This window comes from Lynx rufus, unplaced genomic scaffold (assembly GCF_022079265.1).
Source record: "Lynx rufus isolate CCGP_SWC_20201006 ecotype Redwood Valley unplaced genomic scaffold, mLynRuf1.p SCAF_16, whole genome shotgun sequence".
NCBI classification, from domain to species: Eukaryota; Metazoa; Chordata; class Mammalia; order Carnivora; family Felidae; genus Lynx; species Lynx rufus.
The window spans coordinates 9,748,735-9,891,918 of NW_025814830.1; the positions used below are offsets into that span (position 1 = coordinate 9,748,735).

The following is a 143,184-nucleotide window of genomic DNA, read 5'->3' on the forward strand; positions in this document are numbered from 1 at the left end:
GGAAAGCCTTCATGGACTCTTGCGGGCGTGCATGTATCTCAGATTAAGGACCGATCTCCACAGTTCCGATCACCGATCTCTGAGCAGGTAATGTTTTCTGTTGTGCTCCCTTTGATCTGTTGTGTCCTGTGTTAACAAAGGAGTTGACCATACTTACCATCTCACAACCCAGATGGACGTGCGACCTGGCGGATGCTTGGCCCTCAGGGGCCAATTACCAGCACAGACCTAATGATAAATAACTGTTTCAAACTCAACAGCAATGGCATATACAGAGGGGGTGTGGAGCCAGGTACTGTGCCTTGCACTCAAGAGGCGTTGTCTTATTTAATCCCCATTTCACAGATGAGAAAACTGGTAACTCAGGAGTGTTCGGTCGCTTTCCCGAGACCACCCAACCAATAACCGTCAGGCTTAAGGCTTGAGCTCTGGTCTGTCTGAATCCAAAGCCTGTGCCACACTGCCTGGGGACTCTAGGCTCTCAGAAGTGTGGAGTTTTAATCTTGGAACCCCATTAGGGACTCTCTCATCCATCGCCTTTGTTCTCACCTGGGGCCAGAGTCAAGAAGTGGCTTGCACAATGTCATCAACTCAGGTATAACAAGTACAAGGAGTGAGTGAGAGGCGAAGCTGGAGGCGTGGGTGGGTGGGAACCTCTCCCTGTTGACATTCTGATACCAAGGACTTTGGCACAGTTTCTTTCTTTCTCTCTTTTAAAAAAATAAAAAAAATTTTTTTAATGTTTTATTTATTTTTGAGACAGAGAGAGACAGGGTATGAGGAGGGGAGGGGCAGAGAGAGAGGGTGACAATCCGAAGCAGGCTCCAGGCTCTGAGCTGTCAGCACATAGCCCGACGAGGGGCTCGAACTCATGGACCGTGAGATCATGACCTGAGCCGAAGTTGGACGCTTAACCGACTGAGCCACCCAGGTGCCCCTTTTAAAATTGTTTTTAGTGTTTGTTTATTTTTGAGAGAAAGAGAGAGCACGCAGGGAAGGGCAAAGAGAGAAGGAGACACATGATCTGAGGCAGACTCTGTGTTGACAGCAAAGAGCCCGATGCAGGGCTCAAACTCAGCAACCTTGACATTGTGACCTGAGCCCAAGTCTGATGCTTAACTGACTGAGCCACCCAGGTGCCCCTGCAAAGTCTCCTTTACCATCTGAGGGAGCTCATTTGGGGACGAGAGCATGGGCATCTATGGGGAGGCAGGTATTTCCAGCCTTCCACCCCAGAACCAAGGAGATGCATGGACTTCAGTCTCCTGCAGAATTCCCTCAGGGACCAAATCCTGGGATGCCTTCAGCAAAACCTTTTTCCTCCCCACAGTCCCTCAGTTGAGTTTATCTTCATTTCTAGTTGAATCAATATTCAGTGTTTACATTATTATGATTGTGTAATAGAGTTCACAGTTGGGCCATCTAGCGACCCTACAGCTACATTTTCTTTATCCTACAGGCTTATTTTTCCTGGAGTTAGTAAGTGCCTTGTCTTTCATTTGCTTACATTTCCTTTTTAAATTTTTTTTAAATGTTTATGTATTATTGAGAGACAGAGAGAGACAGAGCATGAGTATGGGAGGTGCAGAGAGAGGTGGAGACACAGAATCCGAAGCAGGCTCCAGGCTCTGAGCTGTCAGCACAGAGCCTGACGCAGGGGTCAAACTCACAAACCACAAGACGATGACCTGAGCCGAATCTGGACGCCCAACCAACTGAGCCACCCAGGAGCCCCATACATTTCCTTTTTTAAAAGTTTATTTATTTATTTTGAGGGAGGGGAGCAGCAGAGAGAGAGGGAGAATCTCAAGCAGGCTCCGTGCTGTCAGTGCAGAGCCTGACATGGGGCTCCATCCCATGACCTGAACTGAAATCAAGAGTTGGACACAACCAATCGAGCCACCCGGGTGCCCCTCATTTGCTTACATTTCAAATCACTTGTTCATATTTCCTCCCTAGAAGCTGACATAAACATAAAACTCTCACTGTGATCCAGCATATCAGGGAATTAGTATCACGATACTCAAATGAACCTCATGGGTTACCTTTGAAGGACGCTAAGGAAACAACTCGTGATTTGAAAGCTGATGTATCAAGCATTTCTCTTGCTTTTTCTTTACCAACTGTACTTCAGGACCCTCTTTCTCTTAAGTTGAAGATCTTGGTTCTTAAAAGTATTAACATAATTATTTTTCTTTAAATTTTTTAAATGCTTATTTATTTTTGAGGGAGAGAGAGAGAGAAGGCGTGAGCTCAAGTGGGGGAGGGGCAGAGAGAGGGGGACAGAGGATCCAAATCGGGCTCCGTGCTGACAGCAATGAGCCTGGTGTGGGCCTCGAACTCATGAACTGCGAGACCATGACCTGAGCCGAAGTCAGGCACTCAACTGACTGAGCCACCCAGGCGTCCCAAGTATTAACATAATTATTTACCTGCTTTATGTTCTCTCTATCATCCGTATCTATGCATGAATATCATATGTCTGTACCATATTTGTATCAGATATATTTAAATTGTCTACCTCTACATCATCTCCATCTACATAATTTATCCTTGTATCTCTACTATATGTCATCTTTATACTATATATGTCTGTATCATTTATCTATATCAATACCATCTATATATACCTATGGTAACATTATATATCCATATCCATAGTCTATATTTACATCTATCTAAAGGTTTCAGAATAACAACATCAATGTTGCTATGATATCATTAATGAAAGGCATTGAAGATGTTTTTGCATTTTTGTTTTGTCTTTAGGGAGGTACGGTTAGAGCTATGGGGTCCATATAGTACATTCACATATTTACACTTACACACAGCCTCCCAACAACACAGATATCCAGTTAGGGCCCAGACCTAGCTTTGACACACCCCCTCGGAGAGACTTGTGCACACCTTGTCTTTCATTTTCACAAACCTCCAGGTATGTCTCAGACTTTTCAACTGTCCTTCACATACTACCTTCCATGGATTCCCCCACGCGTTCACAGAGCCCAGACCCACTGAGACTCAGCACAGTGTGCACAGGGGCACTCTCTTTCTCCCACACACAGTCTCTTCCCGCAATAGTAGGTAGCATCCCAGGGCTCTCTAACCCTCTCCAGCCCAGCACCCTCGCGTTTACAGGCACCTCGGCCTGCACTTGCCCCAAGGATCAGGCCCTCCAGACCACCAGGTGGCGCTGCGAGCCCAGGAATGTCTGCTCCAGGTGAGGGGCTGAGGCGGGAAGGTGGAGGGGCTGGCGGGGTGGGTGAGGTGGGGACAGAATGGCTGGAGAGGCAAGACACAGAGGGAGATATAGTAATAATAACTAGATGATCCCCTTTATTTCTCACAAAATCCTGTGGTAACTACGCTTATGAGTTGGTACCATCCTACGTATAAGGAAACTGAGGCTCAGAGAGGCAATGGAGCCAGGTTTGAATCTAGATGATCTAGAAAGAAGGCTCTTTCTCTCTTGTTTTAAAAAGTTTATTTATTTTGGGAGAGAGAGAGAGAGAGAGAGGGAGAGGGCGAGTGAGCGGGGGAGGAGCAGAGAGATCGGGAGAGAGGGAATCTGAAGCAGGCTCAGTGCTGTCAGCATGGAGCTGGACGCTGGACTAGATCCGATCAACCCGAGATCATGATCTGAGCGGATATGAGGAGTCAGATGCTTAACGGACTGAGCCACTCAGGCGCCCCCACCATTTTACTTCTTTAAAAAAATTTTTTTTTCATTTATTCATTTTTGAGAGACAAAGACAGCGCACAAGCGGGGGAGGGTCAGAGAGACAGAGGGAGACACAGAATCCGAAACAGGCTCCAGGCTCTGAGCTGCCAGCACAGACCACCACACGGCGCTCAAAATCATGAACCATGAGATCATGACCTGAGCTGAAGGCCGATGCTTAACCAACTGAGCCACCCAGACGCCCCAAGATACTTTTTTATTTTTCAAAAAATGGTACTCATCTAGCGGAGAATTCTGAGGAATGATTCTGCCAGATGAGATACTTTTTTTTTCTTTCCTTCTAATTTATCCATCTGGAGGGAGTGCTTTTTTCTAATTAACACAAGGGCACCTGACTGAGCCTAAGTTCAGATTCAAGAACCAGGACTTGTCAAGATTCCTGGCGTTATAGGCAACCTCCATGGAATTCCCAAGAAATTGAAACATCTCCTGGAAGTTAAAACAGTACAACCTTGGAAGGGAAATCCTCCTTTAAACCCCCTTCAGGTTGGACCTGGAGGTCAAGATGGAGAATTAGGTGTCAGAGAAGAGGACTAGAGGCAGCCATGTTGGATGTCAAAGGCAGTCACTGCACTGCCAAGATGTTGACCGTTAGAATGCCAACTTTCTGCTTCCAGTAGCAGAATTGTTGCGAAACGGCAGTCAGTCTCTTGTGGGCAGTCTTTCCACACCCGCTCAGTTGCATTACAACACACCTTGGGCCTGGAACAACTCCTAATCAAGAGGTAAGGAGCGCTCCCAGCTTGTGCTGGGCTTACTGCCTTGTGAGGAAATATTTTCCCTGTTTCAAACTTAATGAGTACTCCCTTGTTCTTTTTCTTCTTAAGATTATTTTTATTTATTTAGAGAGAGAGCTAGAGAGCAAGCAGGGGAGGGGCAGAGAGAGAGAGGGAGAGAGAGAATCTCAAACAGGCTGTGTGCTGTCAGTGCAGCGCCAGAGGCAGGACTCAAACCCACGAACTGGGAGATCATGACCTGAACCCAAATGAAGAGTCAGACTCTTAACTGACTGAGCCACCCAGGTGCCCCAGTACTCCCTTGTTCTACTTAAGTGCATGTGTCAATGGCCCTCAGACAAGTCCCTAGCTTTCTGGATTTCAGACCCCCTAGGGGAGGGGTCCGGGTCTTTCGAGTGCAGCATAAAGTGGGGTGTGTGCATTTACATGGCCAGTGTTGGCCGTGGAGTAGATCTTCCGGTCATGGGGGCCTGGATCTTGTGCAATCTCCTCCCTTGCTGTAAGTAAAGGCTGTGTCACTTGAGCCTGGTGTGTGTGTTGTCTGTTTCAGTGACCTTGAATTATGCAGCCGTTTCTCCCCTGGGTGGCATGAACTGCCTCTAACCTTCGCTGTACAGCCTGGTCACCTAGTGAACAGTGAAAGAAGAATCTTGGACCAGGGGCACCTGGGGGCTCAGTTGGTTGAGCGTCTGACTCTTGTTTTCATCTCAGGTCATGATCTCATGGTTCCTGGGATCAGGCCAGGCGTTGGGGTCTGTGCTGGCAGCACAGAGCCTGCTTAGGACTCTCTATCTCCCTCTCTCTCTGCCCCTCCCCTGCTCACTTATGCTCTCTCTCTCTCTCTCTCAAGATAAATAAACATAAAAGAAAAAAAAATCTTGGATCAACAGTGCATTTAACAATAAGGATATTTAATTTTCTTACAAAGCAAAGTCTGGGGGCGCCTGGGTGGCTCGGTCGGTTAAGCGTCCGACTTCGGCTCAGGTCACGATCTCGCGGTCCGTGAGTTCGAGCCCCGCGTCGGGCTCTGTGCTGACAGATCGGAGCCTGGAACCTGTTTCAGATTCTGTGTGTCCTTCTCTCTCTGCCCCTCCCCTGTTCATGCTCTGTCTCTCTCTGTCTCAAAAATAAATTAAAAAAAAAAAAAAGTTAAAAAAAAAAAAACCAAAGTCTGGAGGTAAGCAGTGCCAGAACTGATTTGGTAACTCACAGGGTAATAAAAAACTGTTTATTCGCTTGCTCCATTGTCCTCTTTGCTGACTTTTAGTCCTTGCCCAGCTGTCTCCAAAGTCAAGCAGCGAGCAGCCTGCACCTTAGGAGGACTTTCTTCACATCCTACTCCCTTTTTATTAAAGGGGAAGAATCTTTTTTTTGGAACAACATAGCAGGAATTTCCTCTTATGTCTTTTTGACCAAAACTTTGACACATGAATACCCGTAGCTGCAAGGAATGCTGGGAAAATGAGTATTTCCAAGCTTTTTTGTGGGACCCAAACTTTGCAGTCCAAAAAAAGAGAATGGGAATGTCTGTGGTGTAGACAGTCAACAGGCTGTACCGCAGGGGTACAGCCCATGGTTTCAGTGGACTGAAAGGTTTTGGACATCTGACTGACACCTTGCCACAGTGTGCACCTCACACCCTGCTCAGAGTTCCTTTGTTAGACGCTGGCTCAGGGATTAGCCTTTTTATGGGGACGGAGGGTAAATGAAATTTTTGGTCGTGTATGGGAGAGTTGCTGTTGTGTTGAACAGGGACATTTTTTAAAAGTTTATTTGTGAGAGGGAGTGGAGAGGCAAGGGAGAAAGCGAGGGAGAATCCCAAGCAGGCTCCACACTGTCAGCGCAGAGCCCGACTCAGGGCTTGAACCCGTGAACTGTGAGATCATGACCTGAACTGAAATCAAGAGTCAGACGCTTGACTGAGCCACTCAGGTGCCCCCAAGTGGGGCTGCTTTTGGGCTGCATGTAGGAGCAAGTGGGTGTGTCTTGATTCTGGTCTAAACGTGGACCACAGTGGACTAGGACTGAGAGGTCTACTGTTTGTTGTCATCTGAGTGCTCCTTCACTTCCTTCCTTACCTGGTAATCACCTGATGTGGGGAACTTCCTCCACAACACAGGTACTTGGTCCTAGTGGGGCTGTAAGACCAGACACTGTCCTCCCCTCCCACCCTCCTCAAGGGGGAACAAAGGCTCTGGCTGCTACTGTCCTAGACTCATGGTGATTGGACCAAAGATGGGCATGTGACTCAGGCGGGGCCAATCAGGGTCTCTCTTGAATTAATAGGGAGTTGGGGGCTGTAATGAACAACTTTCCCTCCAAAAAATGTGAGAGCGACCCAGAATGAAGCCATAGCACAAAGGGAGGGACAGAAGCACCTTTCCTCTCAAGGGTGGTGGTGGTCGTGAAAGAGTTGCTGAAGCTGGTTAACCTCCCGGAATACCCAAATTAACTAACACACACTGGAGCCGTGGTGTGCCCTAGGCACAGCGAGCTGGCCACCAAAACACTTGTGCTGTGCCTTCTGGGGTTGTTGACAAGAAGCCACTGTCCAGGTAGCATTACGTCGATGAGACCCGTGTGACCCGTTCTCACCCCCAAAATATGAGAGCAGAAGTGATACGTGTTACTTCTGGCTCAAGGCGACTATGCATCCGGAGTGAAATCCTCTGCACGTTTTCTGTCCACCAGCAAGATTGAAGAGCCACAAAATGGCGGAAAAAGCAAAAACAAAAAACCCCCAAACCCATCTGTGTCCTGAAGTGACCACTAGGAGGAGACCCTCCAAACCCTCACCCAAATGAGATGTGAATGAGAAATAAACCTCTGTTGCCTTATGCCACTGAGATTTATGGGAATCTTTGTTACAACAGTTAACCTACTCTGATTATTACACCATCCTGGGGCTGCCTCTCCCCCACGTCCCACAACCTGTGTCACCCTTTTAACCCAGTCTCCAAACCAGTGACTATTCTAAAGCACAAATTGATTGTGACTTTTCCTGCTTAAAATCCTCCGTGGTTCTCCAAGGCTCTCCAAGAAAAAAGTCAAAATCGCTCCCTGGGATTTTCAAAGCTTTTGCTGAGGGCCAAAAGGACCTCTCTGGGTCCATTTTCCAAAATTTCCCCTGATACCCGCTTTAGCCTAAGCACTCACCCTACTTACCTCCAACCAAACGTGGCACACAGGTTCATATCTCCTTGTCTTTGCTCTTCTCCATGAGGTGCCCTTTGTAGGCCAAGCAGTGTTCAGGATCACTAGGGGGGTAGCAGCGTGTGACCAAGGTCAAACTCACTGAGTGACTAGGACCCAGCTCAGTGCCCAGGCTGAATCGGGGCTTGGGCTTCAGATTGTCAATTTCTCATTTTCTCAAAGTATTTATTGACCTGCTATCAGCTGATATTTTGAGATATCTGAGCCCTGGCCCATTCAGGTACCAGACAGAATCCAAAGTCTGGGGTCACAGGAGTCCATATCAGATCTGAGCATCTCAGTGACCTGCCCACCCCGGACTTCCAGGACCCTTCCTGGTCCAGCTATCCCTGTGCCTCAGATCGTCCCTGCCCCCCTCCCCGGCCCTGCCCCATGCAGGCATGTGATTTATTGAGAATGAGGCTAAGGAGAGGTTAAAATTTTTGAAGAACTTATGTGCCAGATCTAGAACCCCTTTGTCCTCATTGAGTCTCTAAAACCACCCCATGAGTGGCGCTTGGGTGGCTCAATCGGTTAAGCGTCCATCTCTTGATCTCGGCTCAGGTGATGATCTCATAGTTCATGAGATCGAGCGTTGCATCGGGCACAGACAGCATAGAGCCCGCTTAGGATTCTCTCTCTCCCTCTCTCTCTGCCCCTGCCTTGCTCATTCCATTTCTCTCTCTCTCAAAATAAATCAATAAATAAACAACAACAACAAAAAACACCCCATGAGATGAGGTGGCACAGAGAGGTCAAGACATTTATCCAAGTTGTACAGCTAGTAAGTGGCAGGTTCAGATATTGAGTTTAGACCAGTTTACCTCAGAAGTGGGAGAGGCATTGGAACAGAATTCCAAAAATTTCCTCAGGGGATTAAGGGTCCAGGCCAGCTTTGTCTCCCCTGTTAAGGGCATTCTCAAGAAGGGTGTGAAAGAACAGCACACAGGAATGTCTATAAACACAGGGCTCTGATCCAAGACTTTTACTTCCCTTTTTGTCACCGTGGCTCTTCCCTGGGCCGAAACTTACATGAGACCTTTTCTTCCCTGCCTTCGTTTCCTTCATTTTCGAGTGTCCAAGTAGGTGAGGAGGTCCTTTCCGCTGTTCTAACATGGAAGACAGACACAGCTTGGATTCAAGCCACACCTCTGCCACCTACTTGCTGGTGACCTTGAAACAGGAGCTTAGCATCTCTGAGCCTCGGTTTCTTCCCCTGTGAGGTGGGGGTTCAGTGACTCAAAGCCAGTAGTGCTGACCCACAGCAAGTTCTGTAATGACAGCATTCTTATCATTTTCATGACCATCGTTGTTGTTAAAAGAATTAATATTGGCATTAGTGTAAGGAATTTTATTGTGTAAGGGTCTTGGAGTTGGGCAGACCTGGGATCATATCCATTTCTGCCATGTTCTCACCCTGGCTGGGGACACCTGCATCTGTCCTGTTTCCTCCTCTTGAAAATGGGGATGTTGTCTCAGAAGATGACCAGAGAGCTCACTAAGTTCACAAACGTAAATTGCATGGACTAAGACTCTGCCAATGTCATCTGTTACTAATCTATGATTCTAAGATCTCACAGTCTCTAATTTTAAGGTTTAGACAATTCGTTGTAAGGTTCCAAGATTGAGTCTGCAGTGGGGACACCTCCCATTGCTCCCACACTTCCAGGAGCAACACATGCCCCCACCCCCCGACACGAGGGTGCTCCAGACCCAACCTTCTCGCCAGGAACAGTAACAAGACCAGAACAACTCCCAGTCCTTTGTTTGGGGATTTCCCAGCCATCCACTGTCCTGGCCTGAACCCCAACTCCAGCCTCACCCTCGGCACGGCCCTCTCCTCCTGTGCAACTCACTGCCACGTCCTGTGAATTTTACCTCCTAAATACCTTTCCTTTCTTTCTCTTTTTAAACTTTATTTCTTTATTTTGAGAGAGAGAGACCACAAGCAGGGGAGAGACAGAGAGAGGGAGACAGCGCAGAGTCCGATGTGGGGCTGGAACTCATGAACTGCGAGATCATGACCTGAGCCGAAGTTGGACACTTAACCGACTGAGCCACCCAGGTGCCCCCTAAATACCTTTTCAATGTGTCCACTTGTTTGCACCTCCACTACTGCCATGGGTTGAATTGTGTCTCCAGGAAAGGCCTTGAAACCATGACCTCCAGTATCTGTAAATGTGACCTCATATGGATATGACATCTTTGTAGATAATTGAGTTAAGATGAGGTCATTAATTGGCTAAAATCCAATATGAGTGTGCCTTTATTTTTTATTTTTTAACATTTATTTATTTTTGAGAGAGAGAGAAAAAGTGGGGGAGGGGCAGAGAGAGAGAGGGAGACACAGAATCCCAAGCAGGCTCCAGGCTTTGAGCTGTCAGTACAGAACCCTATGCAGGGCTCAAACTCACGAACTGTGGGCTCATGACCTGAGCTGAAGTCGGATGCTTAACCACCAAGGTGCCCATGAGTGTGTCTTTATAAAAAGAAGAAATTGAGGGGTGCTTGGATGGCTCAATCGGTTAGGCATCTGATGCTTGATCTCAGCTCAAGCTGTGATCTTCTGGTTTGTGAGTTTGATCTCTGCATGGGGCTCTGCACTGACAGCTCGGGGCCTGGAGCTTGTTTGGGATTCTGTTTCTCCTTCTCTCTGCCCCTCCCTGCTTGTTCTCTCTCTCTCTCTCTCTCTCTCTCTCAAAATAAATACATAAACTTTAAAAAGCTAAAGGAAATTGGGAAGGACTCTACATGAAGAAGAAGGCAGAGATCAGGTGATGCTCCCACAAGCCAAGGAACACCAGAGATGGCCCACCAATCACAGAAGAGTCTGGAACAGACTCTCCCTCACAGACTTTGGGAGGAATAGCCCTGTGACACTGATTTCATGCTCTTAGGTAACACATTTGTGGTGTTCAGGCCACCAGGTGTGTGGTGCTTGGTTATGGCAGCCCCTGCTGTAATGGGCTCACACAGCCTTCCAAAGGTAGCCTTCTGTCCTGCGTGCTGCCCACACTGCTTTCCCTCACAGCAGCCACAGCATTCTTGTCAAAATACAGGTCCGACCGTGCCCCCGCTTGGGATAAAAGTCCAAGCCATAGCCCAGGCATTGTTGACTTGGCCTTTGTATCCAGTAAATGGGAGTCCAGTCAGAAGTTCCCTCCTTTAGAAGCTTCCACAAGCTTCTCTTGTGAGGATATTAGAAGAGGAAGGAAGGGGAAGGATGAGTACACATTGAACTGAAATGTCTACATCTCAGAAATACTCATCCATCATCTTAATCTTCTCAACAACCCATGGGTGTCATTATTCCTATTTCATAGATGAGAGGGAGGTGATTTTGCCACCTTCCCGACAATACTGAATTAGGATAAGTAACACCAATTTCTGTAACAGATTCCAAAAGCCTGTCGACTTAACTCAATGCAAGTTTACTTTCCACTTATGTAAATTAGGTGTATGTAGTTGGTGGGTGGACTTTCACGTGATCATTCAGAGACCCAAGCTCCATGCGTCTTGAGACTCCATCTTCTCTCTCCTGGGTTCACAGAATCCTTGCCGCTCAGCCAGCAATTGGGGTGGAGAGAGAATGAGCCCTGCACGTGGGAGGTTTTTGCAGAGCAAGTTTGCAACCTGCAGAGATCACTACTTCCGCTTGCATCCCATTGGCCAGAACGCATCACATGACGAGGCCTCCCCGCAAGGGAGACTGGGAAATGCCCTGGCGTGCGCGGGGGGAAGAGGAGGGAAGGTGGGTGTTGGTGTTTATTAGCAGGCTCTGCCTCAACGATGCAGAAGGAGACCCTCGGAGGGGCGCGTATGCGGTGTGTTGGCCAAGGTTGGCCCCAAGAAGCGGGAGAGGAGCCCGCGTCCTTCCCTTCGTTGCAAGGAGTGGACCTATAGCTGAAGTATTTTGGTGGACGACACGGGGGTTATTGGCAGGCCCCAGTAATGCTGAGTGGAGTACGTGGTCTGACCTCAGACCTAGTTCTGAAAGAAACTCCTCAGGAGATTAAGCGCTTGTTGCCCAAAGTATTTATTTGACCTTACAAATTGTTTCAAATGAGGCTTGCACTCAAGAATGTCTACTTAGAAGATGCCCCGGCTTTGACCCGTGTTTCTACACCTCTGCTGGTTGAACTTGATGTTAATTTTTGGGCTGAAGATCCCACTTCCTTCCAGAAATGACACATGATAGGTCCAAGCAGGGGTGCTATTACGAGTGTCTGACACCTGAACAATAAGAGTAGACACCTGATAGATGGCAGGAGCAGGGTGGGGAGACTGAGCTGGGTGTTAATCCTTTTGGTGCTGGATTCTGGGGAGGTCTGGAGGTGCTACCAGCTGGCAACCTCTGTGCCTCGGTTTCCTCAACTGTAATATGGAGCGAACAGTACTCACCTCTTGAAGCTGTGGGAGCAGTGAATGACCTAATGACTGTAAAATATTGACAACGTTGCCTGGCACAGAGTCAGTGATTAATAAAGGCCAGCTACTGTGGGGGTGCCTGGGTGGCTCAGGTGGTTAAGTGTCTGACTCCTGATTTTGGCTCAGGTCATGATCTTACGGTTTGTGGGTTTGAGCCCTGCAGTGGGCTCTGTCCTGACAGTGTGGAGCCTGCTTGGGATTCTCTCTCTTCTCCCTCTGTCTATGCCCCTCCCCCACTCATGCTGTCTCTCTGTCTCTCAAAAAAAATAATAAAAATAAATAGATAACTTAAAAAAATAAAGGCCAGCTATTTTGGTTGTTTGAAAGACCTACAATTCTAACATTCGACCTACTTATGATGTTAATGATTTAGTTTTAAAGCCTCTAAATCTTTTTTTTTTTTTAATTTTTTTTTTCAACGTTTATTTATTTTTGGGACAGAGAGAGACAGAGCACGAACGGGGGAGGGACAGAGAGAGAGGGAGACACAGAATCGGAGACAGGCTCCAGGCTCTGAGCCATCAGCCCAGAGCCCGACGCGGGGCCCGAACCCACGGACCGCGAGATCGTGACCTGGCTGAAGTCGGACGCCCAACCGACTGCGCCACCCAGGCGCCCCTAAAGCCTCTAAATCTATTTTTCCCAGATAGCTGGGCTGTAAAATCAAAATGATTTTTTTTTACTTTTAAATGTCTATTATTTATTTTTGTTTTTTTAATTTTTTTTTCCAACGTTTATTTATTTTTGGGACAGAGAGAGACAGAGCATGAACGGGGGAGGGGCAGAGAGAGAGGGAGACACAGAATGGGAAACAGGCTCCAGGCTCTGAGCCATCAGCCCAGAGCCCGACGCAGGGCTCGAACTCACGGACCGCGAGATCGTGACCTGGTTGAAGTCGGACGCTTAACCGACTGCGCCACCCAGGCGCCCCTATTATTTATTTTTGAGAGAGAGACAGACAGAGCACGAGCGGGAGAGGGGCAGAGAGAGATGGAGACACAGCCTGAAGCAGGCTGAACCGACTGAGCCACCCAGGCACCCCCTTCCTGATCTCCTTCTTGAACATATACCTTCTTTCTCCTGTAGGCCAGGATGCCACATACTCTTGTCCACCTGTGAGGGCAGGTACGTCCTAGGTGGTCATTTTGGAGAGAGTCTGAGAAGTGAACCTGTTCCTCCATCCGAGGAGGAGCTAGACCACGGCACTTCTGGTATCTTCCCAGGTGAAGTTCTATGGCTTTCAAAGACCCCAGAATCAATCATGTATCAAATGTGCCACAAAGTCAGATGGGATACTGTGGATTAGTGGCTACTGCTCTAGATCATCCTTGGGCCTGTGTCCTTCTGTCTGTAAATAGCCGTCCATAAAATCAGGCAGTGGCTTCTTCAATGAACGGGTGTGACCCAGAGATCCAAGACGTTGCTCCTTCAGTAATAGTTCCAGATGTAGCCCAAGACCTATGCAGAACAATGTACCCTGGAGCCAAGCGAAAAGCAGGAGACAATCCACATGCCCAACAGGATGGAAACACATGCATTCCTTATGGTACATCCACAATAGAACGCCAGGTACCCATTAAGAAGAATAGGGAGAGGGAAGGAAAAATAAGATAAAAACAGAGTGGGAGGCAAACCACAAGAGACTCTTTTTTTTTTTTATGTGTATTTTTGAGAGACAGAGAGAAAGAGACAGAACACGAGTGAGGGAGAGGCAGAGAGAGAGGGAGACACAGAATCTGAAGCAGGCTCCAGGCTCTGAGCCATCAGCACAGAGGCTGACACGGGGCTTGAACTCACAAACTGTGAGATTATGACCTGAGCCGAAGTGGAACGCTTAAGTAACTGAGCTACTTAGGTGCCCCTAAGAGACTCTTAAATACAGAAAACAAGCTGAGGGTTGTTGGAGGGGAGGTGGGTGGAGGGATGGGCTAAATGGGTGATGGGCATTCGGAGGGCACTTGTTGAGATGAGCACTGGGTGGCATACGTAAGAGATGAATCACTGCATTCCACTCCTGACGTCAAGACTAAAAAAAAAAAAAAAGGATGAGGAGGAGGAGGGGGAGGAGGAGGAGGAGGGGGAGGAGGAGGAGGAGGGGGAGGAGGAGGAGGAGGGGGAGGAGGAGGAGGAGGGGGAGGAGGAGGAGAAGGAAAAGCAGCAGAAGCAGAAGGAGAAGGAGAAGAGGAAGAAGAATGGGCCAGAACTCTACATGCTGCAATGGTTCAATACCCAAGCTGTGAGGTTAAATGAATGTTTGTTAAAGACACATATTTTCATACTTACATTTGCATTTGTTTAGACAAATTCTAGAAGGCTACACAAGAAACCGTCAGCTGTGCTCTTTGCTGGGTTCTAGGACTTAGAATCTGGGGAATAGGATAGGACCATGGAGGAAGACTTTACTTTCATTTTATACTCTTATTCTGCTTGATTTATTTCATACTGTTTGCATTATATAGAATTAAAAACTAGTTTAAATAAAAATATTAGCCAGTGTTTACCTAGCTTCTAATTTTTGGGTAATGATAACAGAAGTGATCATTTAAAAAATATTTGTTATTTCGGAGCACCTGGGTGGCTCAGTCAGTTAAGCGTCTGACTTTGGCTCAGGTCACGATTTCATGGTTTGTGGGTTCGAACCCTGAATTGGTCTCTGCCTTGGATTCTCCCTCTCCCCGTCTCTTTGCCACTGCCCCCCCCCCCCCGAATAAATACATTTCAAAAAATTAAAAAATATTTGTTATTTTGAACTAAACATGCTATTTATTTTATACCGAACTTGAAGGATTGTGCTTAATTTTTAAAGTTTTTTTATCTTTAGCAAATGAAAAAATTTAAAATGTGTGTGTGTGTGTGTGTGTGTCTTCACACAAGTGGGACTGAAATCTGAGCAGGGCCCTTCTTATTCATGCCATACATTCAATAGGCCACTTGGCCAGAGGAGGTCCCTTTGTTTTCTTTTTAATGTTAAAAAATTTTTTTTAATGTTTATTTATTTTTGAGAGAGAGAGACAGAGCTCTAGCAAGGGAGGGGCAGAGAGAGAGAGGGAGACACAGAATCTGAAGCAGGTTCCAGGCTCCGAGCTGTCAGCACAGAGCCCTGACGCCGGGTTGAACCCACAAACTGTGGGATCATGATCCGACCGGAAGTCAGACGCTTAAGGGACTGAGCCACCCAGGTGCCCTGGTTCCTTTCTTTCTTCTCACAGAGAGGCACCATAAAGCCTCGTGGATACCCTGGTATTATTTCCATCACTTTGGACCCCAGGACCAGATTTCAGCCCCTTGTGAGAACATTCCCCTATTCTAGATCATCTATAGTTCTTTGGACTGCTTTTGAGCATGTCATAGATTTTTTAACCCCTCCGAGAGGGCACTTTGCTGTCAGGCGAATAAGTAAACATCCAGCCGGCACGAGGGGCCTTCGGGAACTTTCAGGCTGCGCAGGACCACAGTGCGGGCACTCCACGGACCACCCACTCTCCTCCTGGCCCCTCTCACCAATGCTGGGACCCGGGGAGGAAAAAGGCCCCACTCATACCCCCAGAGGCCTGCCTGTGAGTGGTGCCGCCTACCCTCACACTCGCGGAGATTTTGCGGGTCCTTCATGTCTGATACAGGCACACCGCGCTGCATTACACATCACTCTATTGTGCTTTGTAGACTTCGCTTTTTTTTTTCTTTTTTACAAGTTGAAGGTGTGTGGCAACCTAGCATGGAGATACAAGTCTATCAGCGCCATTTTTTCAAAAGCATTTGGCTCACTTCATGTCTGGGTCACATTTTGGTAGGATTTCAGACCTTTTCATTATCATTGTGTTTGGTGTGGGGATTTGTGGTCACCAATTACAACTTGGTGAAAGCTCAGGTGGTGATCAGCATTTCTTGGCAATAAAGGTTTTTTTTTTTAATTTTTAAAATGTTTATCTTTATTTTTGAGACAGAGAGAGAGCAAGAGCGGGGGAGAGGCAGAGGGAGACACAAAATCGGAAGCAGGCTCCAGGCTCTGAGCTGCCAGCACAGAGCCCAACGCGGGGCTTGAACTCATCACCCGGGAGATCATGACCTGAACTGAAGTCGGAGGCTCAACCGACTGACCCACCCAGGCGCCCCACAGCTCTACCTCTTGAAAAAACATTTAGACTCATTACCACTCTGAAGATATGGTGCTATAGACCCACCACCAGATTTTGTTATTTAAGGTGTTTATTAGGAAGAACAGACTATATCACACTATTTGATTTATTTTTAAATTAAAATCTGATAACTTCCTTTTTTTCTGAAGTCAAAATCTGATAACTTTCAGCAAAATTAATTTTTATAGGAATTCTATTATGAAAAATTTTAAGTTTATTTATTTTGAGAGAGGGAAAAAGAGAGTGCAGAGCCTGATGTGGGGCTGCAACTCAAGAACTGTGAGATTATGACCTGAGCTGAGATCAAGAGTCAGGTGTTTAACCAACTGCACCACCCAGGCACCCCAAATTACATTTTTTTTAGAATCAAGTTACTTAACATACAGTGTAGTCTTGGTTTCAGGAATAGAACCCAGTGATTCATCTCTTACATATGACATCCAATGCTCATCCCGAAAAGTATATGTATATATATATACACACTACATCTTCTTTATCCATTCATGGACGTTGATGGATGTTTTGGCTGTTTCCATAGTTTGGCTATTGTTGACAGCATGGCTATAAATATTGGGGGTGGGCACATGCACCCTAATGAATTAAAAATTTTTAAGTTTATTTTGAGAGAGAGAGCGAGAGCGAGAGCACACACGTGCACAAGCAGGGGAGGGGCAGAGAGGGAGAATCCCAAGCAGGTCCTGCACGGTCAGTGCAGAGCCTGACACAGGGCTCGAACCCATGACCCAAGCTGTGAGATCACGACCTGAGCCGAAGTTGGATGCTTAACCTACTGAGCCACGCAGGTACCCCATGAATTAAATTTTTTTAATTGTGGTAAAATGCACATAAGATTTACCATTTTAACTATTTTAAATTGTATAGTTCAGTGGCATTAAGTCCATGCACGATATTGTACATCCCCACCCGGAGCTAGTTCCCGAACTTTTTCATCACCCCAAAAGGAAAACCCTGTGGCTTTAGGCAGTCCCCCACCCCCACCCCCGCCCCGCCTTTAATTCTCCCCCAGTCTCTGGCAAAGACAGATCTGCTTTCTGTGTCTATGGATTTGCCTCCTCTGGACATTTCATATCAAGAGAATCATAGGCAGTATGTGACCTTTTATGTCTGGCTTATCTCATGAATTGAATTATATGCAGTTGAAAAAAATTATCCTAAGAGGCCCATGGTATCATCATGCACTGTAATGCGTAAATGGGCCAAAGAGGATTTGTAGCAAACCTGTTGTCTCATGAATTGGGTTTTAGCAGAGAAACATGTTCAGTGAGCACATACTATGTGTCAGGGTCTATCTAAGTGCTTTACACACATAACTGACTGAAATCTCACAGCATCCCTGGGGATGGGGAGAGAGCATTTTACAGATGAGGAAAGAGGCACAGAGAGCTTAAATAACCCTCTAGCTGTCCTATGGAAAGGGCTGGGGCTGGGATTTGAACCCAAGTCCTCTGGTTCTAGCAGCCAGTGGTTAACCACTGGGCCATGATGCACTGGCTCCCCCCTTAGCCTCTCAGCCTGGCTCTGAACTCTCACTGCCCCAGCTCCCCACTCATGCCCCCTGACCCTCACTAATCTCTCACTAGCTCCCCCTGCACCTTGCTAGTCCCTCAGCCCCTCACTAGTCCCTCAGCCCCTCATTAGCTCCTCCTGCCCCTCATTAGTCCCTCAGCCCCTGACTAGCTCTCCCTGCCCCTCACTAGGCCCTCAGTCCCTCTTTAAGTCCCTCTGCCCCTCACTAGTCCCTCAGCCTTTTATTAGCTCCCTCTACCCCTCACTAGCTCCCCGTGCCCCTCACTAGTCCCTCAGCCCCTCATTAGCTCCCCCTGCCCCTCATTAGTCCCTCAGCCCCTCACTAGCTCTCCTGCCTCTCACTAGTCCCTCAGCCTTTTATTAGCTCCCTCAGCCCCTCATTAGCTCCCCTTACCCCTCACTAGTCCCTCAGCCCCTCACAAGTCCCTCAGCCCCTCACTAACTCCCCCTGCACCTCACTAGTCCCTCAGCACCCCTGTCTTTCCTGTTCTGTCTCTCAGTGAAGCTTCAGTCTCCATAGGTCTGTGTGTCTGTCTGTCCTCAGTCTCTGGGCTCCCGCATTTCTCTGGCCATCTCCTCATCTCTCCACCTGCCTCTGTGCCATCTTTACCCTCACAGCCTCAGGTGTCATGGTTCCATCTTTGTACCCTCTGTCCTGATAGTGACACGTGCCACTCTCCAATGTAATGGTCTCGCTACCTTCCATTCAACACGCGCAGCCACTGAGGACCACACCGGGTGCTGGAGGGGAAACCACCAGGACAACTGAGGGCACGATGCCTGAATATTGCCCTGTCACTCTGAATCATTCTATATTGATTCCTGTCTTATTGTCATCTGTCCCTCCCACTAGCATGTTAGCTCTGTAAGAGCCAGGTATTTATTTACCTGTCCTGTTCATTGCTGCCTCCCCCATGCCTAGAATAGCGCCTCCACACAGCTGTCCAATAAATGTTTGTTGAATGAATGAATGAGTGTTCACCACGTGTCTTGTTGTCTTAGGAGAGCGGGTTTCTCATTCTCTTACCATCTTGTCATGTGATGAGTCTCCCTCAGGGTCTGTCTGATCCTCCACTCCCTTTACCCTTGGCCTCTGGGTCTCTCCTGTGGCCACTGCGCATTCACCGAGCACTTAGTGTGTCCCAAGCCGTGCACATTGGGTCTCATCTCCATCCTCGCTGTGACCCCACAGGATAGGTACTCACACTTTCTAGAGGGGGAAACCTGATGCTTGTCTAGGTGTCTCTGACACGATAAATACATGACAAGGCTGAGGTTTGAGACTGAGTCTGCCTGACTCAAAATTAGTGCTTTATTTTCACGTATGAACACTTCCTAGAATGTCTTCCCTCAGAGTCCCTAGACTCTCAGATGTGCTGGGGAGCTGCTATTGACCCTCCTGCCCTCTTGCCTGGTTATTAACAGTGCAAATTAGCATTCTAAAGGCCCTGAGAAGTTCTGCAAGAAAGGAACCTGCTTGCCTTTTTCAATCCAATCTCTCCCTAGTTAATTTTTCCAAAGAATCCCTTTTCCCCAGAATTTACAGTTCTCTTCTGTCTCTTGTCCTCTCTGACTCTTTTTCTCTCTGCTTCTCACTGTCTGCTATCTCTCTCCATGTCTCTGTGTCTCTGTATCTCTCTCAGAAAGGCAGCAGAGGGAAGTGGTTGAATAGCAGGTTCTGCAAGGAGACCAGATTTGACACCAGATTCTACTTCTAGACTGCTATGTGAGCTTGGGCAAGGTCTTAAGCTCTCTGGGTTTCACTCTCCCCGTCTATGGGGATGACAGCAATACCTGCCTCAGAGGGTGAGGATTAAGTACCTTACTCTGTGCAAAGCACTTCGCGGCTCCCTATCAGTGACTCCTGGGGCTGAAATGAGGCCCCAGGCTCAGTGCTAGATCACACAGGACAGAGGGAACCAGGACTTCGCTGGGGCCAGGGAAGTCCACAGTGGCACCTCTCCAAGGTCAGGAAAGTACAGGTTCCACCCCTGATTTCACAGTATCAGGATTATCAGTGTCCTCCTCCTGGGTTAGAGGTGTATGGGGAGAAGCTGGGCCTGGCAGTTTTGACTTTGAGACTCAGATAAAGCATAACCTTGCCTCCCCCTCATGCATGTGGGGTGACTCAGCCACCTCACCTCCTAGATCAGGACTTTTGTTGCTGGCAGGTGGCTTGTTTAGCTTTGTAAACAAACTGCTGGTTCCCCATTTTAAAAGAAAGAGAAAACGGGCACCTGGATGGTTCAGTTGGTTAAGTGTCCTACTTTGGCTCAGGCCATGATCTCACAGTTTGTGGGTTTGAGCCCCATGTTGGGCTCTGTGCTGACAGCTCAGAGCCTGGAGGCTGCTTCGGATTCTGTATGTCTCTCTCTCCGCCTCTCTCCCCACTCTCTCTTTTGCAAAAATAAACAAACATTAAAAAAAATTTAAAAGAGAGGGAAAGAAAGGGGCTGATAGCCAGGCAGAGACACAGAGGGAGGTGAGGATGGAAAAAAATTTGAAAAAATAATGGCTGAAAAAGTTCCAAATATGGCAAAAATGATAAAAAACATAGGTCTAAGAATCTTAACTAAACTCAAGCACACACTGACACACACACACACACACACACTAAAAAAAAAAAAAAAAAAAAACTACACCAAGACATGTCATAATCAAATTTCTCAGGCCTAGTTTTTTTTTTAACTTTAAAGATTTATTTATCTTTGAGAGACAGAGAGAGACAGAGCAGGGGAGGGACAGAGAGAGAGGGAGACACAAAATCTGAAGCAGGCTCCAGGCTCCGAGCTGTTAGCACAGAGCCTGATGTGGGGCTGGAACTCACGAACCGTGAGATCATGACCTGAGCCGAATTCAGATGGTCAATTGACTGAGTCCCTCAGGCGCCCTAGAACTAGTGTTAAAAAGAAAATCTTGGGGGTTCTGGGTGGCTCAATCAGTTAAACGTCTGACCCTTGATCTCAGGGTCATAAGTTCAAGCCTCTGCATAAGGCTCCATGCTGGGCATGGAGTCTTCTTAAAAAAAAAAAAAAAAAAGAAAAGAAAAAAGGAAAATCTTAAAGCAGACATAGAAGGACACATGATGTAGACAGCAATAAAGCGGACATCAGATTTCTCATCGGACACAGTACAGCTAAGAAACCAGTGGAGACACATCTTAAAATACCGACATGACAAATCTCTAAATCTAGAATTCTACATGTAGCTAAAAATCTTCTATAAACAAAGACAAGATACAGATGTTTTCAGATACACCAAGGTTAAGGAATTCCTCACCAGCAGTCCTGTACCCCAAGAAATGTGAAAGGGAGTCTCCCAGGCATAAGGAAAATGATGTCAAATGGAAATAGGGATCTACACCAAAGAATGAAGAACCTGGGAACAGTAATTGCATGGGCAATATGTAAGATGTCCCCCCCCAATTATTTAAATTGTTTAAAAAGATAATTGAATGTTTACATTAAGGAATCTGCTCCTGAAATCATTGTTGCACTATATGCTAACTAATTTGGATGTAAATTAAAAAAAATAAAATTAAAAAATTCTGGAAAAAAATTCAGCAGAGACAGCAGCCTAAGTCCTAGTCATTTCCATCTTTCGTATATAATACTATATATTACACTTATGTAAGCCTATTCAATATATATGCATTTATCAATGAGTGGTTTTCAGAAGTCACACTTCCACAAGTCTGTGATTTGAAGTTCACATCATTCTAAACAGCTTTTCTGAACTTCTTATAGAACAGATAAATAAAAACTGCCAAATATTTTAAAAACTCAAAAAAAAGATAATTGAATGTTTAAATTTTTTTCTTTTTTTTCAACATTTTTTATTTATTTTGGGGACAGAGAGAGACAGAGCATGAACGGGGGAGAGGCAGAGAGAGAGGGAGACACAGAATCAGAAACAGGCTCCAGGCTCCGAGCCATCAGCCCAGAGCCCAACGCGGGGCTCGAACTCACGGACCACGAGATCGTGACCTGGCTGATGTCGGATGCTTAACCGACTGCGCCACCCAGGCGCCCCGATAATTGAATGTTTAAATAAGATAGTTACAATGTAGTGTGCAGCTTACAGCATATGTGAAAATAATCCGTGTGAAAACAGCAGCCCAGAGCTCCAGAATATTTAAAAAAAATTTTTTTTAACGTTTATTTATTTTTGAGACAGAGACAGAGCATGAACGGGGGAGGAGCAGAGAGAGAGGGAGACACAGAATCGGAAGCAGGCTCCAGGCTCTGGGCCATCAGCCCAGAGCCCGACGTGGGGCTCGAACTCACGGACCGTGAGATCGTGACCTGAGCTGAAGTCGGACACTCAACCGACTGAGCCGCCCAGGTGCCCCTCCAGAATATTTTATGGGCAGGTTCTTATACGATATGTGAAGTGACATAATACCACCTGTAGGGCTCTGCACGGGGTCAGCATGGAATCTGCTTGCCATTCTGTGTCTCCCTCTCTCTCTCTCTGCCCCTATCCCACTCATGCTTTCTCTCTCTCCAATAAATAAACTTAAAAAATCTTTTTAATAAAAATTTTTAAAAATGGGGAAGGGAGGCATTACAGAAAATCATGAGGAAACTTTCGGGGTGACGGTATGTTCATCATCTTGTTTGTGCAGTTTATTGTAGTCAGTTATACCTCAGTAAAGCTGTTAAAAAATACAAACACTTTTCATATGTAAAAACCAATTCTTGGGGCACCTGGGTGGCTCAGTCGGTTGAGAGTCAGACTCTTGATTTCAGCTCAGTTCATGATCTCATGGGTTTGAGCCCTGAATTGGGCTCTGTGCTGACAGTGCAGAGCCTGCATAGGATTCTACACCCTCCCTTCTCTCTCTCTCTCCCCCTTGCTGCCCCTCCCCCAAGCATGCTCTTCCTCTCTCACAATAGATAAACATTAAACAAACAAAGAAGGGGTGGCTGGGTGGCTCAGTCTGTTGAGCATCTGACTTGGGCTCAAGTCAGGGTCTTGCAGTTAGTGAGTTTGAGCCCCGCGTTGGGCTCTGTGCTAACAAACAGCTCAGAGCTGGGAGCGTGCCTCAGATTCTGTATCTCTCTCTCTCTCCCTCCCCTCCTCATACTCTGCCCCTCTCTCTCAAAACTAAATAAATGTTAAAACATATTCTTCTAAACAACCAAAACCCCCAACTTTTCCACAGCTGGCAGCCCCACTTGTGCCCCCTGCAGACTCTGTCCCCATGTTTCTGTATCTCTGCCTCTCTCTTGCTCTTCTGTTCTCTTGCTGTTTCTTTTGTTCCCTCCCTTCCTCTGCCTCCATCCCTACACTATATTCCTTGTCTATTTCTTGGCTTCTCCCTGTCCTGCCTCTGACTCTCAGCATATCTTTTTTTGTAATCTGGTGTGTATTTCGCACTTACACAACACCTTGATTGGGACCTTGACTTTTCTTCAGAAATACTTAATCTGTTTAGATTTCATGAAATTTGTAACTGAAAAACTAGGTCCACATACCCAAGTTGCTCCAAATGTACTTGTAAGTTTTCTAACCACTGAAGTGAGTATCAATTTCTAACTAAAATTAAGTTTCACATTTTCTGCCAGCCATGTTTCGAGTGCTTAATAGTTGCATGTGGCAAGTGGCTACCATATTGAATGATGCAGCTCTAACCTGCCGTTGTGTCTCTCGGTAAAACTGTCCACCTCTCTCTGCCTCACTCTCCCCATTTATAAAGTGGGGATGACAACCGTACCTACCTTAAAGGGTGAGGACTGAGTGAGTTACTCTGTGTAAAGCACTTTATGGCTCTCCTTCAGTGATACCCGGGGCTCGAATGGGGCCACGGCTCAGTGCCAGATACACAGCACAGCAGGGGCCAGGACCTGGGTCAGGAAAGTCCATGGTGGCACCTCTCCCAGATCAGTGAAGTTAAGGCTCCGCCCCTGAATTCAAGATATCGGGACTATCAGTCCTTTTCTCCTGGATCGGGAGGGTATGATTCAACCTCTGGGGTCATAGTCCTGCGACCTGCAAAGGGTTTGCCCAACGTTGCAAGAGAGATGTTGCCTCATATTCCCCCACTCCCTTTGAGGGAGAGAGATGGAGTGAGGTGGAAAGCCAGGCCCAGGGCACGACAGGTGGATGTGGCCACATTCATTCACGTCCTGGGCACATCTGGACTGAGCCTGCTGGAGGCCTGGTCTGATGATGGAGACACACCTGAGCGCAGGGGACATCAATCAAAATGTACCCAGTCCCTGCATTCCTGGAGCTCAGAATCTAAAGGCAGAAACAGAGACACCAAGACAGAGATAGCAAGAGATAGAGAGATAGTCACACAAAACTGTCTGAGAGGGTCAGAGAAACGTCCTGCAATGTGAAGGCTGAGCCACAGATGGGCACAGAAGTGCCAGTACTGCTCAGAGCAATCAGAGAGCCGAGGTGGGGCTGGGGTGGTGGGGGGGAGAGAGGGAGGTGGTGGGAGGGGAGAGCAAGGTGGGGAGGGAGAAGGGAGGGGGAGGTGGTGGTGGTGGGGGAGGGGGAGGTGGTGGGGGGGAGGGGGAGGTGGTGGGGGGGAGGGGGAGGTGGTGGGGGGGAGGGGGAGGTGGTGGGGGGGAGGCGGAGGTGGTGGTGGGAGGGGGAGTTGGGGGGGAGGGGGAGGTGGTAGGGGGAAACTGAACACCACACCCGCCAAGCCTCCTTCTCTGTCTCTCTTTCTCTCTGACTTTCCCCAGTTCTGTGCCTCTCCCCTCCTCCTGTCGTCCCTTCACTCTCATCAGTGGCTGTCACCAGGGGAGGGGGGGCGGAATGGGGCCCTGGAGGTAGACACCGGGCGCCTAAAGGTCCCACAGAGACAGGGACCGGGAGACGCACAAACACGCAGGCACACCCAGACTCATGCACGGGGGAAGGGGGGGACATGCACCCAGATGCACACATGTGTAAGCCCCCACACGTGCAAAAACATATACGCAACCTCATGCAGACACATACACAGAAACACACCAGCACGTTCACGTGAATAAAAACAACGCTCTGCATATAAACTTCTTCCAGCACACGTACAGATGCAAGCAGGTGTGGGGAAACGTACGCAAGCGCGAGCACGTCGAGCTGAACACGCATGCTCACCCAGAGCCGCAAAACAAATACAGAATGTGGGCCCCAGGCACATGCGCTCTTCTGGACTTTGGAATCGCTACCGCCTGGTTTCTGCCAACATGCACAGGGTTGTCTGAGCCAGAAGAATGGGTCTTCCCATACTTGAAAAACACACCACTCTGTTAAGTCACGCTGTGCACGTGATGAGAGGGGAGGCGAGGAGTGAATACAGTTACATAACTGGGTGAGGCAGCCAGCTCAGGATAAAAGGCCCAGCTCAATCAAAGCTGAAGTTGGGACAAAGGCAGTTGGGCCGAGCCATGGAGCTCAGCGTCGTTCTCCTCCTTGCTGTCCTCACGGGACTCCTGCTTCTGCTGGCCAGGGGCCACCCGAAGGCCCATGGCCACCTCCCGCCAGGCCCCCGTCCTCTGGCCTTCTTGGGGAATATTCTGCAGATGGACAGAAGTGGCTTACTCAAATCCTTCCTGAGGGTGAGATGCCGATGCATGGGCTCTGAGGGTGTCTCCCTGCCCCTGGATCTGGGGATCACTCCCCAGAAGGAGTGAAGGCATCCTTTCAGGCTCCGGGTGGGGTGTATGAAGGTGGCGAGGAAGGTGCATGGAGGTGAAGCATGGTAGCTGGTGGTCAGACGGTCAGAGGCGTCCCTGCCCAGTTGAAGTGTGTGGGCACTGGCCCCGGAGTGGGTGGGTGGGTGGGCATGCGGAGGCGTCTGGGCTCAAGCCGTGGGTATAGAATTTCATACTCTTCTGCCACCACCTGTGGAGTCTCTGGGCGCCTGCCCAGCCCTGGAAGAGAGAGAAGAAGGGGCAGAGTCACCAGCCTTAAGTTTCTCCTTTGCCAAGAAAACAGAGCGGAGGTTGGTCCAGGTGGACGCCAGGAGGAGAAGGATGACGGGAGGAGGCACAAGGTTCTTAATAATAACGGTCACAAATGTGCGGTAATGGCTGACACTGGAGTGTTTACCAGGCTCTGTATCACCGCTTTCCACACCTGATTTTACATGTGATTATCGATTTATTTATGAATAACGTAATCTACACCGGTGCACCCTCTTGGCAACAGAAGAACTGGGTCACTGACATAACTGCCAGCTTACATACCCCGAGGCCACCACACTCCTGAATCTTGGGTTTGTCATCCCTTTGCTTTTAAGAGAGAGAATTTTCCCACAAGTGGAAGGATGGGTATGCACAGGCCCCGAGTACTTTTTACTTCAGTGCCTCCCAAGGGCACCACGCTTTTCTGTAAACTCCTGGGCTTGATTTCTTTGCTCAGATTTACATGGCTAGGATTTATCTGTATCGCCGTGGGAATTCATCAGGTCTGGCTTACCACACGCCTGCGGGCGAGGTGAGGTACTATCCTTATCTCACAGGTATGGACCGTGAGGCTCAGCCTGGGGAAGACACTTGTCCTCAGTCACACAGCTGGGACTTCATGGAGGGAAAGCTGGGGTCTGGCACAGAGGTGTCCTCATCTCCAATGTCCTCCTGGGCCAAAGCTACCTAATGATTTGGGGATCACAAATCCTTTGAGAATTTGGTTAAGCTGTGGGCTCTCTCCCCTCCAAATGTCCACAAAGATTTTTACATGAAATTTTGAGAGTTCCAACCCCCTAAAGTTCTTCCATGGAACTTCCAGGATTCTTTAGGGGTCCATGATCCTCCATTATTATTGCATCTTTGGAGACAGGAAGGGAGAGAATGGATTAAGGGGTGTCACGATGGGACAGGTCGGAGAGGGTGGCCCCGCTCCTCCTCCATTCCCTAGTATGCTCCCAGATCTTTCTAGAGTCAGACAGATGTGGATTTTGTGTTCCAGAGTCAACTCTTACTCATTGAGTGTTTCCTCCTCTGTTAAAATGAGATGGTGGTAAGAATGTGTGTCTCATAACATTAATGAGGACTGGGTGGCATACTGCATAGAGCCTGGTGTATATATAGTAAGTGCTCATTAAATGGCAGCTCTTTTGATCCATTCATTCAACAGTCATTTACAGGACACCTTCTGTGTCCTGGGAATATGCTAGGCATTGATGATGTGGCTTTGGACAAGGCATACAAGTTAAGCAAATAAGGAAATACTAGGTAGACAAGAGCTATGATTAAAAGAAAGCCGGGTGCTATTTTAGAAAGTGGTGGAGCTACTTAGATTGAATAGTGGGGGAGAGGCTCAGTCTCGCTGTGTCTGTGAGCAGACACCCTGCAAGATGTAGGAGCAAAGCACCATAGAGAGGCAGGTGTCAGTGCAAGAACACTGAAGCGAGAGCAAGCTCGGCATGTTTGGGGGACAACATGGAGGCTGGATCTGAGGGAGGGAAGGGGCGAGGGGGAGGACAAGCAGAGGGGTGACGCAGCCACCTCATGCAGGGCGATGTGGATCAGGGTGGAGACCTCAGATCTTACCCTCAGCACAGTGGGGGGCATTGGAGGGTTTGGAGCCGGTTAGGGGTATTAATTAATTTACATTTTCATAGGGAATACTCTGGCTTCAGACTGGGGTGAGGTGGGTGGCCAACTGATCGTAAGGGGATGGGAATGGCAGTAGGGAGACCAGTAAGGAGGCTCTGCAGAGATCAGTGAGAGAGATTTTTCAGTAAACTTAACCTTTTCATGATTTTAAGTCAATTTTTAGTGAGGCTTAACATGACCCCTAAAAGTGCACAAGTCGTAAACGTTCAGCTCAATGAATTCTCTCAAGCGGACATACTCATGTAATTGACATATAGGTAAGTAACGACACGTCCTGTCCCCAGAAGCCACCCTCCAGTCCCCTTCCAGTCACCACCCTCTCACTAACTTGACTTCATAGAAATAGAGTTAGACATATGGACACTTTTGTGTCTGGTCGATTTGGCTCAACACTACGCCTGTGAGTTTCATTCAAGTCTTGGCTGTAGCGTGGGTTCTTTTTCATTGCTGCACAGTTATTCCATGGCATGACTATATCGCCATATATTTATTCTCTATCAGTGTTGCTGAGAATTTTATTTGAAAAACTTCAATGGGCGCCTGGGTGGCTCAGTCTGTTAGGCTTCCGACTTCGGCTCAGGTCATGATCTCGCGGTTTGTGGGTTCAAACCCGCATCGGGCTCTGTGCTGACCGCTCAGAGCCTGGAGCCTGTTTTGGATTCTGTGGCTCCTTCTTTCTCTGCTCCTCCCCTCTTCACACTCTGTCTCTCTCTCAAAAATACATAAACAAAAGTTTTTAAAAAATCTTCAGCGAATCAGCTTGTTGGTATTTTGGTGAACCCACGTACACATTTTGGTTGGGCGTGCATCTGGGAGTGAAGTTAATGAGTCATTGAATATGCATGTGTTTAGTTTCAGTAAATACCATGGAGCAGTTTTGCAAATCCCTGTACTGATGTTATGTCACGAGCATCCCCAAAGCTGTCGTTTTCTCTTCATGTCTACCAAGCGGTTTAGGGTAGTTCCCTGGGGACATAGTCAGGAGAAAGAAAGCAGGTTGACGTTGGGTCACAGGACGGATGACCCTTCAGTTTCAATGCTGGGGAGCTCTGCTTCGACTCAAGGGTATAGGCAGAAGTAAGAGATATTTAACCATCTGTACTGCTTAGGGCACCAACCATGCAGACTCTGGCTGGGTCATGGGTTAATCCTTTAGTTGCCGGGTCCTGGGAAGGGGAAGGCACCCTGGGGTGGAGGGTCTTGGGGTACTCAGTAGCTAATTGCCAATCTATACATGAGTGTTTTTATGGCTTAACAACTGGGATGGCCACATGGGTGCATGTTGGCTAACAGTAACCTTGGGCGTGGATATGCTTCACAGCTCCGAGAGAAATACGGGGATGTCTTCACGGTGTACCTGGGGCCAAGGCCTGTGGTCATGCTGTGTGGGATAGAGGCCATACGGGAGGCCCTGGTGGACCAAGCTGAGGCCTTTTCTGGCCGCGGGAGAGTCTCTACTGTAGAACGAATCTTCCAAGGACATGGTAAGGACCTCAAAGGCACCTGGAGGGGAATGATGGAAGATGGAAATTGGGGAGGGTGAGTCTGGGAAGGGGGGATAAGAGGCGCAGAGGGGCCCGGAGTCCCCTTCCAACCCTCTTGGGAATCCATGCCTTCCCTCCACCTGCAGGTGTGATCTTTGCCAACGGGGAACGCTGGAAGCTCCTTCGGCGATTCTCTCTGGCCACCATGAAGAACTTCGGGATGGGGAAGCGGAGCATAGAGGAGCGGATTCAGGAGGAGTGTCAGTGTGTGGTAGAGGAACTGCGGAAAACCCAGGGTGAGTCCCCGGAGAATGGGTATGCAGGGTGCGTGGCAACAGAAAGACTGAGGTGTATCCGTGGGCAGAGAAAGAGAGGCAGAGATAGAGGACGACCCTGAGAGACCATCCAGCAGAGGGACAGACAGAGACGGTAGGAGTGGAACACAGGGAGCCAGAAGAGATGTGGGGTGTATAGTGTCGAGAGTCACTCAAGGACATAAGCTGGGTTACGCGTTAGCACGCTATTTACTTGGGTTCAGGGAAACCAACCCATGGATGACTTGTATCTGCAAGGGCAAAAATAAGACTTACATAAAAGCAGGCAAAGAGAGAAAGGGGAAAACGATAGACACTTTGAAAATGCCAAAGTGGGTTTTCATTCTTCTTGGTGAACTATTGACAAGCTGTCAGTGAGCAAGGAGGGCAGCTAGGGCATCCTGCCCTCAGGCAGCTGGGATGGGCTAGCAAAGAAGCACTTCTGAGGGGGGCCTGGGTGGCTCAGCCGGTAAGCGTCTGACTCTTGATTTCGGCTCAGGTCATGACCTTACGGTTTGTGAGTTCAAGCCCTGCGTCCGTCTCTGCGCTGACAGCACAGATTCTCTCTCTTTCCCCCTCTCTCTTTGCCTCTCCCCCACTCATTCTCTCTCTTTCTCTCTCAAAATAAATAAATAGACTTAAAAAAAGAGAGAGAAGCACTTCTACTTACTTTTGGATTCTCCATATAAGGGTGTTTATGAGACATAAAGATGACAGGATCCTTCCATAAGAGATTTCAAGAGGTAAATGTACAGGCTGGGAGGGAGAGGCAGAGGCAGAGACATAGGGAGCAATAGAGGACTAGGGGCAGCAGACCATGAAGACAGACTCAGATGGAAAAAGAGCGACTCAGATGGAGAGAGATAGGGAACGGAAAAGAGACACAGATGGAGAAATGAAGACAAAGAGAGACTGGAAGAGACCGGGAGAAGCAAAAAGAAACCAAGGCAGAGAGAAACCAAGGTAGAGAAAATGAGACTGACAGACAAGCTCAGGAAAGGGTGTGCAGGGGAGCAAGAGAAGACGGACAGGTGAGACCCGCAGACAGAGGCTGATGCCATGACACTTCCGGGTGGGTGCACAGTCCATGCCCCCTCTCATCCAGGGAGGTCAGGATGTATACAGACATCAACTGTCAAGTGCAGAACAATTCCCTGGAGACCAAAGAGCCCTGGAGGTGGAGAGAAGAGATGAAGGGAGGGGATGACAGACAAGGGACAGGGAGAGCAGAGCTTTTAAACTTGCACATGTGATTGACTGAACACCTGCCCTGCACCCATCTGCCCCTGGCACTTAACTACCTGCCCCCAGGGTCAGAGCTGAGGCCTGAGAGGGACCCACCACACAGCCTCCATAGCCCGACTACCCTGGAGACAATAACAGAACGGCACTTTCCCCCCAGGGTTGTGGTGGGAATTTAGTAAAATAATACATGAAGTGCTTAGAACAGGACCTGGCTGGCCCATCATCTGGGCTGGTGAATGTTAGCAGTTCCTGTTCCTGCTTCTTTGTCATCACTGAGCGAGGGAGGGCAGTCACATGGAGATGGGGCAGTGGTCAAGTGCTCCCAAGGCCTTTGTTTGAGTCCGTGTCCCATGACCTGTGCCTCCTCCTCCTAGGAGCCTTCCAGAACCCCACCTTCCTTTTCCACTCCATGACCGCCAACATCATCTGCTCCATTGTCTTTGGAACACGCTTTAGCTACAAAGATCCCAAGTTCCTGCGGTTGCTGGACTTGTTCTACCAGATCTTCATGCTCATCAGTTCCTTCTCCAGCCAGGTCAGGGAGCTGGTGGGGGAGGCTGGTGTGTGAGGTGGATATCTAGGGCACAGGGAAAGGGGTGATCTGCTTTGGTGTCCCAGAAATGCAGCTTTGGGCTGGAAGGGGGGCACAGACAGCAGGGAGGGACAGGGACACTGAGCAGTAGAGGGCGGGAGGGACGGGAGACAGGGAGAGATGGAGAGTCAGAGAGTCAGCAAGAGAGACCAAGACATGAGGGTTTGGAAGAGGAGAGAGAAGGACAGGGTGAAAGTGATGACGAAGAGCAGAGATCAGAGACTCTGAGAGGCAGAGTGGCGGAGACAGAGGGAGAGAATAGGACTCAGACTGTCAGGCTCTCTATTCTTCTGTTCCTGATTCCTGCACATCTTCACCTCTGTCTTTGGCAAATCTCCTCAATTGAAGAAATTCAAGGATACGTGAAAATAAGGGACCACATTTCTTCATTTTCCCCATTTCCCCGCCCACTTTTTGTCTTTTTAAAAATATCTCCCAGATTATAAAGTAATATGCTCCTCTTTTAAAACAAAATAGCGTGGTTTCTCTTTCTCAACGAATCTGGAAATACCCCAATTGTACATTAAGTTTAAAAAATTAAACTGCAGAATAGTATGCCTCGTTATGGTCGTACCCAGGAGTGCATGTCAGTTTTGTGCATAGGACTGTCCCAAATACAAACTCCCATGACCTCCTGCTAGACAGTCTGATCCAAAAACCTAGGATGGCGCCCAGAGTGAGTATTTGCAACAGGTGCAGCAGGTGATTTCACTTTTCTCCTCCCACAGAGAACCACAGAGAGAAAAAAGTCTAGCGTGAAATTCACCAGAGAGATATCAATGGTTATCTCTAAAAATTAAGAAAGAATTTTACATTGCACTCTCTGTTTCCACCTTTTTTTTTTTTTGCAATTATTTGCAACAGTTAGGTATTACATTAATTCTCAGACAATATGGTAGAAATATGTTCCAAAATAAATAGTCCTAAGCAGGCAGTAGGCTCATCTTGTGTATGCATCACGTTATCAATGTTTGGTGCAGCAAAGGAGATGTGAGGGGTGGAAGAGTCAGAGAGGTCCGAGCCAAACAGATCCACTGGGCGAAGTAGGCAATAGAAGCACAGAGAGCCAACCACCTGGCTGACTCAGTGAGTAGACCAGGAGACTCCTGATCTCAGGGTCGTGAGTTCGAGCTCCACACTGGGTGTAGAGATGATTTAAAAGAAAAAAGTAGCTGCAGAGAGACAAGTGAGAAGAGACACACATGGGTAAGGAGAGGCGCCAAGGAGAGAGGTGTGGCAGCAACCAAAACAGGACGGGAGGATGAGGGAGGAAGAGACAGAAGGAGAAAAATGGGAGAACAACAGATCAAAGGAGACTTAGAATCAGTGAGTGAGAGGCAGAGACAGAAACAGAGAGGCAGAGCAAGATGAGATTCTGCCCTACCCAGGCCCCAGGAGCATTCCCCTCCCTGTGACTCACTGGCTCCCCTCGGGAGGACCTCTCAGCCCCTTCTCTGCTGCAGATGTTCGAGCTTTTCTACAACTTCTTGAAGTACTTTCCGGGTACACACAAGCAAATCTACAAAAACGCGCAGGAAATCATAGCCTTCATAGAGGACGCTGTGGAGAAGCACCGTGAAACCCTGGACCCCAGCAACCCCCGGGACTTCATCGATGCCTACCTGATCCGCATGGACAAAGTGGGGGTTGGGGGAGGGGAACAGGAGGGGGCAGGGAGGGAGGAAAAGATGGCAGCGAAGAGAAGAAGGGTGGGGAAAGGGGGAAGGGAGTGGGGAAGAGGGGAGGGAGATTGGGAAAGGGAGGAGAGACTCAGGAACCAACTGAGGGGAAGAGGAAAAAAAGGGGAAAGTTGGGAGGAGAGAGGGAGAGAGAGACAGGTGGTGTGAGACCCAGCAGCAGGGGAGGGCGCCCCCAGGCAACAGCGTGCAGCAAAGCTCCCGCTCCCCTGACACGCCCCCTACCGCTCGGATTCAGGAGAAGTCCGACCCCAACAGCGAATTCCACCATCGGAACCTCATCTGCACGGTGCTCTCCCTCTTCTTCGCCGGCACGGAGACCACCAGCAGCACGCTCCGCTATGGTTTCCAGCTCATGCTCAAGTACCCTCACGTCACAGGTGGGTGGGCGGGGACAACCGATCGAGGCAGGGGGCGGGGGCTTCTCACCCCTTTGGGAGCTGCAAAAGTGCAGCTGGGATACTTCCTGAATGAGGGAGGAAGTGTTCACCTCCTATATATACCAGGAGCGCTGCAGGTTTTGAATGAGCCCCTAACTAAGGCAGCCCCGCCGGTGGATGGATGAACAATCCGTCGGTGTGTTCTCCCATCATGTAAAGGCAGACTCCTCTCTCTGCCCACCCATCCATCCATTTGTATATCCTTTTATTTGGTACCTGTATTGATTACCTTATACTCAGATTGTTTCACCTATGATTGATTCAAGGACCTAGGCTTCCATTATTTATTTGGATTAATTGATTCAATTGTTGATCTTTTGAAACAGGGATTAATGAATGAAGTACTTGTCATTTGATTCATTGGCTCGTTTGTCCATGCATGCATCCATCGCCCTATGAACTAGATTTCATTCCTTAATTCTTCCATCGGTCTTTCAATCCACCCTTCATCCATTTATTATGCATTTAATTCAGTTGATTCATCACTGATTATTTATCTGTCATTCAGTCCCTCCATCTATTTGTTCCTTTTTTATACCTATTTTATTTTATCTATTTTTATACCTATTTCATCACTTTTTGATACCTGTTATTTCACTAATTTATTTATTTATTTATTGCTCTATAGATCTAGCCATCCATTCATTAATGCAATTGATTTACTGGTTAATCAGGTTCACTTATTTGTCTGTGGGCCATTTATTAATTAATGACCCAATAATTCATATATTGATTGATAAACAAATACATACATCCATTCACTAATGTTCTTCCATTCATCACTCTTTCCATTCATAAGTCGACTGGCTTATGTATTCATTTATCCAGGTGTTTGTGGGTTAATCTATTGATCTATTTCATGGTTATATTCCTGAGTACCTAGCACAGTGTCTCATCTATACTACACACACAATAAATATTAGGTCATTTTCTACTCTTTTTGTTTTTAAAAAAATTTAATGTTTATTTATTTTTGAGAGAGGGAGAGAGGGGAGAGGGTGAATGGGGGAGGAGCTGAGACCGAGGGGACAGAAAATCCAAAGCAGGTTCTGTAATGACCGATGTGGGGCTCAAAGTCATGAACCTTGAGATCAGGACCTGAGCTGAGGTCAGACATTTAACCGCTTAATTGACTGAGCCACCCAGGCTCCTCTCCAGTCTTTTTAGAGGGAGAATTTTGACAGGTTTATAGCCTTGAGTTCTTAATGTGCAATTCTGTGCAAAATTGTGGTGTGTGCGTGTGCGCACGCACGTGAGTGTGTGTGTGTGTGTGTGTGTGTGTGTGTGTTTACATGTGCCTGTGGGAAGAGGATTCATAACATTCAATATATTTCAAAGGGTGAGAATTCTTGCTTCCCCCTCCCCCCCACCGCCTCGCCTCCCCCTCCTCCAGGCTGGTTGCTCTGAGGGGTGTCAATGACCTAATCCTTTATTACAGGTTTTTCCTGGCTCATTAGCCCACACAAAGCAGTGTCCCTGCTGAAATGTCTCTTTAAAATGAGATTCCCTGGTCCCACTCTTCTGTGCAGAGAGAGTCCACAAGGAGATTGACCAGGTGATTGGCCCACACCGCCTTCCATCCCTTGATGATCGAGCCAAAATGCCATACACTGACGCAGTCATCCATGAGATTCAGAGATTCAGTGACCTCCTCCCCATTGGCATTCCCCACATGGTCACCAAAGACACTCACTTCAGAGGGTACTTCATGCCCAAGGTGAGGCCAGCTGGGCTCCCACATTTTTCCCGTGTGGGCATCCTGGGTTCTCTTAATCTCTGCACTTGACCTGTTTTTGGTTTTATCACTAGGGCCCTCTTGGTTTTTTGTTTGTCTGTTTGTTTGGTTTTGTTTTGTTTTTAAGGGTGGGCTGAGGAAAGGAATGGCAGTATCTGTTGACCTTGTGACTCTCCCTCAGGGCACTGAAGTATATCCCCTCCTGCACTCTGCTCTCAATGACCCACATTACTTTGAAAAACCAGATGCCTTCAACCCTGACCACTTTCTGGATGCCAATGGGGCACTGAAGAAGAATGACGCTTTTATCCCCTTCTCCATGGGTAAGCCAGGCCTCCACTCCCTTTCCCAGACACCAGAGTGAAAGAAAGGCCACTCTCTCTTTGAGACAGTCCAGGAGAGATCTTGGTTCACTGAGCAGCTACTATATGCCAGTTGCTTTACCTTTAACCCACTTCATCTTCCTGCAGCCCTAGACAGGGCTTAAGAAGACCACATCCCAAAGCCTCATCTCGGTAAGCTGGACCTTGGGAAAGTATTTTAACCTCTCTACGCCTTGGTATAGAGGTACACGTTGGTATAAAATAGCTGGTGAGCACTACTCTGAACTCATTGCTCTATTGGGGGCTGAAGATGACGCACTGGGCAAGTCACATAGAGACACAGTCCCTGCCCTGGGAAATTTACAGCCCAGCAGGGGAGATGGGCATTTATCATTTGACCACAAAATAGTACCTAATTAAACTTAATTAATGCTTGCAATGTGCTTAGAACTGCTTGGCACAAAGTCGGTGCTCATGGATGTGATGATGATTATTATCATTAATCATAACTGTGATAAATGCTCTGAAAGGGACTTTGGGAACACAAAGAGGAAATACTGACTACTCTTGGTGGTTCGGTGAGGAAAAGCTTTCCTCGAAGCACTGGCTTCTAAGCTAAGACCTCAGGGGTGAGTATCAATCAGCCACTAGGAAGAGTGTTCCAGGCAGAGGGAACAGCAAGTCAAAGCCTGAAGGTGGAGACAGGATGGCGTATTTGAGAAAGGAGACAAACCCAGGGAGCCTGGAGTGTGGATTCTAAAAGGGGAGAAGGGTGAAGATCTCAGCTGGAGGGCCTTGGAAGCTGGGGGGAGTTTGGGTTTATCTTGCTGGTACTGGGAGCCCGGAGTGGGTCTTGACATGCTCTGACCTGTCTCTTTCCCCGTTCTCCACTATGTGGCCCCGTCTTGAGAAAACCCCAATGGCCAGAATCCTCATCCTTTGGGAGAAAGGAGGACCCCCGAACCAAGGCCCTAGTCTTGAGTTCCATCAGTGACCCCAGTGGCCCAGATCCCCTGGCTCTGCCCAGTGCTATGGCTTCCCTCATTTCATCTTAAGTGAGAGTTGGGGGACTTGTGGGATGGTGGGGTGGGGCCCATGATCCCATGCACTAGTCCTGTTCTAAGGTGAGAGAGAGAGGCAGAGATGTAGAGAGGGAAGGAGAGAGAGAGAGACAAAGAAAGAGTGAGTGAGAAAAATGGAGAGAAGGACAAAGACAGACACAGAGAGAGATAGTGACAGGGGACAAGTGACAGAGACTGAGTGCACAATGAGACAATACAGTGAGGAAGGGAAAACAAGAGAGAATAGGAGACAGAGAGAGAGGGGGAGGGAGAGAGTTTCAGATGGAGTCAGATCCAAATGGACAGAGACAGGGAGCTTAAGATTGAAGAAAGTGGGCAAAAGAGGAAGGAGACAGAGGAGCAATGTCTGATGGGAGGTCAATCAGAGCAAAAGACTGATGCAAGATTGCCATGAGTGGAAAGAACGACAAACCAAGCCAAAAAGATGTTAGAGCCAACGGGATAGTGAAGGGTGTCCCAGTGGACAGTCCCAGGGATTGGGATTGGAAGAGAGGATGGGAGGGAGACAGTAGGAGTCAGGCTGTTCTGGAAAGAACTGGGTCACAGAACCAGTCACAGGAGAACTAGTCTAGAGCCCTGCTCTGAGTATCTCTAAGTCCCTGTTACCTAACTTCTGATGTGCCGAAAAGATACAGACATTTCCCCCAGAGATGTCCACATAGGCATAATGTCTGACACCTTGACCGGTCTAGGAAATATCTGAATGGCCTTGCCATGGTGGCCAGCTTGCAGATCAAGAGCCATTGAGGTGGGGTGCCTGGGTGGCTCAGTCAGTTAGGTGTGGGGCTTTAGCTTAGGTCATGATTCATCCTTTGTGAGTTCGAGCCCTGTGTCAGGCTCTGTGCTCAGAGCCGAGAGCCTGCTTCAGATTCTGTCTCCCTCTCTCTCTGCCTCACCCCTCTGCTCCCACTCTGTGTATTTGAGAGAGCTCTCTCAAAAATAAGTAAACAGGGGTGCCTGGGTGGCTCATTTGGTTGAGCATCTGACTTCGGCTCGGGTCACGATCTCACTGTCCATGAGTTCGAGCCCCGCGTCGGGCTCTGTGCTGACTGCTCAGAGCCCAGAGCCTGTTTCAAATTCTGTGTCTCCCTCTCTCTGACCCTCCCCCGTTCATGCTCTGTCTCTCTCTGTCTCACAAATAAATAAACGTTAAAAAAATTTTTTTTTTAAAAAAATAAGTAAACATTAAAAAAGAAAGAGCCACTGAGGTAAAGGAGGCTTTCGGTGCCTCTTCCTGGGGTTCCTACTCCCTTTGTGTTATTTCTCTTCAAGCCCATGCTTCATAACCTACTGGAGGCTCTCACACCTCTGGGAATCCAAGGAAGCAGACCCGTTCACAATTCTTTTTATTTATTTATTTATTTTAATAGCACGTGAGCATGGGCTCCTGAGCAGGGTAGGGGCCGAGAGAGAGGGAGAGAGAAAATCCAAAGCAGGCTCCGTACTATTCCCGCAGAGATCAAGACCTGGGAGCCAAAATCAAGAGTCAGACACTTAACCAACTGAGCCACCCAGGTGCCCTGCCCCATTCACAATTTTAAGTGTAGTTTGGTTTTTCCCCCAAACTTTTGAAGCCCATGGCTCTCGGACTGAGATAAAATGACAACCCAGATATAGAAAAATACACACAGTGCCAGATACACCCTCATGCTCCCAACCGCACACACTGCCTCCATGTGCTCCCTGGCCCCCAATCCTCCTCACACTCTCCCCCCACATACACTCCCCACAGAACTCCCCTCCACACTCCCCTCCATACTCTCCCCACATGTTCCCCATACAACTCCCCTCTACATTCCCTCCACACACTCCTCCCACACAGCCCCACACATACCTCCTATCCCTCCCTTTCCTCATTACCCACTCCCCCCAACACACTGCCCACCCCCACCCCTCCCCACACCCCCACTCCCCCACACTCCCCACACAATTGCCCTCCACACTCCCCACACAACTCCTCTTCACACTACCTCTCATACCCCCACACACAGTCTCCCCCCTATACTCCCCTCCCATTCCCCCCTACCCACTCCGGGCCAACACACTCTCTGCCCCCACCCCTTCCCACACCCCTGCCCAGCTCTCACACCACATGTTCCCCACACAACTGCCCTCCACACTCCCTTCCATACTCTCCCCACATATTCCCCACACAACTCCCCTCTACATTCCCCCCACACACTCCCCCCACTGTCCTCCCCATACTTCCCTCCTGTTCCTCCTTACCCACTCCCCCCAACAAACTCCCCACCCCAACCCTCCTCACACCCCGCCCTCTCCCACTCCCCACACAATTGCCCTCCACACTCCCCACACAACTCCTCTTCACACTCCCCCCCATAGTCCCCCCACACTCTCCCCCCATACTCCCCTCCCATTCCCCCCTACCCACTCCGGGCCAACATACTCTCTGCCCCCACCCCTCCCCACACCCCTGCCCAGCTCTCACACCACATGTTCCCCACATAACTGCCCTCCACATTCTCCCCACTTCCTCCACACACACACCCCCACACTCCCCCCACACACCCCCTACACTCCCTCCCACACAAACTGCCCACCACACATACATTCCCCACCACAGGCACACACACTCCCCACCAGACACACACTCCCCCCCCAACCCCACACACACTTCTTACCACACACACCCAGAAACAAACACAAACAATATCTACACCTATAGTATCCTTAGTACAGGCCAGGTCCTTGTCTGAGAATTTTTACAAATGTTAATTTCTTTACCTTCATAATAGTCCTTTGAAATAAGTACCATCCTCCTCATATTAGAGATGAAGGACATTAAAAATGTTGTCAGAAATGTGCACACACCTGCACATGTGGAGGCAGACACACACACACACACACACACACACACACACACACATCTAACCTGAAGTGGGTGTTTATTCTCCAAGTGGCCACTGAAGCCTCTGGAAATCTCACAGAAGCTACAAACTCTCCTGGAAAAACGTGCAAGGCACCTCCACCCAAACGTTAGCCCCTGGTTTCAGAGGGCTTGGGACCCCCCCTAAAACACCACCCTGGATTGCAGGTTGAAGGCCAGTCCCATACAAATCTGTTGTTGATGGACACTGAAGTCTGGGCTTTGGGATGTGACCGGGCAAGCGATGTGCATCGGCTCTGTGCCCACATTGGTGACCCTCTGTGTTCACAGGGAAGCGCATTTGTCTTGGTGAAGGCATCGCCCACATGGAATTATTCCTCTTCTTCACCACCATCCTCCAGAACTTCTCTGTGGCCAGCCCTGTGGCCCCCGAGGACATCGACCTCACACCCCAGGAGAGTGGCATAGGAAGAGTGCCCCCAGTATACCAGATCAGCTTTCGGTCCCACAGAGGGGACTGAGAGAAGGGCCTCAAAGGATCCCAGGATCAGGAAGTATTCCCACCTCTGCAGAAGCCAGTTCCTTGACTGGCCCTGGGTCTTCCTGCTGCTGAGAGACCCACCACAAGCCAGTGTCTCCCCCCTCCTTGGTTGCTGCCTCTGTGGGAGAGTCCTTTCTGCAGCCTCATCTCAGACCATCACTCTGCAGCTCTTGCATAGACTCATGGAAGTGTTTTCCTTTCCTTTGTTAACAGAGTTCCCAGTGTGGTGTATATATAGAAGCTGGGGGCTAAGACGGGAGACTTGACTCAGATGCTCTTTGCATTTGTGCCTCCGAGGCCACGGCTTCCCCCAGGGACTTCTCCCTTCCTCAGAACAACCACAGTCTCCATTTAGCAACTGTTTGCGCTCCATGATCTGTGCATACGTGACCTCCCTGGAATCCTCCTTCCAGTAGTCCCATGGGGCGGATACAATGATCATGCCCATTTTACACATGAGTAAACAAAGGCTAGACAATGGCATCAGTTGTCTGAAGTCCTATCATATGGCTCGCGGTGGGGGAGCAAGATTCACACTCTGTCTCCCTGGCTCTCCACCTCAAATTCTTCACCTAGTCATACCCCCCTTCCAATAGATTTTAAAATTACTGTGAAATTCATATAACATAAAACTAAGTGTTTTCACTTTTTAAAAATTTACTTAGAGAGAGAGAGGGAGGGAGAGAGAGAGAGAATGCAAGTGGGGGAGGAGCAGAGAGAGGGGGAGACAGAACCTGAAGGGGGCTGGAACTCACAGACCGCGAGGTCATGCATGGCCTGAGTGAAAGTCAGGCGCTTAACCAAGTGAGCCACCCAGGCACTCCAGAACTAAGTGTTTTAAAGTGCATGATTTGGTGGCATTGGCTCATTCACAATGTTGTGTAACCACCGCCACTATCTAGTTCCAAACATTTTCATCACCCAAGAAGAAAACTCCGTACCCACTAGCAGTCACTCCCCATTCCCCCTTCCCCTCAGCTCCTGGCAACCACCAATCTGCTTTTGGTCTTTATGTATTTGCCTATTCCGTGTGATTCATGCAAATGGAACCATACGATACGTGCTCTTTTGTGTCCGGCTTCTTTCACTTGGCATAATATTTTGGGGTTCATCCACATTGTAGACCATTGCTTGTACACTGCCATCCCCATTCTTGCTGAATTTCCCTACTTCCGTCCCTCTATGCAAGGGCCTCCTCGGCCCCTTCAGCTGCACGATTCTCCCCTGGTGCCTTGGATTCCCTGGTATTCCCCTTCAAATCCCCTGAGACTGAAACAAACATCCAAATCCTGACATCCCCTGGGAAGATGGTGATCCATGCCATCTTACGTGAACCCACTTATTGTCAGGTCACTAGGGATCCTTCTAGAAGATGAGAACTTCTTCACCTCAAAACCAGGCCCAAGAAGGCAAATATTTGCTAAGGAATGAATGAGTGAATGAATGAATGGTTAAATCAGGCAGCCTCAAACCCACCCAACATGGAGCTAGGCTTCCCCCATCAGACCTTATCTTTTTCTTCATTTCTCATTCTCTTCTGAGGCCCGTAGCAAATCCTTCTTTCCAGCGATCCCAGGATGCCTCAGTCCGGTCTTCTAGCGATTTCCAATCCTTCATGATGCAATGCCACCCTCTAAGAAAATCAGCCAAGAGCCACCCTTGCAGTAGACCATCCTACACCAGGCTCTGCCAGCTGGCACCACCGCCCTTCCCTCAAGAAGGTACCCCAGGTTCAAGGGCATTGCCTGCTAAGATACGTCCGGCCAGCCAGGGGCCAATGGGAAGCCAGTTTGGGGATCCAATAGAGAGGCTAAACTTCCTGGCCTCTGCAGCACCTGCCATCTTTGGGTTCCCTGATGCCACTGGGGAGTTACCAAGAGCTGTGCTAAAGTAGATTTTTGGCACATCCGCCCCGACGATCACAGAAAAGAGAAGGTGACACACAACAGAGCAGCCTACCTTTTAAGAGGGACAGCAGGATGGAAAGAAGACATAGGCGTGACCATGGCAGTCACAGCCCCTTGGTGCTTGCTCTGGGGTCACCCGGCTTCTTGGAGTCAACTCCCTCTGGGACTGTGGCCTCTGCCCTTCCTGGGGAACTTTTTGCAAATGGACCCCAAGGGCTTTCTCAAGTCCTTCCAGGCGGTGAGATGGGATGGGGAAAGCTGGTGGAAAGCTATCATCTCTCTATCTTATACTTTTTCTGGATCATTTGTGATCAATTACACACAACATGGCCCTTTACTCCTAGATCCTTCAGTGTGTATTTCCTAGGAACAGACATGTTCTCTGATACAGCTGCCATAGTGATCAACTTGAGTGAAGTTAACATTGGTACAATACTTTCATCTCTCCCGTTTGTATGCCAGTTTTGTCAATTTGAGAAGCAATTTGACAATTTTGAAAAGAAATGGCAGAGTATTTTCGTGGTCGGAGTGATTCCACACTCCAGAGACATCACCATAGTTAAAGGCACAGGCTCTGGAGCCAGACCTCAGAGGTTTGGTCCAGCCTCTGCACCCCATCAGCAAAGTGACCTTGGTGAGGTTATGTAACCTCTTGATGCCTCAGTTTGCCCAACAGTAAAAATGGGGATATTTCTAACTATACGTAAGTGAAAATATCGATAACAGTGTTTGGGTTTTGCTTCAAAAGAATCCTGATTTTTGGGGGGTGTGGAAGGAGGAGATGGTCGAGAGCATAGATGAAACAGGATTAGCCATGAGTTGATTATTGCTGAAACCAGATGATGGATATATTATATATCTATCTTTGTATATGCTTGAAATCTCCCATAGTACAATTTTTTTCAAAGAAAGAAAAGTAAAATAAACGTGGGGAGGGGTGGAGATTATTAATTATCACCCACCTGCCTTTAAAGGTAATTAATAATTGGGGTTAGGAAGAGGGATGAAACAAGTTACTTTAAATTAAATCTAAATTAAGCACTGCCTGGAGCATGGCAAATGTTAACTATTAGTTTTTATTTGTTACCAGCAGGTGGCGCTGTCTCCAAGCTGCATAGGGAGCGGGACTTGGGAGCCCATGATTATTAGCCCTGTGTTTGAGGGATGCTTGGCTGGCCCCTACAGTAGACTCTTATGGGAGTCGTGAGTTCAAGCCCCATGTTGGGAGTGAGGACTACTTAAACACACACACACACACACACACACACACACACACCCCACACAGGTTACACAGTTTCATTAAAAATAATTAGCCCTGGGGCGCCTGGGTGGCTCAGTTCAACTTCAGAGTCCAACTTCGGCTCAGATCATGATCCCACGGTTGGTGAGTTTGAGCCCCGTGTTGGGCTCTGTGCTAACAGCTCAGAGCCTGGAGCTTGCTTCAGATTCTGTGTCTCCCTCTGTCTCTGCCTCTCCCATGCTCATGCTCTGTCTCTCTCTGTCTCAATAATAAATAAACATTAAAAAAAAATTAGTCCTGAGTTTGAATTCTGCTTTGCTGCTTCCTAGCTGAGATCTTGAACATTTACTATCTCTGAGTCTTTATTAGTTTATAAAATGGGGGTAATCATATTATCAACTTCTGAGTTGTTAGGATGTAAAGTGCCTGATGATGTATTGGAGTATACTTTTCTGAACATCTGTTTCTGGGGCTGGATCCGTCTCTGGGCACAGTATTCCTCCTTTCCCCTATGGGGAGAGGCTACAAACAAATGGTGGTGAGAACTTTCTCTCCTAGGCCCCGCAGTATCCATTCCTATTGCAGGTCAGTCCTCCAACCATGAGATGGCGTCATTTCCCAGAAGACTGGAACTTTTAGAAATCCAGTGTTGAGAAGTGCTTAAGATTTGAGATTCTGAATCAGAGTTAGAATTTCCACCCCATCACCTGTAATCTACCTGAATTTACTAGTCTGCCCTTCAGTTCCCTCCTTTATAAAGTGAATTATCTCGGGGCACCTGGGTGACTCAGTCCATTAAGCATCTGACTTAAGCTCAGGTCATGATCTCATGGTTTGTGAGTTCGAGCCCCACATCTGGCTCTCTGCTGTCAGTGTAGAGCTCACTTGTAATCCTCTGTACCCCCGTTCTTCTGCCCCTCCCCTACTAGCAGTAGCTGTCTTCTTTCAAAAATAAATAAAAACAGGGGTGCCTGGGTGGCTCAGCCGGTTAAGCACCCAACTTTGGATCTGGTCATGATCTCACAGTTCATGAATTTGAGCCCCGTCTCTGGCTCTGTGCTGAAAGCACGGGGCTGCTTCAGATTCTCTGCCTCCCTCCCTCTCTCTCTGCCCCTCCCCCCCACCTCAAAAATAAATAAACATTTAAAAAATTAAAAAAAAAAAAGATTAAAGGGGCTTGGATCCCAGATTGACCACATGGAGGGGAACCACTTGCCATCTTGGACAACCCAACTTCAAAGGGATCACAAAGGAGAGAAAGAAACTTCTGTTTTATTTAAGTCACTGTATCTTGGGCTCTGTTGGTTTCAGCAACTTGGGCCTTGACGTTAATTAATACAGACATTCTCCACGCCTTCTGCTTGGAGATTCTCTGATGGGTACCCTTGATCCCACCAGCCACTGATGACTTTTGCAACATTTGTCAGCAAGTCCAGCTCTGTTGACTCCCCTCAGGGACCCAGAGCTCCAATGACCATTGCTGTAGAGGCAGACTCTCCAAGGTGGGGCTTAAATAATCAATAGCTGTGCAGTTATGCAGGTTGTCCACTGTGCAGGGAGGGAAAGGTCACCGCAAGCTGCTCACACTTCACTTGCCAAGTCACACATCTTAGTGCAGAGCTGCATCCAACCACAGGAAGACATATATATATATATTTTTAATTTTAAACTGTTTATTTTTGAGAGAGGGAGAGAGAGAAACAATGTGAGTGGAGAAGGGGCAGAGAGAAAGGGAGACACAGAATCTAAAGCAGGCCCAGGCTCTGAGCTGTCAGCACAGAGCCCGACACGGCGCTCGAAATCATGAACCGGGAGATCATGACCAGAGCTGAAGGCGGATGCTTAACCAACTGAGCCACCCAGACGCCCCAAGATACTTTTTTATTTTTCAAAAAATGGTACTCATCTAGCGGAGAATTCTGAGGAATGATTCTGCCAGATGAGATACTTTTTTTTTCTTTCCTTCTAATTTATCCATCTGGAGGGAGTGCTTTTTTCTAATTAACACAAGGGCACCTGACTGAGCCTAAGTTCAGATTCAAGAACCAGGACTTGTCAAGATTCCTGGCGTTATAGGCAACCTCCATGGAATTCCCAAGAAATTGAAACATCTCCTGGAAGTTAAAACAGTACAACCTTGGAAGGGAAATCCTCCTTTAAACCCCCTTCAGGTTGGACCTGGAGGTCAAGATGGAGAATTAGGTGTCAGAGAAGAGGACTAGAGGCAGCCATGTTGGATGTCAAAGGCAGTCACTGCACTGCCAAGATGTTGACCGTTAGAATGCCAACTTTCTGCTTCCAGTAGCAGAATTGTTGCGAAACGGCAGTCAGTCTCTTGTGGGCAGTCTTTCCACACCCGCTCAGTTGCATTACAACACACCTTGGGCCTGGAACAACTCCTAATCAAGAGGTAAGGAGCGCTCCCAGCTTGTGCTGGGCTTACTGCCTTGTGAGGAAATATTTTCCCTGTTTCAAACTTAATGAGTACTCCCTTGTTCTTTTTCTTCTTAAGATTATTTTTATTTATTTAGAGAGAGAGCTAGAGAGCAAGCAGGGGAGGGGCAGAGAGAGAGAGGGAGAGAGAGAATCTCAAACAGGCTGTGTGCTGTCAGTGCAGCGCCAGAGGCAGGACTCAAACCCACGAACTGGGAGATCATGACCTGAACCCAAATGAAGAGTCAGACTCTTAACTGACTGAGCCACCCAGGTGCCCCAGTACTCCCTTGTTCTACTTAAGTGCATGTGTCAATGGCCCTCAGACAAGTCCCTAGCTTTCTGGATTTCAGACCCCCTAGGGGAGGGGTCCGGGTCTTTCGAGTGCAGCATAAAGTGGGGTGTGTGCATTTACATGGCCAGTGTTGGCCGTGGAGATCTTCCGGTCATGGGGGCCTGGATCTTGTGCAATCTCCTCCCTTGCTGTAAGTAAAGGCTGTGTCACTTGAGCCTGGTGTGTGTGTTGTCTGTTTCAGTGACCTTGAATTATGCAGCCGTTTCTCCCCTGGGTGGCATGAACTGCCTCTAACCTTCGCTGTACAGCCTGGTCACCTAGTGAACAGTGAAAGAAGAATCTTGGACCAGGGGCACCTGGGGGGCTCAGTTGGTTGAGCGTCTGACTCTTGGTTTCATCTCAGGTCATGATCTCATGGTCCCTGGGGTCAGGCCAGGCGTTGGGGTCTGTGCTGGCAGCACAGAGCCTGCTTAGGACTCTCTATCTCCCTCTCTCTCTGCCCCTCCCCTGCTCACTTATGCTCTCTCTCTCTCTCTCTCTCTCTCTCAAGATAAATAAACATAAAAGAAAAAAAATCTTGGATCAACAGTGCATTTAACAACAAGGATATTTAATTCTCTTACAAAGCAAAGTCTGGAGGTAAGCAGTGCCAGAACTGATTTAGCAACTCACAGGGTAATAAAAGACTGTTCATTCGCTCGCTCCATTGTCCTCTTTGCTGACTTTTAGTCCTTGCCCAGCTGTCTCCAAAGTCAAGCAGCGAGCAGCCTGCACCTTAAGAGGACTTTCTTCACATCCTACTCCCTTTTTATTACAGAGGAAGAATCTTTTTTTGGGAACAACATAGCAGGAATTTCCTCTTATATCTTTTTGACCAAAACTTTGACACATGAATACCCATAGCTGCAAGGAATGCTGGGAAAATGAGTATTTCCAAGCTTTTTTGTGGGACCCAAACTTTGCAGTCCAAAAAAAGAGAATGGGAATGTCTGTGGTGTAGACAGTCAACAGGCTGTACCGCAGGGGTACAGCGCATGGTTTCAGTGGACTGAAAGGTTTTGGACATCTGACTGACACCTTGCCACAGTGTGCACCTCACACCCTGCTCAGAGTTCCTTTGTTAGACCCTGGCTCAGGGATTAGCCTTTTTATGGGGATGGAGAGTAAATGAAATTTTTGGCCGTGTATGGGAGTTGCTGTTGTGTTGAACAGGGACATTTTTTAAAAGTTTATTTGTGAGAGGGAGTGGAGAGGCAAGGGAGAAAGCGAGGGAGAATCCCAAGCAGGCTCCACACTGTCAGCGCAGAGCCCGACTCAGGGCTTGAACCCGTGAACTGTGAGATCATGACCTGAACTGAAATCAAGAGTCAGACGCTTGACTGAGCCACTCAGGTGCCCCCAAGTGGGGCTGCTTTTGGGCTGCATGTAGGAGCAAGTGAGTGTGTCTTGATTCTGGTCTAAACGTGGACCACAGTGGACTAGGACTGAGAGGTCTACTGTTTGTTGTCATCTGAGTGCTCCTTCACTTCCTTCCTTACCTGGTAATCACCTGATGTGGGGAACTTCCTCCACAACACAGGTACTTGGTCCTAGTGGGGCTGTAAGACCAGACACTGTCCTCCCCTCCCACCCTCCTCAAGGGGGAACAAAGGCTCTGGCTGCTACTGTCCTAGACTCATGGTGATTGGACCAAAGATGGGCATGTGACTCAGGCGGGGCCAATCAGGGTCTCTCTTGAATTAATAGGGAGTTGGGGGCTGTAATGAACAACTTTCCCTCCAAAAAATGTGAGAGCGACCCAGAATGAAGCCATAGCACAAAGGGAGGGACAGAAGCACCTTTCCTCTCAAGGGTGGTGGTGGTCGTGAAAGAGTTGCTGAAGCTGGTTAACCTCCCGGAATACCCAAATTAACTAATATGGGAGCTAATCAATACTGCCCCTTTGCTTTCTTTTTTGCTTTTTTAACTGGTTTGAGGTCAGTTTCTGCTATTTGCAACTGAAAGAAAAATAGCACATATGTGTTTATTATCCGTCTCCTCCCTAAACATCTAAGCTCCTTGAGGGCAAGAGCTTTGGTTCCTGGCTGAATTCCAAGGAAGTAACACAGCGTCCGGCACATATCGGGAGCTCTATAAATATTTGTTGACTTAAGAAACAATTCCTGACTATTCAGCCCCCACGACTGGAGCCGTGGTGTGCCCTAGGCACAGCGAGCTGGCCACCAAAACACTTGTGCTGTGCCTTCTGGAGTTGTTGACGAGAAGCCACTGTCCAGGTAGCATTACGTCGATGAGACCCGTGTGACCCGTTCTCACCCCCACAATATGAGAGAAGAAGTGACACGTGTTACTTCTGGCTCAAGGCGACTATGCATCCGGAGTGAAATCCTCTGCAGGCTTTCTGTCCACCAGCAAGATTGAAGAGCCACAAAATGGAGGGAAAAAAAGAAAAAAAAAAAAAAAATCTGTGTCCTGAAGTGACCACTAGGGGGAGACCCTCTAAACCCTCACCCAAATGAGATGTGAATGAGAAATAAACTGTTGCCTTATGCCACTGAGATTTATGAGAATCTTTGTTACAACAGTTAACCTACTCTATTATACCATCGTGGCCATCCTGGGGGCTGTCTCTCCTCCACATTCCACAACCCGTGTCACCCTTCTTTTTTTTAAATTTTTAATTTAATTTTTTAAATTTACATCCAAATTAGCATATAGTGCAACAATGATTTCAGGAGTAGATTCCTTGTGCCCTTTACTCATTTAGCCCATCCCTCCTCCCACAATCCCTCCAGTAACCCTCAGTTTGTTCTCCATATTAATGACTCTCTTCTGTTTTGTCCCCCTCCCTGTTTTTATATTATTTTTGTTTCCCTTCCCTTATGTTCATCTGTTTTGTCTCTTAAAGTCCTCATAGGAGTGAAGTCATATGATATTTGTCTTTCTCTGACTGGCTAATTTCACTTAGCATAACACCCTCCAGTTCCATCCACGTAGTTGCAAATGGCAAGATTTCATTCTCTTTGATTGCCGAGTAATACTCCATTGTATCTATATACCACATCTTCTTTATCCATTCATCCATCGATGGACATTTGGTCTCTTTCCATACGTTGGCCATTGTTGATAGTGCTGCTATAAACATTGGGGTGCATATGTCCCTTCGAAACAGCATACCTGTATCCCTTGGGTAAATACCTAGTAGTGCAATTGCTGGGTCGTAGGGTAGTTCTATTTTTAGTTTTTTGAGGAACTTCCATACTGTTTTCCAGAGTGGCTGCACAGCTTGCATTTCCAGTCACCCTTCTAACCCAGTCTCCAAGGCAGGGAATAGTCTAAAGCACAAAGTGATTGTGACCTTCTCTGCTTAAAATCCTCCGTGGTTCTCCAAAGCCCTCCAAGGAAAAAGTCAAAATCGCTCAGTGGGATTTTCAAAGCTTTTGCTGATGGCAGAGGTACCTCTCTGGGTCCATTTTTCCAAAATTTCTCCCGATACCCGCTTTGGCCTAAGACCTCACCCTACTTACCTCCAACCAAACGTGGCACACAGGTTCATATCTCCCTGTCTTTGCTCTTCTCCCTGAGATGCGTTTTGTGGGTCAAGCAGTGTTCAGGATCACTATGGGGGTAGCAGCGTGTGACCAGGGTCAGAATTCACTGAGTGACTAGGACCCAGCTCAGTGCCCAGGCTGAATTAGGGCTTGGGCTTCAGATTGTCAATTTCTCATTTTCTCAAAGTATTAACTGACCTGCTATCAGCTGATATTTGGAGATATCTGAGCCCTGGCCCATTCAGGTACCAGAAGAGTCCAAAGTCTGGGGTCACAGGAGTCCATATCAGATCTGAGCACCTCAGTGACCTGCCTGCCCCGGACTTCCAGGACCGTTCCTTGTCCAGCTATCCCTGTGCCTCAGATCCACACCCCTGCCCCTCCCTTCCCCCCTCCCCGCCCGCACCATGCATGCATGTGATTGATTGAGAATGAGGCTAGGAGAGATTAAATTTTTGAAGAACTTATCTGCCAGATCTAGAACACCTTTGTCCTCAGTGAGTCTCTAAAAGCACCCCATAAGGGGCGCTTGGGTGGCTCAATCGGTTAAGCATCCAACTCTTGATCTTAAGATGAGGCCATTAATTGGCTAAAATCCAATATGAGTGTGTCTTTATTTTTATTTTTTAACGTTTATTTTTGAGAGAGAGAGAGAGAGGGAGGGAGAAAGAGAGAAAGTGGGGGGGGGGCAGAGAGAGAGGGAAACACAGAATCCCAAGCAGGCTCCAGGCTCTGAGTTGTTGGTACAGAACCTGATACAGGGCTCAAACTCAGGAACTGTGAGATCATGACCTGAGCTGAAGTTGGATGCTTAACCGACTGAGCCACCCAGGTGCCCATAAGTGTTTCTTTATAAAAAGAGGAAATTGAGGGGCGCCTGGGTGGCTCAGTCGGTTAAGCGGCTGACTTCGGCTCAGGTCATGATCTCGCGGTCCGTGAGTTCGAGCCCCGCGTCGGGCTCTGTGCTGACAGCTCAGAGCCTGGAGCCTGTTTCGGATTCTGTGTCTCCCTCTCTCTGACCCTCCCTGTTCATGCTCTGTCTCTCTCTCTCTGTCTGAAAAATAAATAAACGTTAAAAAAAAATTTAAAAAAAGGGGGGGAAATTGAGGGACCCATGGGTGGCTTGGTCAGTTAGGTGTCTGACTCTTGATCTCAACTCAATTCGTGATCTTCTGGTTTGTGAGTTTGATCCCTGCAGGGGACTCTGCACTGACAGCTTGGGGACTGGAGCTTCTTTGGGATTCTGTTTCTCCTTCTCTCTGCCCCTCCCTTGCTTGTGCTCTCTCTCTCTCTGAAAACAAATAAACAAACTTTAAAAAACTAAAAAAGGAAATTGAGAAGGACTCTACATGAAGAAGAAGGCAGAGATCAGGTGATGCTCCCACAAGCCAAGGAACACCAGAGATGGCCCACCAATCACAGAAGAGTCTGGAACAGACTCTCCCTCATAGACTTTGGGAGGAATAGCCCTGTGACACTGATTTCACGCTCTTAGGTAACACATTTGTGGTGTTCAGGCCACCCGGTGTGTGGTACTTGGGTGTGGCAGCCCCCGCTGGGTAGCCTCCTAAGGGTAGCCCTCTGCCCTTTGGGCTGGCCATGCTGCTCTCCCTCAAGGCAGCCATAGCATTCTCGTCAAAATACAGGTCTGATCATGTCCCCACATTGCACTTGGGATAAAAGTCCAAGCCATGGCCCGGGTATTGTTGGCTCAACCTACGTGTCCAGTCCATGGGGATTTCCATGACTCCTACCCTCAGTGCCTTTGGGCCGCTGCCGTGTGACATCCCCTCATCTGACTGCCCAGCTGAGGTGGCAGCCTCGCCGAGCTCTGGTTTCCTTCAGAGCATTTAGTGCCCAGCGTGGTGTTTCATCTGTGCTTACTGATGTATTGTCTGCCTCTCCCACTAGAATGCAGGCCCCAAGCATCCGAGAAATGAACATCAGAATGTGTGGAATAAATGAAGGAATGGGTGGGTGAACTCGGAGTGGGTGAATTCTGTGAAGACCTTTGGTATTAGTTTCCAGGGCTGCTGTAACAAAGTGCCTCATACTGGGCACCCTCAACAACAGAAATGTATCATCTCGGTTCTGGAAGCCATGAGTCCACCAGCAAGGTGTGGGCCAGGTCCGTTCCTTCTGAGGCTATGTGCGATAACCTGTTCCCTGCCTCACTCCCAACTTCTGGTGGTTTGCTGGCATTCATTGGCATTCCTTAGCTTGCAGAATGCATGTCCCCGTGCATGTGTCTGGGTCCAAATTCCCCCCTTTCATAAGGACGGTGGCCATATTGGATTTGGGGCCCACCCTACTCCAGTATGACCTCATCTTCATTAATTACTTCTGCAAAGGTCCTATTCCAAATAAGGTCACATTCTGAGATCCTGGGGGCTGAGAGTTTAACATGTGAATTTTGGGGAGGAGGATGGAGACACAAATCAGTTTCTGACCCAGTCAGTCACTTCACCTTGCCATTGCCTTGGGCTTTACTCTGCATCAGAATCAGGCTTTAAGGTGTCCTCACTCTCTGGGCCAAAGCCCCTCACAAGAGGCCTGGCACAGGCAGTCAGTGGGGTCTGGCTGCCCCCAATCAGTGTGGGTCCAGTTCTCTCTGAACCAGAACAGCCCTGTCCAGGAAGGCGTGTGGACAGGAGAGAGAGAACCGATGCCCCCTTTCCAAGGGTACATGGCATTCTCCCATTCATTTCTGCTCCTCACCTTGAGTTCAGAAAATCTCCCTTGACTTCAGGGACAGAGTCGATTGTCTTCTCCCCTGAATGACTTGGATCCCCCTGTGGGCTAGATTTTAGAAACTCCGGAGCAAAGAAATGACTCCTCTTTGTCCTGTTTCTCTTTTGTCCTCCCTCCCACAAAAGCAGTCATTGCAAAATATCCTCAAATATCCTGGCAGGCCAAAGGGGCCAAGGGCCGAAGACACAGGAAGACACAGAATGGAAGCAAAATCTTGGTTACTATCTGTCTCAGGGTTCTAGCGGGAAACCAGCGTCATCCTCCCCTCAAGCCAGGTAGTCAGGAAGAGTTTCATACAGGGACTGTCAGCGTGCCAGGGCTGCCATAACAAAACACCACCGACTGGGTGGCTTGAACAATTGAAATTTATTTTCTCACCGTTCTGGAGGCTGGAGGTGCAAGATCAGGGGGTGGGTAGGGTTGGCTTCTGGCCAGCCCTGTGTCTTGGGCTTGCAGATGGCAGACTTGTCACTGTGTGACCACGTGGTCCTTCCTCCATGGGCATGTGCCCCTGGTGTCTCTCTGTGTGTCCAAACATCCTCTTCTTATAAGAACACGTGGGTTTAGGGCCCAACCTCATGGCCCCATTTTTGTTTATGGTCTTTCTGAGAGATTGGGGGCTTCCACATGGCTTCCAAATGTGAGTCCAGCCCATAGCACCAATCCCTCCTCTCTCCCTGCCTTCTCCCTAATTTTCTTTTTTTTTTTATTTTTAATGTTTATATTTGAAGGAGAGAGAGACAGAGAGTGAGTGGGGGGAGGAACAGAGAGAGAGGGAGAAACAGAATCCAAAGCAGGCTCCAGGCTCTGAACTGTCAGCACAGAGTCTGATGCAGGACTTCAACTCACAAACCATGAGATCATGACCTGAGCCGAAGTTGGATGCTCAACCGACTGAGCCACCCAGGTGCCCCTCTCTAATTTTCTGTTGTGGTTTCTCATTAGCCCACTCAACTGGGGTCAAGGGCAGATGGAGAAGGGCAGAGAGTGGATCCAGAAGGCAAATCAAAGATACTTTTCATGGTGTTCTCCTGCCAGATTTCCATTCCTCATCAACTTTTGCCTACTTAGAAGGAATCAGAGTTCCTCTTCCACCACTTCCCGACCCCGAACTATGTTTCAAAAGGGTGGGAATCAGGGCTCTAGCCCCAAAGGGCTTATTTTGTTTTGTATTTTACAGAGAGAAAGGGGGGGAGCATGAGTGGGGTAGAGGGGCAGAAGGAGAGAGAGAGAGAATCTCAAACAGGCTCCACACTCAGCACGGAGCCTGACAGGGCGGCTCAATCCCATGACCCTGGCATCATTACCTGAGCCAAAATCAAGAGTTGGTCACTCAACAGACTGAGCCACCCAGGCACCCTTTAAAACAGTGATTCTCACATGAAAGCAGCACGTGGCTATGCAGGAGCTCCTTTCCCACCCTTGACCCCTCCAGCTCTTCAGGTTAGACAGGTGAGCCAGGAAACCAGCCACTACTCAGTCATCCAAAGGACTCCTCCTTCCCAACATGGCATGCATCCACATTCTATATTCTTCCCAGAATTTGGGAGCCCCATACATCTCCCCCTGAGCTACAATAGGCTCCTAATGGAATGGTAATCACCTATTGGAAGTAGCAACTAATTGTCTTTGTTCAGGTGATGACCATGGGATGCTCAATCTGTGTCTTTATCTGTACCCTCTTCCTCCTCCTCAGCGTATCATCCTCCCCTTGGCCCTCAAATGTCTAATATGAAAAGGTAAATGGATGTTTACTGAGCTCATGCTCTTCTACTGTCCCCTTCTGCCTTCCCAAATTCCTAGTGGAGTCATGGAAATTGCCATCCACTGATACCATCCATGGTGAGTTTTCTAGAGCATAGCTAGATGGTGCCATTCCCTGCTTAAAACCTTTCCTGGCTCCCCATCATCCTTTGGGTGACAGTCACCTCTCAGCCTGACACTGAAGACTTGCACTGTCAACCCTCAGCCCCTTCTCCCACCATCTTCTCCACATGTGTCTCTTTTCTAAGTAGCCCATGCTTCTCACCAGGCTCCCCAAACACTGTCCAGTTTCATGCCTGCTGGCTTTTCTCCTGCTGAATCTTCTGGAATGTAGAGGCTCATTCTGGAGCCAGGATAAGATCCCAGACTGCTAATTTTCCAATCTCTCTACTTTTTGGCAGTCACCTGCTATTTTGAGATTGTCCTGGCTCTGTTTATTTAGACCCAGGGATAATATTTTAATTCTTAAGCATCAGATATGGAGCTCCCCAGAGGTCACTTTAGCCATGCCCCTGCCTCCACAGTCGGGAAGAACCACATCCTTAGACTCCTGTGATACCTCACTTATGGAAGTTCCCTCCTTTTAGCCTCTCCTGTGGGCATATTAGAAGAGGAAAGAAGGGAAAGTATGAGTACATATTGAACCGAAACGTCTACGTCTCAGAAATACTCATCCACCATCTTGCTTAATCTTCTCAACAACCCATGGGTGTCATTATTACCATTTCAAAGCTGAGAGGCGAGGTGATTTTGCCAAGCTCCCGACAATACTGAATTAGGATAAGTAACACCAGTTTCCATAACAGATTCCAAAAGGCCATTGACTTAACTCAATACAAGTTTACTTTCCACTTATGTAAATTAGGTGTATGTAGTTGGTGGGTGGACTTTCACATAATCATTCAGAGACCCAGGCTCCATGCGTCTTGAGGCTCCATCCTCTCTCTCCTGGGTTCACAGAATCCTTGCCGCTCAGCCAGCAATTGGGGTGGAGAAAGAATGAGCCCTGCACGTGGGAGGTTTTTGCAGAGCAAGTTTGCAACCTGCAGAGAACACTACTTCCGCTTGCATCCCATTGGCCAGAACGCATCACATGACGAGGCCTCCCCGCAAGGGAGACTGGGAAATGTCCTGGCGTGCGTGGGGGAAGAGGAGGGAAGGTGGGTGTTGGTGTTTGTTAGCTGCCTCTGCCTCAACCATGCAGAAGGCGACCCTCGGAGGGGCGCGTATGCGGTGTGTTGGCCAAGGTTGGCCCCAAGAAGCCGGAGAGGAGCCCGGGTCCTTCCCTTCATTGCAAGCAGTGGACCTATAGCTGAAGTATTTTGGTGGACGACACAGAGGATATTGGCAGGCCCCAGGAATGCTGAGTGGAGTACGTGGTCTGACCTCAGACCTAGTTCTGAAAGAAACTCCTCAGGAGATTAAGGGCTTGTTGCCCAGAGTATTTATTTGACCTTACAGGTGGTTTCAAATGAGGCCTGCGCTCAGGAATGTCTACTGAGAAGACGCCCTGGCTTTGGCCCGTGTTCCTACACTTCTGCTGGGTGAACTTGATGTTAATTTTTGGGCTGAAGATCCCACTTCCTTCCAGAAATGACACATGATAGGTCCAAGCAGGGGTGCTATTACTGGTGTCTGACACCTGAACAATAAGAGTAGACACCTGATGGATGGTAGGAGCAAGGTGGGGAGACTGAGGCTCGTGTTAACCCTTTCGGTGCTGGATTCTGGGAGGTCTGGAGGTGCTGGGGTGGGCCCGAGCCATATGGGAGCCACATGGGGAGACCCTCAGGGTAGTGACTCTCTACCAACCAGCATGGGAAGTACTTAGATATTTTACCGACATTACAACCATGTCGCCCTTGGCCCCACGATCCTAAAATGCTGTCGTTCCATAATTCAAGGACTCCATAGCTCCTTGTGTCAGTGCAGCAATACCCGGGAAGAGCGTGGAGTTCAAATTTAGACACGCTCGCTTTCAATTCTGCCCTTTCCAGTTCCTCCATCTCTTGGAGTTCCTGCATCGTGTAGCATGGCATACATAATAATGCCTGTCATGTATGAGGACAGGATTCACACGCAGCAATGACCACGACATGGAACGGTTGCTGGGTTATTGTGACACAACATGATGTTATGGTTAAAAGCTTGACCTCTGAGGTCAGGCAGGTCCTGTTTAAGTCGTAGGTCTGTTGCCTACTAGCTGCGTGACCTTGACAAAGTCCTTCTTTTCTCACCTACCTCTCCCCCTCTTTCTTACTAAATTCCACCTGCACTGGCTCCCTTGCTGTTTGAGAGCACACCAGGCCCCCTGCCTCAAGGCCTTTGCACTGGTTATAGCTCTTTTGCTTGGTATGCTCTCCCTCAGTATATCCAAATATTTGAGAGACAAATGTCTAGACTCAGATATGATCAGACAGGCTTAAAGAACTAAGGTTGACTTTGTGGAACCAATGAAACCCCTTGGAAAAATTGGCCTGATACCTTGCTTGCAGGGATCTTGGCAGCCTTAGCAGGTGAGTAAGGAAGGTCACTTCCTGGTAGGCCCAGGAGCCTCAGGATATTTGGGGGACCTCGAGAAGAGAGGAATTCATTTAAATCTATAGGTTTTGCAGGCAAAATGCGATGATGAGTGCTTGGCTTGGCTCCTTAGCCTCCAGAGGCTTTTAAACATTCGATCTGAGATTCCTTATGAAACGTTCCAGCAAAGCAGACTTAAAAGTGTCTGTATGGTCAATCACTATTCTTGCTGCACTTATGTAGATGACCAGGCCAAGTTTAATGAGATTAGTTAGTCATATTTTGATTATCTTTGGTAGAAATGAGGGTTATTGTAGAGGGAAAAAATATGTTTCAGTGACACACCTTTGTGGCTATCAGATTCTAGTGCTGTTGTCTTTGAGGTTTTGTTTTCTAGCTATAAATTGGACTGGATACTGAATTCTCCCTACTTCCTCCCATATCTTGCTACAATTCTTCAAACTAATGATTCCAAGTTTTCTCCCACCTTCTGACTTGGACTCACTGAAAACGAACACTGCCTTATTCCAGTGCCATGTAAGCTGAGGTGGGACAATTTGATAGAAACTTCAAGGAAGTCACCCCAGCAGCTCACGTATGGGCAACCTTTGTGCCTGTTGCTGTGTGGGCCACTCAGAAAGACCAGAGACTTTCAAATTTCAAGCCAGGAAAAGCATCAGACTGTCACTGCCTGCCCTCACTCCATCTGAAGATGCTTTGAGCCTGACATCTGGAAATCTCCACTGGCTGCTTTCAGAACTCAGAAGTGGGGATTATAACCTACTCCAATCATTAAACTTTGTTTTTTCTTTTGTTTCTGTAGAAATCACTCTTACTAAATACCTGAGGGGCACCTGGCTGGTTCAGTTGGTTAAGCGGTTCGACTTCAGCTCAGGTCATAAACACACAGCTTGTGGGTTCGAGCCCCACATCGGGCTCTGTGCTGACAGCTCAGAGCCTGGAGCCTGATTCAGATTCTGTGTCTCCCTCTCTCTCTGTCCCTCTCCCGCCTGCTCTCTCTCTCTCTCTCTCTCTCTCTCTCTCAAAAATAAATAAACATTAAAAAAATAAATAAACTTAGGGGTGCTTGGGTGGCTCAGTCAGTTAAATGTTCGACTTTGGCTCAGGTCTTGATCTCACGGTTTGTAGGTACGAGCCCGGTGTAGGCTCTGTGCTGACAGCTCAGAGTCTGGAGCCTGTTTTGGATTCTGTGTCTCCTTCTCTCTCTGTCCCTCCCCCGCTCATGCTCTGTCTCTGTAACTCTCAACAATAAATAAATGTTTTAAATTTATTTTACAAATAGATAAACTTAAAAAAAAAAAAAACCTGATGCACTATGTAGGCCTAACGTGGGGGAACTCACCCACTTCCTCATCTCCTGAAATGAGACACAGCCCTTTAACTGAACTGGCCTACTCTCAGGAATAAAAAAACTGGTCTGATGAGATATGAAGCAATCTACCAACTCAGGACAGGTTCAAACCTACCTATACCAGCTGGCCCAAGGTGTTAAAATATCTTGCAATATTACCCAAATCCTTGAACAGATTTCCCCATGGTCACTAACCTGTTTTCATGGCTTGACCTTGTCAAGTTTGGGGCAATGTTTACAGACTGGATTTCAAATACTGCCTGTGTAATTATTATAAGACTTGCTACTATCCCACTTCCTGGTTACCGTGGGCCCTCCTCCTGATTTAGCACATCAGCTACCTAGGCAGTTAATGTCCTCTCTATTGACTGGTGCCTTGGCATCACAAGGTGGATGGTAGTGTAAACCTTGACACTTTTTTTCCCTTTTCCTTTTTATAATGCAAGAGCCTGACTTAAGATTTGATTCCCAAAGCATCTACTTGGATGGCTTTCTCCGAGAATTACACTACCAGCCACACATCTAGATTAAGAGGCAGGCCATCTCCCACTACTCAGGCCCCTTACTTTTAGAGATCTTTGTTGATTTTGATAACTGTGTCATTTGGAACACTTCTTTTTTCCCTTTCCATGCTTTAAATTTCTGCTCTCATGGGCGCCTGGGTGGCTTAGTCGGTTAAGCGTCAGACTTTGGCTCAGGTCATGGCCTTGCAGTCTGTGGGTTTGAGGCCTGTGTCGGGCCTCAGAGACAGCTGACAGCTGTGTGCTGTCAGCTCAGAGACTGGAGCCTGCTTTGGATTCTGTGTCTCTCTCTCCCTCTTTGCCCCTCCCCTGCTTGTGTTCTGTCTCTCTCGCTCTCACAAATAAATAAACACTAAAAAAATTTTTAATTTCTCTTCTCAATTCACCAATAAAGAGTAAATCTGCAAAACCCTATTCCACCACCCTTAAGATCCCAATAAATGCAGAACCCCAAGGCCATGGGCTCCCTTTCTTTCTTCCTGCAACGTCACTGCATGGCCCCAGGTGTGCTGTGTAATTCCCAGGTCCTTTAAATAATGCATCTTTAGTTTTTTTTCAAAATTTCCTGACAGCTACTGCTGAAAGGCATCTTGCCCTCATAAGAACCACATGGGTCGGTCCAACCACAACACTGATGATTGACAGATGGAGATTGCACAGAACAGCAGGACATTTCAAGTCCCAGCTTCCCCACCTACTAGCTGGTTAACCTCTTCGGTTTCCTCAACTGTAATATGGAGAGAACAGTAATCACCTCTTGAAGATGTGGGAGCATTGAATGACCTAATAACTGTAAAATATTGACAACATTGCCTGGCACAGAGTCAGTGGTTAATAAAGGCCAGCTATTTTGGGGGCACCTGGGTGGCTCAGGCGGTTAAGCGTCTGGCTCTTGGTTTTGGTTCAGGTTATGATCTCATGGTTCGTGGGTTTGAGCCCTACAAGGGTCTCTGTTCTGACAGGAGCCTGCTTGGGATTCTCTCTCCTCTCCCTCTCTCTCTGCCCCTCCTCAACTTGTGCTCTCTCTCTGTCTCTCTCTCAAAAAAAATAATAAAAATAAATAGATAACTTAAAAAAAATAAAGGTCAGCTATTTTGGTTGTTTGAAAGACCTACAATTCTAACATTCAACCTATTTATGCTATTAATGATTTAGTTTTAAAGCCTCTAAATCTTTTTTTTTCCTAGATAGCTAGGCTGTAAAGTCAAAGTGCATTTTTTTTTTACTTAAAAAAAATTTTAATGTTTCTAATTTATTTTTGAGAAAGAGAAAGAGCACGAGCGGGGGAGGGGCAGAGAGAGAGAACGAGATACAGAATCCGAATCAGGCTCCAGACTGAGCTGTCAGCACAGAGCCCAATGTAGGGCTCGAATCCATGAACTGTGAGAACATGACCTGAGCCAAAGTTGGATGCTTTACTGACTGACCTACCCACGTGCCCTAAAATCAAAGTGCATTTAAGAGTCTCTTATATTTTGGCTCCCTCCCTCTCTAACCTTTATTTTTTCCTTCCCCTCCCCCATGGTACTCAGGAGGGCACCTGATGGGATGAGCACTGGGTGTTGTATGGAAACCAATTTGACAATAAATTTCATATTAAAAAATAAAAATAAAAAATAAAAAGCAATTGTATAAAGCTGCAAAAAAAAGTGCATTTAAACCAGAGACAATATAATTCATTATCTTCACTAGGATTGTTTTCAGAGCAAAAGAGATGCTATTAATAATTAAGCCAGGGGCACCTGGGTGGCTCAGTAGTTGGGGCCTGAGACTCTTGATCTTGGGGTTGTGAGTTCCAATCCCAGGTTGGGTGTAGAGATTGCTTAAAAATACAATATATTGTTTATTTATTATTATTTTAATATTTTTTTTATTGTTGAGAAGTACAGCATGAGTAGGGGAGGGTCAGAGAGAGGGAGACACAGAATCTGAAGAAGGCTCCAGGCTCCAAGCTGTCAGCACAGAACCTGATGCAGGGCTCGAACTTATGAACCCCGAGATCATGACCTGAGCCCAAGTCCGATGCCCAACTGACTGAGCCACCCAGGCGCCCCTATAGTATTTTTAAATTAAGGCATGTACATGGTTAAAAAAATTTTTTTTAATGTTTATTTTTGAGAGAGACAGATTGCAAGCGGGGAAGGGGCAGAGAGAGAGAGAGAGAGAGAGAGAATCCAAGCTCTGAGCTGTCAGCACAGAGCCCGATGGGGAGCTCAAACTCACAAACTGTGAGCTCATGACCCGAACCAAAGTTGGATGCTTAACCGACTGAGCTACCCAGGCACCTGTACATGTTTTTATTAAAAAAAAAAAAAAACAAACTTTTAAGTTTATTTATTTTGAGACACACACACACACACACACACACACACACAGCAGCAGCATGAGTGTGGGAGGCACGGAGAGAGAGGGAAAGAGAGAATCCGTGCTGTCAGCACATGGAGCCCAATGTGGGGCTCGATCTCATGAACTGTGAGATCATGAACTGGGTGGAAATCAAGGTGCCCCCGGTTTTTAGACATGGTGCTATTGCACACTTAACAGACTATAGCATAGTATAAATGGAACTTTAAATGCACTGGGAAGCCAAAATATTAATTTGACTCATTTTATTGCATTAGTAGCTTTATCGCAGAGGTCTGGAACTGTACCTGCAATACATCCAAGGAAGGCCTGTTTTTCTGCTGTAACTCAGGCCTGGAGAGGGCATCTGAAGGGGGCTTCTCAGAAACAGATCCAGGCCTGGGGCGCCTGGGTGGCTCCGTTGGTTAAGCTTGTGACTTCGGCTCAGGTCATGATCTCGTGGGCTGTGGGTTCGAGCCACACATCAGGTTCTATGCTGACAGCTCAGAGCCTGGAACCTGTTTCAGATTCTGTGTCTCCTTCTCTCTGACCTTCCCCTGCTTGTGCTCTGTCTCTCTCTGTCTCTTGAAAAATAAGTAAATGTTAAAAATTTTTTTAAAAAAAGGAAAGAAAAAGAAAACAGATCCAGGCCTGGGTATATATCCAAAATATGTGAAAGCAGACAGAGACTTGGAAAGATAGTTGTATGTTCGTGTTCATAACAGCGTTATTCACAACAGCCAAAAGGTGGAAGCAACTCAGGTGTCCATCAACAGATGAATGGATACACAAAATATGGCCTATCCATACAACAGAATATCACTCAGCCTCAAAAAAGCAAGAGAGTCTGAGATGAGCTAGAACATGGATGAACCTTGAGAACATTATGCTAAGTGAAACATACCAGTCACAAAAGGAAAAATACTGTATGGTTTTTCTTTTTAATTTTTGATGTTTTATTTATTTTTGAGAGAGTGCAAGTGGGGGAGGGGCAGACAGAGGGGGTCAGAGGATCTGCAACAGGTTCTGTGCTGAGACTAGCAAGCCTGATATGGGGTTTGAACTCATGAACTGTGAGATCATGACCCGAGCTGAAGTCGGATGCTCAACTGACTGAGCCACCCAGGTGCCCTTGGTTTTTCTTACATGAGCTGATTCACAGAGACAGAAAGAGTGGTCCTTACCAGGGGCTGGAGGGAAGGAGAAAGGGGAAGTGATACGTAATGGGTAAGAGTTTCAGTTTTGCAAGGTGATGAGTTTGGGAGATGGATGGTGGTGATGGTTTCACAAAACGTGAAGGTACTTAATGCCGCCGAATTGTACACTTAAAAATGGTTAAAATGGTAAATTGTATGTTAGCACAATGTAAAGAAAGGAGGAGGAGGAGGAGGAGGAAGAGGAAGAAGAGGAAGAAGAAATAGATCTAGACCTTCTGACCCTCCTCCAGCCATGCCCAGGAGGAGGGAGGAGCCTGTGGGCTGAGGGTTCCTGCTTTCCTGGAACCCATGACTCTGCTGTGGACTTTCCCTTTGGGACTGTAGAATTCCCTGTCTGATGGCCTCAGATGCCTCTTCTCCAGGTCCACCCTCCAAGGGCAGTCTACGTCTTTGGCGTGTGCACACCTTGACCTGAGGGATGGTCAAGAGGTGGCTGGATATGGGTGTGGACAGAGCTTGGCACATATGGGCTGGGGGACAGGACGGAGCTGTAAGTGGGAAGGAAACAGAGGTGGGTCTGGGGCAGGGTGACTCTCTCTGAACGGTCACATCCCCTTGAGGACTCAAGATCATCCAGAACTCCAGAGAACATCCAGATCAAAGCTTGCTTTCCAGGTTGTTGGGAAGGGTTCTTTGTCAGGGAAGGAGAAGGCAAGCTTTACTGGGTGGTTGTTGGTTGATGTGATGTTTGCAAATACTCAGAGAAGGCGGGACCTTCCTTGGTGTCCTGCCCTGTGTAGGGGAAGCTAAGGTGGCCACACAGGCCTGCTTTGTGACTGAGATGCTCACTTCTAGCCCCTGCGAGTGTCCACTGCTAATGGATCAGAGCTGATTGATTTATAAGATTCGAAGAAAGGCCTTTGGCCAAAGGGAGCTACCTCACCAAGTCGGTGGTCTCCCCCAGAGGAAGCCACATCCAGCCACTGGTTGATGCAGGAGTATGAAGCCAGCCCCTTGCTTCAGTTTGGGACAGCTCCACATGGGACTGACTGGGTCCTCTGCGCATCCGGGTCCCAGTCCGCCACCACCTGTGGCCCTGACTTCCCTGCAGGTGTCATTATGTGCACCTCCATCTCAGAGTCTGTTTCTAGGGATCCGATCCAAGACATTCTGTGCTCACTGATTGTAGTGATGGACCTGGGACTTCTCTCTCTAGGCAATTCCCTTAAGGCCAGGAGCCTCATCTCTCTTTCATGGTGACATCTCCACTACTCCTTCCCCCTGACAGACACAATGCCCCACTTGGACCAAACCAGACAGAGTATAAAAATTATACAGTCCCGGATAAAGTGTACAAAGAGTTGTTCACTTGGGGGCCAGGGAAGCCCTCCCTGAGAAGGTGATTTCTGAGCAAGTTCTGAAGGAGAGGAGAGGGTGAGCTGCGAGGGTGTCTGAGGGAAGGGCAATCTAGGTAGGAGAACAGGCAGTGCAAAGGCCCTGAGGTGAGAGAAGCCCTGGAATATGCAAAGATAATGAGGAGGCTGAGTGTTCTGGAGTGAGCTAGGAAGAGAGAGTAGGAGATAAACTCAGAGGGGGGGTCTGGAGGCCATGCAGGGTCATTTGGTTTTTACTCAAAGTGAGATGGGAGCCGGGGGGAGTTTTAAGCAGAGGAGGGATGTGACCCAACAAGTTGTATTAGATCACTCTGGCACTGGCACTGACAACAGACATCTGGTTGTAATAATAATCAAATACCTAAAAATGTTGAGCCTTTACTATGTACCAGTAAGCCGCTGGATCACGGAGGCAGTACTATTGTGTCCACTGTATGGAAGAAGAGAGCAAGTCTCAGAGAGGTTGAGTCACTTGTCCAGAGTAACAGAGCTGGGAACTGGAGGTGCAGGGATTCGAGGGGACTCCAGAGCCCTAGATCTTAACTGTGGCACTTTGGTGCTCCATCAGGGAGCTGGCAATCTCAGCCCAGGTGGGGATCAGGCTCTGGAAGGACCCAGGAGCCAACACTCCCCAGTCTGGCAGCCCTACCTAGGAGATCTGAAACACCAGCTGAACTCAGAGGACCCATACTCAGCCTATACCTTGAGGATGTGGTATCCCCAGAACTGGGTGTCCTGGTTGACAGCATGGGGCACACCCAGAGGCAGGATGTCTAGGAACCTAAGGAGCTCGTGGAGGACAACATCTGTGTCTGGCATCCAGGCCCCGTCCCCCAGGCAGGGTAGTCTCTCTGGCCTCATGACTCAGTCAGTCTCTCACTCTACGAGCTCCATTCAGAAAAGGGTGGGAAAAAGTTTTGACCACGGGAAGGCTTATTGCCTTGGGCATCTATCTCCACCCTCAGCATCCCAGTCTTCAAGCCCACGATTGTGACTGCGTTAACAGCAGTCATCCTGCATCCTCTCAAATGATACTCTCCCCATCCCCCAACAATGTGCTGGGAGTCCCAGGTCCTTGTACCCAGCCTGCTGACTTCAGGCTGAAAGCCTGAGTACTTTAGAGGGATCAAGAGCCCATATGTGAGGGTGGTATTGGTGGTCTCCATCCTGGCAAAAAAAGATGTCATGGGCAGAACTGAACAAATTCTCTTGGCTGAATTGTGTGCGTGGGTCCCCTTGCTTCTACACACAAAACCACACAATGCCAGAATCAGAGAGAAGCCAAAAGAAGCCATCTATCTAGACCAGGGACGGCAGACAAATGGCATTCCTTAGTACACTTCCACTTCCTTGGTCTTTGTCCACAGCAGGCATTATCAATCAATCTCAGCACTTTTTTTTTAAATGTTTATTTATTTTGAGACAGAGAGAGACAGAGCATGAACGGGGGAGGGGCAGAGAGAGGGAGACACAGAATTGGAAGCAGGCTCCAGGCTCTGAGCCATCAGCCCAGAGCCCGACGCGGGACTCAAACTCACGGACCACGAGATCGTGACCTGAGCTGAAGTCGGACCCTTAACCAACTGAGCCACCCAGGCGCCCCTCAATCTCAGCACTCTTGTGCACTAAACCTCAGAATCTTTCTCAGACTCTCATGAAAGGAACGTTGACACATGAGATGAAGCCCATTTATAGTCCTAGATCTAGACCAAAACCTCTGTTATCAGGACATCAATTTTACTGATGGAAAACCCGAGATCCAGAGATGTGGGGAAAACTACCTGGTCACACAGGCAACTAAAAGGTAGAGGGGGGATTTGGGACCCAGGTCTCCTGAGTCCCATCCAAGGATGCTCCAAGACCCTCAGCCCCCACAGATCCCAGAATGGAATGAATCTTACTCCAAGGCTCCCCTGCTCCCCATGTGGATGGGAAAGGTGTCAGTGAAGATCCAGGGAGAAAGCGGCCCTGGAGAGAAAGTATCTTGGTACCTGTTGCTCCCTCTCCCTTGAACACTGTTCCCCGCCATTCTTCTCACTTCTCCTGGGTCATGCCTATTTATCACTTGGGTCTCAAATTAGATGGAGTCTCCTCCAGAAAGCCTTCTCTGACCTCCAGACTGGCAGGCACTGCTTGAGCTTCAACTCTGACCCCTCTCCCCGAGCCTCCCTACCCCCCAACACTGTCCATGAGCCAAACGCTGAACTGGCCACTGAAAACACCAAACAGATTAGGCCCTTGCCCTGTAGGAACCAGAATTTGTACATCTGAAAATCTGCCTCCTGCCCCTCAGTCTTCACTTCCACTTCTGAAGACCTCTGTTTATTGTTGTTAATTCTGTGGTGCATTTGGTCCATATTCTTGTTTAATGCTTGTAACAATTTGGGAAAAATTTACGACTCCCCATTTTATAGATGAGGGAACTGAGGTCCATCAGGGAGGACAGCCACTTGCCAAGACTTACACGTGGTAGAACTTGCTTTTAAATTCAGGCGTACAGGACTCCAGGGTGGCTCAGTCGGTTAAGCGTCCGACTTCGGCTCAGGTCGTGATCTCACGGTTCGTGGGTTCGAGCCCCGCGTCGGGCTCTGTGCTGACAGCTCAGAGCCTGAAGCCTGTGTCAGATTCTGTGTCTCCCTCTCTCTCTGCCCCTCCCCCACTCGCGCTCTGTCTCTCTCTGTCTCAAAAATAAATAAACATTAAAAAAATAAAAAAAAATAAATTCAGGCGTACAGGACTCCAGGGTGCAGGTTTGAAGCCTCTAGAGCAAGAGTTCTTGAACTGGGGTCCAGGCACCCCTAGAATTCAGGGGGCCCTTGAACTTGGATGGAAAATAAAATTGCAGTTTTTCACTTACCTCTATCTGAAAGGTGGCCTTGCCTTCGGTTATGAAAGCAGATGACGGTGACCGTGGTGTGAAGCCGTAATGGTGCCTTTATCACCCGTGGAGACCACAGGCATTCTCATAGCACATTACAGGTCTAGTTCTTGTTTTTTTTTAATTTTTTAATGTTTATTTATTTATTATTTATTCTTTTTTTTTAATTTTTTTTTCAACGTTTATTTATTTTTGGGACAGAGAGAGACAGAGCATGAACGGGAGAGGGTCAGAGAGAGAGGGAGACACAGAATCGGAAACAGGCTCCAGGCTCTGAGCCATCAGCCCAGAGCCCGATGCGGGGCTTGAACTCACGGACCACGAGATCGTGACCTGGCTGAAGTCGGACGCTTAACCGACTGCGCCACCCAGGCGCCCCTATTATTTATTCTTTTAATGTTTATTTATTTTTGAAAGAGAGTGAGACAGAGCATGAATGGGGGAGGGTCAGAGAGAGAGAGAGAGAGAGGGAGACACAGCAGAATCCAAAGCAGGCTCCAGGCTCTGAGCTGTCAGCACAGAGCCTGACACAGGGCTTGAACTCACGGTGCACGAGATCATGACCTGAGATGCAGTTGGACGCTTAACCGACTGACCCACCCAGGCGCCCCGAATTACATTTTTTTTAGAATCAAGTTAGTTCACATACAGTGTAGTCTTGGCTTCAGGAGAAGAAACCAGTGATTCATCTCTTACGTACGGCACCCAATGCTTATCCTGAAAAGTACCCTCCTTTAATGCCCATCACCCATTTAAACCATCCCTCCACCCACCTCCCCTCCAAAAACCTTCAGTTTGTTCTCTGCATTGAAGAATCTCTTATGGTTTGCCTCCCTCTCTGTTTTTATCTTATTTTTCCTTCCCTTCCCCTATGTACATCTGCTGTGGTTCTCAAATTCCACACATGAGGGAAATCATATGATATCTGTCTTTCTCTGACTTATTTCACTTAGCATAATACGCTCTAGTTCCATCCATGTTGTTGCAAACGGCAAGATTTCACTCTTTTCATTGCTGAGTAGTATTCCATTGTGTATATACACTACACCTTCCTTATCCATTCATGGACGTCGAAGGACGTTTTGGCTGTTTCCATAGTTTGGCTATTGTTGATAGCACTGCTATAAACATTGGGCAGGCACATGCACCCTAATGAATTAATTTTTTCTAAGTTTATTTATTTTGAGAGAGAAAGAGAGAGCACACGTGCACAAGCAGGGGAGGGGCAGAGAGGGAGAATCCCAAGCAGGTCCTGCACTGTCAGTTCTGAGCCTGACGCAAGGCTTGAACTGATGAACCAAGCTGTGAGATCACGACCTGAGCCGAAGTTGGATGCTTAACCTACTGAGCCACGCAGGTACCCCATGAATTAAATGTTTTTAGTTGTGGTAAAACACACATAATATTTACCATTTTAACTATTTTAAATTGTATAGTTCAGTGGCATTAAGTCCATGCACGATATTGTACATCCCCCCCTGGAGCTAGTTCCTGAACTTTTTCATCACCCCAAAAGGAAAACCCTGTGGTTTTAGGCAGTTGCCCCCCCCACCACCCTTACTCCCCTGGTCTCTGGCAAAGACAGATCTGCTTTCTGTGTCTGTGGATTTGCCTCCACTGGACATTTCATATCAAGAGAATCATAGTCAATATGTGCCCTTTTATGTCTGGCTTATTTCATGAATTGAATTCTATGCAGTTTAAAAAAAAAAGTATCCTAAGAGGCCCATGGTACCATCATGCACTGTAATGCGTAAATGGGCCAAAGAGGATTTGTAGCAAACCTCTTGTCTCATGAATTGGGTTTTAGCAGAAAAACATGTTCAGTGAGCACATACTATGTGTCAGGGTCTATCTAAGTGCATTACACACATAACTGACTGAAATCTCACAGCATCCCTGGGGATGGGGAGAGAGCATTTTACAGATGAGGAAAGAGGCACAGAGAGCTTAAATAACCCTCTAGCTGTCCTATGGAAAGGGCTGGGGCTGGGATTTGAACCCAAGTCCTCTGGTTCTAGCAGCCAGTGGTTAACCACTGAGCCATGATGCACTGGCTCCCCCCTTAGCCTCTCAGCCTGGCTCTGAACTCTCACTGCCCCAGCTCCCCACTCATGCCCCCTGACCCTCACTAATCTCTCACTAGCTCCCCCTACACCTTACTAGTCCCTCAGCCCCTCACTAGTCCCTCAGCCCCTCATTAGCTCCCCCTGCCCCTCATTAGTCCCTCAGCCCCTCCCTAGCTCTCCCTGCCCTCACTAGTCCCTCAGCCCCTCAGCCCCTCACTAGCTCTCCTGGCCCTCACTAGTCCCTCAGCCTTTTATTAGCTCCCTCTACCCCTCACTAGCTCCCCGTGCCCCTCACTAGTCCCTCAGCCCCTCATTAGCTCCCCCTGCCCCTCATTAGTCCCTCTGTCCCTCACTAGTCCCTCAGCCCTTTATTAGCTCCCTCTACCCCTCACTAGCTTCCCCTGCGCCTCACCTGTCCCTCAGCCCCTCACTAGCTCCCCCTGCCCTTCACTAACTCCCCTTACCCCTCACTAGTCCCTCAGCCCTTCACTAGTCCTTCAGCCCCTCACTAGCTCCCCCTGCACCTCACTAGTCCCTCAGCCCCTCACTAATCCCCCTGCCCCTCACTAACTCCCCTTAGCCCTCACTAGTCCCTCAGCCCCTCACTAGTCCCTCAGCCCCTCATTAGCTCCCCCTGCCCCTCATTAGTCCCTCAGCCCCTCACTAGTACTCCCTGCCCCTCACTAGTCCCTCAGCTTTTTATTAGCTGCTTCTACCCTTCGCTAGCTCCCCCTGCTCCTCACTAATTCCCCCTACCCCTCATTAGTCCCTCAGCCCCTCACTAAGTCCCCCTGCACCTCACTAGTCCCTCAGCACCCCTGTCTTTCCTGTTCTGTCTCTCAGTGAGACTTCAATCTCCATAGGTCTGTATGTCTGTCTGTCCTCAGTCTCTGGGCTCCCGCATTTCTCTGGCCATCTCCTCATCTCTCCACCTGCCTCTGTGCCATCTTTACCTTCACAGCCTCAGGTGTCATGGTTCCATCTTTGTACCTTCTGCCCTGATAGTGACACGTGCCACTCTCCAATGTGAGGGTCTCGCTACCTTCCATTCAACACGCGCAGCCACTGAGGACCACACCGGGTGCTGGAGGGGAAACCACCAGGAAGGACAACCGAGGGCACGATGCCTGAATATTGCCCTGTCACTCTGAATCATTCTGTATTGGTTTCTGTCTTATTGTCGTCTGTCCCTCCCACTAGCATGTTAGCTCTGTAAGAGCCAGGTATTTATTTACCTGTCCTGTTCATTGCTGCCTCCCCCATGCCTAGAATAGCGCCTCCACACAGCTGTCCAATAAATGCTTGTTGAATGAATGAATGAGTGTTTACCACGTGTCTTGTTGTCTTAGGAGAGCGGGTTTCTCATTCTCTTACCATCTTGTCACATGACGAGTCTCCTTCAGGGTGTGTCTGATCTTCCACTCCCTTTAGCCTTGGCCTCTGGGTCTCTGGGTCTCTCCTGTGGCCACTGTGCATTCACCAAGCACTTAGTGTGTCCCAAGCCGTGCACATTGGATCTCTTCTCCATCCTCACGGTGACCCCATAGGGTAGGTACTCACACTTTCCAGAGGGAGAAACCTGACGCTTGTCTAGGTGTCTCTGACAGGATAAATACATGACAAGGCTGAGGTTTGAGACTGAGTCTGCCTGACTCAAAATTAGTGCTTTATTTTCACGTATGAACACTTCCTAGAATGTCTTCCCTCAGAGTCCCTAGACTCTCAGATGTGCTGGGGAGCTGCTATTGACCCTCCTGCCCTCTTGCCTGGTTATTAACAGTGCAAATTAGCATTCTAAAGGCCCTGAGAAGTCCTGCAAGAAAGGAACCTGCTTGCCTTTTTGAATCCAATCTCTCCCTAGTTAATTTTTCCAAAGAATCCCTTTTCCCCAGAATTTACAGTTCTCTTCTGTCTCTTGTCCTCTCTGACTCTTTTTCTCTCTGCTTCTCACTGTCTGCTATCTCTCTCTATGTCTCTGTGTCTCTGTATCTCTCTCAGAAAGGCAGCAGAGGGAAGTGGTTGAATAGCAGGTTCTGCAAGGAGACCAGATTTGACACCGGATTCTACTTCTAGACTGCTATGTGAGCTTGGGCAAGGTCTTAAGCTCTCTGGGTTTCACTCTCCCCGTCTATGGGGATGACAGCAATACCTGCCTCAGAGGGTGAGGATTAAGTACCTTACTCTGTGCAAAGCACTTCGAGGCTCCCTATCAGTGACTCCTGGGGCTGAAATGAGGCCCCAGGCTCAGTGCTAGATCACACAGGACAGAGGGAACCAGGACTTCGCTGGGGCCAGGCAAGTCCACAGTGGCACCTCTCCAAGGTCAGGAAAGTACAGGTTCCACCCCTGATTTCACAGTATCAGGATTATCAGTGCCCTCCTCCTGGGTTAGAGGTGTATGGGGAGAAGCTGGGCCTGGCAGTTTTGACTTTGAGACTCAGATAAAGCATAACCTTGCCTCCTCCTCATGCATGTGGGGTGACTCAGCCACCTCACCTCCTAGATCAGGACTTTTGTTGCTGGCAGGTGGCTTGTTTAGCTTTGTAAACAAACTGCTGGTTCCCCATTTTAAAGGAAAGAGAAAACGGGCGCCTGGATGGTTCAGTTGGTTAAGTGTCCTACTTTGGCTCAGGCCATGATCTCACGGTTTGTGGGTTTGAGCCCCGTGTTGGGCTCTGTGCTGACAGCTCAGAGCCTGGAGGCTGCTTCGGATTCTGTATGTCTCTCTCTCTGCCTCTCTCCCCACTCTCTCTCTCTCTCAAAATAATAAATAAATATTAAAAAAACATTAAAGGGATGGCACAAAAACAGACACTCAGATCAATGGAACAGAATACAGAGCCCAGAAATGGATCCACAAACATATGGCCAACTAATCTTTGACAAAGCAGGAAAGAATATCCAATGAAATAAAGACAATATCTTCAGCAATGGTGCTGGGAAAACTGGACAGCGACATGCAGAAGAATGGACCTGGACCACTTTCTTACACCAGACACAAAAATAAACTCAAATGGATGAAAGACCTAAATGTAAGACAGGAAGCCATCAAAATCCTCAAGGAGAAAGCAGGCGAAAACCTCTTTGATCATGGCCGCATCAACCTGTTACTCAACATGTCTCCAGAGGCAAGAGAAACAAAAGCAAAAATGAACCATTGGGATCACATCAAAATAAAAAGCTTCTGCACAGTGAAGGAAACAATCAGCAAAACTAAAAGGCAACAGACAGAATTGGAGAAGATATTTGCATACAACATATCAGATAAAAGGTTATTGTCCAAACCTATAAAGAACTTACCAAACTCAACACCCAAAAAACAAATGATCCAGTGAAGAAATGGGCAAAAGACATGAATAGACACTTCTCCAGAGAAGACATCCAGATGGTCAACTGACACATGAAAAAATGCTCAACATCACTCATCATCAGGGAAATACAAATCAAAACCACAATGAGATACCAGCTCACATTTGTCAGAATGGCTAACATTAACAACTCAGGCAACAGATATTGGCGAGGATGCAGAGAAAGAGGATCTCTTTTGCATTGCTGGTGGGAATGCAAGCTGGTGTAGCCACTCTGGAAAACAGTATGGAACTTCCTCAAAAAATTGAAATTAGAACTATCCTATGACCCAGCAATTGCACTACTAGGTATTTATCCAAGGGATACAGGTATGCTGTTTCGAAGGGGCACATACATCCCAATGTACATAGCGGCACTATTGACAATAGCGATAAATGGATAAAGAAGATGTCGTGTATTTATACACACAGTGGAGTATTACTCAGCAATCAAAAAGAAAGAAATCTTGCCATTTGCAATGACGTGGATGGAACTAGAGGGTATTATGCTAAGTGAAATTAGTCAGTCAGAGAAAGACAAATATCATATGACTTCACTCATATGAGGACTTTAAGACACAAAACAGATGAGCACAAGGGAAGGGAAGCAAAAATAATATAAAAACAGGGAGGGGGACAAAACATAAGAGATTCTTAAATATAGAGAACAAACAGAGGGTTCCTGGAGGGGTTGTGGGAGGGGGGATGGGCTAAATGGCAATGGGTAAAGGGCATTAAGGAATCTACTCTTGAAATCATTGTTGCACTATATGCTAACTAATTTGAATGTAAATTAAAAACAAATTAAAATTAGAAATGAAAAAAAAATTTTAAAGGAGAGAGAAAGAAAAGGGCTGATAGCCAGGCAGAGACACAGAGAGAGGTGAGGATAGAAAACAATTTGAAAAAATAATGGCCGAAAAAAGTTCCAAATTTGGCAAAAATGTAAAAAACACAGATCTAAGAATCTTAACTAAACTCAAGCGTGCACGCACACACACACACACACACACACACACCAAACTTATTACAGGAAAAAAAAAAAAAACTACTCCAAGACATGTCATAATCAAATTTCTCAGAACTACTCTTAAAAAGAAAATCTTGGGGCTCCTGGGTGGCTCAATCAGTTAAGTGTCTGACCCTTGATCTCAGGGTCATAAGTTCAAGCCCCTGCATAAGGCTCCATGCTGCGCATGGAGTCTTCTTAAAAAAAAAAAGAAAAAGAAAATAAAAAAAGAAAATGTTAAGGCAGACACAGAATAAAGACACATGATGTAGAAAGCAATAAAGCAGGCATCAGATTTCTCATCAGACACACTACAGCTAAGAAAACACTGGAGCCACATCTTAAAATCCGACATGGCAAACCTCTAAATCTAGAATTCTACATCCAGCTAAAAATCTTCTATAAACAAAGACAAGACACAGATGTTTTCAGATACACCAACGTTAAGGAATTCCTCACCAGCAGCCCTGTACCCCCAGAAATGTGAAAGGGAGTCCCCCAGGCAGAGGGAAAATGATATCAAATGGAAATATAGGGATCTACACCAAAGAATGAAGAAACTGGACATGTAATTGTAATAGGCAATAGGTAAGATTTTCCCCCCAACTATCTAAATCTTTTAAAAAGATATTTGAATGTTTAAATATGATAGTTACAATGTAGTGTGAGGCTTACAGCATATGTACAAATAATCCATGTGAAAACAGTAGCCCAGAGCTCCAGAATATTTTATGGGCAGGTTCTTATGAGATATGTGACGTGACATAATACTACCTGAACAGAGACTACGACAAGGTAAGGATGTATTCTGTGAACACTAAAGCAACCACAAAGATAAATCAAACAGTTGAAGCCAGTAGGCCAGTAAAGGAGATTAAAGGGGATTTGTTAAAAAAACAAAACAAAACACACACACACACACACAAAAACAAACCCAAAAAACATCAAGTTCAAGACGTATGCTGTCAACCACAAAAGTAAGCTAGCAGACAAAATGGAATTATGGAAACTATGTGATCCCAAAGAAGTCTGAAAAAGAAGAAAGAGAATGAAGAGCAAACAGATACCAGACTGAACACCGAGAAACATCTCTGATCATATTCAGTGCAGACGGTTGGAACACCCAAATGAAAAGGTCTGGGAATGGAGGGGAACAAAAGCAAGACTTAACAATATGCCACCCACAAGAAACATACTTGAGATGCAAAGACACAAGTAAATTAAAAGGGAAGGATGGGGGTGGGGGGAAGGCACCATAGCAATGCTAATCAGAAGAAATCTCAAAAGGACTAATATTAGTATCAGAAGAATCAGATTTCTGAGAAAAGAATCTTACCAGGGACAGAGAAAGCTATTTCGTGATGATAAAAGTCAATTCATCAAGAAGACATGACAGTCCCAAAGGTGTATACACTTGAAAACTGAGCTTTAAAATGCATTCAGCAAAAACAAATAGAACTGCAAGGGGACACAGGCAAATCTCAGTTATACTCAGAGATGGGATTACCCCTCTTTTAATAACTGATAGAACAAAGGGGGTGGAAATTCAGCAAGGATATAGTAGCAGAGAACAGCACTACCAAACACTTTACCCGAGTGACATTTATTGCACACTGAACCCTGCAAGGGCAGAACACATTGCTTCCATGTCTTGGCTCTTGTAAATGATGCTGCAATCGGCAATATGTTTGTGTGTGTGTGTGTGTGTGTGTGTGTGCGCGCGCGCGCACACTTGCCCAGGCAGATATCTTTTTGAGTCAATGTTTTCTTTAGATAAATGCCCAGAATTGCAATTGCTGGACCCTATGGTTCATCTATCTATGTATCTATCTATCATCTGTCTACCTATGTATCTATGTATCTATCTATGTGAGGCGGAGGCGGGGGGGCGGCGGGGAGAGGCAGAGGGAGAGAGAGAGACCCAAGCAGGCTCCTTGCCCAGAGCGGAGCCCAACACAGGGCTCGATCCCATAACGCTGGGATCATGACCTGAGCCGAAATCAAGAGTTAGATGCTCAACCAACTGAGCCAACCAGGTGCCTGGGTATTTCTATTTGTAATTTTTGGAGGGACCTACCTACTATTTTCCACAGTGGCTGCACCAGTTTACAATCCCACCAACAGTGCACGAGCATTCCCTTTTCTCCGCATCCTCGCCAACACCTATGTTTCTTGTCTTTTTAATAACAGCCATTCTAACAGGTGTGAAGTGATGTCTCATTGTGGTTTTGACTGGCATTTCCCTGATGATGAATGATGTTGAACACATTTTCATGTATTTGGCATCCTTATCATTGGCCAAGTGATTGCAACATTGGCCTATTTATATAGTCCAGGATAATCTCCCCATTTGACAATCCTTCATTTAATCCCATCTCCAAAATCTCTTCTACCATTTTAGGTAACACTCACAGGATATGGGGATTAGGACAAGGACATATTTGAGAGGCCACTATTCAGTTTACCCAGACTGCAAAATAATGAATACCTAGTGGAAAGAAGGTAGGCAAAAAAGTGTATACCATATGATTCTATTTAACAGAAAATTTACAAAGTGCAAGCTAATCTCTAGAGACAAACAGCAGATCAGTGGTTGCCTGGGAAGGGGATTAAAAATGGGGGAGGGAGAGGAGTGCCTGGGTGGCTCAGTTGGGTGAGCACTGGACTCTTGATCTTGGCTCAGGTCATGATCTCACAGTTCGTGGGTTTGAGCCCCATGTCGGGCTCTGCACTGTGTCACCACGGAGCCTGCTTGGGCTTCTCTCTCTCTCTGCCCCTCCCCTACTCCTACTCTTTCTCTCTCAAAATAGATAAATAAACATTAAACAAACAACCAAAACCCCCAACTTTTCCACAGCTGGCAGCCCCACTTGTGCCCCCTGCAGACTCTGTCCCCATGTTTCTGTATCTCTGCCTCTCTCTTGCTCTTCTGTTCTCTTGCTGTTTCTTTTGTTCCCTCCCTTCCTCTGCCTCCATCCCTACACTATATTCCTTGTCTATTTCTTGGCTTCTCCCTGTCCTGCCTCTGACTCTCAGCATATCTTTTTTTTTTGTAATCTGGTGTGTATTTTGCACTTACACAACACCTTAATTGGGACCTTGACTTTTCTTCAGAAATACTTAATCTGTGTTTAGATTTCACGAAATTTGTAACTGAAAAACTAGGTCCACATACCCAAGTTGCTCCAAATGTACTTGTAAGTTTTCTAATCACTGAAGTGAGTATCAATACTAACTAAAATTAAGTTTCACATTTTCTGCTAGCCATGTTTCGAGTGCTTAATAGTTGCATGTGGCAAGTGGCTACCATATTGAATGATGCAGTTCTAACCTACCGTTGTGTCCCTCAGTAAAACTGTCCATCTCTCTCTGCCTCACTCTCCCCATTTATAAAGTGGGGATAACAACCGTACCTACCTTAAAGGGTGAGGATTCAGTGAGTTAGTCTGTGTAAGGCACTTTATGGCTCTCCTTCAGCGATACCCGGGGCTCGAATGGGGCCATGGCTCAGTGCCAGATACACAGCACAGCAGGGGCCAGGTCCTGGGTCAGGAAAGTCCATGGTGGCACCTCTCCCACATCAACAAAGTTAGGGCTCCACCCGTGAATTCAAGATATCGGGACTATCCGTCCTTTTCTCCTGGATCAGAAGGATATGATTCAACCTCTGAGGCCAGGGTCCTGCAGCCTGCAAAGGGTTTGTCCAACATTGCAAGATAGACGTCGCCTCGTGTCCCCCCGGTCTCTTTTGAGGGAGAGAGTGACAGAATGAGGTGGAAAGCCAGGCCCAGGGCACGACAGGTGGATGTGGCCACATTCATTTACATCCTGGGCAAATCTGGACTGAGCCTGCCGGAGGCCCAGAGGCCCAGCGTGATGATGGAGACACACATGAGCCCAGGGAACATCAATCAAAATGCACCCAGTCCCTGCAATACTGGAGCTGACAGTCTAAAGGCAGAAACAGAGACACCAAGATAGTGAGAGATGGCAAGAGATAGAGCCACATAAGACTGTTCCAGAGGGTCAGAGAAATGTCCTGCACTGTAAAGGCAGAGCCAGAGGCAGGGACAGAAGTGCCAGGCACTGCTCAGAGCAATCAGAGAGCCAGGGGTAGGCGTGGGGGTGGGGAGGGACCTGAACGCTGCACCCGCCAGGCCTCCGTCTCTATCCGTCTCTCTCTCTCTCTCTGAGTCTCCCCAGTTCTGTGCCTCTCCCCTCCTCCTGTTGTCATCATCACTCTCATCAGTGGCTGTCACTGGGGGGGGGGGGGTGGGGAGGGAATACGGGGGTGGAGGTAGACACCGGGCACCTAAAAGTCCCACACAGACAGGGACCGGGAGACGCACAAACAACGCAGGCACACCCAGACTCACACACGGAGGCGTGCACCCAGATGCACACAGCCTTTCCCAAATGAATCCACACAAATACATGTAAGCCCCCACACAGGAAAAAACATATACGCAACCTCATGCAGACGCATACACAGAAACACGCCAGCACGTTCACGTGAATACAAACACCACTCTGCATATAAACTCCTTCCAGCACACGCACAGACACAAGCAGGCGTAGGGAAACGTACGCAAGCGCGAGCACGTCAAGGCGAACGCGCATGCTCACCCATAGCCGCAAAGCAAATACGCCCAATGTGTGCACCAGGCACATGGACTCTTGTGGACTTTGGAATCGCTACCACCTGGTTTCTGGCAACATATACAGGTTTGTGTGAGCCGGAAGAATGGGACGTCCCATACTTGAAAAAGCACATCACTCTTTCAAGTTCACGCTCCTGGACATGATGAGAAGGGAGGCGGGGAGTGAATACAGTTACATAACTGGGTGGGGCAGCCAGCTGAGGATAAAAAGCCCAGATCAATCAAGGCTGAAGTTGGGACAGAGACAGCTGGGCCGGGCCATGGAGCTCAGTGTCGTTCTCCTTCTTGCTGTCCTCACGGGACTCCTGCTTCTGCTGGCCAAGGGCCACCCGAAGGCCCATGGCCACCTCCCGCCAGGCCCCCGTCCTCTGGCCTTCTTGGGGAATATTCTGCAGATGGACAGAAGTGGCTTACTCAAATCCTTCCTGAGGGTGAGATGCCGATGCATGGGCTCTGAGGGTGTCTCCCTGCCCCTGGATCTGGGGATCACTCCCCAGAAGGAGTGAAGGCATCCTTTCAGGCTCCGGGTGGGGTGTATGAAGGTGGCGAGGAAGGTGCATGGAGGTGAAGCATGGTAGCTGGTGGTCAGACGGTCAGAGGCGTCCCTGCCCAGTTGAAGTGTGTGGGCACTGGCCCGGAGTGGGTGGGTGGGTGGGCATGCGGAGGCGTCTGGGCTCAAGCCGTGGGTATAGAATTTCATACTCTTCTGCCACCGCCTGTGGAGTCTCTGGGCGCCTGCCCGGCCCTGGAAGAGAGAGAAGGGGCAGAGTCACCAATCATGTTTCTCCTCTGCCAAGAAAAGAGAGTGGAGATTGGCCCAGGTGGATGCCAGGAGGGGAAGGAAGACGGGAGGAGGCACAAGGTTCTTACCAATAACGGCCACAAACAAATGTGCAGTAATGGCTGACACTGGAGTGTTTACCAGGCTCTTTATCACCGCTTTCCACGCCTGATTTTACATGTGATTATCGATTTATTTATGAATAATGTAATCTACACCGGTGCACCCTCTTGGCAACAGAAGAACTGGGTCACCGACATAACTGCCAGCTTACATACCCCAAGGCCACCACACTCCTGAATTTTGGGTTTGTCATCCCTTTGCTTTTAAGAGAGAGAATTTTCCCACAAGTGGGGGGATGGGTATGCACAGGCCCCGAGTACTTTTTACTTCAGTGCCTCCCAAGGGCACCACGCTTTTCTGTAAACTCCTGGGCTTGATTTCTTTGCTCAGATTTACATGGCTAGGATTTATCTATATCGCCGTGGGAATTCATCAGGTCTGGCTTACCACACGCCTGCGGGCGAGGTGAGGTACTATCCTTATCTCACAGGTATGGACCGTGAGGCTCAGCCTGGGGAAGACACTTGTCCTCAGTCACACAGCTGGGACTTCATGGAGGGAAAGCTGGGGTCTGGCACAGAGGTGTCCTCATCTCCAATGTCCTCCTAGGCCAAAGCTACCTAATGATTTGGGGATCACAAATCCTTTGAGAATTTGGTTAAGCTGTGGGCTCTCTCCCCTCCAAATGTCCACAAAGATTTTTACATAAAATTTTGAGAGTTCCAACCCCCTAAAGTTCTTCCATGGAACTTCCAGGATTCTTTAGGGGTCCATGATCCTCCATTATTATTGCATCTTTGGAGACAGGAAGGGAGAGAATGGATTAAGGGGTGTCACGATGGGACAGATCGGAGAAGGTGGCCCCGCTCCTCCTCCATTCCCTAGTATGCTCCCAGATCTTTCTAGAGTCAGACAGATGTGGATTTTGTGTTGCAGAGTCAACTCTTACTCATTGAGTCTCAGTTTCCTCCTCTGTTAAAATGAGATGGTGGTAAGAATGTGTGTCTCATAACATTAATGAGGACTGGGTGGCATACTGCATAGAGCCTGGTGTATATATAGTAAGTGCTCATTAAATGGCAGCTCTTTTGATCCATTCATTCAACAGTCATTTACAGGACACCTTCTGTGTCCTGGGAATATGCTAGGCATTGATGATGTGGCTTTGGACAAGGCATACAAGTTAAGCAAATAAGGAAATACTAGGTAGACAAGAGCTATGATTAAAAGAAAGCCGGGTGCTATTTTAGAAAGTGGTGGAGCTACTTAGATTGAATAGTGGGGGAGAGGCTCAGTCTCGCTGTGTCTGTGAGCAGACACCCTGCAAGATGCCCGAGGAAAGCACCGTAGAGAGGCAGGTGTCAGTGCAAGAACACTGAAGCGAGAGCAAGCTCGGCATGTTTGGGGGAGAACATGGAGGCTGGATCTGAAGGAGGGAAGGGGCGAGGGGGAGGACAAGCAGAGGGGTGACGCAGCCACCTCATGCAGGGCGATGTGGATCAAGGTGGAGACCACAGATCTTACCCTCAGCGCAGTGGGGGGCATTGGAGGGTTTGGAGCCAGTTAGGGGAATTAATTTACATTTTCATAGGGAATACTCTGGCTTCAGACTGGGGTGAGGTGGGTGGCCAACTGATCGTAAGGGGATGGGAATGGCAGTAGGGAGACCAGTAAGGAGGCTCTGCAGAGATCAGTGAGAGAGATTTTTCAGTAAACTTAACCTTTTCATGATTTTAAGTCAACTTTTAGTGAGGCTTAACATGACCCCTAAAAGTGCACAAGTCGTAAACATTCAGCTCAATGAATTCTCTCAAGCGGACATACTCATGTAATTGACATATAGGTAAGTAACGACACGTCCTGTCCCCAGAAGCCACCCTCCAGTCCCCTTCCAGTCACCACCCTCTCACTAACTTGACTTCATAGAAATAGAGTTAGACATATGGACACTTTTGTGTCTGGTTGATTTGGCTCAACACTACGCCTGTGAGTTTCATTCAAGTCTTGGCTGTAGCGTGGGTTCTTTTTCATTGCTGCACAGTTATTCCATGGCATGACTATATCGCCATATATTTATTCTCTATCAGTGTTGCTGAGAATTTTATTTGAAAAACTTCAATGGGCGCCTGGGTGGCTCAGTCTGTTAGGCTTCCGACTTTGGCTCAGGTCATGATCTCGCGGTTTGTGGGTTCAAACCCGCATCGGGCTCTGTGCTGACCGCTCAGAGCCTGGAGCCTGTTTTGGATTCTGTGTCTCCTTCTCTCTCTGCTCCTCCCCTCTTCACACTCTGTCTCTCTCTCAAAAATACATAAACAAAAGTTTTTAAAAAATCTTCAGCGAATCAGCTTGTTGGTATTTTGGTGAACCCACGTACACATTTTGGTTGGGCGTGCATCTGGGAGTGAAGTTAATGAGTCATTGAATATGCATGTGTTTAGCTTCAGTAAATACCATGAAGCAGTTTTGCAAATGCCTGTGTTGATGTTATGTCACGATCATCCCCAAAGCCATCATTTTCTCTTCATATCTGCCAAGCGGTTTAGGGTAGTTCTCTGGGGAAATTGTCAGGAGAAAGAAAGCAGGTTGACGTTGGGTCACAGGAAGGATGACCCTTCAGTTTCAATGCTGGGGAGATCTGGTTCGACTCAAGGGTATAGGCAGAAGTAAGAGATATTTAACCATCTGTACTGCTTAGGGCACCAACCATGCAGACTCTGTCTGGGTCATGGTTTAATCCTTTAGTTGCCGGGTCCTGGGAAGGGGAAGGCACCCTGGGGTGGAGGGTCTTGGGGTACTCAGTAGCTAATTGCCAATCTATACATGAGTGTTTTTATGGTTTAACAACTGGGATGGCCACATGGGTGCACATTGGCTAACAGTACCTTGGGCGTGGATATGCTTCACAGCTCCGAGAGAAATACGGGGATGTCTTCACGGTGTACCTGGGGCCAAGGCCTGTGGTCATGCTGTGTGGGATAGAGGCCATAAGGGAGGCCCTGGTGGACCAAGCTGAGGCCTTCTCTGGCCGGGGGAGAGTGTCTACTGTAGAACAAATCTTTCAAGGCTATGGTAAGGACCTCAAAGGCACCTGGAGGGGAATGATGGAAGATGGAAATTGGGGAGGGTGAGTCTGGGAAGGGGGGATAAGAGGCGCAGAGGGGCCCAGAGTGTCCTTCCAACCCTCTTGGGAATCCATGCCTTCCCTCCACCTGCAGGTGTGATCTTTGCCAACGGGGAACGCTGGAAGCTCCTTCGGCGATTCTCTCTGGCCACCATGAAGAACTTCGGGATGGGGAAGCGGAGCATAGAGGAGCGGATTCAGGAGGAGTGTCAGTGTGTGGTAGAGGAACTGCGGAAAACCCAGGGTGAGTCCCCGGAGAATGGGTATGCAGGGTGCGTGGCAACAGAAAGACTGAGGTGTATCCGTGGGCAGAGAAAGAGAGGCAGAGATAGAGGACGACCCTGAGAGACCATCCAGCAGAGGGACAGACAGAGATGGGTAGGAGTGGAACACAGGGAGCCAGAAGAGATATGGGGTGTATAGTGTCGAGAGTCACTCAAGGACATAAACTGGGTTACGCGTTAGCATGCTATTTACTTGGGTTCAGGGAAACCAACCCATGGATGACTTGTATCTGCAAGGGCAAAAATAAGACTTACATAAAAGCAGGCAAAGAGAGAAAGGGGAAAACGATAGACACTTTGAAAATGCCAAAGTGGGTTTTCATTCTTCTTGGTGAACTATTGACAAGCTGTCAGTGAGCAAGGAGGGCAGCTGGGGCGTCCTGCCCTCAGGCAGCTGGGATGGGCTAGCAAAGAAGCACTTCTGAGGGGGGCCTGGGTGGCTCAGCCGGTAAGCGTCTGACTCTTGATTTCGGCTCAGGTCATGATCTTACGGTTTGTGAGTTCAAGCCCTGCGTCCGTCTCTGCGCTGACAGCACAGATTCTCTCTCTTTCCCCCTCTCTCTTTGCCTCTCCCCCACTCATTCTCTCTCTTTCTCTCTCAAAATAAATAAATAGACTTAAAAAAAGAGAGAGAAGCACTTCTACTTACTTTTGGATTCTCCATATAAGGGTGTTTATGAGACATAAAGATGACAGGGTCCTTCCATAAGAGATTTCGAGAGGTAAATGTACAGGCTGGGAGGGAGAGGCAGAGGCAGAGACATAGGGAGCAATAGAGGACTAGGGGCAGCAGACCATGAAGACAGACTCAGATGGAAAAAGAGCGACTCAGATGGAGAGAGATAGGGAACGGAAAAGAGACACAGATGGAGAGATGAAGACAACGAGAGAGACTGGAAGAGACTGGGAGAAGCAAAAAGAAACCAAGGCAGAGAGAAACCAAGGTAGAGAAAATGAGACTGACAGACAAGCTCAGGAAAGGGTGTGCAGGGGAGCAAGAGAAGACGGACAGGTGAGACCCACAGAGAGAGGCTGATGCCATGACACTTCCGGGTGGGTGCACAGTCCATGCCCCCCTCTCATCCAGGGAGGTCAGGATGTATACAGACATCAACTGTCAAGTGCAGAACGATTCCCTGGAGACCAAAGAGCCCTGGAGGTGGAGAGAAGAGATGAAGGGAGGGGATGACAGACAAGGGACAGGGAGAGCAGAGCTTTTAAACTTGCACATGTGATTGACTGAACACCTGCCCTGCACCCATCTGCCCCTGGCACTTAACTACCTGCCCCCAGGGTCAGAGCTGAGGCCTGAGAGGGACCCACCACACAGCCTCCATAGCCCGACTACCCTGGAGACAATAACAGAACGGCACTTTCCCCCCAGGGTTGTGGTGGGAATTTAGTAAAATAATACATGAAGTGCTTAGAACAGGACCTGGCTGGCCCATCATCTGGGCTGGTGAATGTTAGCAGTTCCTGTTCCTGCTTCTTTGTCATCACTGAGCGAGGGAGGGCAGTCACATGGAGATGGGGCAGTGGTCAAGTGCTCCCAAGGCCTTTGTTTGAGTCCGTGTCCCATGACCTGTGCCTCCTCCTCCTAGGAGCCTTCCAGAACCCCACCTTCCTTTTCCACTCCATGACTGCCAACATCATCTGCTCCATTGTCTTTGGAACACGCTTTAGCTACAAAGATCCCAAGTTCCTGCGGTTGCTGGACTTGTTCTACCAGACCTTCACGCTCCTCAGCTCCTTCTCCAGCCAGGTCAGGGAGCTGGTGTGGGAGGCTGGTGTGTGAGGTGGATATCTAGGGCACAGGGAAAGGGGTGATCTGCTTTGGTGTCCCAGAAATGCAGCTTTGGGCTGGAAGGGGGGCACAGACAGCAGGGAGGGACAGGGACACTGAGCAGTAGAGGGCGGGAGGGACGGGAGACAGGGATGGAGAGTCAGAGAGTCAGCAAGAGAGACCAAGACATGAGGGTTTGGAAGAGGAGAGAGAAGGACAGGGTGAAAGTGATGACGAGGAGCAGAGATCAGAGACTCTGAGAGGCAGAGTGGCGGAGACAGAGGGAGAGAATAGGACTCAGACTGTCAGGCTCTCTATTCTTCTGTTCCTGATTCCTGCAAATCTTCACCTCTGTCTTTGGCAAATCTCCTCAACTGAAGAAATTCAAGGATACGTGAAAATAAGGGACCACATTTCTTCATTTTCCCCATTTCCCCGCCCACTTTTGGTCTTTTTAAAAATATCTCCCAGATTATAAAGTAATATGCTCCTCTTTTAAAACAAAATAGCGTGGTTTCTCTTTCTCAACGAATCTGGAAATACCACGATTATACATTAAGTTTAAAAAATTAAACTGCAGAACAGTATGCCTCATTATGGTTCGTACCCAGGAGTGTATGTCAGATTTGTGTGTAGGACTGTTCCAAATGGTTAGTCACAAACTCCCATGACCTCCTGCTAGACAGTCTGATCCAAAAAGCTGGGATGGGGCCCAGAGTGAATATTTGCAACAGGTGCAGCAGGTGATTTCACTTTTCTCTTCCCACAGAGAACCACAGAGAGAGAAAAATCTAGAACGAGATTGACTAGAGAGTTATCAATGGTTATCGCTAAAAATTAAGAAAGATTGGGGTGCCTGGGTGGCTCCATTGGTTAAGTGTCCAACTTTGGCTCAGGCAGTTCAAGTGTTCGAGCCCCACATCGGGCTCTGTGCTGACAGCTCGGAGTCTGGAGCCTGCTTTGGATTCTGTGTCTCCCTCTCTCTGCTCCTCCCCAGTCATGCTGGCATGCTCTCTCTCTCTGTGTCTCTCAGAAATAAAGAAACTTAAAAAAAATTTTTTTAATTAACAAAGAATTTTACATTGCACTCTCTGTTTCCACCTTTTTTTTTTTTGCAATTATTTGCAACAGTTAGGTATTACATTAATCCTAGACAATCCAGTAGAAATATGTTCCAAAATAAATAGTCTTAAGCAGGCAGTAGGCTCATCTTGTGTATGCATCACGTTATCAATGTTTGGTGCAGCAAAGGAGATGTGAGGGGTGGAAAGAGTCAGAGAGGTCCGAGCCAAACAGATCCACTGGGCGAAGTAGGCAATAGAAGCACAGAGAGCCAACCCCCTGGCTGACTCAGTCAGTAGACCAGGCAACTCCTGATCTCAGGGTCGTGAGTTCGAGCTCCACACTGGGTGTAGAGATGATTTAAAAGAAAAAAGTAGCTGCAGAGAGACAAGTGAGAAGAGACACACATGGGTAAGGAGAGGCCCCAAGGAGAGAGGTGTGGCAGCAACCAAAACAGGACTGGAGGATGAAGGAGGAAGAGACAGAAGGAGAAAACTGGGAGAATAACAGACTTAGAATCAGTGAGTGAGAGGGGCGCCTCGGTGGCGCAGTCGGTTAAGCGTCCGACTTCAGCCAGGTCACGATCTCGCGGTCCGTGAGTTCGAGCCCCGCGTCAGGCTCCGGGCTGATGGCTCGGAGCCTGGAGCCTGTTTCCGAATCTGTGTCTCCCTCTCTCTCTGCCCCTCCCCCGTTCATGCTCTGTCTCTCTCTGTCCCAAAAATAAATAAACGTTGAAAAAAAAATTAAAAAAAAAAAAAGAATCAGTGAGTGAGAGGCAGAGACAGAAACAGAGAGGCAGAGCAAGATGAGATTCTGCCCTACCCAGGCCCCAGGAGCATTCCCCTCCCCTGTGACTCACTGGTTCCACCTCGGGAGGACCTCACAGCCCCTTCTCTGCTGCAGGTGTTCGAGCTTTTCTACAACTTCTTGAAGTACTTTCCAGGTACACACAAGCAAATCTACAAAAACATGCAGGAAATCATAGCCTTCATTGAGGACGCTGTGGAGAAGCACCGTGAAACCCTGGACCCCAGCACCCCCCGGGACTTCATCGATGCCTACCTGATCCGCATGGACAAAGTGGGGGTTGGGGGAGGGGAACAGGAGGGGGCAGGGAGGGAGGAAAAGATGGCAGCGAAGAGAAGAAGGGTGGGGAAAGGGGGAAGGGAGTGGGGAAGAGGGGAGGGAGATTGGGAAAGGGAGGAGAGACTCAGGAACCAACTGAGGGGAAGAGGAAAAAAGGGGAAAGTTGGGAGGAGAGAGGGAGAGAGAGACAGGTGGTGTGAGACCCAGCAGCAGGGGAGGGCGCCCCCAGGCAACAGCGTGCAGCAAAGCTCCCGCTCCCCTGACACGCCCCCTACCGCTCGGATTCAGGAGAAGTCCGACCCCAACAGCGAATTCCACCATCGGAACCTCATCTGCACGGTGCTCTCCCTCTTCTTCGCCGGCACGGAGACCACCAGCAGCACGCTCCGCTATGGTTTCCAGCTCATGCTCAAGTACCCTCACGTCACAGGTGGGTGGGCGGGGACAACCGATCGAGGCACGGGGCGGGGGCTTCTCACCCCTTTGGGAGCTGCAAAAGTGCAGCTGGGATACTTCCTGAATGAGGGAGGAAGTGTTCACCTCCTGTATATACCAGGAGGGCTGCAGGTTTTGAATGAGCCCCTAACTAAGGCAGCCCCGCCTGTGGATGGATGAACAATCCGTCGGTGTGTTCTCCCATCATGTAAAGGCAGACTCCTCTCTCTGCCCACCCATCCATCCATTTGTATATCCTTTTATTTGGTACCTGTATTGATTACCTTATACTCAGATTCTTTCACCTATGATTGATTCAAGGACCTAGGCTTCCATTATTTATTTGGATTAATTGATTCAATTGTTGATCTTTTGAAACAGGGATTAATGAATGAAGTACTTGTCATTGATTCATTGGCTCGTTTGTCCATGCATGCATCCATCGCCCTATGAACTAGATTTCATTCCTTAATTCTTCCATCGGTCTTTCAATCCACCCTTCATCCATTTATTATGCATTTAATTCAGTTGATTCATCACTGATTATTTATCTGTCATTCAGTCCCTCCATCTATTTGTTCCTTTCTTATACCTATTTTATTTTACCTATTTTTATACCTATTTCATCACTTTTTGATACCTGTTATTTCACTAATTTATTTATTTATTTATTGCTCTATAGATCTAGCCATCCATTCATTAATGCAATTGATTTACTGGTTAATCAGGTTCACTTATTTGTCTGTGGGCCATTTATTAATTAATGACCCAATAATTCATATATTGATTGATAAACAAACACATACATCCATTCACTAATGTTCTTCCATTCATCACTCTTTCCATTCATAAGTCGACTGGCTTATGTACTCATTTATCCAGGTGTTTGTGGGTTAATCTATTGATCTATTTCATGGTTATATTCCTGACACCTAGCACAGTGTCTCATCTATAATACACACACAATAAATATTAGGTCATTTTCTACTCTTTTTGTTTTTAAAAATTTCAATGTTTATTTATTTTTGAGAGAGGGAGAGAGGGAGGGGGTGAATGGGGGAGGAGCTGAGACCGAGGGGACAAAAAATCCAAAGCAGGTTCTGTAATGACCGATGTGGGGCTCAAAGTCATGAACCTTGAGATCAGGACCTGAGCTGAGGTCAGACATTTAACTGCTTAATTGACTGAGCCACCCAGGCTCCTCTCCAGTCTTTTTAGAGGGAGAATTTTGACAGGTTTATAGCCTTGAGTTCTTATGTGCAATTCTGTGCAAAATTGTGGTGTGTGCATGTGTGCACGCACACATGCATGTGAGTGTGTGTGTGTGTGTGTTTACCTGTGCCTGTGGGAAGATAATTCATAAGATTCAATAGATTTGAAAGGGTGAGAATTCTTGCTTCCCACCGCCCCCCCCACCTCCCCCTCTTCCAGGCTTGTTGCTCTGAGGGGTGTCGATGACCTAACCCTTTATTACAGGTTGTTCCTGGCTCATTAGCCCACACAAAGCAGTGTCCCTGCTGAAATGTCTCTTTAAAATGAGGTTCCCTCAAACTGAGGGTTGATGGGGGGTGGGAGGGCAGGGAGGGTGGGTGATGGTTACTGAGGAGGGCACCTTTTGGGATGAGCACTGGGTGTTGTATGGAAACCAATTTGACAATAAATTTCATATATTGGAAAAAATAAAATAAAAGGAGGTTCCCTGGTCCCACTCTTCTGTTCAGAGAGAGTCCACAAGGAGATTGACCAGGTGATTGGCCCACACCGCCTTCCATCCCTTGATGACCGAGCCAAAATGCCATACACTGATGCAGTCATCCATGAGATTCAGAGATTCAGTGACCTCTTCCCTATTGGCGCGCCGCACATGGTCACCAAAGACACTCACTTCAGAGGGTACTTCATGCCCAAGGTGAGGCCAGCTGGGCTCCCACATTTTTCCTGTGTGGGCATCCTGGGTTCTCTTAATCTCTGCACTTGACCTGTTTTTGGTTTTATCACTAGGGCCCTCTTGGTTTTTTGTTTGTCTGTTTGTTTGGTTTTGTTTTGTTTTTAAGGGTGGGCTGAGGAAAGGAATGGCAGTATCTGTTGACCTTGTGACTCTCCCTCAGGGCACTGAAGTACATCCCCTCCTGCACTCTGCTCTCAATGACCCACATTACTTTGAAAAACCAGATGCCTTCAACCCTGACCACTTTCTGGATGCCAATGGGGCACTGAAGAAGAATGACGCTTTTATCCCCTTCTCCATGGGTAAGCCAGGCCTCCACTCCCTTTCCCAGACACCAGAGTGAAAGGCCACTCTCTCTTTGAGACAGTCCAGGAGAGATCTTGGTTCATTGAGCAGCTACTATATGCCAGTTGCTTTACCTTTAACCCACTTCATCTTCCTGCAGCCCTAGACAGGGCTTAAGAAGACCACATCCGAAAGCCTCATCTTGGTAAGCTGGACCTTGGGAAAGTATTTTAACCTCTCTACGCCTTGGTATAGAGGTACACGTTGGTATAAAATAGCTGGTGAGCACTACTCTGAACTCATTGCTCTATTGGGGGCTGAAGATGACGCACTGGGCAAGTCACATAGAGACACAGTCCCTGCCCTGGGAAATTTACAGCCCAGCAGGGGAGATGGGCATTTATCATTTGACCACAAAATAGTACCTAATTAAACTTAATTAATGCTTGCAATGTGCTTAGAACTGCTTGGCACAAAGTCGGTGCTCATGGATGTGATGATGATGATTATCATTAATCATAACTGTGATAAATGCTCTGAAAGGGACTTTGGGAACACAAAGAGGAAATACTGACTACTCTTGGTGGTTCGGTGAAGAAAAGCTTTCCTCGAAGCACTGGCTTCTAAGCTAAGACCTCAGGGGTGAGTATCAATCAGCCACTAGGAAGAGTGTTCCAGGCAGAGGGAACAGCAAGTCAAAGCCTGAAGGTGGAGACAGGATGGCGTATTTGAAAAAGGAGACAAACCCAGGGAGCCTGGAGTGTGGATTCTAAAAGGGGAGAAGGGTGAAGATCTCAGCTGGAGGGCCTTGGAAGCTGGGGGGAGTTTGGGTTTATCTTGCTGGTACTGGGAGCCCGGAGTGGGTCTTGACATGCTCTGACCTGTCTCTTTCCCCGTTCTCCACCATGTGGCCCCGTCTTGAGAAAACCCCAATGGCCAGAATCCTCATCCTTTGGGAGAAAGGAGGACCCCCGAACCAAGGCCCTAGTCTTGAGTTCCATCAGTGACCCCAGTGGCCCAGATCCCCTGGCTCTGCCCAGTGCTATGGCTTCCCTCATTTCATCTTAAGTGAGAGTTGGGAGACTTGTGGGATGGTGGGGTGGGGCCCATGATCCCATGCACTAGTCCTGTTCTAAGGTGAGAGAGAGAGGCAGAGATGTAGAGAGGGAAGGAGAGAGAGAGAGACAAAGAAAGAGTGAGTGAGAAAAATGGAGAGGACAAAGACAGACACAGAGAGAGATAGTGACAGGGGACAAGTGACAGAGACTGAGTGCACAATGAGACAATACAGTGAGGAAGGGAAAACAAGAGAGAATAGGAGACAGAGAGAGAGGGGGAGGGAGAGAGTTTCAGATGGAGTCAGATCCAAATGGACAGAGACAGGGAGCTTAAGATTGAAGAAAGTGGGCAAAAGAGGAAGGAGACAGAGGAGCAATGTCTGATGGGAGGTCAATCAGAGCAAAAGACTGATGCAAGATTGCCATGAGTGGAAAGAACGACAAACCAAGCCAAAAAGATGTTAGAGCCAACGGGATAGTGAAGGGTGTCCCAGTGGACAGTCCCAGGGATTGGGATTGGAAGAGAGGATGGGAGGGAGACAGTAGGAGTCAGGCTGTTCTGGAAAGAACTGGGTCACAGAACCAGTCACAGGAGAACTAGTCTAGAGCCCTGCTCTGAGTATCTCTAAGTCCCTGTTACCTAACTTCTGATGTGCCGAAAAGATACAGACATTTCCCCCAGAGATGTCCACATAGGCATAATGTCTGACACCTTGACCGGTCTAGGAAATATCTGAATGGCCTTGCCATGGTGGCCAGCTTGCAGATCAAGAGCCATTGAGGTGGGGTGCCTGGGTGGCTCAGTCAGTTAGGTGTGGGGCTTTAGCTTAGGTCATGATTCATCCTTTGTGAGTTCGAGCCCTGTGTCAGGCTCTGTGCTCAGAGCCGAGAGCCTGCTTCAGATTCTGTCTCCCTCTCTCTCTGCCTCACCCCTCTGCTCCCACTCTGTGTATTTGAGAGAGCTCTCTCAAAAATAAGTAAACAGGGGTGCCTGGGTGGCTCATTTGGTTGAGCATCTGACTTCGGCTCGGGTCACGATCTCACTGTCCATGAGTTCGAGCCCCGCGTCGGGCTCTGTGCTGACTGCTCAGAGCCCAGAGCCTGTTTCAAATTCTGTGTCTCCCTCTCTCTGACCCTCCCCCGTTCATGCTCTGTCTCTCTCTGTCTCACAAATAAATAAACGTTAAAAAAAATTTTTTTTTTAAAAAATAAGTAAACATTAAAAAAGAAAGAGCCACTGAGGTAAAGGAGGCTTTCGGTGCCTCTTCCTGGGGTTCCTACTCCCTTTGTGTTATTTCTCTTCAAGCCCATGCTTCATAACCTACTGGAGGCTCTCACACCTCTGGGAATCCAAGGAAGCAGACCCGTTCACAATTCTTTTTATTTATTTATTTATTTTAATAGCACGTGAGCATGGGCTCCTGAGCAGGGTAGGGGCCGAGAGAGAGGGAGAGAGAAAATCCAAAGCAGGCTCCGTACTATTCCCGCAGAGATCAAGACCTGGGAGCCCAAATCAAGAGTCAGACACTTAACCAACTGAGCCACCCAGGTGCCCCGCCCCATTCACAATTTTAAGTGTAGTTTGGTTTTTCCCCCAAACTTTTGAAGCCCATGGCTCTCGGACTGAGATAAAATGACAACCCAGATATAGAAAAATACACACAGTGCCAGATACACCCATATGCTCCCAACCGCACACACTGCCTCCATGTGCTCCCTGGCCCCCAATCCTCCTCACACTCTCCCCCCACATACACTCCCCACAGAACTCCCCTCCACACTCCCCTCCATACTCTCCCCACATGTTCCCCATACAACTCCCCTCTACATTCCCTCCACACACTCCTCCCACACAGCCCCACACATACCTCCTATCCCTCCCTTTCCTCATTACCCACTCCCCCCAACACATTGCCCACCCCCACCCCTCCCCACACCCCCACTCCCCCACACTCCCCACACAATTGCCCTCCACACTCCCCACACAACTCCTCTTCACACTACCTCTCATACCCCCACATACACTCCCCATACAACTCCCCTCTGCATTCCCACCACGCGCTCCTCCCACACACCCCCACACACAGCTCCCACCCCTCCCTTTCCTCCTTACACATTCCCCCCAACACACTCCCCACCCCAACCCTCCTCACACCTCTGCCCTCCCCCACTCCCCACACAATTGCCCTCCACATTCCCCACACAACTCTTCACACTGCCCCCCGTACTCCCCCCACACTCTCCCCCCCATATTCCCCTCCCATTCCCCCCTACCCACTCCGGGCCAACACACTCTCTGCCCCCACCCCTCCCCACACCCCTGCCCAGCTCTCACCCCACACACTCCCCACACAACTCCCCTCCATACTCTCCCCACATATTCCCCACACAACTCGCCTCTACATTCCCTCCACACACTCCTCCCACACACACCTCCTGCCCCTCCCTTTCCTCCTTACCCACTCCCCCCAACACACTCTCCACCCCCACCCCTCCCCACACCCTCACCCCCCCACACTCCCCACACTCCCCACACATACTCCCCACACACACCTGTTCCCAGCCCACACCTACCTCCAAACACTCTCCACACATTCCCCTCCACATTCTCCCCACACACGCTCCACACACTCCCCCTGACTCCCCCTACACACACCCCACACCCCTACCACACAAACTGCCCACCACATATACATTCCCTACCAGACACACTCACCCCCCCTACCAGATACACACCCTACCACAAGCATACACTCCCCACCCCCCACACACTCCCACACACACTCCTCACTGCACACACCCAGAAACATACACAAACAATAACTACTCCTATAGTATCCTTAGTACAGGCCAGGTCCTTGTCTGAGAATTTTTACAAATGTTAATTTCTTTACCTTCATAATAGTCCTTTGAAATAAGTACCATCCTCCTCATATTAGAGATGAAGGACATTAAAAATGTTGTCAGAAATGTGCACACACCTGCACATGTGGAGGCAGACACACACACACACACACACACACACACACACACATCTAACCTGAAGTGGGTGTTTATTCTCCAAGTGGCCACTGAAGCCTCTGGAAATCTCACAGAAGCTACAAACTCTCCTGGAAAAACGTGCAAGGCACCTCCACCCAAACGTTAGCCCCTGGTTTCAGAGGGCTTGGGACCCCCCTAAAACACCACCCTGGATTGCAGGTTGAAGGCCAGTCCCATACAAATCTGTTGTTGATGGACACAGAAGTCTGGGCTTTGGGATGTGACCGGGCAAGGGATGTGCATCGGCTCTGTGCCCACACTGGTGACCTTCTGTGTTCACAGGGAAGCGCATTTGTCTTGGTGAAGGCATCGCCCACATGGAATTATTCCTCTTCTTCACCACCATCCTCCAGAACTTCTCTGTGGCCAGCCCTGTGGCCCCCGAGGACATCGACCTCACACCCCAGGAGAGTGGCATAGGAAGAGTGCCCCCAGTATACCAGATCAGCTTTCGGTCCCACAGAGGGGACTGAGAGAAGGGCCTCAAAGGATCCCAGGATCAGGAAGTATTCCCACCTCTGCAGAAGCCAGTTCCTTGACTGGCCCTGGGTCTTCCTGCTGCTGAGAGACCCACCACAAGCCAGTGTCTCCCCCCTCCTTGGTTGCTGCCTCTGTGGGAGAGTCCTTTCTGCAGCCTCATCTCAGACCATCACTCTGCAGCTCTTGCATAGACTCATGGAAGTGTTTTCCTTTCCTTTGTTAACAGAGTTCCCAGTGTGGTGTATATATAGAAGCTGGGGGCTAAGACGGGAGACTTGACTCAGATGCTCTTTGCATTTGTGCCTCCCAGGCCACGGCTTCCCCCAGGGGCTTCTCCCTTCCTCAGAACAACCACAGTCTCCATTTAGCAACTGTTTGCGCTCCATGATCTGTACATACGTGACCTCCCTGGAATCCTCTAGCAGTCACTCCCCATTCCCCCTTCCCGTCAGCTCCTGGCAACCACCAATCTGCTTTTGGTCTTTATGTATTTGCCTATTCCGTGTGTTTCATGCAAATGGAATCATACAATACGTGCTCTTTTGTGTCCGGCTTCTTTCACTTGGCATAATATTTTGGGGTTCATCCACATTGTAGACCATTGCTTGTACACTGCCATCCCCATTCTTGCTGAATTTCCCTACTTCCGTCCCTCTATGCAAGGGCCTCCTCGGCCCCTTCAGCTGCACGATTCTCCCCTGGTGCCTTGGATTCCCTGGTATTCCCCTTCAAATCCCCTGAGACTGAAACAAACATCCAAAACCTGACATCCCCTGGGAAGATGGTGATCCATGCCATCTTACGTGAGACCCACTTATTGTCAGGTCACTAGGGATCCTTCTAGAAGATGAGAACTTCTTCACCTCAAAACCAGGCCCAAGAAGGCAAATATTTGCTAAGGAATGAATGAATGAATGAATGGTTAAATCAAGCAGCCTCAAACCCACCCAACATGGAGCTAGGCTTCCCCCATCAGACCTTATCTTTTTCTTCATTTCTCATTCTCTTCTGAGGCCCGTAGCAAATCCTTCTTTCCAGCCATCTCAGGATGCCTCAGTTCGGTCTTCTAGCGATTTCCAATCCCTCATGATGCAATGCCACCCTCTAAGAAAATCAGCCAAGAGCCACCCTTGCAGTAGACCATCCTACACCAGGCTCTGCCAGCTGGCACCACCGCCCTTCCCTCAAGAAGGTACCCCAGGTTCAAGGGCATTGCCTGCTAAGATACGTCCGGCCAGCCAGGGCCAATGGGAAGTCAGTTTGGGGATCCAACAGAGAGGCTAAACTTCCTGGCCTCTGCAGCACCTGCCATCTTTGGGTTCCCTGATGCCACTGGGGAGTTACCAAGAGCTGTGCTAAAGTAGATTTTTGGCACATCCACCCCGACAATCACAGAAAAGAGAAGGTGACACACAACAGAGCAGCCTACCTTTTAAGAGGGATAGCAGGATGGAAGGAAGACATAGGTGGGACCATGGCAGTCACAGCCCCTTGCTGCTCTGGGGTCACCTGGCTTCTTGGCGTCAACTCCCTCCTGGACTGTGGCCTCTGCCCTTCCTGGGGAACTTTTTGCGAATAAACCCCAAGGGCTTTCTCAAGTCCTTCCAGGCGGTGAGATGGGATGGGGAAAGCGGGTGGAATGCAGGAGGTCAGTGAACAGGAGACAGCTCACAGGCAGGAAGGCACTTGAGGGTCAAACTGTGGGGGGACTTTGCAGGCCAGCTTGGGGACTGACTTCTCCCAGCTGGGATCTGGCCCATGAGAGAAGCTTCTGGAATTCTTATAAGAAGAAATGCAGGGAAGGTAAACTGGAGAGAGCAAATTCTGATAGACATGAGGTTTTGAGCTCTGGTTCTGCTGGGGTGGGAAGGGAGAGGTACTAGAGCTTATGTGTGAGGATTCTCTGTAATTTTTAAAATTCAAACCTGGGAGAGTTCTTGTAAAAGCTGAAAGAGGAGGGCATTTGGGGCAAGGGCACATGACATTTGGGGCAAGGGCTTGGAGGAGGCCACAGCGTTCAAGTGTCCATGCTTCCCTGATAAGGATGCAGTGGGGAGGGAGTAGTGGTGGTTAGGTTAGGCTGGCACATGCGATCCACGTGTGAGGGTGGAGACTCTTTCCTCACTCTTCTCTGGAGTGAGAGAGTGAGATCTGCACCCTGCCCCCACAGCTGCGGGTGAAGTACTGGATGCCCTCACCATCTACCTGGGCCAGTCATCAACCTGTGTGGGTACAAGGCAGTGAGGGAGGCCCTGGTGGGTCAGGCTGAGGCTTTCCCTGGCTGAGGGCACAATCGCCATCATTGATCCCATCCTCAGGGGAAGAGGTGAGTGGGGCATAGGGGTGGGTTTGGGGAAAAGAGGAGGAGACATCCCATGTGTCCTCCCAATCTCCCATCCATGACCCACCAATCAGGTATGATCTTCACTAATGGAAAGTCTTAGAAGGCCCTTCAACAAATCTCTCAGGTCACCATGAGAGACTTTGGGATGGGGAAGCGGAGCATTGAGAAACGAATCCAGGATGAGGCTCAGTGTCTGGTGGAGGAACTGAGGAAATCCCAGGGTGAGCCTTGGGGACTGCTCAGGAGTTGGAGGGGCAGGCAGAGGGTGGACAGAGAGATGCAGAGACAAGTTCAGGGAAAGGGAGAAGGAGACAGAAAAAGAGAAAAATAATGAGGAAAACAGGGAAGGAGACAGAGAGGTGGAGAAAGCAGACAGAGAAAGCAAGACAGAGGAAAAACCCAGGATACCGACAAAGATCAATCCAGAGTAGAAACTATAAGGAAAAGACTTAGAAAGAAAAAGGTAAGGAGAGAAATAGAGTCAGGGGAAACAAAGACTGACAGTGAGGCCAAGGACAGGGCCACAAAGACAGACGGGACACAGAAAGAGAGAGAACAGAGTAGAAGGGGCTGATTCTCAAACAAAGACTCAAACACAAGACCAGACAAAGACACAGGTGCACCAAGAAGGTCACACCAAGACAGAGCCCAAGAAAACCATGAGACACAAAGTGCAAAATGCCCAGAAAGAGGTGTGATAAGAGACATAGTGAAAGCCAGGCTGGCCAAGAGAAAGAGAAAGAAACCAACCAAGCTAAGAAGGCACCAGCCAGGTCAGAGCCTTCCAGAAGGACAATGCAGTCCTCCACCCACCGCCCACCCCCATCACCCTGTGACCTATCTGGATCCCACTTTCCTCTTTCACTCCACCATGGCCAACATCATCTGTACCATCATCTTTGGCCAGTACTTTAAGTACCAGGACCCCAGAATCTTAAGGCTGCTACATTGAATGAATGATCTCTCCACTTTTGCCAGCTTTTTCGACAACCAGGTGAGGCCAAAGTTTCCATGGTGGGCCAGGAATTGGGGTGGGTGGAACTTGGGAAGGGATCAGATGTTTTTTCTCTTAACACTGAGGCAAGAAGGCATCGAGATCGGTTTTCTGTGCACACACTTACCCTCTACACCCTTCTAAGTGAGGCAATGAGTCCAACTGGAGGTAGGAATCAGGCCTCAGGAGAGGGTGGCCTGTGAGAGAAATCCCAGCAGAGGTAACAACGCACTTGTTCACGTGCCACTGAGAGTATTTGTGTGAGTGCTCAACTGGGAGGCACATTCCCGAAGGCTACGGGATGAATTAAGCCTGTCAGATATTGCTGTGCTGTGCAGGTACAGCCTCAACCCTTGTAGCGCTAGCCTAGAGAGAACAGATTCTGGGAACTCCTTGCTTCTTCCCTGGAGATGTTTGAACTCCTTTCCGGCATCCTGAAACACTTTCCTGGTACCCACACTCGAGTGTACAACAAAATCCAAGAAATGGAAGATTTTGTCCCTGAGAACATCAAGAGGCTGGACCCCAGGGCCCCGCAGGACTTCATTAATTCCTTCCTGGTCCACATGGACAAGGCAAGGGCGAGCTGGATGGGGGGCAGGTGGGAAAGAGAGTGATGGGCACATTACTGACATTGAGCTAATATGTTTGGATATGATGTATGCATTGTTTAAATGCTGAACTACTTCCCTATGTGTTGGTAAGAAAGCCACTAGTCCATCCCCCTTCGCACCCCCTATTCCCTCCTCAGCTTCCCTAGGCTCTCCTGGAATTCCTGTTATGAGATAGCAACTGCCCCTGCAGGGGGTCTTCAAGACCCTTCTCCACCTTCTCCCATTCTGATTGGTCGGAAGCCCCTGTCTGTTCTGATTGGTCGGAGGTTCATGTCTGTTCTGATTGGCCAGACCCCCCTGTCTGTTCTAATTGGTTGGAGGCCCGTGTCTGCTCCATTGCCCAGACACTCATGTCTATTCTGATTGGTCAGGGGTCCATGTTTTTTCTGATTGGTCGGAAGCCCCTGTCTATTCTGATTGGTCGGAGGTCCATGTCTGTTCTGATTGGTCAGGGGTCCGTGTCTATTCTGATTGGTTTGGCAAGTGTCATACTGGTTGTTAAACATCTTCAATATCAGTCCTGGATGGGCAGCTGCAAGGAAAGCAAAGACACCCAAAGACAGAAAAGATGAAAACCAAAAAATATCAATCCCTAACATATATTGAGTACTTACATACCTAGTATCAAAATAACCCCAGATGATGAACTACACGATAGAGAGGTTAAGTTCCTTATCCAAAGACACCCAACCAGGGAATGGTAGGGCTTGAGTGTGAACCTAGGCAGTTTGGTTCCAGAGCCCACACTTTTTGCTACATTGCTGACCTTGGATAGAGAGAAAAGGAAATAAGAAAAAAAGAAAAACTGGCACAGAGTAACAGGGGAGTGGGCGAGAAGAAAAGAAGACCCAGAAGCTGGGTATCTTTGCAAGGGGAGATGTTAAGTAAAGTAATGTCCTTTGCTATTCCCCAGGAGTTCCTGAATCCTGAGAGTGAGTTCCACTGTAAGAATCTCGTCTACACAGCAGTCTTACTGTTGTTTGCTGGCACAGAGAGCTCCAGCACCACTCTCTAGTTTGAGATTCTACTCCTTAAGAACCCCGATATTTTAGGTGAGCTGGGCTTAGGGTGGTTGAGGGCCAGAAAGGATGGAGGGTCTTGCAGCCATGCTGGAAGGTGGTCACGTGATGGGTAAAGACATACAACTTCTAGCCTGGTCAGTCCAAAAAATAAAAGATTCACCCCTGTGAAGATTGGTAACTTATGATAAAGCTTTGTTGCTAACAAGGCACTTTGAAGTTGACAGAATAATTTAGTTTACAAAATATTTTTCATTCAATTAAGCAAACCATGGTTTGAAAGGTACTTTCGTGCTTATGAAGTACATAAGGTGGTTGTAAAATGCTTTATGGTTAATGAAGCTTGCCCCAGTCACAAAGAGTACTATTGACAAAGCATTTGCAGTCTAAAACAGCACATGGCTCTTTTTTTTTAAACTTCTTAAAAAAAATTTTTTTTTGTTTGTTATTTTTGAGAGAGACAGAGAGAGACAGAGGGCAAGCAGGGAAGGGGCAGAGAGAGAGGGAGGCACAGAATTGGAAGCAGGCTCCAGGCTCTGAGCTCTCAGGACAGAGCCCGAAGCGGGGCTTGAACCCACAGACTGAGAGATCGTGACCTGAGCTGTAGTCGGCTGCCCAATCGACTGAACCACCCAGGTGCCCCCTTAAAGCACATGGCTCTTGACACAAGCTTTGAGATTGACACTTTGAACTTGACAAAGAACTTGACTCTTTGGAGCAGCTTGCTGATTTACTAATTAAAAAGCCCCTCAATTGTTTCTCATGTTGGTGGTCTGCAGATCAGACTTGGAGAAATTCTCATCTAATCAAATTCCCCTATTTCACAGGTAATCAATTTCAAGGTCAGAATGGGGAAGTGGCTTATCTAAAAATCACATAGCAAATCACTGGGACAAAAGGATATGACACCAGTTTCAGCCATAATCCATCTTTAGTTAAAAAAAAAAAAAGTGGCCAAAGCTTGAATGAATTTCCACCCACCCATCATTACCCAAGTGATCCCCACTCATAACTAGAGTGGAAACATCGGACAAGACTTCCCTATAACAAGGCCATTGACTTTCTTTCTCCATGCTTTCATTGAGAAGGAACAATAACATAACACCTTAAGAAAAGTTCACAAGACCCTCCCCCCACAGTCTGTAGGTCATGTTTTGGGTGACTTGGTTGAACCCACTATTACGGTCATTCATTGATGTTACCCACCCTGCCACTCTCATCATTTTTAGAGAAAGTCCGGTGGAGATTGACAGAGTGATTGGCTCACACCGTCTTCTAGCCCTGGAAGATTTGGCAAAAATACCTTATACAGACACTGTCATCTGCAAAATTCAGAGATTCAGTGACATCATGCCCCTTGGCATCCTCCGCTCTGTCATCAAGGACACTCACTTCTGGAGATACCATCTGAGACAGGCAGGATCACAGAATCCTGATGCGGTCTTATGATTCATGTCTCTGGTTGTTGGACTATAACGAGAATTTTTATTTCCAGATTTCTGTGGGAAGAAGGGAGATTTTAGAAATGTAGAAATGTCCTCTCTCTTCTGTGCTTTTTTTTTTTTTTTTTTACTGTATTAGATGTCAGGAAGACTGAAAAAATACCTCTTGAAATATGTTGTACAATAGAGCTGTCTTTTTTTACAAGCTATTTTGTCATCTCTCCTACTTTCCTTCTTCATGAGAAGACATTCAAAATTTGATGTTTCTCTTTCCACGGTTTCTTTAAGTTTATATGAATACATACTGCATATATACACACACAAAGACCGGTTCATATTGTATCTATCACTTTGCGGCTTGTGTGTCCAGTGTGCCTGTCTCCTTTCCACCTGTATTTATGTCTATCTCATTGCAACGTGTCACTTGTCTTGTGTGTGCATGTGTGTGTGTGTGTCTTTCTTTTTATAATATAACAACAGTATGCTGTTGATATATTGTCAGGTCAATAGGTATGGTTCTAATTAATTTTCTCTGTGGTCGCACATGTTCCCAAGCATAGATATACCTAGGGTTAGTATTCATATTATCTAATCACCTAATGGCACTAACCCATGAGAACACAGGCATACCTCATTTTATTGCATGTCGCTCTTTTGCGATTTGCAGGAACCGCGTTTTTATAGATTGAAAGTTGCGGCACCTCTGCATCGAGCAAGTCTCTCGGTGCCATTTTCCCACCAGCATTTGCTTACTTTGTGTCTGTGTGTCATAGTTTGGTAATTCTTGCAATATGTCAAACTTTGTCATTATTATCATATTTGTTATGGTGATCTGTAATGAGTGGCTTTCTGAGATGGAATCTACTCCTGGCGGGCATGCTGGGAAGACTGTTGATATGACAACAAAAGACTTAGAATATCACATAAACTTACATGATAAAGCGGTGGCAGGGTTTGAGAGGACTGATTCCAATTGTGAAAGAAGTTCTACTGTGGGTAAAACGCTATCAAGCAGCATCGCATGCTATAGAGAAATCATTTGTGAAAGGAAGAGTCAATCTATGAAGCAAATTTCATTGTTGTCTTATTTTAGGAAGTTGCCACAACCAGGGGTGCCTGGATGGCTCAGTTGGTAGAGCATGTGACTCTTGATCTCAGCATTGTGAGTTCAAGTCCTGCGCTGGGCATGGAGCTTACTTCAGGAAAGAAGGAAGGAAGGAAGGAAGGAAGGAAGGAAGGAAGGAAGGAAGACAGAGTGGGAGGGAGGAGAGAAGAAAGAAAGAAAGAAAGAAAGAAAGAAAGAAAGAAAGAAATTGCCATAGCCCCCCCAACCTTCAGCAACCACCACCCTGATCCATCAGCAGCCATCAACATTGGGCAAGACCCTTCATCAGCAAGATTAGGACTTGCTGAAATCCCCAAAAATGGTTGGCATTTCTTAGCAAAGTATTTTTAAATTAACTAATTTTAACTATTAAACTTTGTTTCAGACATAATGCTATTGCACACCTAATAGACTATAGCATAGTGTAAACATAACTTCTATATACACTGGGAAACAAAAAAAATCATTTGACTCACTTTATCAGGCTACCCATTTCATTGCAGTGGCCTGGAATAACACCTGCAATATTTCCAAGGTATGTCTGTAGATCCTGCCTCTTGTATTTGAGTTGGGTCTTTGGAGGCTTCCGGTGATCCAGATGTGAATCTTTTAGTTGATGCGTTATAGAGAAGTCCAAAGAGATTTGGGGAAGAGGGTAGTCTGTGAGGATAGCTAGAGGGATCGGGACACAACTATTAACCAAATAGGGCAACGTTATTTCGATAGATCAACCACTAACTGTAGAGCCATGAGTGGATGAGGCTTATTATCAACTGCGGATGTACCATAAGTGAGTCAGCCACTCCTTGTTGATACCCACTTGGGTCCTCTTGACTTTGACACCCTCTTAGGGCACAACCCTGTATCCCATCTTGAACTCTGTCCTCCATCATCCATTCCACTTTGAGAAGCCAGAAGCCTTCCACCCTGGCCACCTCCTGGATGCGGAGGACAACTTCAAGAAGCAAGAAGCCTTTGTTCCATTCTCCCTAGGTAAGTTGGGCCCATCCCCACCTGCTCTCCACCTCTCCCTTGTGTGACTTTCTACCTTTGTCCAGCTCCAAACACCGGGTGAACATTTTTGAAAATGATGAGGATTCTGAAGGAAAGAGAAAGCAAGAAATATCCAAGGACAGAGACAGTGTGAGAGGGAAGGAAAAGGAGGGAGCACAATGGGGAAGATAGAGACTAAACTAATGATGGAGATTAGGTGAAAGACAAACACACACACATGCTCACACATGTACAGACAAAGAGCAGACACATGAATGATCCATTATTGAGGACCTGTTATGTGCCAAGAACTGAGAAAGGCATTTGAGCTTTTCTTTCAAAATAAAAATAACTTTATTGTTTTTTCTAATTTGTATCCAACAAGGAAGCAATAAAATTGAAAGTGAAAATCATCTGTAATTCACTACCAAAATCAGGCTTAAAAAAAGTCTAAGTGGTTTTATTAACCGATTTATGAGTTGGGAAGAGGAGCTCTAAAAAACCGGATGTGTTAATATTACAGAGGATGTCCTTCCAAATTTTTTATGAAATACATGCACACACACAAAGGTAGGTGATGGATGGATGGATGGATAGATAGATATATAGATGATAGATAGATAGATAGATAGATAGATAGATAATCCAATTTTTTTATGAAATACATGCACACACACAATGGTAGGTGATGGATGGATGGATGGAGAGATAGATAGATAGATAGATAAATAGATAGATAAAAGAAAGGTAAGATGAAAAAGAGAACAGTAGGGAAGGGAAAAGAGGAAAATTAGTTGATTTACTTCTTATGAGCCAGTTAAAATCCAAGCCCCAGACTAGAATGAGGCCCAGGAAGGACTTAGGGCATAAAAATATAAGGGATATTAACTCTTGTGGTTGTACAAGTGCTTTGATTCACTTATCAAACAGCTCAACTTTTAGCCACTGACTTGGAATTGATCATATGCTAAAATTTTAAATCTCCTTATGTCTATTCTGCACTTATTTATACAGACCCATATTGACACTGATTCACTGATCTGTCTTTTCTAGCGCTACAATACTAGTTGAATTATTATACCCATATAATATATTCTAATATTTTACAAGGGCTAGTCCCCCTCCATTCCTCTTCTTTCTCAGATAGTTATATGGTTCCTGTAACACATTTTGTTCTTCCAAGCTTAATTTTTTTTTTAAATTTTAACGGTTATTTATTTTTGAGAGAGAGAGACACACAGTGCAAGTTGGGAAGGGGCAGAGAGAGAGGGAGACACAAAATCCAAAGCAGGCTCCAGGCTCTGAGCTGTCAGCACAGAGCCTGATGTGGGGCTCGAACCCACAAATTGCGAGATCATGACCTGAGCTGAAGTTGGACTCTTAACCAACTGAGCCATCCAGGCACCCCATTGTTCTTCCAAGTATACTTTTAAATGATTTTGTCAAGGTCTCAAAAAATCCCACTAGGGTTTTACCAGGATGAATTTAAATTTGCAGATTAATTTAGATAGCTTTGACAACTTTAAAATTTGAGATATCCCCAACAAAAAGGTAATGTGTCCATTGAAGCCACGGTCATACCACTTGCTGGCAAGTGGGACTTTCGTTTTCTTAATTAGGTTTTACATATTTCTTGCTAAGTTTTTTTCTAAGAAACACAGGAGGAGATTGGGGCTATAGTTCAAAGTGCCTCTTTGTCTCACCGAGCTCAGGATGACATAGACATAACTCAGGGTGGGGAGCTTACCCAGAAGACATTTATTTTCCCACAGTTGTGGAGGTTGAAAGTCTAAGATCAGGGTGTCACTATGGGTGGGTTCTCATGAAGCCTCTTCTCCTGGCTTGCAGACAGCTGCCTCCTTGCTATGTCCTCACAAGGCAGAGAGAGAGAGAGAGAGTTCTGGGCTCTGGTGTCTCTACCTCTCTTTACACGGACACTAATCCTATCATACAGGCCCCACCCCTGTGACCTCATTGAAGAAGAAAGCCTCTTCTCCAAATACCATCACGCTGGGAGGTAAGGCTTCAACATATGAATTTCGGGGTGCGGCGGGGGGGGGGGGACACAATTCAGGCCGTAGCACTCTTTTAACATAGTATTTAAAATTTTTAAATGTTTATTTATTTTTGAGAGAGAGAGAGAGACAGAGCATGAATGGGGGAGAGGCAGAGAGAGAGGAAGACAGAATCTGAAGTAGCTCCAGGCTCTGAGCCATCAGCACAGAGCCTGATGTGGGGCTCAAACCACCAACTGTGAGATCATGACCTGAGCTGAAATGGTATGTTTAATTGACTGAGCCACTCAGGTGCCCCTTAACATAGTATTTTAAATTGTTTTAATTAGTATATCAGAAGTTCAGTGGGCTTTTTGGGGGTAGGATATTTTTGTCAAAACTGGGCAATTTCCTTATATTACTTTTATCTATAATAGTTTTTTTTATTTATTCTTTTGGTGTTAACATCTGAAAATAATGATATTTTGACTTAATTTTTTCTTATGTTAAATCATAACATAAGATTTTCCCTAATGTCGTGGGCTAGCACTTACAGAATCATGTTAAATAATAGTAGTGATAGTGAGAAATCTTGACTGTTCTGAACCTTAAGAAGGAATATTTTCTCAGGGAACCTGGGTGGTTCAGTCGGTTAAGCATCTGACTCTTGATCTCAGCTCAGGTTCTGATCTCACAGTTTGTATGTTCAAGCCCCGGGTCAGGTTCTGTGCTGGCAGCACAGAGCCTGCTTGGGACTCTCTCTGTCTGCCCCTCCCCTGCTCATGTGCACACTCTCTCTCATAAATAAATATATGAGCTTAAAAAAAAAGAGAATATTTTCTTTTTCTCTGTTAAGCTTAATGCTGTCTATGACCCTTTCCATATATTTTATGGTTATTCTATTATATATTCTTCTCAATTTTATTATTTTATTTTTTTAATATGAAATTTATTGTCAAATTGGTTTCCATACAACACCCAGTGCTCATTCCAACAGGTGCCCTCCCCTATGACCCAGCAATAGCACTCCTAGGAATTTACCCAAGGGATACAGGAGTGCTGATGCATAGGGCACTTGTACCCCAATGTTTATAGCAGCACTTTCAACAATAGCCAAATTATTTTTCTCAACTTTAAATCAAATTAAGGAAAGACATTTGCCCCCCTCTATTTTACATCAGATTCTTCATTTTTAAACATTTTGATCAGGATTTGATTTGGGTATTCTTTTGTTTTTTAATATTTTGAGAGAGAGCGCAAGTGGGTAAGGGGCAGAGAGAGATGGAGAGAGAGAATCCAAAGTAGGCTCTGCACCATCAGCACGGAGCCCAATGCAGGACTTGAACTTACAAACCATGAGATCATGACCTGAGTGGAAATCAAGAGTCGGATGCTTAATTGACTGAGCCACCCAGGTGCCCTTGGTTTGAGTATTCTTAAATATCTTTTCGGCTCCTGTCATGAGGGTCAAATTGTTTTTCTCCTTTGATCTGTCTAAAAAATAGTAGGTGTCTTAGTGTTGAATCATGCTGTCCCCTAGAGCTGGAATAAGAGAGGCCCAGGAGGGCAGGGGACTTGACCGAGGCCCCGCAGAAAGTTGTGGCCTATGTTAGGGCGTGTGAGGCTGTGATGAACAACCTGAACATCTTGGCTTAAGGCCAACAAGTTAATTTCATGCTCACACAACGTTTATCCCCTCATCAAGTGATGGGCACATGGATTGTTTTCTCCTTTTGGCTCATGTGAACGGTGCCACTGTGGACACTGGATACAGGGTGGCCCTGCATTTGTTTTACTCTTCATCGGGAATGGAAAGCAGATGTTTTTCATTCTCTGCCTTTGGGTGTCTGTGAAGACCCAGGCAGTACTGAAGATTGAATGAGGCCATACTGACAGAGGAGCTTGGCACCAAATGAGTGTTATTGAAGTGACTGCCATGTAAATAAATCCTCACCTTCGAGTTGAAGCTCCAGGAGGCAAAGTCACTGGCCTGAAGGCAGAGCTGGACACATAGGAGCCTGACGACTCCCAAGGGTGCCATGGAGAGAGATGGCCTGTAGGTAGCTAGTTCCTATGTTTGAGACAATAGATGTGGGGGTAGGGGGGTGCCAGTCAGGAAAAGTAACCCCCCTTTCCCATTCCATCCTCTCTGCCTCAACCCCAGGAAGTTGCTTGGTCCCAGTGCTCAGGACAAGGGAGGCTGGGGGTCTGAGGTGGGTGAGAGACTTATTACATCTCAGATTACGGCCCTTAGTCTGAGCTACAACTTCACAGCTGAGGGATAGGTCGCGGTTGAGGTCACACATGGAGCTAACCCATGTTCCTTCCCTTTCTTATTGGGGCGCCAGACAGCAAGACTCGGGCTCAACCAGAGCAGGTGGCCAGAAGGAAAGCTGGGGAAGCTATACTCTAACGTTAGGAGGAAAACAGGGCATTGATCTTTCCTCCAAGGGCTCTGGCCCATGGCTGTGCTGTGTGGGATTGAGGTTTCTTGGGAGGGGCTGGGGGAACAGTCCAGGGATTCTCCAGCAGGGGCAAGATCGGGGCTCCTGGCACCAGTCTTACGGGGAATCAGAGAATGGAGGGTGGAGCACAGAGAGAGCCAGGTGGGAAACTCTTGCCTTTTAGGACTTTGCTTTGGAAGTCTGGCAGTGTCACTTCCCCTGCATTCTACTGGCCAGTGCAGCTACGAATTCCACCCAGGTTCAAGAGGAAGGGAAGGAGAGGACATTGGATAGCCAACAAATCACACACATAACAAAGCAGGTTACCATCAACAAACATGCAGATATTTACAAATTACTTTGTTATCTAGTGTGCTCAGTACTTTATGATGTGGAAATGTTGGGGTTTGGAGCAAACAGTCAAGAAAGAATTCCTGGGGCACCTGGGTGGCTCAGTCAGTTAAGTGTCTGACTTCGGCTCAGGTCATAATCTCACGGTCCGTGAGTTCGAGCCCCGCGTTGGGCTCTGTGCTGACCGCTCGGAGCCTGGAGCCTGTTTCAGATTCTGTGTCTCCCTCTCTCTCTGACCCTCCCCCGTTCATGCTCTGTCTCTCTCTGTCTCAAAAATAAATAAACATTTAAAAAAATAAAAAAAAAGAAAGAATTCCTGAGACATCTTTGGTGCAAAAGGTGGTTTTATTAAAGCACGGGACAGGATCTATGGGCAAAAAGAGCTGCACTGGGGTTTGTGAGGGCAATTATGTGCCTTCAAGTTGGGAGAGGGTTAGGGACATCACAAGCCTCGAAGGTATTTGTAAAACAAGGTTTCCAGGACTCTGAGGGGGCTAGCTATAGTTAGGAAAAGGTCATTTATGAATGTTTAGTAAAATCTCAGTCACGAGACCCTTCAGATGTGTATCAGTGGGCCATATGCTTGGAGAATGATTGTTAGAGAAGGTAGAGATAAAGGATGTTTTCAAAGGTATTTCTATTATGTTTAAAGTAGACACAGGACCCTGAGGCAGGGGTCTGGATAATGTTAAGCTAAGATTGCCGCTTACCCTTAGCAAAGGGTCAACATCCAGGCAGCTGAGATCCCAGATGAAGGTCACTGCCTGTCTCAAGGACTTGTCAATTGGCTGTAAATTGTAAGGATACTTAATTTTTTTTCTTTTGCCTTTGTTTCCCACCTCACTTTACACTGTGTAAGAGACTGCCTCTTGTCAATAATTTATTATGAAGCATATAGCAATGTATTTATCTCTCCAAATTATTAAGTGTTTTGCAGTATAAGAGCACTTTGTAATTAATTACCAAACAATTTGACGTGGACAGATCATTTTGCGTTTAAAAATATTCTTTGCTTTCAGCAAAACTGTTTGAGATTTGCGGAGTATTCTGTAGTATACAGAATGCCTTGTTGTTTACAGGGCATTTTGTAGTGAAATAGTTTGACGTTTACAAAGCACTTTAACATTTACAAAGATTCCAAATGGCCCAAGTGATAAGAGTATTTGTAAACACTGTATGTGGTTTGCACAGCATTTTGTAACATAAAAAAATGTTTCTCTTTACAAAAGACCTCAACAGAATGGCAGGGTGCATCGTTATGAAGTGATTTTCCATTTTACAGAGTTCATATTTATTAATTCCTTTGTAACATTCACAAAAAAGCTGCCATTCACAAAGGGCTTTCCTTCTACCTATAGAACAGGTCAAAATAGAACAGCACTTGATGAAGGCTTAAATGTTTCCAAAGCACTTGGGGAGTAGTTTATAAGCCTTCCAGCTTTCATCTGATAAATGTTCATTTGGTGCCTACCTGGAGCAGACAGTGTGCTAAGGTGAAGGTTAAGCAACAAACCAGGGAGACGTCCTTGCCCTAGTAGAACTGCCATCAAGTGGGGGAGAAAATAAAAAAACAAAATGATGGCAGACAGTGATAAGCGCTATGAAGAGAGAGCAGAATTGACAAACTTAGGAAATAAATAGGAAGAGGCAGGGAACTTAGTTAGAGCAAAGGTTTTCAGTCACAGAGCACTGCAAAATACTTCCTCCAACAAACTGGGTGTCTACAAAGTGCTTTCCTGTTTACAACGCACTTTTGAAGTCATCGTAACACTTGACTTTTTTTTTTTTTTTCAACGTTTATTTATTTTTTTTGGGACAGAGAGAGACAGAGCATGAACGGGGGAGGGGCAGAGAGAGAGGGAGACACAGAATCGGAAACAGGCTCCAGGCTCCGAGCCATCAGCCCAGAGCCTGACGCGGGGCTCGAACTCACGGACCGCGAGATCGTGACCTGGCTGAAGTCGGACGCTTAACCGACTGCGCCACCCAGGCGCCCCAACACTTGACTTTTAAAAACAATTTTAATGTTTATTTATTTTTGAGAGAGAGAGAGAGAGACAAAGCACGAGCAAGGGAGGGACAGAGAGAGAGGAAGACACAGAATCCCAAGCAGGCTCCAGGCTCTGAGCTGTCAGCACAGAGCCCGATGTGTCGCTCAAGCTCAGGAACTGGAAGATCATGACCTGGGCCAAAGTTGAATGCTTAACCTCCTGAACCCCCCAGGCGCCCCTTGACGCTTTTTTATAAGTTTATTTATTTATTTTGAGAGAGAGACAGAGACAGAGAGAAAGCAGGGAAGGGGCAGAGAGAGAGATGTGGAGAGAGAGAATCTGAAGCAGGCTCTGTGCTGTCAGTGCAGCGCCTGATGCGGGGTTCAAACCCAGGAATAGTGAGATCACAGACTGAGCTGAAACCAAGAATCGGATACTCAACTGACTGAGCCACCAAGTGCCCCCACACTTGACTCTTAAAATAACTTTGGCAGATGAATAAATATCATAAACTAGTCTTGATTCTGGAAGATATTATCTAGACCAACCCAACACCTCAGACATTGGGATCTAAGAAGGGAGGTGGTTGTCCAATATCTCAAAGGAGATCAATGGGGTGGGCAAAAATTGGAATCCAGGATTCCGGACTCATCACAACTTCCCCACTCTATCACAATGCATGTTTACAAAAACGAGCTGGAATTAAAAATTAAAGTCATGTCCATATAGGACTTTTTACCCATATGACACTTGATGGTCCCACTAAATAGTGGATGTCTGAGACCTGGCTTTTGGTCCTATTGGTTAGAGTATGGAATGGAAATGACTCCCCTGTTTAGTACCAATTTTCCCAGATTCACCAGTCCCTCCAAGGCTTTCTTGGAAAACTGCTCCTTGTCAGTGAGGTTCCCTGACACTTACTTCATCCAGAGGAAACACAGGAAGAGGTTTACAAGGTGATTGGCCAGCTCACCTATATGCACTTGGCCACCAAGAAAAAAATCTCTCAACTAAAGCTGCTCCTTGTGAGATCCAGAGACCCTGTAATCTCTCCCCTTGTTCAAGTGCTTTGCCCTCCCCAGAAGTCTTTGTTTCAACAATAACTCACCCCCAAGACAAGACTAGCTAGGGCCAGGAAAATTTGGAATGAGGGTCTTTATTCTAATGAGAGTCTCTTCTGTTCACCAAAGTGTTCTGAGGGTCTTCTGCCAGGCTGTCTTTGGGAAGGAGACTTGTGTAACTCTCCTAGGATCACTCAATCCCAGGATATACTCTACCCCTAGCTTAATCCTTTATGACTTCACTGCTGTGAGAAGTGAGACATCATCTCTCTTAGCCTCGATAAGGAAGAGACATTCAAGGAGGATCCCATCTTTATCCCCTTCTCTCGAGGTAAGCAGACCACATCTACTCTCCACATTTAGGGTCTTGGGATGGGGACTGACTTTTCCTACTGGACCAGGGAACAGCAGTGGACCCTATTTATTCAGTCTCCCTATGGGAAACAAATAGACAAATTTTAAATATAAGAAAATGAGATGAGGATGCCTGGGGGTCTCAGTCAGTTAAGTGTCCGACTTCAGCTCAGGTCATGATCTTGCGGTCTATGAGTTTGAGCCCTGCATCAGGCTCTGTGCTGATAGCTTGGAGCCTGGAGCCTGCTTCAGATTCTGTGTCTCTGTCTCTCTCTTTTCCCCTTCCCTCCCCCTCAAAACTAAACATTAAAAAACTTTAGAATAATACTATTAAAACTATAGTCCTAAGTATAGTGTTTTGCTAAGTTCTGTGAGTTGTTCTAGTGAATTAGTGAACTACTGAGAGGGCTGTAGGAAGCCCTGAATTTGTAGCCAGCTAGGCAGAAGTGTGGATGGCTTGGGGATACCTGAAATTTGTAGGTAGAAGCTGAATTGGGGACAGTCCTGTGGGATGGAGCCCTTAAACCTGTGGAATCCGATGCGAATGCCAGGCAATCAGTGTCAGAATGGAATTGAATCACAGGCCACCTCACTGGTGTCAGCGAATGAATGACGAGACAGACACAGGAGCAAAGGGAGTATGTGAGGGAAAGAATCAGGGAAAGAAGAAGGAGAGGAGGAGGGGCCAAGGAAAAGAAGAGCAAGACCAGAAGGAGGGGGAATAGTGGGTAATAGAGTGACAAAGACACTCAGGAAGATGGTGAATGAATGAGTGAGTGAATAAATGAATGAATGAATGAAATGACCTTTTATGTGCCAGGCAATGTAGCAGGTATGTTCGTATGGTTTGGTAATGCATATTATGTAAATAATATATAATGTAAATAATGTATAATGCATATTTATTATGTATATATATGTATTATGCATGTGTATAATAGATTTTATATGTATATGCCAGAAAATCTGTTTGTTAAGACCTGAATCCAACTGAAAGTCTGGAGTCCTTCATTCTGGGGCCCAAGCTAATGGGGAAGCAGCTACCTCTCCTGCTCCTCTCCTGCTCCTCTCCTGCAGATGACAGCAGCATAAGAAGCTATCAAACCTGGGCAGCAGAGTTAAAGCATCTGTTTGCATCCCATTGGTTAAAGCAAGTCACATGGTCAAGTCCAACATGGAGGGGTCTATATATTCTGCCCACAATGGGAGGTGTTGCAAAGGTACATGGCAAAGAATGTGGGTGTGTACATTCCTATAACAGAGGAGTGAAAATTTGGGAACAAATCAGTCTCTCTCAGGGAGTAAGGTTCTTCCCTTACCCAGTCACCATATAGCCAGAGGGCAGGCATGTGATCCAATTCATCAAGCGGTCATTCCTTGGAGTTTGAGCCTTGAGTCACTGGCAAGGAAGGAGAGACAGTAGCCATGGAATCTATGACTCATTTATGTCTTTCCAAAACATTTTTCTCTGTTTAAGAATCAGAGTCATGCCTATCCCCTGTATCAAACACTTCTACCACTTCTTATCTCTAGAGTGACTCTTCTTCAAGGGCTCACACTTTCTACCAGTTCTGCCCTGTACATTACTTAGAGTATCTATTCTTCCTAAGCCATCCACTTGTTAATATTTTTTTTAATTTTTTAATGTTCATTTATTTTTGAGATAGAGAAATAGAGACAGTGAGCAGGAGAGAGGCAGAGAGAGGGAGACACAGAATCTGAAGGAGGCTCCAGGCTCTGAACTGTCAGCACAGAGCCTGACGCAGGACTTGAACTCACGGACCATGAGATCATGACCTGAGCTGAAGTCAGACGCTCAATTGACTGAGCCACCCAGGCGCCCCAAGTTGTTAATATTTTTTTAATCCACACATTCAAACATTCATGTAAGCCTTCAGCAACATGAGTTCTGCCAGAGTCCATCCTTGTAGACCTCTTGCCCCCAGGTCTTTCTTGTTACAACAGTTTTAGGAGCCCTGAAGGATTCAGTACTTAGGAGAGAGTCCAGAAGATACTTGGAAAAGTGTTCTGGAAAGGAAGCCATCAGAGTCTCAGAATCTGCTTTTGAGAAAAGAGCTGGTTGATTCCTTCTACATTAGTTTCTGTGATTTACATCATGTGACCCTGTTCTCTTGTCCAGAGATTCCACATCTGCACCAAAAGAAGGCAGCTTTCTAGAGGCTAGATGGGTGGTCAATGAGATTGACAAAAATCTGGCCAAAGGGACATTTTGAAATTATTCCCCACCCCTGGTGCCTTCCAAAGGGATGTTTTGGGCAGTCATATCATTTTTACTACATTACCTCACTGTCTTGTACACAGTTGTTTGGCTTAAAGACAATCTTCAAAAAGACAATCTTCTCATCTGCTGAGAGGACAAGGAGTCAATCCATGGGTTAGATCAATCCAATTCACTTTCCCAACACCATGAACCCAAAGTCACTTTGCTTGAGTAAGTCACGATGCCAGGGAAAGCCAGAAACACATTCAAGCCAAATGTTGTGGGTTCACAAAAGCCTTCAAGTAGGCATGTTGAGGGAAGCAAAACAGGAAGCTATGAGTCCCCAGGGAGATACTGAGAGATACAGCCTTAATTCCCATAATGTGTTCCATGAAAGTACTTTCTGTATTTTTACTTGCATTTCCTTAACTCAATCTCAACAGGGAAATTATCCTGGCTGGGCTTGGCTTAATCACGAGCCCAGTCAGACCCTTCATCCACCAGCTCAAATAGAAGTAAGTGGGGAAGTCAGACTTTCAGGAGAAGGGGCATCAGACTCCCTCCCTGACTGGAGGAGTGTGAAAGCATTTATAGGTGTGTCTAAAACCCATCACGACATCCTTGAAAAGGTTTGGGAGAGAATAGGAATAGGAGGTTTGTGGGCCGCTGTTCGTGGTGCTGATGAGTGGTTGCCTTTCGGGCCTGTGGCTACTTTTCCCAGCCCTGAAACAATGGGACTCGCACAAACCTCTCCAAGCATCTGACGCAACAGAGGAAGGAATGATATGGAAAGAAAAGGAAGGGCGCCTGGACAGAGGGAGAAACAAACGTACAAAATCTGCCGAGGTGGCAGCATCACAGACAGCTAGGAGGAAGCAGTGATTTGTATTGACATCATTTTCCAATAATTGCGCCTCTTAAGAAGTATGTATTTTGTTCTCACTGGGGGTGGAGCTCTTGTGCCATTGAAATAGTACAATTGATAGCTTTCGTTGTGCCCTCCCAGCTTCCGCTCCTCCTTCTTCAGATAGCAGCACCGGTACTTAGCTCTGGGTATCTCAACATCCCCACTAGATGAAATCTACTTGGGGGTTGATCAAGTTGCCCCATGCAAGTTTCCCTGGCCACATGACCCAAGTCAGGTCCACCAGGTACTTAGTCCTCTCTGGATTTTGAATTTTGAGTGGTTGAGTGCCGCAAACAATGAGGACCCAGACACCCTACTGTGACTTCCAGACCTAGCTGTCAATCAACACACCCCTGTCCCACTGGCCTCTCTCTTTCCTGAACCTCAGGAGTCCTTTCAGGCTGAGGACTGCTACACTTGCTCCCTTTACCTGCGATTCTCTTTCCTCTTTATTTCTCAACTGGCTTCACTTTCATCCTCCAGACCTCTGCACAAATGCTCTCTTTAGAAGATTGAATCAACTTATTTAAAGTAGCCCTCTAGGGGAGCCAGGGTAGCTCAGTCCATTAAGCAGCTGACTTCCGCTCAGGTCATGATCTCACGGTTTGTGAGTTCAAGCCCCGCATCGGGTTCTGTGCTGACAGCTCAGAGCCTGCAGCCTGCTTCATATTCCGTGTCTCCCTCTCTCTCTGCCCCTACTCTACTCACACTCTATCTCTGTCTCTCTGTCTAAAAATAAACATTAAAAACATTAAAAATAAATAAAGTAGCCCTCTAATTAAATTACTTTTAATTTTCTTACTCTGTTTTCTTTTCTTTTTTACAATTTTTGTTTATTTTTGAGAGAGAGAGAGAGCGCGTACAGGCACAAGCAGTGGAGGGGCAGAGAGAGGGAGACACAGGATCTGAAGCAGGCTCTGCACTGTGAGCGCAGAGCCCATTGGAGGGCTCGAACTCACAAACTGTGAGATCATGACCTGAGCCGAAATCAAGAGTCGGCAGCTTAACTGACTAAGCCACCCAGGTGCCCCACTCTGTTTTATTTTCTTGGTCCCACTCACTAGCCAACACCTTGTGTATGTATTAACTTGTTTCTTATAGTCTACTTCCTCTACACTACGATGTCACTCTCTGCAGTATCTGTAGTGCCTGGAACACTGCCTGACCCACACTAAGATCATATGGTCTTTTTCCCCTTTGACCTATTAATGTAATGGCTTACGTTAATACATTTCCTAATACTGAAACATCTTCTGTTTTTTAGACTTAGGAGAACTGAGGCTCAGATATCTAGAAGGGACTTTTCCAAAGTCACATAATCAGTCTGTTATGTTTCTCTAGGTCCTTTCCTTTTTTGTTGGGATTGCAGCAAGAGGGTTCCAAATAGATCAAAGAGACATTTAAAAAATTAAAAATAAGAAAAACGCACAGCTTAAACGGTCCAAGGCTAGGATGACAGCTCCATGTGTCTAGGGCACCATGAAATCAAGGACTTAGGTGACTTCTTCCTGCCTGGCCACTTTCAGCGAGTGCTTTAGTTCCTATGTTGTGCTTTTTTTATCTGCCTGGTTTCACATCCTTGCCTGGTTCCATGTTAGAATTAGCAAGAAGCAAGGATGTATGGGATTTTTGAGGTGGAAACCAAGGAGCAGCCATTTTTCTTTGAAGACTGCCGTAAGTCAGAGACATTGGGAGACAGATTTAGAATTGGTGAAGGGTTCTGATTTGCCCTCGATCTTATTTTTCTACATACAACTCTCCTTCCCAACTGCTGGTCCTGCTGATCAAAAGTGGCCCCAAACCCACCATCAGCCATCTCACTTTGAACTCACAGAAGTGGTAGCCCAAAAAGCCAATAAGCTTCTAGAGAAGTTCCTCCCCCTTCGTGGTCTTTCTCTAACAATGGATGTGCCTAACATCCAGATTTCTGACTCACTCATCTGTCTCAGGGCTGTTTAATGAGCTTTCTCTGGTTCTTGATTCCCTGTTCAGATCTTTATCTTTCTAGCTAGTCCCACCATTTTGTAAGGTCTAATTTCTATAATAAATTCCTTAGTCTGTAGTATTATAGTCACTTGAGTGGACTCAGGAATGAATCTTGCAGCCTTGGCCAAGCCTTCGGATCAATTTAGCGCCAGGCAGCAACCTCACGAGAGACCCAAAATAAAGTTTCCACCAGTATCATTTCTACCCAGTTTACCTAGTCTCTGTTGTTTCATATTTACTATGGCTTTACAGTTTGCATGGCTCAGGATATGAGAACAGAACGGCATAGAAGGGATATCTTTGGCAACTCATCTGGATGCACCCGAATCCACATGGGACATCTCAGTCCAGACCAAAGAAACTTGGCAGCATCTGAAGAGTCTCAGAGGTCTTAAAAGCTCCTGAAATGGTACCAGGCCTCAGAATCTCTCTCCAGTTTCTTCCTCTGTATGAAGTGGATGTGGCACATAACAGCATGAAAGATACAGAGCAGATAGCCAGAAGGTGGTAGGCATGTCCTGAATGCACTTCTTAGAACATCTACAACAATGGGTGCTCACCACATGGTTAACTTCTATACACTTAAATGACTGTCTTCATCCAGTACGTGGCTGTTGCTGGTTGGGTTCTTTGGGAAGCAGACTCTGACATGGAGTTTGGTCTGTAGGATAGTTATTAGGGAGTGTTGTCGGCATCAACCAACACCCATAGAAGGGAGACCAGGAAGCAGGAGTGGGTGGAGGAAGAAGTTAGCTCTGTGGCTGATTCCATACCAGCCTCAGCTAACTCCATGGGTGCTCTGGAGCAATATGGCTCATCAGAATTGTCCTGCATCTCCATCAATCGCTGAAGTGGGCTGCCCCAGAAAAGGCATGACCTTGGGTGAGGTGCACCCCCCCCAACCTCTAACTTGTATAGAAAGTTTGATTCAACGTGCAATATTTTCCAGCAAAAAGGCAACGTACAGGAAGGGGTGCCGTACACAACTGCTACAGAAACAAATACGATGCTGGAAAAGAAAGAAAAAAAGGTGGGATTTATTGGTGCTATTTTCCTGCACTCGAAACTAGACGGGCAGTTGTCATTAGCTCCAAAGTAGAAGAAAACAAAGCTGACACTGAAATAACAACATACAGGCTAATGTCAACATCAGTGAAATTTACTCACTGACTCACCCAACAGAAGGTCACTGCCAACAAGTGTTACTCTACACATCCATTAGTTAAATATACAATTTCATTTTTTCCAGTTTTTCTTTCTTTTCTTTTCTTTTTTGTTTTTTTGTTTTGTTTTTAAGTTTTAATGCAAAGCCAACATCTTTGCTATCCTGGTGAGCATGCCCTTTTGCTCAGAGGGTCTCCTTCTTTGTTGAGCAGAGGTGGACCCTGAGGCTGACAGCTGGGAGCTGGTGACACTCTCAGCCACTGGGCTTGCAATTCTGCCTTGAAGGAGGGTGGGGACGACAAAGCTAATCCACCACCATGGATCACAGGAATCCCCACATCTAAGGGGTAAATATTATTTAAAAAATTTTTTTAATGTTCATTTTATTTTTTATTTTTTAAAAATTCTTTTTAATGTTTATTTTTGAGAGACAGAGAGAGTACGAGTGGGGAGAGGCAGAGAGAGAGAGAGGGAGACACAGAATCTGATGCAGGCTCCAGGCTCCAAGCTGTCAGCAAAGACCCAGACATGGGGCTCAAACTCACAAACCATGGGATCATGACCTGGTGGAAGTAGATTGCTTAACCAACTGAGCCACCCAGGCTCCCCTAGGGGGTAAATATTATGGAACATGTTTCCTCTTCATTGGCTTAAATGTTTTTGATCCTTAATGAGCCTTTGGCTTTCCTTTTGCACAACTGAAGGGCTCACTGAAGCATCTTTCCCTAAAGAAAAAGGACTAAAACATGTCTTAATACTAATTACAGCCAGAAAACTTTGGGCTTCCTCAAAATAGCAGTTTGGTCCTCTTTTCTAGCCTTTTGGATTTAAAAATTGTCAGGTCCTTGAAAATAGATGTTCAAACAAAAACTTTAACATGGATGTTTGTAGCAACACTATTCACAACAGTCAAGAGGTGGACACAACCCAATTGGCCATCAGCACCAAAATGTGTTCTATCCATACAATAAAATATTATTCAGCCATAAAAAGGAACAAAATTCTGATTCATGCTCCAACACTGAACCATTTTGAAAGCCTTGAAAACATGTTAAGTAGAAGAAGCCAATTGAGGGGAGCCTGGGTGGCTCAGTTGGTTAAGCGTCTGACGTTAGCTTGGGTTATGATCTCATGATTCATGACTTCAAGCCCCACGTTGGGCTCTCTGCTGACAGCTTGGAGCCTGGAGCCTGCTTCAGATTCTGTGTCTCCCTCTCTCTCTGTCCCTCTCCTGCTTGTGCTCTGTCTGTCTGTCTGTCTCTCTCTCAACATAAATAAACATTAAGAAGAAGAAGAAGAAGAAGAAGAAGAAGAAGAAGAAGCAGCCAGTCACAGAAGACCACATATCACAGTTGACTCTTGAACAGCGTAGGGGTTAGGTGGCACTGACCTCTTTTGTAGTTGAAAATCCATAATTAACTTTGACTCCCCCCAAACGTAACTACTAATATTTACTATTGACCAGAAGTCTTACCAATAATATAACCAGTTGATTAACACATATTTGGTGTGTTATATGCAATATATATTATATTCTTATAATAAAGGAAGCTAGAGAAAAGAAAATGTTTTTAAGAAAGTCATAAGGAAGGGGTGACTGGGTGACTCAGTCAGTTAAGCATCCAACTCTTGATTTCCTCTCAGATCATGATCTTGCAGTTCATAGGTTCAAGCCTCATGTTGGGCTCTGTGCTGACAGTGTGGAACCTGCTTAGGATTCTCTCTCTCTCTCTCTCTCTCTCTGCCTCTCCTTTGCTTTCTCTCTCTCTCTTGAAAATAAATAAATAAACTTAAAAGAAAAGAAAATCATAAGGAAGAAAAAATACATTTACAGGGATATCCTTGGAATCTCACCTGGGTTCACCTGAATCCACTTGGGACATCACAGTCCAGGCCAAAGAAACTTGGCAGCATCTGAAAAGTCCCCCAGATCTTAGAAGTTCCTGAAACAGTACCAGGTCTCAGAATCTCTCTCCAGTTTCCTCCCTCTGTGGTGTATGAAGTGGTTGTAGCAGATATCAATATGGCAGACACAGAACAGACAGCCAGCAGGTGGTAGGCATGTCCTCAATGTACTTCTTAGCACATCCAAAGCAATCCACACATGTTTATTGGGGGAAAAATCCACATATAAGCAGGCCCGCACAGTTCAAACCCACCGTTGAAGGGTCACCTGTATATGCTTTCATCTACACCAAATGTCCAGAGTAGATAATCCATAGAGACAGAGTGTAGACTAGTGGTTGCCAGGGGCTGGGGAGGAAGGAGGGGGAGTGGGTGGTGGCTGCCTAATAGATATGGGATTTCCACTTGGGGTGGTGAAAAAGTTCTGGAACTAGGTGGTGGTAACGGCTGCACAGTATTGTGACTGTAGTTAATGTCACTGAGTTGCACACTTCCAAGTAGTTGACGTGGCAAGCTTTATGTTATGTGTATTTTGCCAAAATAAAAAAATAAAATATTAAAAACTTATTAGGATAAATAAATATTTTTTTAAAAGGGGCGCCTGGGTGGCTCAGTTGGTTAAGTGTTCGACTTCAGCACAGGTCATGATCTCACAGCTCTTGAGTTCGAGCCCCACATCGGGCTCTGTGCTGACAGCTCAGAGCCTGGAGCCTGCTTTGGATTCTGTGTCTCCTTCTATCTCTCTCTGCCCCTCCCCCCGCTCATGCTCTGTCTGTCTCTCTCTCAAAAATAAATAAACATTAAAAATTAAAAAAAAAATACTTATTGGGTCCTGGAGCGCTTGGGTGGCTCAGTGGGTTGAGCGATCAACTTCGTTCAAGTCATGATCTCATGGTTCATGGGTTTGAGCCCCACATCGGGCTCTGCGCTGACAGCTCAGAACCTGGAGCCTGTTTTGGATTCTATGTCTCCATCTCTCTCTCTCTCTCTCTCTCTCTCTCTCTGTCCCTCTCCTGCTCACTCTCTGTCTCTGTCTCTCTCTCAAAAATAAACATTAAAAAAAAACCTGATTATAGTTAAAAAAAAAAAAAAAACTTATTGGTCCTGCAGTAGTAGTCACATCACCTGGTGCTTCTTCCCCATTACCCTCCTGGCACCGAACGGCTTCCGCCCTGGTACCCAAAGCCCCTTTCACTTGGGGGAAGCAGACCCCAGAGGAAAAAGTCGGGTATCGGCCTTCCTTCTAAAACTTCACAGGAGGTTGTTCCTCAGGGAAATCCCTGCAGCCCCAGCCCAACCGCCGCAGCCGCTGGGCCTTACGGTCGCGGCCCCTCCTCCCGCAGGGGGCGCACGAGCCCCACGGTGACCCGCTTGACAGGCGGGCCCCACCGAGGTCCTCTGGCCAGAGCTGCAGTCACACCCACCCCGCCGCCTCCCAGGCCAGATCTGTGGGTGGGTGGGGAAGGGGCCAGCTTCGGCCAAGGTTGGTGCTTGTTTTGTTTCCAGAGGAAACAGTTTCAACAGCAGGAGCCAGAACTTAGATTATGAAATCAGAAGTCAGGCCTTGTCGGGAATGGGTGAGAGGGATGGGGCAGTTGGGGGGTGGGGAGGGTGAGAGGAAGCAGGGAGGAGAAGCAAGAGGAGGAGGGGGAGAAGAAAAAGAGAGGGCCAGCCACCTTCACCCCTGCCCTGCTCTAGAGCCCCAACTCAGGCCTCAGCTGCACCTCTCACCTGGAATGTTGCTGTCTACTATTAAGTTATCCCTTAGTATTTCCTGTGGAGTAGCCTCTCAAGGGGCAGCAACACAGCGGGGATTGAGACAGCAGGTGTCCTGCCCTCACAGAGCACATGGTGGGAGAGACAAACCTGCCCCCCCCCCCAAGAGCGACAGTCCAGAGGGGTCAGGGCTGGGCTGGAAGACACAGGCAGGGGGGGTCACCACCCAGATGGTAAGCTCTGGGGGAGTTTGGACAACCAGCCTCTCTCTGTTCCTCCCTGCCCTCCTGCCTCCTGCTTCTCCCTACGTGTCCTTTTCCTTCATCTCTTTACTCCCCCAGATTTCTCACAGGTATCTGCTCAGCTGAGTGGGAGGTTCACTCCCAACCTCCCCAAGCAGGCCTCTCTCACTCAGGAAATGTGAGGCTGGGAGAGCTGGAGTGTGTGTCCCTGAGCATGTGTCAACAGGAGCCAGGCCCTGGGAGATGGCTGCCTGCCTGGACACAGCTGTCTCCCCGACTGGGGACATGGTGAGGGAGGCACTGGGCCGCCGGGGTCACTGCTGTGTCCCCAGCACCTCGCACTGTAATATTCTGGTGAAATCTAACGAAGGAAGTTTCCCTCCTAAAAGTATTTCCAGCTTGACATTCCTTTTTTTTTTTTTTTTTTTTTTTTGAGAGAGAGACAGACAGACAGAACACAAGTGGGGAAAGGGCAGAGAGAGAGGGAGCACAGTATATGAAGCACGTTCTAGCTTCTGAGCCGTGAGCACAGAGCCCGACATGGGGCTCGAAGTCACAAACCGTGAGATCATGACCTGAACCGAAGTCGGACACTTAACCGCTGAGCCACCCGGGCGCCCCCGAGGTGGATATTCTTTACTCTGTTAATTCACCATAATTTGGGATCTGGTTCTTAACCTTTGTTTTCTTAGATTCCATATTTGTATGTGACTTTGAATCATCCAGTGCTGTGACTTGGAGCAAGTTTCTTAAGCTTTTTGTCTCACTTTCCCCATCCACAATCCCCTCCTCCAAGGCATGTGGAGATTAACTGAGTTAATACTTGTGAGAAAGGCAGATAGAGCCACTAGTGGTCCAGGGGGAGACTTATACATGAGTTTATTGTCTTTACCAATCAACAAAGGTTTAGTGAGCACGTACTACATGCTAATGTAGGCACAGGGGCTGTATAGCAAAGAACATGAAAATCAAAGTCCCTCCCCTCATGAAGGCTGTAAATTCTAGCAGGTGCAGCCAACTAAAAGCAAGCAGCATACCAAATAAATACAATGACTTCAGCCAGTGATAAACACCATGATGAAAATTAAGCAAGGAAACGTAAAAGATACTGAATGATGGGGGCTGCTGGAGATTGGGTGGTCAGGAAGGGCTTCTTTGAGGAGGTGATTTCTGAGACTCAGCCATGGGAAGCTGTGGGGAGAAGCATTCCTGGCAGAGGAAATGCCTTGGTGAGGGCAAAAGCCTTGAGGCAAGTGCCAGCCTGAAGAACTTTGGGAGCCATCAATGACTCTTCCCGTCCAAATGACAGCTATGAGGACAGGGATTCTCATTGATTTATTTATTGTTGTTGCAACTGTTTGCTTTGGTCCCTGTGGACCCCCATCCTTCAGAACAGCACCCAACATGTAGTAAGGTTAATAATAACCATGTGTGGATGGAGTACTACATGGCAATGAGAAAGAATGAAATATGGCCTTTTGTAGCAACGTGGATGGAACTGGAGAGTGTGATGCTAAGTGAAATAAGCCATACAGAGAAAGACAGATACCATATGGTTTCACTCTTATGTGGATCCTGAGAAACTTAACAGAAACCCATGGGGGAGGGGAAGGAAAAAAAAAAAAGAGGTTAGAGTGGGAGAGAGCCAAAGCATAAGAGACTGTTAAAAACTGAGAACAAACTGAGGGTTGATGGGGGGTGGGAGGGCGGGGAGGGTGGGTGATGGGTATTGAGGAGGGCACCTTTTGGGATGAGCACTGGGTGTTGTATGGAAACCAATTTGACAATAAATTTCATATATTGGAAAAAAAGAACAATAAAAAATAAAAATAGAAAAATAATAACCATGTGTGGAACAAATTAGAGCTGTACCTTCCAGGGATCCAGAATACTTGAGCTCAGTTTCTCCAGGTGGGCATTATGGAACCCCATGATTCACAATCATTTTGAGGGCATTCAGAGTCTCCTTCCAACAATTTTTGGACTCTGGATTAAGAACTCTCACTTCTGCAAATTTAGGGGGCACAATTTTAGGGTCCCCAGTTCTCTCTCTCTCTCTCTTGGGAGTGGAGGCCTTAAAATGGCAGATTGGAGCCAGACAGCCTGGGTGTTGCCTCCTCGCTAGTGACCTTGACTTAACCTTCTGCATGCCTCAGTCTCCCCCTCTGTGAAATGGAGGTCACAGTTGCCCTTACTGTGTGGGGTTGCTGTGGGACCAGCTGGGTGTGTGCAGAGTGCTCAGACCATTCCCAGACACAGTCAGGGCTCTGTAAGTGTTACCTGTTGTCCTTGTCACTGAAGCAGGTAGTTGGGATTACAAGGGATCAGGTCTGTCAGGGCCCGACACATAAAACGTACTAGAAAAATATAATGTCTGCTGGCTGTTCGCAAGGCTGGGCCAGGTCGCCAGCCCTCTGAGGAGATCATCTGTCTGGTCCCCACTGTCACTCTGTTTCTGCCTCAGGCAGGTCTCTGTCTCCTTCCCCGGACTCTTGTGGCCCTTCTTTGTGTCTCTGTGTCCCTCTCCCTCACCTTCTATCTCAGGCTCTATTTCTTCCTTCTCTAGATCTCTCCATGTACCCAGGTCTCTCTCTTTGTCTGCGTTATCTCTGAGTGAGTGTCCCCTAACTCTACCTCTTCCCTCCTCTGTCTGTGTCTTTCCCTCCTGGGCTCTGTCTGTCTTGTGACTTCCTCTGATTCCTTCTCCTTGCCACTCTGGGTCCCAGTTGACCCCTCCCTCCTGTCCTCTCCATCTCTCTCTCTCCTCATCTCTCTCTGACACTCTCTCTCTGTCCCCTGCCACTCTTTCTCTTGCTTTCTGTCACTCTGAGCTTGCTTTCTTTGCTCCCTTCTTACTTACATATGTTCTTTGCCCAGATCCCTCCCCTTCTGACTCCTGCCAAGTAAGACGGGGCTGATTATGTAATTGTTTGTTATGCATACGGGCAGTGGGGGATGAGGAGGAGACCAGGAAGGAACATTTTCTTTCTATTCGCCCTTCTTGGCTCTCTCTCTCTCTTTTTTTTTTTTTTCAGTCCACCAACCTGGCCTCATAGATGCTCTCCCAGCTCATTCTTCCTGCAGAGATCGGGTAAATGCCTCCCTCATCTGTAGACAGAATAAAACAGTTCAGACCAGAGGGCTGAGGGCAAAGCTTTTGAAGGACAAAAGCTTGCAGTCATGGGGAGCTTCCAGGAGGAGATAGATAAGCACTTGGGCTGTCCCTCAGCTCCTAGAAAAATTGTAAAACAATGCAAATGAAGTGTCAGTGGAAACTGGAGAATCATCCAATTCAGCTGAGCTTGGGTCTCTGAGGACAGAAGGAAGGACGCCTGGCTTCCAGCCCAGCCCACTGACTTTGAGCTTTAGCAAAGGAGACGATGCTTTATTTTCTCCCTTCTTTCTGGGGACTCTTGGTCACCATGGTGCTCCTGAAAATTCTATAGGTCACTTCCCCACCCATCAGAGAAAAATAGTAAGCAGCTACCCTCCCAACACCCCCATTTCAGCAGCAAGGACCTCCACACCCCACTCATAGTCTCCCTAGTTCTTACCCCCTCTCTGATACATACCAGCTGGTCCCACCCCAAATCTTCCCAGGAGCCCCAAGCCAGTCACTGGTGGGAGATAGTTCCTGCAGGGGCAAACTGAGGTGCTAATAATCCTAACTCTGCCCCTGAGAGCCCTGTAACCTGGGCAAGCCTCAGCCTGTCCATGTGTAAAATGGAAATGATGCACAAAGACGTGAAGATCCATATGAGTGTGGCAGTCGGGAATCTAGCACAGAGCTGGCGCATAGAAGATGCTCAGGAATGGGCAGCCCCCACCTCTTCTCCCTGCTGGTCTAGCACCCACTGGCGGTCTGTGCTGTGATCTGTCTATGACCTGCCACTGACTATAGTCTGCACTCAGCCCTGCTCAGTCTCTCTGCCCTCTCCAGTGTCCCCAGTTACAGTAAATTCCTCCCTGAGAACAGATTTCAAAGGGCTGAGGACCCCAGATTAGAGAGAATTGATTGTTGAGTGATAGTAATGCCACAGTGCTGACAGCTTTAAATACATCCAATCTGCACAAACATCCAGGTTTGGCAAGGAAGGTACTGTTATGGGTATCTCATTTTATGGGAATGGAAACTGAGGCTCAAAGAAATTAGGTGCCTTGTTCAAAGTCACACTCGCCAATAAAGAAGCAGAGGCAGAGCTCAAACCTGGTTCTCCCTGACCCTAGAATATTCCGTGACCTTGGACCTGTTCTCAAAATTGGAGGGTGCAGACATGAGTGAGGAGGGGCTGGGGGGGGATGAAGACACAGCACTCAACAGTGAGCTCAGAGGAGACTAGAAGTTACATAAACTCCACACCTGTGGCAACTCCCACGTGGGATCCAACCCCCAGGATTTTAATCCAAAGGTATTCAGGTTACTGAAGAGGCTGAATCCCAGGATCTCTGATTCCAGGGCCCATGGCCAAGGACGGTTCCTTCTTCCTGGTAACATGGACATCTGAGAGGCCTTTACCTCTTCCAGTCTGCCACATGTCTGTCCTGGTGATCTTTGCCATCTGAAAGCATGTGAATAAAAACAGCAAGTTGCCCAAAGTGTTCATCTCTGCCACGTCCAGGAACCTGTCTGGGACCCCACTCACTATTCCAGACCTTCATAATAATGAGTGCATCAGCTGAATATCAACGGTGTTGTTTGCAGATTGTTTTTCTTTTGTTTCCCTATCAGCTCTGAGTTGATCCCCAAGGCAGACACTGTTCATTGTTCCTCTATGTCCATTTACTCCTTGTAGCCCAAGACCATCCAAAGTAAGAGTGCATTCCCCAGCCTCTCTTGCACTAGGCATGACATTGAGACTGTGCCCAAATGAGATCTGGGGTTGAAGGGGTGATGTGTGACCACCTCCACTCCCGTGCCCCATTGCCCTGCTGGTTGGAATGCAGTCCCAGCGCATGAGACGGTGAGCTGGGAAAATCAAGGCAATGCCTTGGGAAATTGTGGAGTGAAAGACGGATGAAATCTGCGTTCTTAGCACTGGAGCTCCCATATCAGCCTCTGACTGCTGACACTCAAACGGGCGTGTCAGAGATATGTTATCTTGCATAAGCCACTGTTATGTTTGGGTCTCTGATACTAACAGATACAACATTTATTCTGCTTATGACTACAACTGAACACCCCTCGGCCCCAAATCTGTAGGAACCATACACCTCCAGCCTCAGAGAGATGTAGTACTCTAAGATCCATCCATTCATCCCTAACTACCCCCCCGCACCATTTTCAAAAAGAATTTACCCCCCCACAGTGGTTCATTCAACCTTCCCTTCATTCTGCCCATCAACAGGCATTCTTCCCTCCATTCACATCCAACCAGGCAAACCTTTCCAGTACCATCCATTCTTCTATCCTTTGTCCTCTTATACACTCATCCTACACTCATCCATTCTTCTCTCCTACTGGGCATCCATTTAGCCATCTATCCACTCTTTTGTCGTTACGTCCTCTTATCCATCTATCAGTGCATTTGTTCATCCTCCCCTTCACCAGTCCACACAACCTTCCACACATTTGCCACCCTCCTACTCACTAATCCATCAATCCACCCACATCCAGTGATTCTCCTCCATTTGTCCACCCATGCTGTTGTCCATCCTCCCAACCATTCATCCTCCTTTCCCTCATTCAGTCATACATGCTTCCACCCAGTCCTTGCTTGTATCCATTTCTACCAGCTTTGATCCTTCCCCCTCTCCATGTCGCCCTCATCAGGAAATTCCACACTGACTGATACGCTTTCCCTCTTTTCCAGTGTGACCCTCTCCTTGAGTCCTGAGCTCTTTTTTGACTTTTTTTTAGGAGTGAAAAAGTTGGGGTCTGATCTCCTTGTCCAATTTTAGAAGAAAAGAGGAAGGGATTGGAAGGAACAATGAGATGGGCCCTTCTGGGGAGAAGGCACAGCAGGAAGAATCAGAAATGGGCTTCCAGAAGGTTCCAGATGATCCAGGCTGGGCTCTTCATCATCAATCATACACCAGTCTCATCCCACCACATAAGCTCACTCCCCATCACCGCCTGAACCACCACCCTATGTTCTCTACTCGAAGTCCTCTTATCCTGGGTTTCAGCCTCCCAGGCTGTGAGAGACAGAAGGAGGGATGAAGAAGAAGGGGCCTCACAAGGATGTGACACAGGGACTGGTGTTGTCCCCACCCCACTCTCCCTACAGCATGGCTTGCCATGAATCTGGGCACATGAAGGAAGGAGGGAGATCCTTAAAAGAAGGACCCAGACAGATCCTATCATGTCTCCAGCCCTGGTCTATGAGTAGGAGGAAGCAAAAACAGACATTAAGGTGCTAGCAGGTGTGACTGGTCAACAGGGAACATGGGAAGATCTTTTGCTACTTCTTGAGGTTTCTGCAGGATTTGAGGTTGGGGAAAAAGAGCAGATCCAAAAGGAGGCTGGCCTTCTGTTAGAGGTGTCCTAGGAGAGACTATGGTATGGGGTGCAGAAAAGATGAGGAAAGGGATATGGTATTGTACTGGGTTGAATAGTATGTAACGCCCCCATTCATGTCCAACCAGAACCTCAAAATGGAACATTATTTGGAAACAGGGTCTTTGCAGGTATAATTACTTAAGATGAGCTATACTAGACCAGGGTGGGCCCTAATCCAATGGCTAATGTCATAAGAAGAGAAAATAGAGACACAGACACGGAGAGAACACAATGTGAAGTCACACATAGACACACAAGGAGAATGCCATGTGATGATGGAGGTGGAGATTGGAAGAATGCATCTAGAAGCCAAGGAACACCACGGATTGCCAGCAATCACCAGAAGCCAGGCAGACTTAAGGAATAATAATCCCCTAAAGGCTTCAGAGAGAGCATGGCTGACACCTCGATTTTGGATTTCTAGCCTCCAGAACTGTGAGAGAATACATTTCTGTTGTTTAAGCCACCTAGTTTGTAGTGCTTGGTTACAGCAACCCTAAGAAACTAATATGGGAATTATGGGGTCAGCCCTGAGAAGCTTAAACCACGTGGCCAGGGTCTTATCAAGTCTGGAGTGAATTGGTCTCCTTGGGAAGGTCTGGGCTTGGTGTTCCTGGATACAAGCTGGGGCCCCTGGCTGACTCTTTATAGGAAAGGTCATTAAAGTTCCTCTTGCCAGGGAAATCTTAATCCAGGGTCCATAACTAGGATTAGAGAGTTTCTGTGAAATCCTTAAAATAATGTGCAAGACCCCCTTAGCAGAAATATCCCTGCAATCCAGTTTGGATATAGGGTCATATTCAGTAAAACATGGTCCTGCTTCAAAATTAATTCAAAGTCTGTTAAAACGTGTATTTGTCTTTCTATCAGGACAGTAAGAAGAGCTCATGATGGAATGGAAATGAGAAATGTCATCGTGGCAGAGACTGGTTAAGTGTTCGCCAACGCTGTTTCTTTCTCCTGGGCACACAAGATTACATTTCCCAGTATCCCTTGCAGCTAGGTTAGGAGCAGGAACATCAGCATGAGCCTTGTATAAGTGAGAAATAAACCTTTTTGTGTTAAGATAATGAGATTTTGGGTTTGTTAGAGCAACTAGCTGAATAACTTGTGGAATCAAGCACATAGCCCTTGGGATGTTATTAAAATCTCCTTTCTGAGGCACCTGGGTGACTAGGTCGGTTGAGTGTCCGACTTCCGCTCAGGTCATGATCTCATAGTTCATGGTTTCAAGCCCCGAGTGGGACACTGCACTGTCATCCTGTCAGCACGGAGTCCACTTTGGGATCCTCTGTCTCCCTCGCTCTGCCCTTCCCCTGCTTGCACTCGCCCAAAAGTAAATAAATATTTTTTTTAAATCTCCTTTCTTCTCTTCCTCAATTGATCAGCTCTTTGCAATTCTCTGAAGACACTGCCTCACCTCATGCCATTCCCTCACCACCATCTCTTCCCTCATCACTCTGTCCTTCATCGGCCACTCCCCTCATTTGGCCTCCATGCATACCTTATACGTTCCCCTGAACGTATCCCCCAGAATACTGTATATAGAATTCTTGATTGACAGTTTTTTCTGTCAACACTTAAAAGATGTCACTCCATTTTTTTCTTGCTCACATGATTTCTTTTTTTTTTTTTAAGTTTATGTATTTATTTTGAGAGAGAGACAGGAGGGGCAGAGGGAGAGGGAGAAAGAAAATACCAAGCAGGCTCTACGCTGTCAGCGAGGAGCCCAATGTGGGACTCAAATTCATGAACCATGAGATCATGACCTGAGCCAAAACCTAGAGTCAGACGCTTAACTGACTGAGCCACCCAGGCACCCCTCTTGCTTGCATGATTTCTGAGAAAAGTTTGTTGTACTTATCCTTGTTCCTCAGAGGTAAGGTGTATTTTTTCCTCTGGCTTCCTGCAAAGTTTTTTCTTTGTCTTTGGTTTCCTGAAGTTTGAATATAATACACTTACATGTGGGCTTTTTGGTATTTACTCAGTTGGTGTTCTTTGAACTTCTTGAATCTGTGGTTTGGTGTCTGTCGCTACTTTGGGGGAAAAAAAACTTGGCCATTCTTTTTTGTAATATTTTCACTGTCCCGTTATGTCTCTCTTCTTCGTCTTCTTCTGGCATTACAGATATGCACATGTTACACCATTTGGTTGAGGAAGGGTTGGAAGATGGGGGAAGAAAGAAAGAAGAGAGAAAAGACAAAATGAGGGAAGCAGCGAGATGAGAGAGAATCAAGGAAGAAAGAAGGAAGGTAGGGAGGAGAGTCTTCAAAAGAGGGAAGAGAGGGGAGAAGGAGGATAGAGAGAGAAAGAGATGAGAAGAAGGGGGGAATGGAGGGAGGGGAAAAGTGAAGGGAGACAGGAAGGAAGAGAAGAAGAAAATGAGGAAAATAAAGGAAGGATAATTCTCAAAATGATAAGAACATAATTCTCAAAGTAGATATACACGTGACAAAGATTATTTAATCCATTAATGAGGGAACCAGATGTAAACAAAGCTGGTTCAAAAGACAAATGAAACACTAGGATTTTTTATAGGAAAAAAAGAAGTTCTGAGTTAAACACAAAATTACTACTGTCTGATTTTATGGCATTATTATTTTTTTAAATTTTGGTGGAGGGTCACCATCTCTACCAAAACAGAAAAGATAGTCATCATGACTTAGCTGTTTGGCAGAATTGTAAAAACCTTGGACCCTGGTTAATTGTGTAAACAAAGTAACATTCCAATTTTGGAATGAGATTATCTTTAAATGGACCTGTTAGAAAGTATGCCTAGCTTGACATGAAAAAGTCCTATAATCATTTTTTTTCTTTATTAGATTGTTTTTGAATAATTTCTGAATAATTTTTCTTAGCAGAAGAAAAGAAATTCAGAAGCCCCATTTGCTATCCTTCCCATTCTCCAATAGAAAAATGATCCCTACACCACAGTCACCATCTAGAATGTGGTTCCTAAGACTTTACAAGTTTATTTTGGTTGTGAAGGAGAGCAACAGGTATGCACCAGCTGTACCTTCCTGCTGCTGCTGAAAACATTCAGGAGGAGGTGAGAAGTCATTCTGCCCCTCTCCTCACAGTTCCTCCCTTCTCTAAAGCTCATCTCCACTTCCAACTGGAAGAACCCACAGATCACTGAAAGCTGAAAATCATAGAATTCCAGAATCTCAAAAATTAGAACAGATTCTGAGAACCACAGAATCTTAGAAAATTGCCAGCTTGGGGGCGCCTGGGTGGCTCGGTTGGTTAAGCATCTGACTTCAGCTCAGGTCATGATCTCGTGGTTCATGGCTTTGAGCCCCGCATCGGGTTCTGTGCTGACAGCTCAGAGCATGGAGCCTGTTTCCAATTCTGTGTCTCCCTCTTTCTCTGCCGCTCTCCTGCTCATTCTCTCTCTCTCTCTCTCTCTCTCTCTCTCTCTCTCTCTCTCTCTCTCAAAAATACATAAACATTAAAAAATAAAAATTAAAGGGGCGCCTGGGTGGCGCAGTCGGTTGAGCGTCCGACTTCAGCCAGGTCACGATCTCGCGGTCTGTGAGTTCGAGCCCCGCGTCAGGCTCTGGGCTGATGGCTCGGAGCCTGGAGCCTGTTTCCGATTCTGTGTCTCCCTCTCTCTCTGCCCCTCCCCCGTTCATGCTCTGTCTCTCTCTGTCCCAAAAATAAATAAACGTTGAAAAAATAAAAATTAAAAAAAAATGCCAACTTGGAGAAGTTGTTTATCTCAGTCTTGGAACCATCCCATAAAACACCTCCCATAATGGGTCTTCTTAGATGATGCATGATGATCTCCCAGACACTTATCTTGCCTCCTTAAAAAAAAAAAATCAGTTCTAGGCATTCTCCCTTCTACCACAGCCAAAAGCAATTTCTCCAGATTTCCATGTCCTTTCTCCACTCAGCTTTTCCTGGTCCTGGCTCCTTGACCAGTGGTGCTGTAATTTTCATTTTAACTAATTTGTTAAGTACTTGCTGTGTGCCATAACTCACTGAATAGTCCCAAACCCCAAAAGATCAATACAATCATTTGTACCATTTTCCAGATGAGAAAACTGAGGCACAGATACCGTCCAAAGTGTATTCAGACAATCTTAGGATCATGCTATTTTACAACCATCTAATGATGCTAAAAACCTCACATCGGTTGAGCTCTTTATTCTGTGGCAAACTTCAAAAATCCTATGAAGGAGGTACTCATGTTATCATATCCCAAATACAGAGGAGGAAGGCTCCAGGAGGGAGAGGCTCACTTTCCTAAGGGTTTCATGTCAGTCTCCAGACCCCTGGAGTGTTGCCTCCCGTATGCCATTATCCACGTGCCCTGCCTTGTAAGCTACTCATTTGGGTTAGAAGGTATCCTGCTTGTTAGGCACAGAACTCAGTGCCTGGCACAAAGATGACAATAAATAAATAATGACATCCCTGGTAGCATCATAGCATGTCTTGGTCCCAGAAGGAGGGGCAGATGGCTAGGCATAAAAGGATCCAGGCTCCATTTCATACACACACCCTGTGAAGCTCAAATCATTGTTTCTCCATTTCACTTTGCTCTGGGTGTTTCTCTGTCTCCGTATCTCTTTGTTTCTTTGGCTTGTCTCCCTGACCATCTCCGCCTCTGAGTCAATGGTTTTTTGGTAATGATTGAGAGACGAGGAGAGAGAGGGAGGGGGCGCTAGCTCTCTAGTTTCCTCTTGTTTCTTCTTTCTTGGCCATGTTTCTCTTTCTCAGTCTCTAGGTCTGTCTCCTGAAGCTTCCTTGTTTTTTTCCTGATTGTCTCTCCTTCTCTCTGTTTCTTTGAATTTCCTTTGGTCTCTGTGTCTTCCTTGATACCTATAGTTGACTCATTCTCTGTCTCTCTCCGCTCTATTTTGATCTCACTCTGGTTCTGTTTCTCTGCACCTTTCTTTTCTCCTTTGTTTCTCTCCAGTCTTGGTCTCTATCTTGGCACAATCTGCCTGTCCATGCATTTCTCTGCAGTTAATTTTCCTCTTTAACTTGCTTGCACCGTTTAGTTCAAGTGTCTCTCCTCCTGGCTTCTTGCCTAGAGTGGGATAGTGAAGGGGGCTGTTCTAAGGACACTTTCTCTTTTCCTGTCTGAACAGAAAGACCAGACTCAACCACCACCATCACAGACAATTAATTAAAGGACTATTCCCGAATGGGTATAAGTGTATGTGTGTGTCGGAAAGGAGGTCAGAATGGAAGGGAGACACCAAAACTGTGGGGATCATAGGAGACAGCCTAAAGCTAACTCTTACCCCACAAAAGACATCCTGGTGGCCCATAGAAGATCCAAAAGGTGGTGCACTGGGAGTCACTCAGTTTTCACAGAATCCCCACCACTTCTCTTGGACACAGCATGCCTCAGCCCAGCCAGCCAGGTCTTATTCCAAAACCTGCAGGTTCGCTAAGGGATTTATTTTCCAAGTCTGAGAATCTGGACACATGAGAAGGGCATTTGATTTTGTTTAATAACATGTATAGGTAGGATATAATACCCAGGAATTTTGTTTCAGAACAGTAAAGAAGATTGGCAGGTATTTGGTACAAAAAGTGCTGAAAACCGTTTATTTAGATAAACAGACAGCAATCAGTAGGCCATGTTTCTAGAGGTGGGGCTCAGAGGTGGCCTCTATATCTTAGACTTTGAAAATAAATGTGCACACACAGACACACACCAGCAAAGTCCTGCTAAATCAACCCAAGTAATCTTTGATTATTACCATTTAGCAATGGTAGCACTTTGAGTAGAAACAAGAGAACTTGTTGAATAAAACCCTTTCAACTGAGTTATTTCTTTTGCTATTCCAAATCTTCATCTTACTGTATTTTTTTTAATTGATGAATTAGGGTCTGGCAAAGAGAAAGGAGTCATCTTTGTTCTCTACCAAGACTTTCTAAGACAGTGTGGTTACCCTATTTTTGACAGATAGGGAAACTGAGGCCAAGAAGGTTAGGCACCCTACCCAGTGAAGAAAAGGTGGAGCTGAAATTTGAACCCAGATTATCTGATTCCTAAACACAACAACCTAAAAATGATGTTCAACTGCCTCCCATATCCTACCAGGACATGTTGAACTAGGTTGAGCTGGGGGACTGGAAATATAAAGAAAGAGGGATGGCCCCATTGGATTTCCCTGGGTGAATTCAATCCACCTTTATTCAGGTGGGTGATTATAGGTTATATAACCACACTCCAGATAAAGCAATATCCTCTCTAATGGCATCCCTACCCGGAAAACTTGAATCTCAGGGTGTTCAGATTTCTGCACAGCTGATTTTCCAGAACATATTTAAGAAGGATCTGGTGCCCTGGACACAACCCTTCAACCTGGCACCATGGAGCTGGGAGGGGCCTTCACCATCTTTCTGGCACTCTCCTTGTCTTGCCTACTTATCCTCATTGCCTGGAAAAGGAGACACAAGGGGGGGAAGCTGCCCCCTGGTCCCACACCAATACCTTTCCTGGGGAACCTGTTGCAAGTCCGTACTGATGCCACTTTTCAGTCTTTCATGAAGGTAAGTCTGACTACTCCTCTCACAGAGCCAAAAGCAATGAATTCCATAGAAACATGTATAACCTTCTAATGTCCAAAACACAGACTCTTGGAAACATAGACTTCATAAACCTTAGAATACTGAAATTGCAGAATCTTAAACTCTTGGAAACACAGACTCCTGGCACACTGGAACTTAAGACTCTCACAATCTCAGGACTTTGGAATCACATCACCTTACACCCTTAAACACAAGAACTCGTGCTCTCTGATGATCTTAGAACGTTGACACTCAGTATCATGAAATCTTAAGGTTCTAGAAATTAAGCATTGCAGATAGAGAAGCATAGATCTTGGAGCTTAGCTCACCCAGGTCCACCATTTTACAGATGAGGAAACTAAGGCTTATGGAGGTGTTGGGGGGGGGGTGTGTCTTACCCAGGATCACAGGATCCAAGGCATCTGTGCCTTTTTCTCAATAGTCCTTCCAAGCCCAAGACTCACTTTTATCTGTTATTCCCACATTTATGTTCCCTTGAAATTTCCACCCCTAAAGTCCTTGATTGGTCTATACTTGGTGCTCCAGATAGCTCCTTCCTCTTATGTCTTCCTTCACTCCTAGCTCAGGGAGAAGTATGGCCCAGTCTTCACTGTGTACATGGGTCCACGGCCTGTAGTTGTTTTGTGTGGACATGAGGCAGTGAAGGAGGCCCTGGTAGACCGAGCTGATGAGTTCAGTGGCCGTGGAGAACTGGCTTCAATAGAGCGAAACTTCCAAGGTTATGGTAAGTAACAACAACAACAAAATGATTATACACTCCCTATGTCCCCAGTTCTTTGATAAGTGCTCTACATGAATTATTACATTGACTCCTTTGAGAGAATATTAATGTCTTACTAATTTTGCAAATGAGGAAACTGAGGGTGAGAAAGGTTAGGTAATATCATATAGTAAGTGGTAGAACCATTTTGTTTTGAACCCAAGCCCTCTGATTCTTCAGTATCAGCCCCATTACTTTTGTTTTTAATGTGTATCCACTGAAGCCCTTATAGCCAAACTTCTTATTTCTCTATACATATACACACACTCAACCCATAGGTCTCTGCCGCCTCCATTTAAGTAGATATCTTTTTAGTGTTATCTATACACCCATCTCTAACTGCCCACACCTTTCAATTCCAAGCTCTGTCATGCTCTTCTTTCCATACTTCCTTCTATCCATCCATCCACATACATCTCCTTCCATTTATCCACTTTTCCATTGACCCATACATCCACCAAAAAATCCATTTATTAATTAGCCTTTCTTATTCTTTCTTTCTTTATTTTTTTAGAGAAGAGAGTTCATGAGCAAGAGAGAGGGGCAGAGGGGGAGAGAGAGTCTTAAGCAGCCTTCATACTCAGTGTGGAGCCCAACGGGGGGCTTGATCCCAAAACCCTGGGATCATAACCTGAGCTGAAATCAAGAGTCAGATGCTCAACCAACTAAGCCACCCAAGCATCTATCTTTCTATCCAATTTATCTATCAAATCCAATTTATCTATCTATCCAATTTATCTATCAAATATCTTTCTATCCAATTTATCTAGACATCTATGAATTAACTTTCCATTTACCCCTCTATCCATCATTCATCCATTCATTCATTAATCTTTCCATCATTCACTCATCTATTAATCTTTCCATCCTTATATCTTTCCAACCAATTATACTCTTATCTCAAACTATCTATTATTAACTCTTTATTCATCCATTGAGTCTTTCTCCGTTCATCAGTCATTCCAGTCAAAAGCTCTTCCTTCCATTCATTAATCCACTGAAATAATTCATTAAGTTTCCAAACATTAATTCATCAATCCATGCACATCTAGTAATTTCTAAATGTTTCTTACTAGAAGGGAATTCCTTTTGTGTAGGTATATTGATGTACAGGTGTAAGCTTCTGTGTATATGCATGCTTATGTCTAGAGAATCCAAATGGTATGAGAAAATAGAAGTAGTCCCCCATTCCAGGATATTGTGTATGGCATTCTATCTGTACCTCCCTCCACATTCCTATGCATCCATCCAGTTATTTATCCTGTTCTGGGTTTTTATCCTGTAAGAAACTCTCCTTAATCTCCCCCAATCATTGCCAGCCTAATTTCCTTTCCCTCCATCTCTATCCTAGACTGTTTTTGAGGTCCTGTAGGGAGGGAACCACAGTCTCTCCATCAAGCCTAGGAAGTTGGGAGGGGCTTCCTTGAGAGCAGAGTCTAGAGCTTTCATAATTTATCCCAATCCTTGTGTATCACAGAGTTGGACACAGGAAGGGGAGGGGAGGCAGGAGGCTGACATTGAGATTCCGGCAGGTGTAGCTCTGGCTAATGGAGAACGATGGAGGATTCTCCGACGCTTCTCCCTGACCATTCTTCGGGACTTCGGGATGGGAAAACGGAGCATTGAGGAGCGGATCCAGGAGGAGGCTGGCTTCTTACTAGAAGAATTACGGAAGACCAAGGGTATGGAGGTCACAAGGGGCAGGGCTACAAGATGACTGAATGGTTATAGAGAGCTCAGTCGTGAGAAGATGGGCCTTGGTGGGAGAAAGCTCTAGAATGGGAAAGGATGAAAAAGACTAAGGGTTCACTAAGATTTCCAGCCAGGTTCCATGTTAAAAGTTAACATGAAAGACCCTTCAAGATCACTTGTGCAGAAGCTTTAATCAGTGGATCTCAAGAATTTTATGAGCTCCTGAAATCATATGCAGACTTTTACAATGTGTAAATTAGCACCTTTTTCTGGTGACAGGATCAAATTTAATTACATATATCTGTATACATATAACACATACATACAATTGTTATAAAAACATAACATAAATTTTTACCATTCTAACCATTCCTAAGTGTACTTTTCAGTGTTGAGTATATTTACATTGTTGTGAAACAGATCTTTAGAATTTTTTCATCTTGCAGATCTGAAACTCTTAAGCCCATTTGATTGTATTTTTTAAGGAGTCTGATCGCTGCCCCAAAATAAGGTCTGGAACCAATGGGATTTGGAGAAGAAAAGACATGGAAGCTAAGAACTACAGAGATGAATAGATAAGAGATAGATAAATTTCTCAAAATCAGAGATTTTTCTTCTGGGTCTCATGGATGCTAAACAGTCTACATAAAGGCTTTGAACATTCATGTACCCCCAGAAATTATTTGCAAAATTGTGTATTTGTGACTATGAAGCGTTGTGTTGGAGAAATTGTCCCCCAATCCAGCATCCTGTTTTATTTTTTAATTTTTTTAAATTATTTTTTAATGTTTATTTATTTTTGAGAGAAAGAGAGAGAGTATGAACAGGGGAGGGGCAGAGAGAGAGGGAGACACAGAATCAGAAGTAGGCTCCAGGCTTTGAGCTGTCAGCACAGAGCCCGATGTGGAACTCAAACCCACGAGCAGTGAGATCATGACCTGAGCTGAAGTCCGATGTTTGACTGAGCCACCCAGGCACCCCCAGAATCCTATTTTAAATGGTGCAGCTGAGGCCAAGGGAAAATTTTTCTTAATAGCTCAAATGGAGTCATTGATAGAGATACACAGAATTCAGCCATCCTTTTTTTCCTTAATGTGTCCCATACCACAACTTCTTTCCCAAATCTGTGACTCTACAGCACAAACACAATTAATTAAATACGAATGCCAAAAGGTGATTAAACTCCACCAGCATTTTCTGAGTACTTACTACATGCAGGGACTGTGCTAAGCATTTCACATGGATAATTATATTGAAGCCTCAGGTTTAGTGGTTACTAAACCAATTTGCAGACTGGGAAATCTAGACTCAAAATACAAACAAAACAAAACAAAACAAAACAAATGAAGTAACTAACACGTGCTATGAACCAGTGGAGTCAGGACTCATATCTGTGACTGAATGATTCCCCATCCCATGCTCCTAATCATTGCCTCTAACATAGACAATTTCTATCACCCAGGTTCCCCCATCGAACCCACCTTCTTCCTGAGCCGCACTGTCTCAAATGTCATCAGTTCTGTCGTCTTTGGAAGCCGCTTTGACTATGAAGACAAGCAGTTCCTGAAGCTGCTGCAGATGATCAATGAGAGTTTCATTGAGATGAGCACACCCTGGGCCCAGGTGCCCACCAGCCACCTCCCTGCCCACCCCCAATCTCAGTTAACTAAGCATCTGCCTATACCTCGCTTAATCCTCCCCACAGCCCAGGGAGGCAAGTATCAATATGCCCTGAGTCTCCAAGAAGCAAATGGACTCACCCAATCCTCAGACCCAGTGCTGGATGTTCAGCCTGACTATCTGGCTCCAGACTCAGCCTATGCTGACCCCAGGTGCCCATTGTTGACAAACCCTCTTTGCCTATTCCCCACAGCTATATGACATGTATTCTGGAGTCATGCAATATTTGCCAGGAAGACACAATCGCATCTACTACTTGATAGAGGAGCTCAAGGACTTCATTGCCTCGAGGGTCAAGATCAACGAAGTATCTCTTGACCCACAAAACCCTCGGGACTTCATTGACTGCTTCCTCATCAAGATGCACCAGGTACTTCTTCCCTTTTCCCCAATCATTTCCTCTCATTATCATTAGCCTATAAACTGCAACTTTAACCTATAAACGTGTTATAGACAAAAGAGAAAGTATTGTTTCACATGGTTGACTTTTATTTATGGATGAGATATAGAAACTGTAAAAGCATACATAAACTCTTACACCTTTAAAATAAACTTTGAATCTAAACATTTTAGGAGCAATGAAACTTAAAACCTGACCCCTTTTAAATCATTTATGATTACAACTACCAGAGACTTACAAATACAGAAAACCAGTCTTTACAGTCTTAGAATTTGAGAAGCTTAGACTTTTAAGTCTTTAAGCATGAGTTTAAACTTAAAAGTCTTCAGTATGGGGGCGCCTGGGTGGCGCAGTCGGTTGGGCGTCCGACTTCAGCCAGGTCACGATCTCGCGGTCCTTGAGTTCGAGCCCCGCGTCAGGCTCTGGGCTGATGGCTCAGAGCCTGGAGACTGTTTCCGATTCTGTGTCTCCCTCTCTCTCTGCCCCTCCCCCGTTCATGCTCTGTCTCTCTCTGTCCCAAAAATAAATAAACGTTGGAAAAAAATTTATAAAAAAGTCTTCAATATGTAGAAATTTAACTTCTGTATCACAGAGTCTTGGAATTTTAGAAACATATATATTTTTTATTATACAAACCTCAGCACTTGGAAGTTTACAATTATATAGCTTAATGTCCTAGAACTTTCAAATCTCTACTTTTTTCTCCTCCTGTTCCCCTCACTGTCCACTCCAACCGCACTGGCCTCCTCCTTGTTATTTCTCTAACACACCAGGCGCCCTCTTGCCCCAGGAACTTTGCTTTGGCTATTTCCTCTCCCAGATACCCACTTAGTTTACCCATCAGTTGTGTTTTCACAAAGGGAGAAAAGAAAAAGACAGAAGGTAATTCGATTTCCTATCCCTCTCGTTTTCAGGATAAAAATAATCCCCACACGGAGTTCAATCTCAAGAACTTGGTCCTCACCACTCTCAACCTCTTCTTTGCGGGCACAGAGACTGTGAGCTCTACACTACGTTATGGATTGCTGCTAATGATGAAGCATCCTGAGGTGGAAGGTGAGGGTCCACTTGAACTGCTTACCTGGTGACTCCCACTCCCAACAGAGAAGAAGATGTACACTCAATACTTTATAACCCCATAGCTTTACACTCTTCACTCTTCAGAATCTCAGGATATGGAATCTCACAATCTCTGGCTTGGAAGGCCATTTAATTGAATCTTCTACTTGGTGCCTATGTTAGTTTCCTATGGCTGTCATAATAAATTAACAAAAACTATTATCTTACAGTGCTGGAGTTCAGAAGTTCACACAGGTTTTCACTGGGCCAAACCAAGGTAGAATCAGATTCCTTGCTTTTTTCAGCTCTGAGAGCTGTATTTCTTGCATTCCTGGGCTCATGACCCTTCCTCCATCTTCAAAGTCAGTAGCATAGCATCTTCAGATCTCTCTGCCTCAGTTGTCCTATCTTCTTCTCTGACTCTGACCCTTCTGCTTCCCTCTTATACGGGCACTTGTGATTATATTTAGGGCCAACCTGAATAATCCAGGATAATCACCACATCTCAAGATCCTTAACTTAATGATGTCTTCAAAGTCTTTTTTGTCCTATGTGGTAACATGCATGGGTTCCAGGGATTAGGAGGTAGATATATTTGATGGACATTATTTAGCTGATTATAGTGCCAGAATCAGACAGACTCCATCTCCAACAAATTGCAATCTGGTCTGGTTGGGTAACTCTAGCGATGAGGAACTTATTCCTTGCTTAAGGAAAACCCCTAATTTTGGCCTCTCTCCCTTCTAATGCAGTTCAAAACAAGCCAAAAAATTTTTTTCCTCATTATAGATGATGGGAGAGATTAACTTGATTCCACTCAAACTTTTCTAGTGTCTCCTCCATTGTCCTAGTCATGTTTTACTAATCTAAATAATCACATATTTAATGGACACCTGCTATGTGCTAGGTGCTGTTCTAGTTACTTGCATACTGGATTTTACGTAAATTTTACAACTCTGTGAACTTGGACCATCACACCCATTTGGAAGATGAAGAAACAGGCTCAGAAGGTAAAGCCATTTGCCTCAAGGTCACTCATCCAGGAGGTGCAGGGAGGGGTAACTGCACCAATAGTGTTCTTAATTCCTGTTACATAATTGCTGTCACTTGCTTCCATCTTATCCTTGTTATGTATTGTACTTTTTTCCCAGTCTGCCAAAAGTCTGTGTATGAAAGCCTATCTGGGATGGGGACACTGACCTGCTCATTCGTGCTTTCAAGATAAATACCAAACATCCCAGTGGGCACTCAAGGCTCCAGGCTGTGTGCCTCCCAATGGTCTGACGAGTATTTATTAACCCCACCAATGTGTCAGGTGTTAAGAATAAAGGGGCAATGCAAACACGCATGGTTGGCTCCCTCAGGGTCCACAGGTATTAAAGATACAAACCCATAGCCTAGCCTTGGCTTTTAGAAACACGCCCTGTGTCCTTGTCTGCTTTGTCTTCTGGCCCCTTCTAGCCAAGATCCATGAAGAGATTGACCAGGTGATTGGACCACACCGAATCCCAAGTGTGGATGACCGAGCCAAGATGCCCTACACAGACGCTGTGATTCATGAGATACAGAGACTGACAGATATCGTACCCATGGGTGTCCCCCATAATGTCATCCGGGACACTCATTTCCGAGGCTACCTTCTGCCCAAGGTGGGGTTGGGTTCATTGTTACCCTTTCTTCCTCTACCCTACCCGTCTCTCCCCCTGGTACCCCGCTCCCATCCTTCAACACTGATTTCTCATAACTTTCCATTTTCATCCCAGGGCACCGATGTGTTCCCTCTACTTGGCTCTGTCCTCAAAGATCCCAAATACTTCCGCAACCCAGATGCCTTCTATCCCCAACACTTCCTGGATGAGCAGGGCCGCTTCAAGAAGAATGAAGCCTTTGTACCTTTTTCCTCTGGTAGGTTTCTATGGCCTGAGTTCACCCCAGGAACATGCTAGATGTGCCCCCCCCAACCATTGGTCTGTATTTGACATTCAAGTCTGAATGGAAGTTGAATGCTATTTCCCAGAATCCCAGAATCTTGGAATCATAGGATATTAGAAGCATTGACTCTGATAATTAGAAAAGGAGTAGCACTAAACAGAGGTCAGCAAACTCTTTTTGTTAAGGATGGAATAGAAAATATTTTCGTTTTTACCAGCCATATTGTATCTGTCTGAACTATACAGTCTGAACTACTCAACTGCCCCACTGTCCTGCAGAAGTGATCACGGACAGTACAAAAATGCATGAGAAAGTCTGTGATGCCAAAAACCTTTATTTATGAAATTTGAATAGGCATAGAAATTTAAATTTCATTGAATTCACATGTCACAGAATGTTACCTTTCTTTTGATTATTTTCAACCATTTAAAATGTGAAAATCATTCTTAATTTTCTTAAAGTATATTTTTTAAAATTTTTAATGTTTATTTATTTTTGAGAGACAGAGAGTGACAGAGCATGAGCATGGGTGGGGCAGAGAGAGAGGCACACACAGAATCCAAAGCAGGCTCCAGACTCTGAGCTGTCAGCACAGAGCCTGATGCAGGGCTCGAACTCACGAGCTGCAAGATCATGACCTGAGCCAAAGTCAGACGCTTAACCGACTGAGCCACCCAGGTGCCCCTGCATTCTTAGTTTTCTTAAAGAACAAATATTCAGTTAAGTGAATTTGAATATATAATTGGATTTATTAAGTGATTTGTAGAAATGGAAGGTCTTTATAGGAAGGAGGGTGGCCAAGAAGTTATTAGCAAAGGAAAAGAAAGGATTGTTTCAGGCAAGGTCACCTTCCCCTAGGGGAAAAGCAGGGGGCCTTATTAGATGAATTACCTCATTTTCCTTTGGGGGACGGAGAGGGTACATGTGACAGCTCACCTCATTGGAGTTGATCAAACAATTCCTAACTGGTTAAGACTCCATTTCAGGAGGGGAGGTTGAAACTGCCATTAGGTTAGATATTGAGCCTGGTTTGATGACTTGGCCTAACATAAGTGATTCCATTTTGGGCCTGTGGTTTTCTTTTTAATAGTTTACAGGCAGTACAAAAATAGGCAGCAGGTGGTTTTGCCTAATGAACAGTAGCTTGTGACCCATGACATACTAGCTTAGAATAGTATTTTAAGTATAAACCACATTGAACCTGGAGTCAGTGCTGTGGTTAGGAAAGAGGACCCCACCCCATCATTTACAAATGGTAGAATCATAGGGCACCTGGGTGGTTCAGTTGGTTGAGCTTCTGACTCTGGATTTTGGCTCAGGTCATGATCCCAGGGTCTTGGGATATAGCCCAGCCACTGGCTCTGTGCTGAAGGTAGAGCCTGCTTAAGAGCCCCACCCCCACCCCGCTCTCCCCTCTACCTTTCCCCAGCTTATGGTTGTGTTCTCTCCCTAAAAAAAAAAAAATAATAATCTCATAGTTCTCATAATCTCATAGTTCGTGAGTTCAAGCCCCACACTGGGCTCTGTGCTGACAGCTCAGAGCCTGGAGCCTGCTTGGGATTCTGTGCCTCCCTCTCTCTCTCCCCCTCCCCCGCTCACTTGCACGTGCTCTCTTTCTCTCTAAAAAATTAAAAAGAAAAATATTTAAAATGGAGATTCATTTCTCCAAACTATTCGAAGAGTGACCAACAAATAGTAAGCACTCTTTAAGTGTGAGCTTTCTTTTCAAAAATTTTTTTCCTCACTAGTATCTGGCACCTAGTAGGCATTTGATAAAGCTTTGAGAAATTGAAATGCACAGAATCTTCAAATTCAAGGATTTTTTAGAACCATTCCATCTTGGGATCTGGTGGAATCAAACCATCAGAGAAGTAGCTGCCACGTGTTGAGCCCCCTTATAAATGGCAAATCCAAGCTGAGCACTCTCTGTAAGAGTCTTTATAATAACCCCACAAAGTAGGTATTATCATGACCCCAGGGATGCTGAGCAGGGTCAGAAGGGTGATGGGGCCAGAAAGCTCCCCACACCCTTATCATCCCAGTGCAGATATGAGCAGACTTCTCGCCCTCCCCTGTGCCCACAGGAAAGCGCATCTGCCTGGGCGAGGCCATGGCCCGCATGGAACTCTTTCTGTACTTCACCTCCATCCTTCAGAACTTCTCTTTACACCCGCTGGTGCCGCCGGATGACATAGATATCACACCCAGGGTCTCAGGCTTTGGCAACATCCCTCCGACCTATGAGCTCTGCCTCAAAGCCCGCTGAGCGCCCCCTATTGGGCGCGAAAGGAACCGTGGGAGAACACAGCTCTTTCCACCGGTACAGGTGCACCACCTCATCTCTAAATTCTCCCAACAGCTCTAAGAGAAGGTACTATTCCTACTGTCATGGCTCTGCAGGTCAGTGAGGGTCACCTGCAAATATTGAGCTGTGTATCGGCTGCATCCAGTAGAAAAGCAATGCGCTGTCCCAGATTTCAGCAACAACCTGGAGTATTTGCGTTCTCACGTTCCCCTCCACCCGCATTTCCCATCTCCACCAAATTCTTGCTGTAGATTCTATGTCTTCATGTGTAGGTGTGCACTGATAGTGACCCAAATGTAGTTCACCAATCTTCTCCCTGATTATCACCTCCCACATAAAATAAAATAAAATAAAATAAAATAAAATAAAATAAAATAAAATAAAATAAAATAAAATAAAATAAATGCAGCCAGAGTACAAGACTGTTGTGTGTAGCAGGCTTCTTGTGTGTTGTGTGTGCTATTACTGTAGGACTTCGAAAACAACTTAAAATGACATTTTAGACATCCCTGTTATTCTTTTAATGTTTATTTCTTTATTTTTGAGAGGCAGGCGGGGTAGAAGGAGGGAGAGGAGCAAAGAGAGAGGGAGAGAGAGGATCCCAAGCAAGATCCACACTGTCATTGCAGAGCCGGACCCGGGGTTGATCCAACAGTGAGATCGTGACCTGAGCTGAAATCAAGAGTTGGAGGCTTAACTGATTGAGCCACCCAGGGGCCCTCAAGACATCCCTGTTACTAATTATCCTTCCTAGCAGTCAACCACCAGGGATTTCCCACTTGATGGTCCGCCCCCTTAATACTCCATGTTCAACTGTCTTGCTGGTTCCTTGACCCCCACCTCCATCAATCTTCTCTCCCTCTAAACCTGCCTTCCTGGTCTAGAAGGAACTTCTTTCACAAGTCCCAGTTCCAAATTCTCCTCATTCCATTTTGATGAATAGTTCAGCCACCCTGACTTCTATTATTCTATTTCCAAACTCCATCAACATGCCTGCTGGATGAAAGCTTTCCCTCATATTTCATTTTACTCAACCAATGTTTATTGAATACGCAACATGTGCCAGTACCTTCTTCAGGTACTTGGGATCTATCCGTGAACAAAACACACCCAAACTCCTGTCCTGGTGGAGTTTCATTCTAGTGGGAGAGGTAGACAATGAAGAATAAAC

At 46.8% G+C, this 143,184-nt stretch overlaps 4 protein-coding genes, 1 long non-coding RNA gene and 1 pseudogene across 5 annotated transcripts; all 6 read left to right on the top strand.

Moving 5' to 3' along the window:
• The first annotated feature begins 4,442 nt into the window (after positions 1–4,442).
• LOC124511102 (cytochrome P450 2B11-like) lies at positions 4,443–40,708 on the top strand. Its single transcript, XM_047078013.1, has 9 exons — positions 4,443–4,467; positions 28,665–28,827; positions 28,974–29,123; positions 30,761–30,921; positions 32,442–32,618; positions 32,914–33,055; positions 34,645–34,832; positions 35,032–35,173; positions 39,434–40,708. The coding sequence occupies exons 2-9, from the start codon at positions 28,722–28,724 to the stop codon at positions 39,622–39,624; spliced, it is 1,257 nt and encodes a 418-aa protein (XP_046933969.1). The 5' UTR covers positions 4,443–4,467; positions 28,665–28,721; the 3' UTR covers positions 39,625–40,708.
• Positions 40,709–44,261: 3,553 nt separating this feature from the next.
• LOC124511733 (cytochrome P450 2B11-like) lies at positions 44,262–93,032 on the top strand. Its single transcript, XM_047079101.1, has 10 exons — positions 44,262–44,293; positions 45,156–45,201; positions 80,607–80,769; positions 80,916–81,065; positions 82,707–82,867; positions 84,854–85,030; positions 85,325–85,466; positions 87,193–87,380; positions 87,580–87,721; positions 92,087–93,032. The coding sequence occupies exons 1-10, from the start codon at positions 44,262–44,264 to the stop codon at positions 92,275–92,277; spliced, it is 1,392 nt and encodes a 463-aa protein (XP_046935057.1). The 3' UTR covers positions 92,278–93,032.
• Positions 46,058–48,073, top strand: LOC124511103 (uncharacterized). The gene is made up of 2 exons (XR_006961822.1): positions 46,058–46,158; positions 47,694–48,073. It is a non-coding gene; the product is annotated as an uncharacterized LOC124511103 (long non-coding RNA).
• Positions 93,033–93,733: 701 nt separating the features above from the next.
• On the top strand, positions 93,734–95,580 carry LOC124511734 (cytochrome P450 2B4-like; annotated as a pseudogene).
• Positions 95,581–96,032: 452 nt separating this feature from the next.
• LOC124511735 (cytochrome P450 2B11-like) lies at positions 96,033–100,877 on the top strand. Its single transcript, XM_047079102.1, is given in 5 exon segments — positions 96,033–96,197; positions 97,150–97,288; positions 98,487–98,671; positions 100,654–100,795; positions 100,861–100,877. Coding segments are annotated over 5 exon segments (648 nt in total).
• A 31,089-nt stretch (positions 100,878–131,966) lies between these two features.
• Positions 131,967–141,974, top strand: LOC124511797 (cytochrome P450 2G1). Its single transcript, XM_047079170.1, has 9 exons — positions 131,967–132,146; positions 132,747–132,909; positions 134,478–134,627; positions 136,100–136,260; positions 136,511–136,687; positions 137,632–137,773; positions 139,238–139,425; positions 139,540–139,681; positions 141,793–141,974. Exons 1-9 carry the CDS (start codon positions 131,967–131,969, stop codon positions 141,972–141,974), a joined length of 1,485 nt encoding a protein of 494 aa, XP_046935126.1.
• The last annotated feature ends 1,210 nt before the right edge of the window (positions 141,975–143,184 follow it).

What these genes read in the sequence shown, in the direction of transcription:
- LOC124511102 (XM_047078013.1), top strand. Translation starts at nt 28,722, where the DNA reads ATGCTGTGTGGGATAGAGGCCATACGGGAGGCCCTGGTGGACCAAGCT. An exon ending in GGAACTGCGGAAAACCCAGG is followed by an intron (nt 29,124 to 30,760) that starts GTGAGTCCCCGG and finishes TCCTCCTCCTAG; the next exon opens with GAGCCTTCCAGAACCCCACC. An exon ending in TTTTATCCCCTTCTCCATGG is followed by an intron (nt 35,174 to 39,433) that starts GTAAGCCAGGCC and finishes CTGTGTTCACAG; the next exon opens with GGAAGCGCATTTGTCTTGGT.
- LOC124511733 (XM_047079101.1), top strand. Translation starts at nt 44,262, where the DNA reads ATGACCATTGCTGTAGAGGCAGACTCTCCAAG. An exon ending in TCAGCTCCTTCTCCAGCCAG is followed by an intron (nt 82,868 to 84,853) that starts GTCAGGGAGCTG and finishes TCTCTGCTGCAG; the next exon opens with GTGTTCGAGCTTTTCTACAA. An exon ending in ACCTGATCCGCATGGACAAA is followed by an intron (nt 85,031 to 85,324) that starts GTGGGGGTTGGG and finishes GCTCGGATTCAG; the next exon opens with GAGAAGTCCGACCCCAACAG.
- LOC124511797 (XM_047079170.1), top strand. Translation starts at nt 131,967, where the DNA reads ATGGAGCTGGGAGGGGCCTTCACCATCTTTCTGGCACTCTCCTTGTCT. An exon ending in AGAATTACGGAAGACCAAGG is followed by an intron (nt 134,628 to 136,099) that starts GTATGGAGGTCA and finishes TCTATCACCCAG; the next exon opens with GTTCCCCCATCGAACCCACC. An exon ending in TCCTCATCAAGATGCACCAG is followed by an intron (nt 136,688 to 137,631) that starts GTACTTCTTCCC and finishes TCTCGTTTTCAG; the next exon opens with GATAAAAATAATCCCCACAC.